Genomic DNA, 144,179 nt, shown 5'->3' on the forward strand with positions numbered 1-144,179 from the left:
TTTTACTGGCATAAATTGTGTGAAACATCTCTGTAAATGCTATGCTGTGTATTTCCCATCATCTAACCATCTGCTCTTCGTGCTGTGATGATCTGATTGTGGCTCCTCTAAACTGAACCTGCCCACATTAAGTTGATCTAATGCAGATTCACACTATGCCTCTCTGTTGTATACTAACAGCACTATCATCTTCAAGTGGACAGGAAAATGCTTTGATTTTCTTTTTCAATTTGGCTTCTGCCTGATGCTGGGATGGTTTCCAAAACTCTCTCACCATCTCTCCTCTTGTCTCTTCCACACCTGTTAGTGCCCCACAGATGTGTGCTCCATGCGCTGTGCATTTGTTCAAACAACACCATCTCGATCATCAAACCCAGGATGAGCTAAAACAATCAGGCAGCATTTAAGCTGAGCACAGGCCAGCTGCACTGCCCATTACCTCCATTCACACTCTAAGGCACTCACACACACATACTCTTTTGTAGCGCACAGGCACACAACAGCAGTGAATATGAATATACTGAATATATCCACAAGAGAGTAGTTATTCTCCGTTTCCCATCACTCATTAAGGTTTGTGCCATTCCTCATTTATGTTCCTCTGCTCATCATTAAGCTGCTTTGATCACACCTTAACCAACGATGCACTGGCCTCAAACAAAAGAGGGATATTGTGACAGTCGCTGTGTTTGTCTTTCGTCTTTTCAAAGTCTCTGATTTATTGCTAATGAGGATGAGAGATGCGTTGATTGTGGAGGAGATGGATGGCCTTACCTGACACACACATCACTGCAGTTTATTTTTTCAACATGTTGTAGATGAATATTGCAGCTCTATCATCTTATTGTTACACAGAACTTCTCATAAGGACGGAAGATGAACTTAGCTGCAAAATGAGAACTACAGCTGAGGAACTAGAGCCTCCCTTTTTATTAATGCTATTAATAAGGGGAGTACAGTTGTTGGGCAGGGTGTTAAAAGTTTGTGATAAGGACATAAGACCTTTAGGTATGCAAGAGCTTTTTTTAAATGACTGTTTGGCTGTCCTCTCTAAACACTGCCCCTTAAAGCAACCTACATGCATTTTAAGAGGTTGTAAGTAACATTATTGAATTGAATCAGTTTAAAACCTACAACTTGCCTGTATTAAGTGCTCCTCCTTCCCCCTTCTTAAAGAGGTCTTTAATGTTGTGTTCCCTATTACCTGGCCATAATAAATCATTCTCTTGATGCATGGTCTGTCCCAGTTGATTTAAAACACTTTGTGGTGCATCTTCTAAATCTCCTTTTCTTAAAGGTGAGGAGAAATGGGTCACACTTTTAATTTTAATGTTTGTTTTGATTGCTAGACGTTCAACACATTTAGCACCTCACCTGTATGTTCTCCAGTGAAGCCAAAAATTTGTGCAGCATTGTTTGCAATTTAAATACTTTGGATTTGGTCTGGGCAGTCTTTGAATAGCAGCAGAAGGGAGTAGGAGTCCAGAAATAATTAATATGTGTTTTATTTATTATTCAGCTAACCTTGTGCTTTATTAGTTTGTTATTTAAATTCACAAATCACTGGCAAATAAGGGCCACAGGGTCTTCTAAATAATCAGCTGGTGTATTTAAAGAAACTATATTCCCATATGTCCATGTATGTTACAACAGAGCAGAGATGTGGTCATTGTCACACAGTACACTTCATCTATTACCTGCAGGTCCTAACCTGTGGTCCTGAGATGACCCACAGGCCTGAAAGGTTAATAAACTATCTCAGCTCTGTGTAATTGACAAACACACACACACACACAATCACAGTGACAGAAATATTCAGACTAATGGTTTTTCTTTCCAGCCCCTCCTTTTTTTTCCCCTCTCTTTTCTCTTTTTTGTCCTTGGATTCTTGCATCTCTCCCTCCATCTCTGCTCATACCCCACATTTCATAGTGGAGGAGACAGAAATCTATGTGTGTGTCTGTTGTGTATCATTCCTCATGCGAAGCCTTGGCGAAACTATCACTGTTATCTGCTAACTTTACCACCTGTGTTAAATTGAAGGCAGTGATGTGGAAGAGGTGTCTAGCCTCTTTTTCCTCTCTTCTCTCTTGTCCTATCTCTTCCTCTCTCCCTTTCCATTCACTCCTCTCTACCCTCCCCTCTAGCTCCCTTTTTGTCTGTTTCCCTCATCCCATTAACCCCACCCTATGCCTTTCGTGTTCACTCCCCCTCTGTATCATCCTACTATTAAAGAAACTCTGTGTGTGTGTGTGTGCGTGTGTGTGTGTGTGTGTAGGAACCAGGGTTTTTAGATGCCCATAAATGAGAAGGTTTTTAAGTTCAACCCATCTGGGTGGTCTCCACAGACATACGACGTCTGCCCTTTCAGCTTGCAGGCCTGTCACTACCTGCTCATGAATTGTGAACTAATTTTGCCCTTCTGTGTATGTAACAGGGACCATTAAATTAAGCAAAATCTTCCCGTCATATCATTTTTACTGTGGATTTAAATTACTCAATGTGATAAAGCATTAGCTGCAAATGCTGCTAATATTATATAGATTGTATTTGATTTTAGTAAAAACTGTCTGAAAAATCTCCAGTACTATTGTTCCACACTGCTGTGTGTTATGTAAAGTTTGTATGTGAACCTATTATTCTGTCCATTTTCTGCTGCTTATCCAGGTCCAGGTCACATTTCATGATTAAATAATGACAATATTAGAAGGTATTGTTTATATAGCTGGGAAGGAGTGACCCAAAGGTGATATATTTCATACATTAGTTGTCAGTATGACCAAGAAATGGGCATTAAAATAACCCAGTGACCCTGCAGAAACCCTGATTTTAGATTTAGACATTCTGAGTAAATTTTTGGCAGATTTATTTCTGCATTTTTCTCTCCACTTGTATTAACTGGTATACAAATTTCTTGTGATAACCTTGGCCTAAACTGTAAGATGAAAATAATGAATTCATAAATGAGCTCTGTATGCCGCTATAATACTGTACATATACACATTTATCAACAGTCATGCATATGCAAACAGAATCACACACACTCCCAGCTGAGTGTTTTTCCCATGCAACCGCACAGAGTGGATCAGTAGCAGACCAGAAAGATTTGATTTGAGTGTGTGTGTGTGTGTGTTGCTCCTGCTGTGATAAAGCATGTACCATGACTCTATAGAAATCTATCTCCCTCAGTAGATTTCACCCCTCACTTCATTTCCTTAATGACTAAAACATCACCCCTCCTCTGTGTGTGTGTGTGTGTGTGTGTGTGTGTGTGTGTGTGTGTGTGTGTGTGTGTGTGTGTGTGTGTGTGTGTGTGTGTAAGCCAGAGCTGTGGCAGACACATACACACCCATGCAAACACACAGGAGCATGCATGCTTCTTTATCTGAATTGAGTTTCTGTTCATTTGTCTTTATACATTTTGAATTTGCATAAAACTGTAGTGTGCTGTGCAGTGATGAGCAGAAAAACCTTAAAACTGCTAAATATTTCGGGTGGACTAGAATGATGGTGTGCTGACTTCTAGTTATATTTGCAGTAGTTTTTAGGTGATCAAACCCACTGCTCTTTCTCAACATACATTGCAATTCCCTTGTCCATATGGACCTAGTTTGACGACAGCCTACTAGTACAGATTCAAGAAGTTATCTAAGAACGGTGATTTCTTGATGTTTCTTGGAGGGAACATCACAGCTTCTCTTTAGCCTGTGATTTGTTTTTGTCAAGTTGCTTTTGATCGACTTTTACAGCTGCAGGTCGGCATGTGTGCATCTGGGAGTCCAGATGTACTTGGCCTCCATATGTAAAGTGTGGTTTTTGGGTGGGTGAGGGTAGATGGTGGATGGTATTTGGAGTGCTTATATATAGATATGTATACTCACAGTAACCCCACAGAGAGGGAGAGGTGGGGAGAGAGGGGTGAAATCTATTGAAGTGGTTCTGTAAAATAGACTTTGTTCAGGTAGTCACTTTGTTTTCATGCTGATAATATTCATTTAGGGAGGGAGATCTCTCTTCCTTTTCTTCTCTGGTCTTCTTCCTCGTCTTGGTTTAGCTCCTGGCCGCGGGATTAGCCGCCAGAGAAAATGCGGGGTAAAATTAGCCTCCGGCTGTCCTCGCTGGCCTCGACCATTGATTTTCTGCCACAGATGGAGGAAAAAATGCTGGTGTTTAATGTTCTTAATACCACCACAGAGGAGGCTTTTTATTGGCTTGGTTTTTGTTTTGCTGCTACTCTTTCATATTCTTTTTGGCCTTGAATGGGACCACATCAATCATTCCTTTTATTTGCACTCAAATATTGTAACATACTGTTGAACAATGTCAGTATATGCATTTGATGCCTTAAAGTTGATCAATTATTTGATATGGATAAGTATTCAAGTTTTCTAATTCTACATAAAAAAAGCATTGGGGGCAAAACATGTGGGCAGGACTTAAATTGTTTTGCACAGGATATTTAGAAAAACAAATTCTTAAAACTGTCATTTTATGAGTTGAGCAATAAAAGAGCCTTTTTATTGTACAGTAGAAATTTGGAACAGAAGATTTCTTGTTATGTGTCCCATCAGTCTGATCAGAGTTTCCTGTGGTCCTTGGTAAATTAGATTAAATAAATCATTACTGATTCATCCTGTATTCATTCAACTGTCCCTTTTTCATCTAAATTGAATTCATTTTTAATTAAGTGCAACTGATAGCAGTGGTTTTTGTTTTGGTACCTTGTGTTAGATCTCTTATAATTCTTAATATGCGCAAATTGTTTTGTGAATGTGCTTGAGTCAGGGCTAAGTATAAATCCTCAATGTCAACACTGGTGCAGTGGCATTGGGTGCAATTTTGTTATTTGTTCTTTGATCAGATAGATTTGACAACTGTGGCCTCTGTTATTTAAAAAAAAAAAAATAAAAAAAAAACCCTGTCTGCAGATGTGTGCATGCCACCGCAACTAGTGCTCTATCTTATTAACATTATTTCTCCACCTATATTCCATATGACAGACTCATGGGAATTCGGTGATGTGGATAATTGCTTTGAGACAAACCACCTGATTGTCTTCTGGATAGTCTGCAGTGGAAGCAGATGTCTGCTGTTTGTGTTCAGTTTCTTGCCAGCAGCTTAATTACTCCATTGTTTGGCTAGTGAAGGCGTACCTGGTGTATTACTCTGACAAGTGGTTCATGCTGCAGATAGTGAAGCTTCATTTCAAACTATCGACCACTGATTACTCTGTCTCGAAGGCATTCAGCTGCGTTCTACTTTAAGAGCTTATTTATGTGGGATGTTTTGCTGACTCTCTTTGATCTCCTGGACACTTGTAGTCAACTTACCTGGACTCCTGGATTTGTGTGTCTAGCTTGTTAAGCGTCCAGCAAGATCACCACCTAATGGTGCGTCCACACATACAATTTAAAACACTGGTCCATTTATTGTGAATGAGACCTGGTTTTGCAGCCTTGTGCTACACATGGAGCTCGACAATTTCAAAAAGCTCCCAGCTACAGTGCAAGGGAAAGGAGAGGCACGCTCAGCTTTATGCAACTGTCCTCTCTCTGCCAACAGGAAACAGAAAGAGATGCACAGAGTTATTTCACTCCACTATGTGAAGGAATCTAAAACAAATGGAGGGAAAAAGTATCATGCTGCTTCTGTCTTCCCAGTTCTCTACAATGTTAACAAGTACAAACCCCAAAACTACAGATCCACCTAAGCCCAGATACATCAGCTCCTTCTGTATGTGTGAATGCAGCGAGCAGCTCAGACCCTGAGCATTGCTGCTACAGTTTGTGCATCTACCTGTTTGTGGTTTGTTGTGTGTGACTGTGGACAGACATCTTCATTTCCTTTGCCCAAAACAAAGTCAGGTTTCCAACCAAATGTAGAGCTCAATTTAACATAGTTTTCAGAAAATCATCCCAAGTAAAGGCAAACAAATGTGTTTCCATCCACTATGTTGCTGTAAATGTTAGGAGTTTGTGAAGCTATTATTTCATTTCTATTGGAAATGCACATAAAAATAGGTGGATGAAAACACTGAACATTAGTCTACAGCCACCACTTTCCGTCTGATTTCAAACCACATTTGGTCTGTCCAGACTTGGCTGGATCACGCTTTGTAGCAGGGAAGTACACATCTCCAGGCTCATTTGCTGTTGTCTGAGCTGTTCCATCTAATCTGCAACCATTAATTTCCTGGATGATTGTAGTCTCATTTGTGGCTAATTGAGAAAGCATGTCCTTGGTAGCATCTGGTGACCTGGCTTGAAGCTGCAGTACTTGTATACTCTTCTTTAGGCCTACAGCACTGAAAGAACCTTAAAACTAAAGTGCTTATTAAAGTAAGTGGTGACTTTGCTTGAAGCAGAAGTTCTTGTGTTAAATATTGTTTCAGCACAAATGCAGGTTGTTTCACTCTAAATATTTCTACAGACAATTCTGAGTTTAATTACAGTAGTTTAATTTCACTGACCTTACTGTGTACATTGTCCATATACTACATGCTACAAAGAGCATAAATAGTTGATTGTAATTATTTTTTAGATTTAACGTTGAGGTGGACACCTTGTTACTCAAAAGTCTCTCCTGCCTTCTTGAAAGAAACCCAGAAACACTTATAACTGGGAAGACTGGGCCTTAGATCACAAACATACATTAATAAATGCTGTTGTTCTCAGACTGCAGTAGCTCAAGGCCTTCATCTAATGAATGTAAGTTATGTCACTGTGGGTAAATGAATGATATGTAACTGGGTGAGAGAGGTGGTTTTGCAAAGAGCTGCTGTTTCGTGTGTAACCTTCCATTCTTTATAGCAAGAAAATTAAACAAAAATGTTGACAGGACATTTTTTCGTTTGATAACACAAACTTATTATTTGAAATAACGCATGTTTTCCCATTAATTTCACTCTCACATGGATTTTTATGCAGGTGCATTGTTACAAAAAAGCAGTGGAATTGTGTCTATTGATTTGAGACACGAACTAATGTAATTAAACTCAGTCAGAATGTTTAATAGAAGTATTTATAGTGTAAACAACATGCTTTGTGGTTGTTAATGATGCTGAAAAGATATTCAACCCGATATGTGTATGCATTGAACTGATGTGTGACACTTTAGATGGACAAATAGTTATTTGCTCTTTGTCTGTGGATAATTGAAAAGTGTAATATTTAACAAACGATGGTGGTTAGAGGATGATAAGTTCTTGGTATTTCTTTGTCCTTGATGCATTTTGTTCTCTGAAGTCAAACATTATAGGACTCGTATCATAACAGAGTGAAAGTGATTGGTATTCATGAAACAAATGGACTAGTTATTGATCGACTCATTGTTTTGTTCACGTTCATAGTTTATCATTTTATTCTCAGCCCAATCGAATCTTAATGCAAAGAAAACAAGTAATAAAACATAAAAGCTCTTGCATTTCTTTGCATCCACATGAACTTTCCTCAGTGTTATTAGTACGTGCGCTTCTGTTTGCTGTATGCAAAACTCAGAGTCATAATGGCTGGAATTTATTTCCTTTTCTCTCTGTGTTCCAGTTTTCCACTTTGGATAATCTCTACTTTTTCTCTGTGTCTCCAGCCCTTACCATTACTCACCCCTCCTCTCGCTCCAGTCGTGTCATCTTGTCCATACCCCACCTATCTGTTCGGCTACATCTCCCAGATGCTGTAATTTCCTTGGCCCGGCTTGATGTTTATTGTGAGGCTGAAATTGAAAATGGCCTGTAATGGAGCGAGCCTCACAGCCCCGGGACCAATTCACAATCTAAATGACTTGCTCCTTTTCAATGGCATCGACTGGAGGGCTCTTTGTGCAGCCTCGTACCTAATCAACCTCCGGTGTGACCCCCAGCTCTCGGGGGCCGCTGTCGGATTAATGATAAAATCATTGGTTCAAACAATTATTCGACCTGAAATGGCTGGCCATTTTATTCTGAAAATTAAAGAATGTGAAATTAATTTTTTTCTGTGCTGTGTTGTAGCAGCGCCACTTATGGCTGAACTCTGCCCCCTAAACTCTTGATTTCATATGAAAGAGTGCTTTTACTTTATCTAGTTTCTCTCTCTTAGCTTTTTTTCAAATCCCCTTTCTGCGTGCGTTGTTGCAAATAGCTTCCCAGGTGTCAGAGTAGCAAGGCTTCAGCTACGTGCTTGTCTTTCTGTCCTTCTGTCTGGATGTCTGTCTAATTTTCCCTTTATCTGTCTGCCAAGCAAGATGTCTGCCTCTGTGGCTATTAGTTATACTTAGGATATGATTATGTTTGTTAATGCAACAAAAATAGCATAAACTAGAATGAAAATACTAATAAAAACACATTAAATAAATTAATTTTTATTGGGATATGTTTTATACTATATTATTGGCTAGAACAAATACATCTACAGTGAAATACATCACGTTTTCTAAGCATTAAATTACAAAATAGTTTTTATGTTTCAGTCTGGTACACTTGCTGAGAACAAATTTATCACAACCACTAAGCTATAGTCTCCTCATCAGGATATATACCTGCCTTCATCAGCAGTTGTTCTGCTCCTCTTCCTCTTGGGGGCAGTCTGTCAGAGGTCATTCTCCTGCCTCTCAATAGATTATGAAGTGTTGCTGGTTGTTCTGACCTGAGAAGCTATTCCACCCTTAGTGCATGAGCCCATAGAATAGTTTGCTCTTTTTCAGTGGTGTTCACATTGGTGCTGCTGGGGCATTTATGTTGATTAAGTTTAGTAATACTCGCACTGAACCAACAACCTGTAGTATTTTTGCCCAAAATGCCAAAATGTCACTCTAAACTGTGTTGTCCCTTAGGTGACATTAAAAACACACACGTTTAAGCATAAGACAAACCATAGTAAACTATGTAAAACATATGATTAATATGTATAAAAATAAATGCATGAACTGGGTCTGCAGGCTGTATTTTGATACCTGGGTCTCTATGGTGCATTGTGCCAGAAACCAGGCTTGATAGAAACATCTTCTGCTGAACACATGCAGTTTGAATGTTTGAAGTAAAACTGATGGTCTGAACTGAACTGTCTTCATTAGTAGATGTGTCATTGATTATTCTGGATCAGATTTCATGATTGTCATCTATTCACTTTTTTGGAATAAGTTTCAATTTAGTGCCATCCACCAAACACAGGTTATCAGGGGTAACAGGGCAATGACTATAACATAAAGTGGATCATGACATGACTAGAAACCATGTTGAAAGGTTGCTGGTGAACGAATGGAGGTCAGTATTTTAGTTAAATGACTCATAATGTCAGTGTTTCTTTTTAGCTATTTGTTTCAGTGTGATGCTGAAAAATCTTTTTTTGGTGTAATTATTCAGATAGATATTATTGTAGATACTGATTATTGATAGTTCACTTAACAAGGATAAGGGGGCCTGATTTATCCTTTCTGTTTAGGTCCCTCTTTCCCAATGCATTCTGGGATAGTGACTGCAAACAGAGTAAGCAACTCTCAAAGCTGGATGGATTATTGATCGTCTGACTATGTGCAACTAAACTATGATGAGCCCTGCCATGCACTTGTGTCTGTCAAATACCACTTGATTACTGGCTGTGTATTTATCATCATTGTCATCATCATCATTGTCATCATCATTATCATTATCAGTCTTCTACCCTATCTTAAGTCTGAGACAATAGACTCTCCTAAAAGGCTCTTATTGAACTGGAGCTCACTAGCCTTCACAGCCTCAGCCCAGTCATAGTCCTCCACAGCAGCCTGCAGTGTGGCTAGGTAATTACCCAGGGATTGATTCGCCTAACAGAGACCATTTCTTCACCTCCCGCAGAATCACTAAGAGGCTTATAATAAACCCTGCTCACCTCCATAGCTTCCTAGCTAATGTCTCGGTGAGCCAGAGCCTCTATTGACTTGTTGATGGAGATGCTGGAGCTGTGCTAAAGACAGCCGAGCGAGGGGAGGAGACGCTCTCTTCAATGTAGAGACTATATTATTCAAAGGCCACCAAGTTCTGTTTTCATCACACCTGCAGATTTGTCTGAGACACCAATGGGATGTTTTTCTGTACTTAAAACAATCCTGGACCTTTGCCCTGCAGCACAGATGTAGCTTATAATATTGTGACTTATAGGAGGGTTTTTCACTTTGCACTTGGCAACTAAAGTAAAAAAGTTAGTTTGAGTTCTGTGTTGTAATGTTTCATGGTATCAGAAGTCAGTCAGGTGACCAGAAAGACCAGAAAGTTTGGCTTCATCATGCAGTTTTAAACAAAACCGCCTTCATGGCTCTGCTAATTATCATTCTGAGGACGCAGCAATTTGTTACTTCCAATCTGCCAGTCAGCAGCGGGGCATGAAGAGGGCCGAGAGCCAGAGAGAACAGAAGCTTTCATTCATTCAGTGAAAGCAGGAGCCACTGACAGAGGATAGTGTTGTGTGTATGTGTGTGTGTGTGTCCACTATTGATAAAGCTATCTCCTTGTACATCTTCATCACTCATATCAGTCCACTGTGCGTCATTGAACTGTTATAGCATCTGCAATTAAGTGCGGCAACTAATGATTATTTTTATATAGATTAACTTGCTGATTCTTTTTTCTAATTATGGATTAATTGTTGGAAAATAAAAAAAGTCCAAGTAGACATGTTCAGATTGCCTGTTCGGTCCATAACAAAAAGACAATCGTTATACAATCGCTGATAACGACACATTTTACATATTCACATTTGGAACCAGAGTGGATTGGAACCAGTGCATTTTTGGCATTTCGCTTAAAAATGCAACCAAAACAATCACTGCTAACTGTAAATCAAGCAGCCAATTATTTAATTAATTGTTGCAACTGATGCCAACCAAAATATATAGTGCCCGTTTACTGTAATACATATTCAACTTTAGCATTAGTGCTTGTGTTTTCCTTAGAAATAATTTTGTGTGAATGACAAAGCTTAGAAACTGAAATGTTTACTGTACAGAAAATCAGCGTATTGTTTCTGCGAGTAGAACACAATAGCGACGACTTTGCATCAGCATGTACATCATTAACCAGCAGTGTCAACTTTTTATAATCAAATATAGTGAGTTTCACAAAATGGAGCAAGGACAAGGTAAATTCTGAATAAACTGATGGAAACTATTTCTTTCTTTCTGTAATGTGCTGACCTGCATTTCTGAGCTTCATTTATAACACTGAGAAACATGTGAACTATTATCCATTTAAAAAAAAAAAAAAAAAGGATGCCCATGAATGACACTTTCATTTAATTTCTCACTGTTTGACAGTTAGAAGTAAATGTTTGGCACATTCACACAAGCTTTTCAGATGTGTGTTTTTATTCCTGCGTTTGCTGCTCTGCCGTCTTCTGAAAGGTAAACACTTTTTGCCGAATTCTGTGGACACAGTGCAAACTGCTGACTGTCAGTTTGTTTGTGTGTGGTGTGATGAATATGAGTGAGCACAAACATGGTCTCCCACAGAAATAGGAGTTGTTCACTGCAATAGTAGTTCTCATTTGGAGGGGATTTGCATTTCCATGAGAATTTCTCACTTCTGAAAAGTCTGCAACCTTTTGCAGAAGCTTTAAGAGACAAAATTGGGCAAGAAGGCAGTCGACTGTAATTAGTCATTGAAGTCTCTCAGACTTCTTATCTCTCTTTAACAAGTGCTTCATAACTGCCCAATCCTCTCCCTCCCTGTTTTCCTTCTTTCTCACCAGTCCCACCTTCCCAACTGGGACAAACATTTTCCTAATGAGGGCGTCGGTTGGGAAAGCAGTGGGGAGTGAAGCGTGGATGTGACCTCTGGCATAGTTGGACACCTATTCATGGGACGGGGTCCTGTTTGTGACAATATTTATGTGAGTGTTTGTAAGTAAAAACCTGTAATGCTACATTCACTAATTGATGAACTGGATTCATATATCCATACTTTACTGATGTTTGGATGCAGGAGTGCTACTTAACAGTTTTTTCGAGTGGGTTGAAACTGGCTGGGTAATTTGTGTGTTGGGGGGGGGGGGGCAGTTTCTAAGGCAGCTCTGTCTTTCTCTCAGACTGAAGCACATTGTTCCAGATCAAGGGATGGGAATGGGGCCTTTGGCAGCAGGGGAAAGAAGCACACACACACACACTATGGACACACACACATACAGTGTGAACAAGAGCAGAAACTCACTGTGACACAACCCAGCATCTATTAATAGTGTGTGACAGTTCAAGTCAGCACCAGTGTTTGTAGAAAACACAGATTTTCTGACACACACTCTCTTTGCTCCACAGTCTGCTTAAAACTGTTATTGTGTTATGGCTCGAGAGCACTTGGGCAGATCTCAGACTTCCCTCCTCTCCCTTTCCTCTTATCCCTCTCCCACTCCTCTCCCATGGAGAACCATGGAGCAGATGGGAGGAGAGAGGGAAAGCTGTGACCTTCATAACAGACACAAATGCAGGCACATCTAATAATCATCTAAACATCAAATAATGCTTGTTACAGTTTTATGATTCTGCAGTTTTGTGCATGTTCTGTTTTTTATTATTTATTTTTTGCTTTTATTTTCTATTCACATGTAAAATCCACAATCAAAAATTTGTTGCTATGCTTCAGACATCACTGTTCTATTATGAAAGTTGTGTGGCTTGTAAGATCACTTCCAGAGAACTTTTACACGTTTTGTTTTGTCTGGTGTGAACACAGTAATCGCACTCAGGCACAGACCAAAACAACTGCAGAGACCCCCTAAAACAAGGTCCTCACTCCGAATCATTCGGTGAACTCAGAGCCAAATCAGGATCAAAAGCTATGACGCACATGATTTGAGGGAACACTGTTTTCCAGACGTAGCCGTGCTTCATTTTCAAACTGTATGATTTGCCTAAAGATGTAAATACAAGCAGTGAACAATTAACTCATCCATGTAGGCTAACCTCCGTCATGAAATCTCATATGTGACAGAAACATGCAGTAGTCCAGGATCTTCTTTATGTGTTTACTGTACATCTGACCAATAAGTGCAGGGGATCTTCTTGTGTGATTTGAAGTGATGCATTCTGGTAGAGTTTTTCTCTGTGTGAAAACAAACTGAGCCGAGGGGATAAAAAGTTTACAAACTCATCAAGTGATGTGGACACTAACCCTTAGGGTTTTTAGGACATTGCGCATACTTTCGAATTGAAATCACTGTAAAAGACTAAGCTTATGAGGAGTCTCCATCTGAAATGACACTAAAGGTGGAGCTGGGGTTTCAGCATGTATATGTGTATATGTGTATGTGTGTGTGTGTGTGTGTGTGTGTGTGTAGCCACAGGACAGAGTAGTAGTTATGGCCTCCCGTCTTGTCACATGGTGCAGGACGGGTCAGGCGTGGGTGGCCTGTGTAAAGGTCAGCTGCCTTAGCAAGCACTCAGGAGGTCTGTGATCAGGCCATTCTGTGTGTATAAATGTGTATGTGTCAGAGCTTAGGACACTGCTTCCTTTCTCCTCTTGAAGCTGCGGTGGCTTCTGGGTAATGGCTGACTCAACTGGGTGCCCCTGACACCCCTGAATAACACACACACACACACACACACACACACACACACACACACGCACGCACACACGCACACACACTTCACTTCCAGTAAACCTTCTCCCACAACTACCACGACCACCATGGCAGCACATTCAGCGTTACCATGGCGATTTCTCTGTGTTTTAGTGGCAGGCCCGCTGGCCTGTGACATCATTAGGGGAGCCGACAGTTCATTGGTTCTCCGGTGACCATGACGCACGATGAGCAGGCCTGCCCTTTACTTGTTGTGGGTGAACTGGGTCAGTAAAAGTGGAAATGACAAAGTAAACTGGAATTACAGGAAAAGAAAGCTAAAGTTAAAACAAATTAAGGGCCAGACTCAGTCACCAGTGGTTAAAAATGTAATATTAATGTTAATAACTGATGGTGCTCAGGGATGTCTAACTCCGATCAAGTCAAAATATAGTTTATATGTACAAAATGTTGACCATAATTTGGAAGATAGAAGTAAATTATTAGATTTGTGGAATAAATATTTCTGTAGAAGAAAACAAATATAAAAAAATAAAATAAGAAAAAAAATTAAATTGCAGTTATTCATAAGCTCATTAACTTATTTTATGTCGATTAGTACTAATTAAATAAAATCAGAAGTGAAATGTTATTGTGCTAAATATAAAAGTCCTTGAACAGCAGCTAAACACAGTGGCTGCTAAACAATACTCACATTAAGACACTGTGGATGGTTTTATGGCCAGTGCCATAATAACTTTAATTAGCATCAGTGGTTTTATGTGGGGAACCATGTGGAATCATTTTCTTTTTAAGCACTTTGTAATAGACACATGGATGAATTAAAAAACTGAGGGATGGGTCTGACTGATTTAAAAGGATAAGTCTGATGTTTTTCTATAATAAACTGGTTGTCTGTGCAGCAGAAACCTTATATAGAAAACTTATGTTGCTGTATATGAGTCACAATATTATATACTTTTATACCCTAAATTATATGTTTATAAATGTTTTTAAAGATTTACTTGGAAAGTTTTCAGCTCTATACTTTATTATTATTAAACTGGATTCCTTCATTTTCAGTCATATTCTTTAAAACAGTCCTCGTTTTGTTGCACTGAATGTCCCCCTGCTTCAGTGAAGTGGCAGTAGAGGACTGAGCAGCGAGCATAAATGATTTTCACTACATGGAAGAAGGAAGAAGAAGTAGAAATCTACACAACGATTGGGTGATAAGCCAAGCTTCACCATCAGCATGGTTAAATATTTTAGACACCAGTGAGAAGATTAGGTTAACAGCCTCATCTATGCTGAATCAACCTGCGACTTCCTATAACAGTCAGGGAGTCCTCAGACATGAACCATGAGTTCCCACACATCCTGGAAAACAGTCAATAAACAGTATTAGTCACTGAAAAGTCAAGGAACATGCTAAATAATTCAAACATGTCCTGGAAAATGCTGACAAATGATATCTGTCTCCCTCAGGATGAGTTAAATTTGGCATCGTATGCACAGCAGTGAAGGTAGTTTTTAATCTGAAACACGTCTGAAACAGCCAACACAAAACACTGTGATCCTTTTAACCTTGAAAATTAAATTCAGTTCCAGCAGACTTTGACCTGCAGAAGTGTTTGAGTTGCGCGTTGAGTCGAGATTAGGTCATTAAAGACATCCTAAAAACACATTTCCTGAGTTTGCACAGGTAATGTGTACAATACAGGGAGCGGTCACGTCATCGTCCTCATTGTCTTCTTCCTCATCACCTTCATTTTCACCCTGATAATCATCTTCACCCAAACCTGATCAACATGGCTGAGGCTTCTCTCTCTGTTTGTCTGACTCTGCCTGTCTCCCTGGCCGTGTTGATAGCGGCAGAAGACATTGGCGTGCTGGCAGGTGCATGCCACCAAATTACCATCCACACACGTACACGTAAACACACACATGCACCCACATACAAACACACACACACATGCACACACACATACACACACAAAGCAGGCCTCTCCTGTGTTGAGAAAGCTGCCATTATCATATCAAAGCGTCTCTCACAGAGACGTGGCAGCGCTTCAATTTAAGCAATTAATGCAGAGAGAGACTCTGTCACACAGCCCAGCAAACCCCCCAACCACACACACACACACACACACACAGGGCTCTCTTGTGGCACTCTGAGACAAACAAAGGTGTTGGGAAGCGAGGATCCATATTCTCAAGGCCATCGTGCAGCTTTTCTCTCTCCTTGTCCTGCCCCCAATGCTCTGCCTTAAAATGAAATACCTCTTATTCATACTTTGTTCCAGGGTTTTCAGTTTATGCACCTATAATTGTAGAACATGACTATTAATGTATACTTGATTTCAGTCGATGCTTTGTGCTGAGGTTTGGTCATAATAGCTCAGAAGGTTGGAATTTATCACATAAGAAATCCATAATAACTGTTATTATATATATTATTTTAATATCCAGCACTGCCCTGCAGGTTGAAGCATCTACATGAGTCCAGCAAGTAAGTAAGGTCAGCAGAATAAAAACAAAAACTGGAGCACTTAAGGTTTAATCTTCAGTGTGTATGCAGAATGAGTGGCCATGCTTGCACGCACCTAAAGAACCTACATCATGTAAATGAGAAAATTGGCTTCTGTACTGTTATTAATTAATTGTAATAAAAGATTAAGACAAACCTGGTTCTGCATAAGAATCTTTTTTCATGCAGAACCAGGTTGGTTCTTAAAGAGTTTTTACAGGCGTATGTGTGCACAACATAGACTTCAGACTGAGAAATGATCACAGTGGCAGCAGTATAGAGGGTTAAAAGGAAGAAAACTGTAGTGTTGTGTCAGGAAATGTAAAAAATAAGACCAAATAAATCTATTTCTGTAGCTTAACAGTAGATTCTTTACATGGGCTGGTAGAAATACAGTAGAACACACTCAAATCGTCAGCTTAGAGCATTGCATTGTATCCCATTGTCTTGATCAAGAAGACAAGTGACAAGTGATTTTGTGTGATGGTTACCACAGAGCTCATGTGTTCTTCAGCATTAGTCTGCATTGAAAACACAAGGAGCTGCTTTGTAAAGATGTTTGAGTAACAGATCAAATCTGTTTAAAGGATTATAGCGATGCCAAAGATTTGCACAGGAGTTAGAATATTTTTATGGCTCTGGAACATGATCACACAACACAGAACATTTGCAGATGATATTGATCGGTAATATCCACTAATAATGATAACTGGTTAACATGAGAGGGAAACTGCACACATATTGACTAAATTGACAGTATTTATATTCCCGTAAGGTAATAATCTTAATTATGATTTAACCTGACATATCCAAATACAGTAAATTATTTTCTAGCATATGTATTATGAGTTAAATGTGTGTGTTTGTTCGCCACAGTTTTTTCTGTTTTTATATGCAGCACATATAGTATCAGATCTAGAAATGACTTGGTTCACTTTGGTCAAGTTTAAATCTCAGCAGCTTTAAAAACTGTATCAGTGTCCTGCAGCAGGTGTGACGATACATTTGCCCTCATGATTTTCAGGATGCAGCTGCATTGTTTGCATTTTTTACCCTGAAAATCCTGCAGTCCTGATGCAGGATAGATGTGGGCTTGAAGGACTTTCGATATGCTATCGATCTAAACAGGCACAGGAGGATCCTCTTCGAGCCAATCAGTTAGCTTTTAAACCTGAGTATCCACCAATCAGTGGGCTCATTGTACCTTTTCCTCCTGGTTAGGAGAAATTGGCCCCTGTCATTTAAGCTTTTCAACAAAATCTCTCCATCATTCATCCCCCTCTTCCTCCTCTGCTGCCTTTCTCCTACCGCTGGATTGTTGTGAAGTACTCAATTTTTTCCCCCCTTTTTCTTTTGAGGCGAGACACTTTATTAGAGACAGCTGTTCAACTGAACTCTGCAAGGCCTGGATTCATTGCCAAGAGCCTCTCTCTGTCTCTGCTGGTCTGTGTCTCTCTCTCTCTCTGTCAGGTGGGATGTAGATGGATGAATAGGCAGTGATGGGGAACCGCTATGTGAGGCTGTTTACTCTGGAAACCTTGGCTCCGGGCCCTGGTTTCTCTGCACAGCAAGCCCACTAAGAGCCATGATTTTATCTTCCAGGCTGAATGGGTGAAAACTCAGTGTCTGGGCAGATTGTGGTTTACTCTAGTCCTCTAAAATGGCTGCCATGGAATGTTTAAGGGACAGTTAGCTGGCATAGAGTGCAAAATAGATGAGACCAAAAGGTGCATTTGCTTAAATGCAAAAGTAATTCCACAAGCAAGTTGCTATTCTTGACTTTATCTTCCTCATTGTTCATCACTGTGATGTTTTGACAAAACACTTGTCAAACCGAATTTAAGATTTTTTCATGTATGTCCCCTGATGAGTTTCTGCAGGTCATATGACCTTCTGCTCTTATTTTCTTTTCATTTTTCTTATTCTTTCACTCATACTGATTTTCCCAATTTTGTTTCTATTGCAGACAAACATGCAAAACTGTAATTTGTATAAGATACTCAGATATTAATTTATAATCTTGATACTGTGACAGAATCACAGCACTAAATAATATAATTACTGCCGGTCACGCAGAAAGACTGAGGAATATAAGTAGTGTCATCTATTACATATCATATTCCTTTCATCCTATTTTAGTCTAAGTAAAACATTATATATTCATAACATGTAAAACTTCTTTGAAGAAAGCAGGACTTACATTTCCCACGGTGAAGTGTTGCAACACATTATGGCTACAGCAACTTCAAGAGGAGGTAGATTAGGCTGTTTGTGTGTGTGTTTTTTTTTTTTAGAAGTTTATCATATCTGTCAAGACTGATGAAGGTAAAGACATCAAGCAATTTTATCCTGTAACACCAGACCTATGTTGTGATCTAGCAAAGTGTACAAAGCAACCGAAAGAATGTAAATATGGTCATTACAGCTAATGACAGCATTAGTTTATTTGGTGCAGGACTCTGCTGTGGAATGTTACATTTATCAAACCAGGGAATGACACATGAATAAACAAAAAGTAAAAGGCAAATAAGTCATATTTAATCATTTGTGACACAGCAAACGTGCTGTGTTGGTGACAGTGCTTTCATGAGTGCAGGCAGGATTGGTCAGACACTTTTAAAACACCTTTGTTGGCTCTGATGACTCGACGTTTTTGACCTTGCCAACTTCTGTCTCTTTATTTTCTCAGAAACAATTAATGTGTTTGTTCTTTTTTTATCTCTGTCTTTATTTGGGTGTCTCTCTCTTCTTGTCACCTGTCTCCCTCCTATCTCTCTCTTTCTATCTGTATATCTCTATAAGTCCTGTGCTGGTTGCAACAGCTGCTTGATGTTTGTGACAGGCAGTGCGATAGCGCTGACAGGCTGGAGACGGTTATCAGAGAGGGCTGCCGGGAGATGCTCCGCCTGGCTAAATTGAAAATTGCAAATGAAAATCCTGCTCAGCGCGTTTTAAATTCATCAGCCATTATGTCAGATGACCTTTTGGGCGTCAGGCTCTGCTGATAAAACTCCAAACAACAACACTCGGCTCTGATCCAATTTTCGGGCACTGTCCCCTTCCTCATGTCCTCCCTCACTCCCTCTCTCGCCCTCCTTCTCTTCGTCACTGTTCGACCCAGTGCCAGTGAAAATGATAGGCTTTCAGGAGAGCCTCCATTGTGCTCTAGATGAAGAGGTTTTGTTTGGAGGAGATGGCCCTGTGTGTGTGTATGTGCTAAAGAAGTGTGAGAGCTGTGAGAGTTTGGGGGCACCGAGCATGGCCTGGCCTGGCCTCGTCTTGGTCCCACTGTTGTTGTCCAATCACAGCGAGGATCAGAGGCCAGGAATGTGCATGCGTTTAGAAATACAGCAGCAGTATGAGGACAGAGCGCTAGGTGTAAGGGTGTAATACACACTAAGAGTAGATGTCAGTCCAAATGGCTTTTCCAGGGTGGGTCAGTGTATGCCAATATTGACTGACGTGCGTGCGTGCGTGCATGTGTGTGTGCAGAGAGGGGAAACGGAAAAGAGGAACAGAGCTGATCCTCTCAGTCTATCAGAAGCGCTATCCATCTGTAATTGAATTCTCTCCTTCCCATTGTTGTTGTCTTTCTCTCTGGAGACTGGATGGACAGATTTTCTCAGGTGGTCCTCTGATATAGCTTCTCTATTCTACCTTACAGCAGCAGTACAAAAATAGCTTGGTGGAATTTTATCCCACATATATATAGAGAAACATATGTTGTTTTTGTTGTGTGTGAGTGACATGAAAAAACCCATCCTCCATGCTGAGGTGTTCAGATTTTTTCAGGGCTATACTCTTGTACTTTGAAAGAGTCTTGGTTTCCTCTATAGATCCCCAAAATGCTCATGCTTTTGTTAAAATATGCCAAAACTACGAAGTTGTGGTCTTTTTTAATAAGAAATCTGAATTGCAGCAGAGGGATAGGTCCTGTTTGTTGCACTGTCTGGATGAAACATTGGAAACTAATGAACACCTGATTTCCAGATACTCACTTATATTGGCTAAGTCAGACCACTGCTGACTAAACGACTAACAGACTTGATTGTGTCCCTCTTACTTACAGTAAGTAACTGTATGAGGTATGAAGGAATCTTCATAAATGGTACAGTGAAGACAAGTGATTACACAGGCCCATAAACCCCTCAGAGTAGCCATAAACCTCTCATGTACCAAGAGTGCGTGTGTGTATTTTATTACAATGCGCTTGAAAAAAATCCAAGCCCATAATTTCAGAACCTACAAATTAAAGGATACATCAGTGCACCATTTTCCTTATTTTTATGGCAACTGGCATCCATTGCATTTACTGCTCCTCAGTACACCTGTAACAGAATAAACAGGCACAGGAGTGGTAGAGCGAGAAAGAAATGTCCCCTACTAGTTACTCAGTTGTTGATGGCACCGTTCTCCCGGACAGATTTTAAAAAGCGTGGGCAAATATACTTGGGTGGCCATCAATACACTTGGACGGCCTGCCAAGGTATACTCTGTATACTCTGTTTTCTGCAGAAAACAAAGTTACTGTTTTTTTGGCATAAAATTCCTTTTTTGTACCTTGTGGACTGTTTGTTCACTGGACTATGACAGTGGGATAGTGACACATATGCAAAAACTAATCAGTGATCTGTATTGTGATAGTTCATCATCATTTAACTCACCATTATATTTTATTAAAAGCATTTACCCCTCATCATTATCACACAGCCACGTTCGATATCTGTCTGTCAGAAAGTTTGCAGGGGTCACTGGTCAGTTTTATCTCCAGAGGGATACATGCACAATTATACTTCTTCTTCTTCTTTTAGCTTAAATGGTTTAAAGTCATCACGTGCTTCAAATCTCATATTTGCTAAACATTTTGTTTCTGTATGTAGTCATACGTGCCTGTATATACCTTTATAGGGTTATTAATGTGTGTGAGTGTATGTGCATACTAAGTGTCATTGTGCTCATCTGCATGTGTGCACGTTCTTACGCGTGCACTGAAATAGTATGCAGCGGTGTACTGGCTCTTTTTCTGTTTACAAGTGTGTCTCAGCATGTGCCTACATCTGCGTGGGAGTGTGTGAGTGAGTGCGTGTGTGCAGCTGTCCCAGGTGTGCGTTATTAATCAGTTATCAGGGCAGTTTATTTGCTGGGTGACAAGTTGCAATTTCCCCCCTGATTCAAGGCCTCTTTGTCAGGTGGGAATTACACTGAGAGCACATGACAAAACACTTCACCTCTCGGCTTCGTTCCCTTGCTTCTCTCTCCCTCTAGATTTTGCCTTTTTTCTCTCTTTTCTGCCTCCCTTCCTTCCCCCTGATGTTGCTGTCCCGTTTCCTTCTCCATGTTTACCTGACTCAACATCTCTGACATCTTCCCCTCTATCTCTCCTCCATCTCTTTTTCCTCAGATCCAGTCCCTTCATCCTTTCCCTTTTCCTCTGCTATATTTATTTTTCCTCCCATCAACAACATCATCCTCAGCACTTGGAGTAAAAAAAGGCGGACTGTATAATTAATCACACAGCTTGGTCTAATTAGAGATGAATACGCGTTGTCCCTCTTGTCACGCACACACACACACACTCACACTCACACACCCACATACACTCACCTCCCAGCTTCTCGGGCCTAATAGCAGTTGATGTTGTATTAACGGCAAATGGTGCAATCCCCATGAGAGCCCCTCTTGCCTTGATGAATCTGATGAATGTGACAATAATTAGTGAAGACAGATGAGAGGTAAATTACCACTGACAATGTAATGCTATCCTGTCTGCCACCAGAGAGGGAGAGAGATTGCCAGGACATGACAGAGAAAGAGAGAGAGGGAGTAACAGACATTGAGGGACACAAAGTTGTTTGGTTTCATGCAAATTATTATTTTCATGCAAATTATGATGCATTGATTCATCTTAATGGAAACCTTAATGGAAATTTTGTAATTTTTTGTGTTATAAAAAAGTTTTTAAACATATTCTGTAAATAGATTCTAAAAGACTATGGAATAAAAATGAATGTGACACATTAACCTCATTTAGACCTGGGATTATCCCAAATCACTTTTTTTATTTTCCATAATGGACTTTAACATTTGTAAAAATAGCTTTAATTTTACAAGTCACTTTATTTTACAGGTTCATATAATTTCCTAGAATAGAGATGATATGTAATTTAAACTCATAGAAAGGTCATTTGCTGTAATTTGATACCAATCATAGGAAAATTTGTACTTCTTCAATGCATTAATTTAAAATAATTACTAGTATATGTTAGTCAGAGCACAGCGGATCAGCTGAACATGCAAAAGTGATAAATTTGCCAGTGTTTTCTCTACTTTCCTCACAGTTGGTACCAATTATATTCTGTAGTACTTTCCAGGAAACCTTGCAGAAAGCAGGAGTTTATGAACCCATAAAATAAAGACTTAACCCATATTTTATTTTCAGAAATGAATTTCTTTTAGTCAAGCAAGTTTAAAGACAAACCTTTTAACTTTTTCTCATCTCAGAAGTTTTCCAAAAATTCTCCTGATAGTAAGGTGGAAATAGCAGGGAGAGAAAAACAGATCAAAGCAGCAAAGCCTCAGGACTAATTACTGCTCTCTGCCAGAAGAGAAAGAGCGAGGGATGATGAGGGAGGAGAGGGAGAGAGGTGCAGGGTAGAGATGGTAATTGTTTTCGTCAGAGGCAGTGGGGAGCTATCAGGGTAATAAAGTTAATTAGCAGAACAAACAAGGAGAGAGAGGGGGATGGAGAGAGAGAGAGAAGAAAGACAGAGGGATAGATTTGATGATGATAAACGGAAGCAGATCTGACACCAGAAAGAAATGGTGAAATCAATTATTCTTATTTTCTCCCTCCAGTGGGGAAAAACACACAAGAGCCACTGTAGAGTTCAGCTGAATGGAACCAAAGCTCCTCCTTCTCTCTTATCTCAAGCTCATTTACCCTCCACACTCATCTCTCTCTCTCACACACGTGTGTGAGAGAGAGAGAGAGAGAGAGAGAGAGATCAGCCTTTGTTGTCTTTTTTTTTTTTTTTACACTTGTACAAATCTGTGTTTGTTCCTCCAACCTAAGTTTAAACTACGTCTATAGCTACAGATTTCATCCTGCGTTTTAATTAATAGACCTGCCTTGATTTTCAGTAATTTTGGAATTTGATCTTAAAAGTGTGATTTTCACATCACTGCTGGCAGTTCACACGGGCTGGATACAGCTCTGAAGCACAGCAATGATCGATGAAAAAATGAATGTGCTCTGTGAGGTTATACTGGATATACACACATCAGTAAGCTAACATGCTCTCAGTCACAATACTTACATGCTGATGATCAGCAGGACTGTTGTTTACCTTGTAATTGCTTTAATTTAGTGTCTTACCATGCTAACATTTGCTAATACTACAGTACTAAAGAGAGAGAGAGCTGAGGTCAGTGTCATTATTATGCAGATGTGTGGTCATAAACCATTGAACTGGACAAATTACGATTTTGACCTGATGATGGCGCTAGATGGATGTCAAGGGAACAAACAGGTAATTACAGCTTATCCTGAGGGGAGCTTGAATGTCTGCACATTTTATTCTATTCATCCAGTAGCTGCTGAGAAGTTTCATTGGAAAACAAGAAATTAAGTGGTTCAATGGAATTTTATCTCAACCCAATAGTTGTCAGGATATTTCAGTCTGAACCAAAGTTGTGGACTAATTGACCAACATCATATGGAGTTAGCATGATCAAATAAAAAAAAGTTATTTGTTTTTTGGTTGTTTTTTTTTTTTTTTTTGCAGCCTAATCAGAGACTTCTATGGGGATAAGACAGCAACATAGTTTGAGATATAATATTAAATTCTAAGATGTTTGACTGAAATCATAAGGAAAATATCAAGAACATTTCTGTGAGGCTACAAACTGGCACTGTAATAAGTAAATACTACTTATCTTAAACCAGCATGTATATCTCTAACGCCACTATATACCACATCTATGCATTTTGCTCTAGATCTTGTTACTGATCATGCTTGCAGCAGTCTGTCTCTGCAGCACCTGGGCTTGATGTTCCAAATGCTACACATAGGACTGAAATAATGCAGCAATCTAGGACTATGTGCTCTTATTTAGCACTAATAGTGTGGATTTTATTTATTTATTAATGAGATTTTGAATCACAGATGCTGAAATATTTGTCTAGACAACTCACAGCAATAAGCTGTTGGAGAAATTATGACCAGCAACATCTTAAATTCTTGTGAAAATGCAAATACAATTAAACACACACACACCACATTATGCAGCTGAACCAATCACAGCCTTGCCTTGTTGAATCATGTGGATTTCAATGTCTCTCACCATGGCAACCAAACAGTATCTGACAGGCCATCACCGCGGAGACAGGCCAGGTAATGGAACCTGTGTCACTGACATCACATGCATGGGAAACACTTCATTATGGGATAGCCCTGTGTGTGTGTGTGTGTGTGTGTGTGTGAGTGAGTGACTATACAGTGCTAACATACTTTCTCTGTCATGTCTCATTTCCAACATGCTGTAATTCAGTAATTGTACAAGGCTGGCTCTGTGTGTGTGTGTGTGTGTGTGTGTGTGTGTGTGTGTGTGTGTGTGTGTGTGTGTGTGTGTGTGCACGTGCATGCATAGTATTAGGTGTAAATTACTCTCTGCCGTACGTCTCAGTTATGTATCATTAAAACACAAATTAAATATTGACCTCAAAAGGAGATGGTTCCTTTCTGGATTGATTATTTAAAGGGACATGAAACACACCTATGATAAAGCTTCAGATTTTTTTTAACCTGCTTGTTTCCCCCAAAAGCATGTCCTGATGGTAGTTTGTTTATAGAAAATACTATAGTGAGGCAATTGTACTTGAAGCATGAAGCATCAGTGAAACATCAGTGCTTGTGTGTGGTTTAATATTCCATATACAGAGATTAGACTGTGTTGAGTCTGGTAAAGGTTTATTTGACATTTATAATATGTTGTCTCTGAGTGTAACATGCATCTGCTGTATTTTACTCTGCTGTGGTGACTCCAGTGTTAACTGATACCTCTATTGTAACCAGAGGTCTGTGTGACTTTGTTGAGCATCATTGCAGTTTCTTGTTTGCATCCCTGCCATGATTTATTACAGCTTCAGTTTTTATGTTCATAGCCCAGGAGGTCAATTTTTTTAACTTATGAAGAATATACTCTGAGATCTTAAACATTACAGTAAACTTGGGTTAACAAAAAAATGAGCAGACATCATAATAGGTAATAACCAGCTTAGCATTTAATGCCAAAGGAGTTTTATGCTAAAAGCATTTACAATCTTATTTCAGGTATATGCTCTAGAACGAAATGCCCTAACCATAAAAATAAGATCTAAGTTTTGATAAACTGTGGCCCATTAGAGGTCTAGTATTTAAGAAATCTGCAACTTATTTTAACATACATTCATATATAAAGCACAACTCACCGCTGTAGAGTAGAATCAAGCTTTAAAGTACCAGATATGGTTTATCAGTCAGTAATAATAAATACAGAAAAGAATAAAAGAGGGCTAAGGGATGAAGATTGTTAGAAGGAGCAATAAAAAGAGCTTAAAAATATCAAAGTGTTGGAATATCAAAATGCTGCAGTATACGACCCTCCTCACACACAGTGACCACATTAGAAAAGTGAACCACCAGTGTGTCCCTAAAATCCACTTTCTTATCAGGGATGTTTCCTTTTTGGGAAACCAGTAACAAATGAAAAGCTCTTCTTTTTGCAGGTGTGTTTCAGGGAAAATGTATGTATAATATATATTGTCAGTTTGGGTTTGTTTGGTTTGGGTTGCCAGGATGTCTGGTCTGGGTGCGTTTGATTTGGTTGTCAGGCAGTGCCTTTGGACTGATGTGCTGTTAGAGGCCATCACCTGGGACATGTGATAGCTTATCAAACTCTAAGCAGCTCTTCTGCTACACCAACACACACACACACACACACATATACATGTATACCTTTCACCTACTGTTAGACAAGGGTGTGTTTAGTGGGTATGCATTATGTGTCTTTGTGTGCACGTGTGTGTGTGTTACTCTAGTCGTCAAGGGAACCATGGCTGGAAAGACAGTTTGACGTCTCGCTTGGCATCATGGGATACGGCTGTCACCTGACGATGCTGCCACCATGGAGATAACCTTCAGGGTGACAGGCGAGACAAAGACTCACATACACACACACACACACATACATATACACAATCACACATAAACACTCACATACATGGATGACTGCTCAAACACACACACCAGGCTTTACCCGTTGAGCTAAACATCATGGGATTGATCCTAATTAGTGCTAATCAATATGTTGATTGATAGTTTCACCCCAAACAAACTGTCTGACCTCCAACAAAGACAGGTCAGAACATCCTCCCCTAGTTCTTTACAAATGTATGAAAATCAGAGTGTTTGAATCAGTCTCTGTCGTTTTTATCAATGAAAAGACTACGACTACTTACTAAGACTAAGAGTATCTGTCTCACTGGCAAATCCTCTGCAGGTGAGAAGGGAAAGTGGCAACAAAACAAACATGGCAAGCGTCTCTCCCTGTACTCAGATATTCTCATGCGAACTAATGTTGGAAGATTTGTCCAGTTTTACTTGGACAGCACTTATTAGCTTAGCATTAGGTTCAATGATTATCCAGGGTTTGTATGTTTTCCGGCTGGGCCAGTAAAGTTTCTTCTAATGCATATTTGTCTTCAGCTCTCTCTGTATTAGTGTCACAATGATTTTCCTGTATTGTTGACATGTCATCATTTGACTTTTTTTTTCCCAGACCCACAAAATTGAAGCTTTTTCACCATTTCTGACAGAGCAAATCAATACAGCAGGCGCTCTCTCTTTGTAACAGAGGTTTTAACAACTAGCTTCTCTACAAGTTACTGTGACCAGGAGGAGTTTAGAAAGACTTGATTTACTGAAACTGATTTTGTTTTAACCCAGATTTACAAATATTATTTACAAATATTTTGATCCTACAATGTGCCGATGTCACGCAGATTATTAAAAAATGTAAAACTAGAGTTGAAATGATTGGTGGATTGATCGATTAGTTATTGACAGAAACATAATCTGCAGCTATATCGATTAATATTCTCTTAGTAAAAGTTAAATTAAAAAGTAAAAAAGTTCATTCAATATTCTTTGGTCTCAAATGTTGAATCAGCAGATTCTTTGAAAATAAGGATAACTGTTAGCGGCCTCCCTCCCAATAAAACATGGTTGTTCCTTTTTTACCCTCTTGTTATAGGTTTTAATGACTGTAAGCATCAATGTCACCTTTTTAACAGATGTTAACGTTTTACCAGGTGCTAATGCCAGTGATTTATGAGGCGTTAATCTTAACAGTAAAGGGCGTTAGAAATTTAAATGTATAATTGTTTAGCACACACACATTGAGAATAGCAGCCTGAGGGCTAACAGTAGCCCTTCCAGGGGTTTAGGAAGCCCCGTCGTTTTCCTGCAGTGCTGCACTGTCATGTAGATGTGACCCAACGATCATCCCCTGCATTCAGCATGCTGTCTTTGTTTTAAGTCCCCGCCCTTTGTGTGCATGAGTGTGTGTGAGACAGAGAAAGTGAGTGAGTGTGTGCCTGATGCATGTAGGTACGTAATTCAGTAAGTAGGCAAGTATCCCTCCCAGCGTTTCCTGTCTTATAGAGCTCAGGCAGTGTTAACCCGGGTTAGCTGAGGCTTTAGCACCTGCTGTCACTGCTGCTGTCCCACTCACTTGTCCAGACAAAACGGCTTTAGCTTGGAAATGGGGATTACTAGTAATGTGTGTTAAGAGCATTAACTCGAGCCAGGCTGGGTAATAGATCGTTAGAAAGTCCCAACAATAACTTGCCTTTAATTGAATAAAGTTGACAATACAAAACAAATAGCTGAAAATAAAACTTGTGCATGTGAAGGAAAGCAACAAATATAAGCATGTGATGCGTTTTGCAGACTTTGGACTTTATGAGCTTATCCAAAATCCAGGAAACAGGTTCAGCTGAGATTTTGATGACTATTGTTTCCCTTTCAAAACATAGATGTGTTCCTCAAACATGTGTGTCATTATTTTGGTAAATTATATTTGTATTTATGCATGTTTGCACTCAGTGACCCCATATATTGGTAGGACGTTGTGTCATAGTTTAAATAATCCACTTTGACTCTTTATACATTTCCAAACTAAATATACAAACTAAACTTCTAAAATGTGCATCACTTTGATTTTCCTCTACTAAATGCAAAGCTAAAATTCCCTGACTGCCCCAAAGTGCCATGATTGTCATTTGAACAAATAAGCAATGGAGTTGATTAGATGTTGGACCTTTTCTTATTTATTCCACATTCTGGTTCAAATTGGGATTAGTTAGCATCAAGCTGTTCCACATAATATTCAGACCTGAGAGGACTAAAATGATAAAACACGTTTTTGAAGATTGGTCAAGTCTTTCCTTATTTAACACAGTACACATTAGTGTAGTGGATAAATTGTGTTTGCTGGAACCTTTTGTACTTGTAATAAAATATCGTATTTCTAAGAAACAGCTTCAGCCACCCAATAACAACCCTGCTATCTATATATGTTTTTATTTGCAAACAAGTTGATGGAGCTTGGATCACTTTTTTTCCACTCAAATCTCTGGATTAAGGTTAAAAGAAATACCTTTTTTAAATGCTGGAGAAGTCAACAGTGATTTAAGGAATGAAAATGTGTGTTTACTTAATTATCATTTAATTAACATTACAATTTTTCCTTAATCTTAAGTGCTTTTGTTACCTAAACATAAGTGCATGGAGTCAGGATGCAGATCCCACACTTCACTGTCGAAGTCCTGCTCTTTCTACACTCTCCCGACTAGCTTCCTATGAATTTACTCCTGGAAATAATTATTCTTCAGTCAGAGATGAAGAAGAGTATAATCCAAGCAGAGATTAGAGTTTTTTACAAAACATCAGCATCTGTTAGACCGTTACTGCAGCATATCGATGAATGCTTTGATAGTTTCAATAAGAAGATGAAAACTTTTACACTCTGGGTGGCAGCGTAACCTTGAGGTAGTTTGATTTATTTTAAAATATTTAAAAACAGTGACATGCACTGCAGTCACTTTTCTGATTAGTATCCATCCTCCTAGGAAATATTATGATCACTGGTCTTCTGGAGACGACTGGTTTGACTGGCAGAGACATAGCCACACACACGCAGACCTCTCAGTGGGTGCCAGCAGCAGACCTGGTAATGATGGCTATTTCAGTTTCTCTACTCCTGATGTTCACATTGACTGGCAGCCTCACACTGAGACAGATAATCTCTCCTCTCCTGCCTTGTTTGGGAGAGACACAGATAGGAAGTGGGCAGAATACTCTCCCGTTGTGTATCAGCAGCATGCCACTCAAAGTCACCCTGACGATGTTCACATGTGGATGAGCAAGTACACACACACGTTAACACAAACACACCTGCACAGAGGAAGAGTTGTATGTTGAGCCATAAGGGGAAAGAGCAGAAGAGATGATGGAGAGGAGCAAACATGAAGTCAGAGGAAACCTAAAAAGTAAATGAGGAAAGTAAAAAGGGAAAATGGTGAAAATAGTGCAAAGCAACTAAAGAGACCCAAAGCACATTATAAAGGTTTATTTAAACGTATTATAAATATTATAAATATTCCAAAATGAATATACCTGGAGAAAAAAATCTAAATAAGCACACACAGTTAGCTCCTCAAACACAGTCAGATCTAGAAACCCTACGCTCAGAAAAGGAAAAGAAAATCCTCACCTAAGGATCAGACTCTCTGAGTTGATAATTGAAAATGGCTGTCATGGAAACTCATGGCAAGAAAGAAGGAGCTGAGGGTGTCTGCTGACACAGCAAACAAAACAAAATTGAAGATGAAACTGATATCTTTCTATAATGCCTCAACCATCCCCCTATCTGATGGATATTTGTCAGGCTCCCCCGACCAAGCAGATAAGAGAAAGACAAAAACCAGTCAAACAGAAAACAGCTGAAAAAAATCTCTCAGTTGTACAATCTGTGTTCAATAATTGTCATTAATTCCCAAGAGGCAACTCAAATACACACATCGTGGTATTAAAGCAACTGATTCTGAAAATACAAATACTATGGATATAGAGGCAGGGAGAGGAGATGAAGAAGGACTTCCGTGTTTCCTGGTGAACTGCAAAGCGTCTCAGTGTGTAAAAGACACAAGACTAATCACTCTCATTGTGGCCTATTTCCATGGTAACTCTGCACCGAGCAGTAATTTAGCCTCACTAGCTAACGACACAGAGCGAGTCATTATCTTAGCGCCAGGCTAGGGCCTCCTATTTACAGATTCACACCATGAATGAACAATTAGAGAACAGATTGCTGGCCTAAGTGGGGGAGTCACAGGAAAAGACAGAGGGAGAGAGGAGAGGAGGCCAGTATGTGGTCACCCCTCTGTTCGTCCATCCAGGGATGCACTGTGCATTGGTTTAATATAACGCCATCATTAATATGCTTACCTTCAAACTGCTACAATGAAAAATCGAATTCAAAGACAACCCATTGTTTCTAAGGACTTTTTTCAGAAATCTTGAAGGATAGCAGCATTGGTAACCCAACACATATGGGGCAAAACACCACGGCTATCAAGATAAAATAAATATATCATGATTTTATGAAATGTTTTGTTTAGTACGTTTTTCTAGAGATGACACCGCGTTATTATTACTGGAGCCCACTGCATTGGCAGCCACAGTGCGTCAATGCTGTGGCCTCACTGAAATAAACAGGATGGCATGTTCAGTCATCCAGTGCTAATTATTGTTTGAAGTCCAGGCAAGTTTATTTATATAGCACCCTTCTTACACAGAGTAATTCAAAGTGCTTTACAGAAACGAAGACAAGTTCAAAGGACATAGGCAAAATTAAAATAAGAAACAGATATAGCAAACGATAAAGAATATTGACTTAAAATAAAATTAAAGGAGAGTGAGGATGAACATGGTGTTACACTTATAAAATGCAAAAAGGATAGTTGGTCCAAGAGGTTTTTTGTACCTAAAGGCTGAGGCTTGATTGAAGTGAACTAGAAAAGTGTTGCTTGACAACATCTGAAGGCAAAACAGCTGATTACCACACTAAAGCCCCATGAAAAGCCATAGAAAGGGGCAAGACGCGATGAATCATACAGACATGGATAATGATGCACAATTTTGAATAGGCTCTTCTCATAGTGCTGCAGATTTCAGCCACTGACAATCTGACAAACACTTAATTTGAAGCATACTTACACCTTTGAGCAACAGTGAAATGGAAGTTAGAGCATTTTCAGCTTCTGTAAAATGATGTATTTTCAAGTCAAACACAATATGAAGGTGTGATTTAGTTGTTAGGACTGAAATCAAATTTTTTACACTAAAAAGTATGTGAGCATCCAGAGTGCAGGAGCTGCAGAGGACTGTTGGCCTCCATGAACATACGCCTCCTTAACCTGCGTTATTTTATCAGGAGGAGGATAAAGGCTAAATAAATAAACGAGACGACAACCACACTCTTCCCTTTATGGTACTGTTTTGCTAGTTTTTATAGGACATGGGGTCAACACACATCACATTTGAATGGATAAATATGTGCAACTGCCCCTGAATTCAAAACAAGTCATAAGAAATACATTTTTCTGTTTTGCTAGAAGAGGAAAGGAAAGCATCTTGATTTAATGGTGCCCAAAAACATCTTTCTCACAAGACATAAATGTTATATCTTGACTGGAACTTGGAAAATGTAGTTTTGTTCTGTCTTTAACCAAATGTTTACCTAAAGATTTGGATTAGCAGCACACACATGAAAAACAAAGTCCTCATCTGAAAAGACACTTCACCAACAATATTCTCCCTGTTTACAGTTCACACCTCTCGTGTCTCTCATTCCTCCCTGAATTCTTGTCACCCCCCCTACACACACACACACACACACACACACACACACACACACACACACACACACACACACACACACACCACAGCAACCCTCCCCAAGGTCAGTGTCTTATTCAAAAGGGTGATGAGTGTGAGTGTGTTTCCCATCTTTCTCTCTCTCTCTCTCTCTCTCTCTCTCTCTCTCTCTCTCTCTCTCTCTCTCTCTCTCTGTCTCCCTGTCAGGCCTTTTGTGTGTCTCCCTCTAAAGAAACTGTCAAGCCGTACTGTTTCAGGGCTCACAGGAGGGACAAAAAGCATACTTTGTTTTGTTTTGTTTGCCTGCCGTAGTGTTCGACTGAATGAGTAGAGTGGAGGAGAGAGAACGAGAGAGAGAGGTAAAGAGAAGAGAGAGAGCGTGGAGGGGGGGGGTAACATGTAATTTACTGTTTGCCCCACTCTACTGTACATTGCTTTAGTTATGCTAATGATGGTCTTTGTCAAGCTGAGGAGATAGCCATCAATCAGCTGTCAATTGGTCAAATGGAAGAAGAGAGAAAGAGAGGGACCATGTTCCCACCCTCCTCGTCCTCTTCTTCTTCTTCTCCATCGCTACCTAGCAGACTTGAGGGTCCTGTGAAAGTCTGGCAGCTGGATTTGGATGTGGATCTGGAGTCCAGGTGGAGGGCACGAGGAAGATCTGGGGCACAGAATGTTTTAAAACAAATCTCTTACAGCCTGTTTTTGACTCCTTGTGATTATCTGTCTGTGTGACAAAAGCCCATGGAGTCTTTGTTTTCTTGTTGTTGTTGACAAAAAGCAGCTTAAAGAAGCCTCTAATTGTAATATGACACTTGTGGAAAGTCGCTGTGCCACTCACAGCTGCCGACCGCTGTCAGCAGAGGATGAACCTTTTGTTATGCTAGCTGATGTTAGCACTAAGATAAGCTAACAGGCCCATTAGTGCCAGTTCATTTAGCTCGTTAGCTGAAGCTTTGGAGCGGTGACATTCATTACATATCATTAGTACGTAATTAACATGTCTCACTCTGACACCGTCGCTCCCAATGTTACACGACACTTTTAATCGTGTTTCATCAAATGTTTCTGCCGGCGTGACATGACTTATGAGCTTTACATGATATGGCGTTCATTACATTAACCAGCTATAATCACACTGTTTCCAGGTCCAGAGTCAGAGAGCTGCTCTGACCTTACGACTGGAGTACTATATTTACAATGATAGTTTATTTTATCACTTCCTTAGCATTTATTTTCCAGAAGGATTAGATTTAGAAGGATTTTATGTCTCTAGTCATCAGTCACACAACTTGCCGAAATAGATGTATAATATGTTTTTTTGTTTTTTTTTAAAGTCCAATAAAACAACCCCAATGATGCCATCAGGGGTGTGGGGAATTATGGGAAGTGTAGGGACCAGTGATATTTCAGCTTCACCACCACTAGAGACCAAAGGTCAGAATATCTGCAGACTTCGCTGAATTGATTTTGATAGTTCTTGTATAAATCTAACACTAAATTGCTGGAGCATTCCTTTAATCACTGTATAAAACCTACCTTTGCCTACTTTGTGAAGAAGATACGTCACACATAACAGGCACAACAGAAACAGCTGTTTTTCTCAATTTTGAATGAAAATAGGTTTGAAAATATCGATTTGAACTGCAGAATATTGTACAATGATAAAATGTGATTTTAGTAAAGGTCAAAAATGCTTTTTATTCTGAAATATTCTCCTGCCTTAATTTAGAAGCTTCCTTAAAAACTAAAGACTTCATCTACGTTCCAGCCGACCATCTGACAAATTTGGAACATTTTGTATGAACTGAAATTTGTCGGATTTCACAGGCAATGAAGTCATTCTTGTTTTTCCATTTGTTTGAAGTTGTCATGTTGCTTTAATCATTTTTTAGCAATACGGATCCTGGTGAAATCCTTAATATACAAAGATCTGACAATGACAGTCCAACACCACACAGACACGAACACACACAGAGGTACAAACAGTATGAGTCTCTTTTTTCTCCCTATCACACTCACCCACTCACTGATCCATACACAGACACAGAGAGGGAGAGAGAGAAGTATTGATTTTGCTGTCTCCAGACTGTTGTGAGTGTGTGTACTTGGGCAAGTGTGTGTATAAAAGGGATTAAGGCCCTCGCTCAGCTGAGATACCATCAGCCATCAACCCTGCTAGTCCGCTTCGGGCTTTCCCGGCTGCCGCATTGTCTATTCTGCTCCGCTATGTGAAAAATGTTGAATATCAACAATGGCTTTCAGTGGTGTATTGTTGAGTTTTTGTATGAACTAATCTTGCCTCAGTGAAAGAGACCTAGGGCTTGGACAAAACGTCTAGAGCCACAGCATTCCTAGCTGGCTCTCCCCTTGAACACTGAGCAGAAGGCTGGGGCTGAGGGAGGCAGAGGGGAAGGCAGGCTGGAGGAGAGGCAGGGACAGGGAGAGCCGGGGCCGGGGTAGGAGCTCCGAGGCTGGGGGTTAGAGGGATGAGAGGGCAGGCGAGGCTGGGGTAGGGGAAGTGTGAAGGTTGGGGGGGGGGTGTGTGGTCCGGGGAACCAGACTGAGGTAGGAGAAAGGTGAGGCTGAGGAGAGGCCGCAATGAAGGTGCACAGCTGGACCAGGAGTGCTAGGCTAAAGGAATGATGAGGAAGAGAGAGAGGAGGAGGAGGAGGCCAGGAGGCAAAGATGAAGTGATAGTGTAAAGGAGCTAGGTGTCAGGGGTTAAAATAGACTGAGATATAACTTTAACTGTGTGGAAATGCTAGATGAAAGTAGGAGAAGAGCTACTGTTTTGAGCTGAATAAGATGTCAATTATAGTATAGGAACTAAGACTAACCTGTGAGTGAGGATAGACAAAGACAGGCAGCTTAACTAGAGACCAAAATAGAGCCAGAAAGCACTGGAGAAAATCATTATCTCAGTTTTAGCAGCGGACACTCTGGTTTACATATCCTGCCATGGATGTAATGCTGGTTTGGACAGCGGCTGACGTCCAATCAGACAACAGGATAGGCCTTGTCATAATGACAACCATGACATCACTGCAAGGTAAGCTGAGTGAAAGATTGGCTGAATGATTGACTGGGTCTGTGTTACCGACTGAGTGACAGGATAAGTTTACAGACTGACTGAATGTTTTCTTATCACTTCTGAAGCAAACTATAGATGGAGAGTATGTGAGGAAAAATTGAAGGGTTTCCATGCAGGCCATTCTGGCTTTGCTGGAGGTTTCATGCAGATTTATTTAGTAGAAAAATGGTTGTAGTGCTGTTCAAAGTGAGGTTTCTGCCTGTATGTGTGTTGCCATCTCTGTGATCTCCTTCCTGTCCTGCTGTGTCTAATGAGGCTCCTGCAGACGGAAGGAGAGAGGGTAAAACACAGAGGTGGGACTCAGTCAATATGATCTTTTTTTCTTGTTGACAAATGATATATGTTATTGCTGGCGTTATGGTAGAGTAACACCAGGGAAAATTAGCAGTTTTCCCTAAAATCTGCTGTTTTGTGTATTGCATTTTGGCTTTCATTCAGCAACCCAAAGCAAGTCACCGGCACCAAACTCACATTTTTACTGCACATACTCACAGAGGGAATGTGACCAGAACAGCCTCAGCCTCCTGTAGAGCCGGAGGGGTGGGGGGGTATGAATCATAAGGGATGGGGTCCACCTACTTTGCATTAGGATACAGCAACAGTGATTACTGAAAGAGGGTAAAGCATTTTACTGTTACAGTTCCACATTATGTGTATGCATTTGTATTTATACTTTAATTGTGTTTTTGCAGTTACTTTTAACAATTTTATACTAACAAAGTGATACAGTATAAAAATATTTTTTGTTTTATTTGCTAATCCACTGCTAATCCACTGTGGACATATTTGGGCTTAAATTTCTTTGCACACAGCACCATGGGGAAATAGTTTAGATCAGCAATATACTTGCAAAATCAAGGGTTGTTTAGTATGCATGCTGGTCAATTTGAGTCATAGATCTTTAATTTCCTTTAGTTCCTCAAATTTTTCCTTCTTTATTTTAAGTCTTTGGGCTCATTGCCTCTCCTGACCTGCAAACTGTATTTTTTTAGATTTATAGAGATTTTTAGATGTATAATTTATCAAATATTAAAATGATAGAACATTAAATGTGTGAATTATATAGTCAATATATTTAAAAATGTTGTGGCATTTGTGTTTTGTCATTTTCATTATTTTTTTTTTGAAAGATAAACTCTTCCAGTGCAGTAGTAGTTTTCTTTTTGGCAGTGAGTGTAACATAAATAGTGTCTGACACTGTTCTCAGCGGCTTGTGTGTAGCACCGAGGGGTCTACAAGGGTCAACATGGGGGTGTGTGTGTGTGTGGCAGTTAGGGGTCAGTGCCACGGAAACCTGGAATTGAGAGATGGTTGGCTTAACCCTTCACCCCAATACACACACACACACACACACACACACACACACACGTGGATGAGTGCAGTCTAATCGGCAGCCCCTGGTGATTTGTCCTCTCAGCTTGAAATGCTGTCATTCCTCCCTGCTCTCCTCACAATTACAGCCCTGAACTGAACTAGAAAATCTGCTCCAATCTAGCAATTAGTCCTGAGGCCACTGTGAATGTGTGTGAGTGTGTGTGTGAGTGTGAGTGTGTGCTCTTTGTGTTTGAGTTCTTGTGAGGACCAAACAGGAAGACTGATGATGGTGACAGCCAAATAGTGATTTTGTTTATGTTTCTGAAACATCAACATGTCAAATTATTTTTTTTCCTTTTTTTAAATTATTACAAACAAATTCCAGGGTGAATTAATTAGCCTCACACCAATGAAATCATTCCTCGAAACACAGACAATATTTCTCCAGAGTCTGCTGCAATGAGATTTTTATACTCAGAAACTTTAGCTGAATTTACACTGCAGGAGATTTTGTGTTAAACTGATGAAGGTGGATGGTGAAGAAGGCATATACATGTACATTTTAAGTATCAGTATATCCATATTAAGTTCCTATTAACCTGGTGTAATTATTGTACTTAGTCCAGATGTCAAGGATGATACAGATGTCCAGGATTACAAAATTAAGATCACAATTCCTCACTTCACAAAGCAAAGATGATGTAAAAGCAATGTAATGAGATAAAATGTAAATGTGACACTTAATGCATTTAACCTTGTAGGTGCAAGTGACATCTAAATACTTATGCATACTTTATAAATAGTAGTTCTACCCTTAGATTTCTTACATTAAAAGTGAAAGTGAAAATTTTGTGCTCTGGAATGCATATGCTTACACTCACTTTTCAAATGGTGGCATTTCTGAGTAGCCAAACCTGTCCTTATTGCAGCACCATATGACTTGCCTGGCTGGGACATGTAGTAGCCATGCCATAAGCCTGTAAATAGAGTTAAAGACAGCCTCAGCCTCAGTAAGTTTAAAGTAATCCAATAGAAAGTCCTTACAAGTGTTGCAAATACAAGTTAAAGTGTGAGCGTGTGAGGATGAAGTGGACAGGAGAGGAGAGGAAAGCTCTGCAATCAGGGAAGGAGGGAAGGTTTTCATGGCCAGGGGGAAGGCAGGCCTGACTGGGCAGCGACAGAGACGCTTAGTGCCGCCTGGCTTCCTCCTAAAGACTTGCCCCCCCCCCACCAACCACATCTCACTCCTGTATCTCCTTTTCCTCGTCCACCATCACTCTCTCCTTCACTTTCCTCTCTCTTCCTTTTGTCCCTTCCCTCCTTCACCCTCCACTTCCTCCTGCTTGCTCTCTCTTTCTCACTCTATTCCTCCATTTCTCTCACTTCCTTAGTTTTTTCCTCCCCTTTTCCACGTCTGGGCCATTACAGACACTCAGCAGTGGGCTGAGAGGCGGGGGTGGGATGAGGAGATCGAGGAGGGGGACAAAAGCCCTGAGATGCAGCGGCCTGACGAGAGTGGCTGGCTTTGAAAAGAAGCTGGACGGCTTCTTAATGCAGCGAGTGGACAGACAGACAGACTCAAATAGACAGACAGAGCAGACTCAGCCCTTTATCCTCATCCTTTGGGTGATGCCTGTTTTGGCCAAAAAAGCACATCATCCGCCTTGTGCCCTTCCCGCTCCGCCTGATGTTTTATCAAACACATTAAGATGTGATGGAGGGATAGGTGGAGGGAGGAGGAAAAGGGGGTAATGTAGCTGAAGGCCAGACACTTAAGAGGCTGACGGAGGAAACTTTTCCACTGGTGAGAGGAGGAGAAGCAAACACATAGATAGGATATAAAAGTGTGTGCATGCATTACCTTTAGAGGTTGCAGCTCTTTTGTTGACCATTAAGACACTGCACATTAGCATTTTGTCATTCCTACTGTGCAGCTGTTAATGTTAATGTTAAGGGAGAAAATAGTGAGAGTGGATGCAGCACATTAACAGCTTACGTGTTTTACAAAACTGCTTTTGAAGATGCAGCTCAGCTAATAAAAGCACCACCCTAAAATGCAAACATGATCAAACTGGGATCTTGTTATCATAATGATATGTCTGGTTGTACACGTAACGTTTTGTGCTTTGTGGACTTTTTTCTTGCAGTTAAGACATCAATAAAAAATAAAGTAAAATAATTTTACAAATCCATAACTCTTTGTGACACACTATCAAGACGACTTTTCTTCAAAAGCATCAGTAGTAAACAGATGAGCTGAATGGATTTACTGTCCAATACCCCTCTATTATCAACCTAATTCTCCGACCAATTTTTTTGTATTCTGTGGTATTACTTCACTCAGAGGGGAGGGGTCCTCAAATGATATTTTCTGCCTACATTTATTTGCTTGTGTTGGCTGTCTCTTTGTTGTTGGTGGTGTAGGAGTATTATTATGGATTTGGCTGTGAGAGCTTAGCTGGTCTGTGACTGTGATATCAGCTGGACTTTGATCAAATGCAACAAGCTCTAAATCCACTTTAATCAGCGCAGCGTTAGTTTACAGACGAAGACACTTTAAAACGACCAGGGCTCAGGGAAGTTTCTGACGCATCGGGGAATAAACACAGACTTATTTACACGTTTGTATTCATGGTAATAAACTTTAATGAAGCTAAATTTGCTATAGAAACAAATTTGGAGGTTGTAAACAAACAGTAATCATCACTAAACCAATAATTGTCATATAGATTGTCATACAGTTATTTTATGTTATAACACTCTGAAAGATCCTGTTAATTTTGGTCTCTATTATTGGATATCATGCTGTCTCTGAAACACTACGGCCTGTTCTTGGAAGGATGATTATGCAAAATTCTTGAGGTAATGATTTATCTGTGACTATGAAACAGACATTACACGGCAATTTTGATTAAACCATTTTTCTGTAAGTTAGAATAAAAACGAACATTCATCTCTCAGTGTGCATTTCAGTTGTCTGTCACTGCTCAGCTGCTCCAAAGTGCAGACAGATGAAGTTGGCAATTAGCTGGTGAACGTTACAGAGACAGAAATAAATTATTACAGGTTTAAGAATGAACAGATCCATGCAGATTGAGGTGTTTGTTGTTCTGATCATATATGACTCAGTTAGCAGTGGATTTACATTTTATATTGACTTTGAATTTTTTTTGAGTAGTTACAGTCAGTACATTGGTGTTAGCAGAAGGATATGATCAGGTCAGACAGCAAGTTAGTGTGGATTTATATTCCCATGCAATTAGCTGTAATGACTTGTATTTGCTTTCCTTCAGACTTTGGGATGAGTGTGAAAATTATATGACGGAAATGTTTATTCTGAACTTTACTTCCTTCTCGATTGAAGTTATCATTTCCCCAAATCTCTACAACGGAGGTAGTGAGAGCCACATTAGCAGTAGTCACCACACCCTCTTTTAGACAAAATGCAGCAAGTTAAAGTTGTCCTTGATGAAAAGTGAGCTATGGATGTACAGTATTGTTCTGCCTGGTAGACTCAGTGTGTGTTTAAACAAAAAGGTTATAAGAGATGACAGGGGATGGGTTTATTGCACAACAATAGGTTTATAAGGCTTAAACTGATCTGCAGCATACCTACAACAACAGCCAAACACACACACACGCACGCACACACACACGGATGCAGGCATGCACATGTATGCATATAGTAACCCCATTCAGCATGAGCATATGCCAACAAATTACGCACACACACACACACACACGGTCAGACTGGCCAAATCCAGCTAGCCCTTTCCTAAGTCTGGCCAAGTCCACCTACTGTAGCCACACACACACATGCACACACACATACACACATCCCAACAGCCAAAACCCAGTGACACCCACGCCAGCTCCCCATTTAACATGGAAACACACAGATATGTAAAATGTGACCACACAGCTTAACCCCCCAGTAGGAGCCACAGTGCTAACTGTAGCTGTGTGTGTGTGTTCATGACGGTCAGTACTGAGGCCTTTCCCTGTGGTTGGGGAGTGTGGATGGAGGGATGGAGAGGCAGAGAGAGAGAAAGAGGATTAGAGTGATATGGAGACAAAGAACAACAATAGTTTGTCACATTTTGTCAGAGAGGATTTTATGGAAAAGCTGATTTGGAGTCTACCACCAACAAACAATGATCGGAAATATGGGATTTATTACGAAATCAGTTTCCGAATTTGCATGAAGTTTCACAAAGCCTTAAGTGTGTGTGATGCGTGTGTGTGTGTGTGTGTGTGTGTGTGTGTTTTCATGCAAACATTTTAGCAGAAGTAAATTTCAATAGTAAAACACGGTATAAGTTATGTGAGTTATAAGGGCTGAGCAATGTGTTGGGATGTATGAAAAGTAAACTAATAGTTTGTACCAGTGACTGTAAGTGAGAGCTTCTAATGTAATGGTTGTTTTTCACATTTGCTGCTGTGGAAATTCTTATGAACACTTTTTCAGTTTGTGTTGGAAATGCATCAACACATGTCGCCCCTCACTCTGGATGTGCTGGACATGCAGAACAGAACAGGTCGCACACACACACACACACACACACACAGAAGGTTTCCCTGCCAATATCAAATATCACTCAGTGTATTCTGGTCAATGTCCTGTCGTGGTTTTAGTGATTCAACAGAGCATACCTAATACAAGTAGACTCTAATGTAAAAAACTACAGTATAGCCCCCATCTGAATGTATTTGCACAATTATCTAAATGTATTATTTTAATGTTGGAACAGGTTTTGCAGTTTGTAATCAGCATTAACTTACATCACAATAGAAATAATGATAGACAAAATATTTTGCACTTAAATAAGCACAGTGATTAATGAAGAAACAGCAACAATGTTTGAAAAATTAGTATGAAATCTTGTAAAAACTCTCAAATGGAGATCCACAATAAAAACTAGCTGCTTGTTCTTTTGCCAGTTACCATAAATAAATTTCAATAAAGTTGAATTCAAAATCAAAACACAACCTCAGCACAGATAACAATGACTCAGATAACAATGAGTGTAAAGAAAACATCCAAAATGATCCTATGTGCTCTTCCCACCCACACTAGTCAAGTTCATATTATATGTTTTGAACTTGTTAACATTCAGACCAACTTTAAAAATTTAATTATGTGGGCAAATATTTTTGCAAACAAATGTCACCTGATACCTGAGTTATGGCTGAGTTTCCCTGCTAAACACAACTTGGCTGATCAAATATCCAATTTAGAAAAACACTTTGTTTATCCACTGAGGAATTATTATTTTCACAGAACTGCTGCAGTATCATACACTCTAAAATTCAAACTACTTTCATCCACAGTTTAGTGAAAATGTCTCCAAACCAGCAGGCAGCGGGAGCTTCCAGACACAGGCGGCGTGAGGGGCAAACAGCAGGATCGGTTTGAAGTGAATGAAATGATTTAATGTTTCAGAGTCGGCCTCGCCCCCGGGGAATGGAACGATATGGGCTCCTAATTGACACCAGGTCAACTGCCTCCCTCTCTCACACACTCACACAGTCAGAGGCTGCTTTCTGTTTCACACTGTTTCTGCTTCAGCCGCCTCACACACACACACACACACACACACACACACACACACACACACACACACACACACACACACACACACTATAGGCACTCCAGTAGCCAGACCAGTCCAGTGCTGGTCGTTGCCGGACAAACAAAGGCCTGTGCTGTCTGACTATAATGATGGATGACCAGCAGTCTCATATTTTATAGGGATTTCACATGAGTCAGTCTGTTCCCAGGCTGAGCTACAAGTCAACAGCCTTCTATCAGGCCAACCAAAGCCTTTAAAATGACATGTTTCTGAATTCTTGTAAAAAGGAGAAATGTTTTATGATTTTATTAGGCTTAAATAAGCCATTGCTGGAGCAATAGTTAATGACAGCTGAATGTGATTAGCAGGGAGTGGAATGTTTTATTAGTGTCAGTATTAAGTGATTGACAGAGCACCAGCAGTCATTATTGTTCACTTTTAGAGTGTGTGGACATATTACACACTGCAGTCGCCATGTGAAAGTGTGTTTTGTAAGTCTGTGTTATCACGATAGCTTTTTATATATGTATTATGTATTAACTAGTCATTCAGTCTCTTATTGAGTCCTGAAATCTTGTTTTTATAAGACAAGCTAAAAACAGGCTGTTAATGGACTGGTGTTATTATCCTTCAATTGTGGTAAACAATGTGAAGCATTTTCTAAAATCCGAGGTATTTTAACTGGTATGCCACCCTGCCATGTTCTGCTTTGTTTTTATATACGGACACAGTAACACCTCAATTCTGAAGCACTGCTGGTGTAGGGGTCTCAGGTCTTTCTTGCAAATGATCACTCTCCTTGTTTTCTGTCATGTTTTTTCTGTTCATCCCAATAAAACAAAAATGCCCCACCAACCACTAGTTAGGGTTAGAGAAAAACTAGGGTGAGGTTAGACAACTAAACAATTAGTAATGTTTACAGAAACATTGTGGTTATGGTTGTTTTAAAAAAGAAAAGCATGTATTTGAACTGCCCAAATATGTTACTTCCTGTACTGGAAGTGAACACTGGCTTTGGGTGTTAATTGTGAGTTGGAGTATCGTCTGATGTGGATGTAATGCTAAAGGAAACTGGACGGACAATAATAATCTCCTAGTGGTGGAGAAGAGTCCTAGTTCATTTTTCTTGCCAATCATAAAACTACGTTTTGGAGTGTAATCCCAATAGACAGCTGGAGAACATGTACCTCAGTGTTGCTGTAGTAGTAGTAGTAGTAGTAGTAGTAGTAGTAGTTGTAGTAGTAGTAGTAGTAGTTGTTGTAGTAGTAGTAGTAGTTGTAGTAGTTGTAGTTGTAGTAGTAGTTGTAGTAGTAGTTGTAGTAGTAGTAGTTGTTGTAGTAGTTGTAGTAGTAGTAGTAGTAGTTGTAGTAGTTGTAGTTGTAGTTGTAGTTGTAGTTGTAGTTGTAGTTGTAGTTGTAGTTGATGTAGTAGTAGTAGTTGTGTGCAGTGTTGAGCAGCCCTGGCCTCAGTTAGCATTGGCTTGAGGTCCACCCAGGTGTGAGCCACTGTCTTAACCTAAAGGTGAGAGAGTCGGGAAGGGAAAGCCCTTCACCTCAGACCCTTCTGCTACACATACCTGGTCAGGTGCAGCACTAGACTCTTTCATTGCTTTCAGTGGGGGCTCTGGGTTGTGATGCATTTCTTAATAATGTGATGGAAGCACGTTTAAGTTAGAGGTCTTCACAGGTCTATGTGTCAGGATCTAACATGACCAAATTACTGTACATGTAGCTTAAATGGGTTAGACAGGATCCCATTATGATGCGGCAAGTCTGGGCTCTTTGACAGTGTCTTTGGACGTGAGAGTGTGAACTGTGAAGTGCAGTATTGCTCCTCTTTCTGACTATGGCATGTTGTTAATTGTTGTTGGTATTCTCTCTTTGTGTAGGTCTGTTTGAGTTGACTACAACTGAGTGTCTCTTTTAAAAGAAATGATTTTTGTATTGTGTGCAGTCAGATTTTCCACAGGTCTGTTTCCTACTGAGTCTAAAAATTTCACCCATATGGATGTTTGGGTCTTACCACAGGCTGTGACACCTGAATGATCTCCAGTTTCACACTCTGTGTCAGAGCTAAACACATTCAAACTGGGAGTTGACCAGTACAGGCAGCAGCTCCACCTGCAGTTTAAGTGTCAGTGCTTTGCTCAAGGGCAGCCATTTACCTTCATCCTTGCAACACCACATGTTTTGCAATATTCCACATTTGAACTCGTGATTTCAGGCCAACAAAAAAAAACATCCTTATTCTGCTTCTACAAACCTTGAGATACAGATTTGCATCTCCAAACAAAATAAAATCTGCTGAAGTTATGAGACCCGCAGATGGAAGCCGTGACACGAAGAGAAAGGAGTGCAGGTGTCACAGGCGACGCCACCAGATGATGAGCTCCCTCCATGACATTTTCAACCCTCCGATTTATAACGTGCAGCAAGAAAACACGTCCTGCACATCTGAACAGCGACGCGATGACATCTAATCAGATGCCAGAGGAGACGATGGTGTCAGAACTTAGAGAAAACACACTGATTCCCCACCGGCTGTATTGTCACTAAACGCCACTTCTCTCTATGGACTGTAAATGATTTAATTTGAGCGCCAGATGTGGCGTTTAGATTCTGCTAGTGCTCGTTGAGAGAGACAGAGGGAGGAAGAGAGAGGGAGAGGGAGGGAGAGAGAATGAGGAAATGACAGGAAGGAGAGAAACAGCTTGGCAGACCGACAGCCAACAGCAGCCCAGGCACTTGACAGAGCTCTCAAACCCCATGATTGTGTGTGTGTGTGAGTGGTTTTTTTCCACTTGTGTATCATGACAGCTGAATGAAAATCAATCTGCTTCTACATCTGCCATCTTGAGTGTCGGGGAGCGCAGATGGGCCTTCCCTGTCACACTGAGCAAGCTGGCAGCCGACCAACTCAGGTCTTTCCACCTCTTCTTTCCTCTCTTTTCTAATCTCATCCTCTTCTTCCCATCCCTCCTTCTTCCTCCTCTCTTCTCCCCCGGTCTTCTCCCTGCTAATCAGATGCCAGGCTCTGAAGAGGAGTTTTTTCCTGCGTTGACGTCTCCAAGTCACTTTGACAGCAGATGTTTGGGGCCTTTCGAAGCCGCAATCTGGGCTCTAATCACCCTCATTGACGGCTCCGAGGGCCCCTGTTGCAGCTCTGAATGGCAAATTAAAGCATTTTTAGATAACGCTGGTAATTGGCTAAATCGTTTATAAGCCCAGAGATCACACTTTTAATCTGCAGCCTAACATGACGGATCATGAAACCGAGACAGATCTCGTCCGTGTGTGTGTTTGTGGTGCGTTTCCTTGCCCCTCCAGCCCGTTTTGGTTTCTTTCCTGATGTGTTACAGTGTGTTTGATGCTCAATGATCTGCCCATCAGATTAACAAACACTAATCGTTCTCTCTTCTGTAGTTTGTCTCTGTGTCAGGCTTCCCCTCTATCCTCTCTCCTCTCTCTTCTCTCATCTGCCGAGCCCATCTCGTCTCTGGCATTAACTCCATTAGCCTGGTAATTGGCTCTTAAAGCAGCGGCCACAGACTCCGAAGGCCACTTAATGTCCATCTCCTTCCCTCCCTTCTCCTCTCTGCTCCTCAGTCGATCATCTACCTTCCTCAGTAAATAGCATTAACTAGTCCTGCATAGAAATCTGAGGCCATATTAGTGTTATCCTCCCCTCTCAGCCTATTGCCAGGCCTATGAGTCCCGATCGTTGGAGATGATATGGCTAAATGGATATTTTTTTTCTCACATCACCCGAAAATAAGGCTCCAAATAACCCCAAGTGTCACAGATGAATATGTAAATTCTGCATATGGAGATCTCCCTTCATTTTTAACTGAGCCCAAGAAACTAAATCTGTATTTAAAAGATGTGGATGTGGAAATTCAGTTCACCATCACAACCCTACCCCCCCCCCCCCAAAAAAAGCAATGGTCTTGCCTTTCATTTTCACATAGAAGATAAAAAATGTGAAGGTATTTAACCCAAGTGTGGAAATTCAGATAGTTGAGGCAACAGCACAAAGTTTTTCTGCAATTTTTTCAGTTTGGTGTCTTTTTTCAGGAAGCCCAAAGCCCTCGGTGTAAATGCATTTTCAAATGCAAAATTTGGGATTTTAGTGTAAAAATAAAAATAAATGTTACAGGAGCTTTCACTTATTTTTTATTTTTAGAAGAAATAAACAAGAACCCAGAACAGCCATGATGCATTCTGAGAGATTTCTGAAGTGTTTTGTTTAGGAGTTGAGACGATAAGAGGAAACCTTTGAAACCTTGAGATAATATTTGTGCAAATGGTTTGCAGCTTAACATAAGTTGAAAAGCTCATGATGTTTCTAATCAAATCTATATGTGCACTAAATCAGTAGCAAACCCTGTAGGTGAAGTCACTTATTTGGTTGTTTTGTGTGTTGAGAAGCCGCTGGGGTCAGGACCCCTCCACTGATCTTTAATGGGGCAGAGAGTTCTCTGAGATTTGCTGACATCTCATAGACTTTATGCAACCTGTGACATCCTGAGACACTGCTTCATTCCAGGCTGCTGTTGGAGTGATGACCACCAATGGATCTTCTCATATCTTTTTACGTTCTGAAGACATAAACAGTTACAGGTGACAGATTTTACGTCCTAATGTTGAGCTACTCAGCAGTTATGTGACCAATGGGAAAGAAGCACATGTTGATTATTGATTATTCTGGGATGCACCACAGTCCATGGACTAGATTCACCCTGCAGCTTCTGGTTATTGTTTAGATGAATGACTTTCTGACAGCATCAGGACCTCTGGACTGAGATCGGCGACAGCAAACATCAGGCCACAAGACAATCCTGTCAAGTTTAGATACCCAGGCTGAAACATTTGCCTTGTTGTTGTTTACATTCTGATGGTTCTCTAAATCCTTAAGAACCTTGGTGTCTCATCTGAGGGATTTTAGAAATAGAGTAATTAGTTAGTGATAGAGGAGCTGTTGGTGTGAAATGATACCGCCCTCCACCCCCACCCCAAGAGAGAGACAAATCAATCAATAACCTGCTGATTTATTTCACGTCCTTATCGTCTAATTTAATTGCTGGGTCTTTTGTATCTGTGGAGTTGTGGTGGTGGTGCTGAGGGGGAGATAAATAAGGCGAGGGTGGAGGGATGTTGAAGAGTTGAAGAAGGAGAGGAGCGGCAGGTTTTTGTGCTGTTGTTTTGTGTTTGTGTTGTTTTTTTGCCCATGCGTGGCAGCGTTTTGCAGGGAGGCGTTTCGCGACACAGCTCTGTTCGACAGCCTCGGCAGCGTGTTTACTGCTGCAACACTGCCTCCATTGGTTCACAACTGTAGAAGAAGAAACACACACGCACACACATACATACACACATAAGAGGAGAGAAAGAGGGGGAAGAGCAATCCTTCCACAAATTATCAGAAAGAAAAAATTTAATTAGCAATATAAATGCCAGGCGGAGTACATTATGTGCAATTGTCTTGCTATCTTTCCAGAAATTAGTCTTTTAAAATGAATTTGCTGTATTAATCATCTCCTGAAATATTTTTTGATCACTGAATTAATAGTTTTGCATTGGGGGCCTCTGTTTTTTTAGGTATTCATTGACATAGGTGATTGCCTCTTAATTATGACAGCGTCCTCCTCCTATCCGCGCCTATTAATTCCTGTGTTGTGGCGTCGCCGCAGCCCGCTGCCTGGCCCTGTATCTACTAATTACTTCTCTAATTGAATTTGCTCTCTGTTGCCAGGCTGTTTTTTAAGTGGCTGTTTGTTGCTGGGCCTCATTGTGTCTTTGTGTGACAGCTAGCTGCTCGCTGCCATGCTGACGGGAACAGGATGCTCTCTCTCTCTCTGTATTCATGGCTCTCCCTCTGTATCATTACCTATAGCTCCCAGACCTATGTAGTGTTTCCAGTGTAAACGGATGATGGAAATTAATTAATGAGAGCTGGTGAAACAATTACTCACCCCTCCCTGCTCACCGCTGCCCACCGCCCTGCTGTCATTGGTTCGAGCCTCTGTAGGATTGTTGTGACTAAGAGCCTGCCGCTCTTCAACTACCAATTCAAGATGGCATGTCTTTGGCGGATGATAAATAGCATACAGGCGAGTTATTTAGCTCCCTTCCTATCAAAGCACAGCTCTTCAGGCCGCAGCCAACTTCACTCTGGCTTAACTTGGAGTAGCTTTACAGTTTTTGTACCACGGTATGTAATGAAATGACAAACCTGTTGTTTGTAAAATATGGACCTTTACATTAATATTAATTTAAATGTTTTCCTTTAGAAATATGCCCAGAAATCTTTGTCACCTTTACTGCATAAGTGACATAGTTTCTAATTAAGCCAAATAGGATTTTTATTAGTACGACTGTACTACTTCCCTCTTAAAATAAAACTGCATTTGAATGTCAGACCAAAAGCAGGGTTTTCAATATTTTAGTAAAAAATTTATTTAGTGCCTAAACATGACAATAACGTATATATGGACTGCACATAATCACTAATTACCTTATTAAAAACTAGCACTATGGTCAAATAAATTACATCTCTCCAAACAATCTGCTTCCATGAATTCAATTAGACTGGAAATGCTTTAATGTTAAATATCTGGTTGCTGTTTTTGAGCCAAAATCCATTTTTCAAACAAGAAATTAAAAAATGTTTATATATTGTGCTATTAATTGGTGGCACTCACAGTAATAACAGTAATAATTATTAGTCTTTTTGAGCTGTGAGTCCATTTCACATTTAAAAGTGAGTATGAAGCAAAAACAGGCTTCTACCATTTGATTGAGGATTTTCTAACAATACTAGCAGTTAACAGATCTCACCTCAAACGTTCCCTGCTTCACTTTTCATTGTGTCTCAGGTACAAACACCAAAGACAGTGTGTGCATCTTTTGGAAAAAGAAAAAGTGAAGGCCATTTCTCTGTGCTGTCTGTGAAGGAGGTCTGGCGAGTTAATGGAGAGAGGAGGCTTCTATAGAAATATCTCTATCTGCTATTTCACTGCACACAGTGAAACCGTACTTTACTCACTCCAGATATCATGTTAGATTTAAAATAAAATATAATGTCACTTCAGGTCAGAGTTAATCCACCTGCATGGTCTTCACAGAAAATCACACAACATAGGAATGTAGGAAAATGATTTTGTATGTTCATACATTAATACCATCAGATATAAGTGCTTCAGAACAAGCTATTAATCACTTAAGGAAAATCCGAAATCATCATAAATGATCAGTTCAGGTTATTAATCAAAATGTGTGTTTTAATCCCACAAAATTAAACCGAGATGTTCCGTTTAGTTTGCTGCACTGTGGCTTTCAAGTTTCAATAAACGCTGCAAAGGTGAAAGCAGGTGGATTCCTGCAAAAGTTGTTGCAGTGGAGCGGTGTTATTAGACGGCCAGCTGAGGCACAGTCATGAGTAGCTTAAATGTGGGATTACACAAACGTGATGGACGTTAATACAAGGAAATAATTATTTTCAAACAAAGGAGTATGTGATGTTTCAGCTGTTCTTTGTGTCACGGAGAGTGAAGGGAGATATGTAGGAGGAATACAGACTCTTGAGCCTTAATCCCAACAGCAAATGCTCATAAAGATTATTAGTGGTCAGACTCACACATGCATTACTTTTGAGACCACAGATCTGTGTTGTTTTTAATCAATAAAATGCTCAAAATTACCCCAAAGTTTTAGTTACAGCACAATATAATACAACACTGCTGCTCGCATTATCGACCCATCTCAGTCAAACCCTGCTTCTTGCCTACATCCCAACTCTTGGCATCCTCTCCTCCATCCTTCAGTCCATTATCCTCCTTCCTCACCCAGCCTCACCCTTTTTGTTGTCTTTGTGAAACTTTCTCTCCTCCTGCCTCTCTTGGTATTGATCCACTCCCCCTCTCCTTTCCATCATCCATCCATCTCTCTCTCACACACACACACACACACACACACACACACACACACACACACACACACACACACACACCTCCTCTCTCCATCTATTGATCCTTCTCTCTCGATCTCTCTCTCTCTCTCTCTCTCTCTCTCCCAGATTGCTGCTATGTGGCTCGGCCTTTGTCTTCTTATCGAGGTTTTGGGGTTTATTCTGGCTGGCTGCTGTTATTGACAGGCCTCACGATCCACGGCCAACTAATGCATCCCTAATCCCACCTTTGTTACTCTGGAATGTTCTGTCTCTCTCTGTCACAAACACACACCCACACACACACCCACACATATGATATGCCACTACATGAGTATGTGTACGGTAAAAAGGGGCCACGATGTTGATCCTCACTTTCTATTTGTTGGGAAAGCCATCTATCAATCAAAAGGGCCTGCTGTCTGTGTGTTTTTGTGTGTGTGTGTGTGTATATATATATATGAATATATATATATATATATATATATATAAGTATGTGTGTGTGTGCATGTGTGAGCGTGCACGAGGGACTTGAGTGACAGGCCGAATCGTGGCTGAGGACGTTTGATAAGCTTGTATTGTCGGTCGTCATCCACCTCCCCACCACCACCACCTCCCTCCACACCTCCACCTCGATAAGAAATACATTCGACTAGAGCTGATAACGGTGTCAGGAGCAGCAAAGCCACACTCTAAAGAGACACACACACGCCACGCCACGGGAGAGGCGTCTTTCTTCAACACCTTGGCTGTAAATGATACTCTCAACAAACAGCAACGACAACACCACTCAGGAAAAAAGATTCAGATATCGTGTGTGTGTGTGTGTGTGTGTGTGTAACAGAGGGTGTGTTTGAGGCAAGAATGATGTGCGATATGGCTGGAGGAGACGCTAGGCTTATTGAATAAGGTCTTAGAGATAGCACTAAGTGTGTGTGAGTGTGTGTTTGTGTGTGTGTTGTAAACAGCAGAGAAAGAATACAGTAATAGGCTTAGAGCGGCTGAGGCAGAGTGTCAGACTTAACAAACAACACACACTCTCAAAGACTGACTGACAGCTGTCAGTGTGTGTGTGTGTGAGTGAGATGTGCACAGGCTCTGTTACCAGTTTATTAGGTACAAATTGATGCCGTCTAATCTAGCAGTCTAAACAGGTGATAAAGTTTTCAGATTGTATGTTTCACACGTGTTCAGCTGTTTGAGGCTTTAGTTTCTGTTGAATTATATTTCATTCATGTCTGTGATGCTAGGCTAAATAACATGAATCCCTTTTTAAACTGCCAGCTGAGTGCATGAGTTGCATCAGTTTAATGTGCACATTGACCTTCAGATCCAGGTCTCAGGTGAAGGTTTTGTTTTACAGTAAGATCTTTCCAAACATTTTCCTTGCTGAAGTTTAAGATGTACCCAGCCTACAAAGGCCATCTCTCTCTGCATAAAAAACTGCAGGCAAAAAGTGTCATAATTGACTCCAGAGACGTGATGACAGAGGAATTTCACTGCTGTGGCAGGAAACATCATCTCTGAGTTTAGAAAAGGTCATTACTGTGAGCGTGGGTGGAAACGCAGTCTCATATCAGACACCAGATTCCAAAGTAAATGGCAAATCTGGTTTGCTGTCAAACGTACTTAGAGCTCTAATAATTAGTCAGTGAATTGATCACTGAATGGAAAGAAAACTAATCAGCAGCTGTTTGTTGGATTATTGTTTTTTTTTAAGCAAAAATCACCAAAATCTGATATTTCTCAAAAGGAAGAATTTGCTGTTGGTCATGACTGAGATTTACAAATTGACAATAGTGTGAAAACACATTTTTGCCGTGGTGTCTGGTCTCAATATTAGCTTCAGTTTTTCACTGTAACTATGTAGCAGCAAGACAAGAACGTAAAGGCCAGATTAATTTTTTATGTTCATCTGAAGTAAATGATGAATTGGGATTAAAAGATGTGAGATCAAGAAAAAAAGCTTGATAAATGTTAATGGTGTACATTGATAGAGAAGATATTACTTATAAAAAAAAAGACATTTGTCCAGAATAGAGGTTTGGCAACATTATTATATGGGGTATTCAGTTCAGAAAAAGAAGTAGTAGAAAGATGAAAAAACAGGTTGGGTATACACAACATTTGTACAAGTTGTCCATTACTGCGGTGAAAAAACAGTGACCTGTGAAGAGATTTCAGGAATAGGGCCAGAGCATGAAGTGAGGGCAGGACGAAGGAGATAAAGGAGGAAAGAGACAGAAAACGAAAAAGATAAAGAGAGTGAAATTACCAGAGGGCAGTGAAAAGAGGGTTATTGTGCATGTGCATTAACAGGGTGTATGATGAAGTTAGTTTTTTGTGTTGTGTGCAGTCACTAGGGGCTAAGGAGTCAGGAAGAAAGTGGGAGGAGAGGGGGGAAATCAATGCCAAATTACATGCGCTCAGCTGGCCCATTGTACAGTATGGCTGCTATATTCTAAAGAAGGCCATGATGATGCAGCCAAATGGTGGATGGACTCCAAGATCATTTTTATTGATTTTGAGGAGCCGTCAATGGAAGCGAGAGAAGAGGAGGAGGGCCTGAATGTGTGTGAGTGTGTGTTGAGGTTGGGATGTGTGTCACAGGACCAGTATAATACCCCCAGACCCCAGCTTTTTGTCCCTGTCCACGCATTAACAACACACCCCATCCCACTGCTTTTCATTTACATTAGCGTCTGGATGGGCGAACGAAGGATGCAGGCACAGAGAGGAAGAGGGCGAGAGCGAGAGTTTTCCATTAAAGAAATCATCTGGTAGCAGATGCCGACATTGTTTGGGTTCGGGAGCCCAGAAATATTTGGTATTAGAGCTGATGAGGTGAACATCAGTGGAGTCATCTAGTTTTCCACATCAAAGATAATAGATGTAAAGCTGTAATGAAGATTGGATTTTATGGTTGTCTGTGCCTGAGAAAGAGAGAGAGGACAGTGATTTTTGTAGGTACTTTGAAATTACTGAAGAATCCAGCCCAAAATAATCCAGCTGTACTAAATTCTGAAACCCTTACAATGAGCAAAAGAAGAAAACCACAGTCGTCCAAAAAGCTATTTCACTGTTTGCTGGCGCCTTGTTATCTGGATACAATCAGAGTCAGGTTGTGGTGATACAGAAGTGCTGGCCAATAAATTGTGCACATAAAAATCATACATAATACCAAAAAATGAAAAACACAGAGACTATAAATTACATCTTCTCCTGTGTTTAATACTTTTGATTTTAGTGTGTGTTGTGTGTGTTACATGATAAACCCATGGCAGCATTTGATCGTTTGATTCTATTAGGTGGTGTGTGTATCACAGAAGAACACAGCAGCAGCAAATGCAGCAGATGTTAACTGTAGGAGGCTAAAACCTGACAGTTTGGGGCTGTATGCTAAAGGGCAAACTCACACAAACACACACAAACAATCATGTTTCACTTTAATTCAGAGGAAATTACATGGATTTACATTCATTTATGGGAAATTCTAGTCCTGAACTTAACTTTAATCTAAATTTACCCTAATTTACCATAATCCTAATTTCAAACCAAGTCTTCACCTTAAAATTGGACTTGGGGACCCATAATGTGTGTGTAGAAACAGATTTATGCACACAAGGTACACACTTTCTCTCCCGAACATAGTCAGACTAATACAAGAAAACACAACAGCAGCAGCAAGAATTGGGAACATATTCTGTCTGTTGGTGAATGCACAAACAGGCATGCATGCATATTCATTAACTCAGCACAGACAGATGTTGCCATCTGTTGCATGTACCCAAGGCTCAAAACCTTTGCTTAAATAAAAAACAGCAGTACCACAAACTTAAAACTGCTCCTCCTGAAATCTTGCAAGTAGAAATACAGAAAAATACAGAAGTATTAACTGCATCACTCTCTTGAGTGTAAAGAGTTTGGCTGCTTTCAGACTTATTAAATATCAATGCACTAACCTGTGAAGCATTTGATAGTGGTGAATCAGTCATTGCATGTCCATCTGCAGAGGTGGATAATAATTTGATGGCTTATTTCATGTTTTGTGCCTACATTTGTAATGTGGAAAGTGTTTTATTGAATGTGTGTTAATTTAACCTCTAGTTTTCATTGGAATGTAATGCAAAATACTTTTTTTTTTTCAAAAGTTGGCAAATAGTGCAATGCAAATATTGTGGAATCGTCCCTATTTATAGTTCACATTTTGACTTGTTGTAAGTGGGAACAGCACAGGTGATACTAACATTAGCAGCGTCTGGTGTGTTCAGGTGAACCAGTCCAACAGCTGCTGGAACTGAAGAAGCTAAATGGAATTCAGCCCATCAGTTTTATCATTTATACCTGTGCTTGTTCTACTGCTGCAGCATTTCCTGCAACACCTTTTCTTCATCTGTCCAACGTTTCCGTCTCCGTTTCCTCATACAGCCCTGACTCTCTGTTGCTCTTATGAGGTCTCTGACACTTCAACTCTTTCTTTACCTTTCACACACTCGTATACACACTCATAAACACACACACACTGAATTAGGCAAACAGCCTTAAATGTATTTTCCCGTGGACTTCAGCATATTTCTGCATCCTTTATGAGCTGGTTGTGAAATTCAACAGCTGCTGTTTAAATAAGTTGAAGACAAGTGTGTGCGTGTGTTTTCAGGTGGGGTTAAGTCACGACTCGCTCTGACCACAGTGAAACACACACACATTATCAGTGAGGTGCTACCTTTCTCAGCCTGAAGATAAACCCCAGTCATTTACGACTTCTTCACTTTACAGCTTGTTGACTCCATGACTCTGGCTGTTAGACTTTCTGTAGACCTTTGAGAGACAATGCAGGATGAAATGTCTCCGTGTGTATCAGTGCATGTAGCCTGGTGTTGCAAAAAATTCCCAAATATTCCCACTCTATCAGTAACTTATGTGTGTTGCAGCTGTGTGCTTTACAGAAGTCTGTTGAGTTGTTAATGGAAATATACTTTTTTTTTTTTTTTAACAATCTTAATATGTGCAGGTTTACCAAGGCAATAGTCTGTCGGTGCAACCAGGAAAATGTCTTTGTCAGTTCTCAGAGAAGCTTCTTCCCTCTGTTTGACCTGTTTTGTAACCAGCTGCTAAACAGACGAGGAAGAGCTGGAACAGAGCAAACCTCAAATATTGACGAACACGCAGGAATCTTAAGCTTCTCGTGCTGTCCTGCACTAAATATGACGCCACGCTGTGACAATAAAGGGACAGCCAACAGATGAGTGGTGGTAAAGGTCAAGTGTGTGTAGAACACGCCAGTTGGTACTTCAGGTCTCAAGATTATGTTTGTATTTGTCTTGTTGTTTTAGTTGTCTTGTTACAGATAATGCAGACCTTTGAGTTTACACACAGGACTTTTGTTGACCTAACTTTGCGCTTTAGGAAGTTGTGATTGACATTTTCTACATCAAAATATTAATTAAGAAAAAAAATCCAAAGATTGATGAAAACTAGACTAGTTTCAACTGCAGTAAAAATTATAAAGTATAATGTGAAATAGCCCTGATCTTAGTCATAGCCCTTAAAAAAAATATACTTCTCTTTGTGACACTTGTGTTTCCTCGTTTACGTGTGTGTACCTGTGTATATATATATATACATGTATGCATGTTTATGTGTGTATGTGTGTAAAAGCTAGGGAAATGTCCTGGTACGCCACCAAAGCAGGGCCATTCCCCTGCTAACCATCCATCACAGAGGTCTGATCCTGCTATGATCATCCCTAGACCTGGATAAACATCAAAACTCTCTCACTAATCAGACGCCAGCTTCAGTCACTTTGTCAGAAGACAAGCCAGCATACTCTCAGTGTAGACCACTGCTATCTGTGTGTGTTTCAGCCAGGCTTAAATCTTCCTGTTTCTCCTGTTGCCTCGGTGCCTCTTTACCCTGCTGACCATGGCTTATATTCTTCCCCACACACAAACCACTAAGCATAAACACGAATGTGTGTAATTTTGTCCATTTTGCTGGGGACAGCAAAGCATCAGTTACTTATGGTGGAAATGTTTTTCAGAGTTGCTGCTCTTCACTGATTCGAACATCTAAGGTGGCATTCAGGCTGAAAGTAAAACCAAATTAAAGGCACAGAAGACCATGAAATGTGATCCATAAAGTGTAGTTTGAGTCATACACTGATGAATTTGAAGGTTTATCAGGCAGCAAGTAGACTGCACAGTGCTTTATAAGACTGTCAGATATGACTAAGAGATTTTGCAATTCAGGAAAGGCATCCTAGCCCCCAATTTTATCCACTTTCGCAGCAATTGCCTGATAAACAGACGAAACCATATTCATGCAGTGATTAGCCAATGTAGCAGCGCTGCACACTTTTTTGCCAATTTGACATTTTCCATCGTGTCCCTCATTGTGAAAACACAGTCACCTCGTTTAAATGAAGGAGGAGGCATTTTTGATGCATCACTGAATTGGCCTGAACACTAGATCTAATACTGGAGTTCAAGTAAAAACACTGTTACCTTAAATAAATTTGACTCATGCAAAAGTATTTTCTGTAAATATTTACTGTGGTAAAGGTCAAACTATATTAGTTAAAATGTCAATCTAAGTCAAGTGGTGCTCAACACCTCACTACAGGTAGAGGTTCCATTTTTAGCATTTAGCCAGACCATGCATGCACCTGTTGGTCAACGTCATGGGTTTGTTTGATTTACGTCACTTAACATGATAACTGGGTGGTGCATTATACACCATACACATGACCTCCACCCCTGCTAAACACTGCCTTTGTGCAGCAGCAGCACCAATATCCAAACCACTCAGCTGAATAACAGCATGTGAAGCAAGGTTCTACAGACTTAGTTCTAGGAACTACCGGACTGAGGAAGAGACAGTGATACTATAGTGATGTCACTTCACACATTCAACCACAATGCCACCAAAAATGTTCACATTTCACTTTTTCATCTGTCACATAGGCAGACTTGACTTTGGTGTTGGTCCGTTAGTGAGTTTCTTTCCACGTCCAAAGGTGTTGTGTACACTATTAAAATGAACTTTGAAAAAGAACAGTTGCTGGTGCTGCATTAGTGTTTGACCAATCAATGTGGTTCCTAATGTGCTGAAAAGTACCTAAACTGAAGTAGGAGCTAAACCAGGCCCCCAAAAAATGCAATAATATACTCTGAAGACACTTAAGAGGCAATTTAGGGTCAACACAAGTTCAAGTGGTTCAGTGTGTAACAGTGATGGATAAAAAGTTGATGTCATTAGTCGATGTCCTCAGATTTATAATAATACAGACGTGTGTGTGTGTGTGTGTGCGCCTGTGTGTGCGTGTGTGTGCGGGTGCAGGCATGTGCGAAAGTATCATCCCAGCTCGGTAGCAGCTAGCTAGCGGCTAAATGACTCTCCACACTTCATTAGCAGCGATGAGGTGAGCTGCTCATCTCCTCATTGTTAGCTAGCGCTAAGCTGCAGTAATCCCAAACAAAGGGCCGGGGCCTCGCAGCAGCCTGCGCGGATTAGAGCGCTTTCTAGAAACATCCGAGAGAGATTCATTCTCATTCAAATTGGCCTGTAAACAAAACCAGCAGTGGCCGGGAGAGAGAGAAGGGAGATGAGTGTATGATGGAGTGAGTGTGAAGCATCTCGTACGGACGTGTACATGTGTAACATAGCAGCATTTTATGTATGTGTGTGTGTGCAGGCCAGTGTATAATACTGAGAGTAGGGATAGAAACTCCAGAATCCCAAAGTGTGTGAGCAAAAGTCAGAGAAATGGAAAGAGAGTTTGGGTTTGACCCTGTGGTGTTGAACTGCTGAAAAGCTTATTTTTCACTGGTCATCCAAATACTTTTTGCTTGTTCAGGGTTTCAGATTTTTGGCACAAGACAGTGGAGATCAATGGAGTTTACTTTGATGCTCTAAACTTCACTAAATTAAATTTGCATGAATTTATATATTTTCCTCTCGTGATCCAGATCAAATCAGCTTCAGGTTTATGTTTTTGCCCCAACCAATCACCTCCTCAGCTTCTCAGTTTGGAAACATTCTTTCTGGAAATGGAAAGTTGCTGCAGATTATTTGTTTTTCCAAACGTCGTTCTTCACAGCTCTGAGCTCTGTAGATGAGACTTTATTCATCTTCATTGCATTGGGGTGGAGGCACAAACTTCAGACACATTCTCAAAACCAAATTCTCTGTGGAGGCCGATAGGAGTAAAAGACAAAATAGACCTGTTTGATATGGCTTAACATCCCTGCAGTCTTTCACTGTACCTGCACAAGCAGGGAGTTTGCAGTTTTACACACTGAGAACATGATTTCTTTCAAGTGACTGCGAATCTGTCTGATCATTCGGTTCTTCCCACGTGACAAATTTCTGTAAAGAGGTTCTGATGTTTTACTCAACTGTGTGGCGGATACAGCAGCTGTAACAGACTCAAGTCATTCGATGACAAGATTGGTCCTTTGGGTGCCTCTGCTAATCTGACTGGACCATTAATAACCATCAATCAGCTCAGTGAATATATTATTTTTAAAGCAGGCTTCATCTGGCTGATCTGAGGAGCTGATTCTGATTTCTTTGGATTAGTTTTCCTCTAAAATCACATCAATCACATTTTTTGTTGCGATCAATCTTAAAAGCATTTGGTTGTGATGAGTTTGGATCATTATGCATTAGCTGACAATAAAAAAGGAGTTATTATATAAATCAACATTTTTACATTTGAGTATTTAGATGATCTGATGCTCAAGCTTCAGTATTTTCATCATGTATTTGAGATCAGTCCAACAATGATGTTGATGATGTGTTGGTTTATAATGTCAGTCAAATAATCTGGCTTGAGTATGAGAATCCTTCAGTCAACTGTTAAATGGTGTAAGTTATCCTGTAATCAAGTTTTTTAACATTATAAATACCATATCTAGTAGTATAAATACTAAATCTAATAAAATGAGATTTTCTTCATCAACCATATAATCTCAGTCTGTGGCGGTAACTTTTCCACTCTGCCTATTTTATATTCAATCTTAAATCTAAACCTTTTCTCTAAATGTTTGGATGCCTGAGTCATTAGATGTTTAACTGCTTCTTAAATTGGTGTTTCAGTTTATTTCCATACAGTATCTTGGACCTCTGTGTAGAAAATGCTGCACAGGTATCATCTTGATAGTTAACAGCAGTGTCTGTTGTGTTTTCTTGATGAAATGTTCCTGTAAGTCAGCGCCTACTCTGTAGACCAGCTACAGGACACCAGTTAGTCCAGATGCAGCAGGTGCATCTAAATGATTTTAATGTTATTACTGAATATTTATCACCGTCAGAGAAACTGAACAGGATGCACTTTAAACAAACGTGTGGTGGCACTTTAGAAACATGCTTGTGTTTTGGCACAGCAGTGATGTGAGCTGAATGCTAACATCAGGATGCTACCATCCTCATAGTGACCATGCTGTTATTTAGCACTTTAGCATGTTAGCACACTAGCATTTGCTAATTAGCATGAACATAAAAGTGTTGATGCTGATGGAAATGTGATAAGCAGTTTTTTAGTCACAGAGAAAAAGTATTGGGCAGAATTAAATGTTGATCTCACGATGGCACTAAAGGAAATGTCAACATTTGATCTTTATCGACTTCATAAATGTTGAGATATTTGCTGAATTATGGCTAAAAAAACAGGAATTACAATAGAAGAAAATCTGTTTATGTTCTGCCTCAAGTTATTCATCTGTTAAGACTCATCAAACACATTCAGCTCAGACCTCCTGGCTTTTCAGAGACAAGCAGCAGAAATTTTGTGTATCTGCTCTGTTAAAACTGTTCATGCTGCATTCTTCATTAATGAGATTCCATTGAAGTGCGTTGTTCTGTAAATACCTGACAGCTGGGTCTGCGTGTCTTCCTTCCTGCCTACTTCCTGAACAAACAGCTGTAGAACTGACCAGCCACCTGCCTTCTGCTGGTGGTCAGCATTTTAGTATCTTTAAAGCCCTAATCCTCAACTTTACAGTGTCTGTCCTGCACTTTTCAGTCTGACCATGACCACATGACAGCAGATCCATTTGAAAGTGCTGTTTACATGTAAATTTATGTCCACACTAGCATTTTCTTTCTTTTTTCTTCTTTTTTTTTTAAAAGTTGTGTCCACATTTAAACTTGTGCAGCCATGTCAAGGCTGTCAAAGCTGTGCATTACATCACCTGGAGCGGGGTGGGCAGATTTATCCGTTCAGTGGAGTTTTGTCTAAAAACAGTGATTGGTGGGAAACAGCAGCTTATTTCAGAGAGGAAGATGTGTTTTTAAATGTTGTTGGTTTAGTTGGTGCAGCATTTTATCAGGGTTTAAATCGGCAAACTTTCATGCACTGATCCTGCTGAGAGCGGTTTGTATTACTGTTTTTGTTTTCATCCAAAAAATGAATAGTAGTAAAAGAAGGGATGTAAGACAAATTTTAATAGTTAATATCTGTCTAACTTATACATCTCTCAGTACAAATAAAACTTTAAGATTATACATTTATTTCAGTGCAAGTAGGATTTTAATATGTTAGTATTTCTACTCAAATGTAAATATAACAGGGTTAGGAATGAATATGTTGTGTGTGACATTAAATTCAGTGACTAGTTCAATAGGGCCACCTCTTTTTACTGATTACTGTGTCAGTGTCTCTATATCACACTCACACACACACATACACAATGCCATTCAGGTACACAAAGGGAGAAAAGCCCACTGTGGATCTCCCATCAGGCCGAGCTGTGGGAAACACAAAACAGACGCAGCAAATGTGTGCACTCTCATGCATGTGGAAATGCTAACGTGTGTATAATATGAATGCATGTGTGAAAGTTTGCCATGCATGTGCATCAATGGACAGTTTCAGTGTAAAATGTATTAGTATTCAGTGATGGTGTTGGTCTTTCTAAATGTGGTGCCAGTGTATGCTCTCTCTCTCCCTCTCTCTCTCTCTCTCTCTGCAGTTTTTCAACATGCTATCATGTTCCCTGGCCTCTGTGGATGGGTTTATAATTAAATGTGCTCCAGCTCTCTCTAATATGAGTGGTATTTCTGTGATTTAGACTATATGGCACAGATTGATCAGATAAAGAGCCAAAGTCATTTTTTAATGCTAAGCCTATTCACAGTGAGAGCACTGATCCTCTCTCTGCCTGTCTGCATGTCACCCTCTCCCTCTGTTTGTCTCTGGGTCTTTGAATCTTCTTTGAACACTCATATTTTGCTGCTTTTCTTCCCCCTTTTTCACATTAACTCACTAATGGTGCTGTCTGGTCATCGCTGTGTTTCTGTGCTGCACTTCCAGAGATTGCCTGCCAAAAACTCTGTACTTTGGTGTCTTCAGTGTCGATGTAGTTCTCGTGTACGTCCACAGTATAGACAGTGTCCCAGAGCTGTCTTTCTCATCACTGTCTGTTCTTGTTTGAATTTATAGGTGATGTTCAGGGTGGTGTTACTATATTCAGGAAATGTTAAATGCATAGGTTAGTCCTTGTGCAAGTCGATTTTAGACAGAAATGGAAAAGCAAATGGAAAAAGGTTTCACCAGCTGATGGAAACTCAGCAAAAGACCATTTATTTATAAAAATAGTATATATTCCTATATCACTGTAGACAGTTTAAATTACTATTTATGATGCATTTTATATTTGCACAGACATGAGAGAACTGTTCATGAATCCAGGTTTTCCAAGAAGTGGTGCCATATATTAGATATAAAATAAGCCTGTATGGCATCTTTTTTCTTTAGCATGTAAAGGCCTAATGCAGGTTTTTGTGCACGTGAGCATTTTATTTTGATATGAACTGATTTCGTGCACAATCCAGCCAAATATCTGTGACAGATGTTTAATGTGAAGGCTGTTGTAAAGTGTGATGACCTGTCCTTAATACATTGCATATGCGTTGATATACACATGATGGGGGATAATGGTTATAGAAGGAAACTGATTCTGTATGTGTGTGTGTGTGTAACTGTGTGAAGTATTCCAGAACAGCTGAAATGGGATTCTTTGCTCTCTTCTCCTCACCTTTCCTGTCCTGCATTATTCCCCCCTTTATCCCCTCTCCTCTCACTGTCCTTCCCTGCATTAATTTCCCTCTCCTCCTCACCCCTCGTCCCTTCATCTAGTGTCCCTGTCTTCTCCTGCTGAACCCCTGTCCCGCCCTCACCCCCCAGCCCTGTGATAGACAGGGTGTCTTCACCTTGTAACGATCACTGACATCCAATATGTTTGGCTTTGGATCATCCCCTGTGTGTCTATTGTGCTTTCTGTTAAACGCTTTATTGATTAGCCTTGAGTTAATTACAAATTACATCAACCGTGGGCAGAATGAGGTGGCTTGTACATGGTGACTAGATCCATGGAGGAGCTGCACACACCTGCAGGCGTGCATCTCACCCAGGAGGTTACATACCTGATTTCCTGCCTATTAACATCCATGCATTTATGACATTTCACAGCACCTTATCAGCGCGTTAAGGGCATGCAGTATTTTCTGAGCAACTGTAATGAGAGGGGGTAGAATTACAAACCAAGACACTGAACATATGCACCCAGAATACTGAATTCTATCAAGCAAAACTTGGTTCCCCCTATGGAAAATTATGAGACTGTTGCAAATACAGCAGACCTTTGGAGGCTAATGTATTCTGGATTTAAGCTCCACTGTAAAATCCATAACATGCCTGCACCTGACCTGCTCTGCTGCACTGCCAAAAACAAACTCACCTCTGACTGTTGCACTTGCAGCTTATGAAGTTTAATAATAATAATCATCATCATCATCATAATAATAATAATAATTAATAATAATTTTATTATATTATTATAAACGTTGCAACCTGCAACAAGCACTTTTCCCAGCTTTTTTGCTTTTCATGCCGTCTCACTTTCTCTTTGACATTGCCGTGTACTTTGTGCAAAAGGAAAAAGGAGCGAAAAAAATCTTTATCAAATCCCCATTCTGAGGCTTTCAATAAGGCAGGCCATTACCTCACTGGCGCTTTTGTTCGGCCTATACAAGAGAGAACAAAATGGTTATTCAGGAGGACGCTTTAGATTTTTATTGTGGGCTCGCTATTCACAAAGAGCACCGTTATTGTATTAAAAAGAACCATCTGTGGCAGAAACAATGGCTTCAAATTATCTGTGAATACCCAGTGAACAAAATATAAAGCTTTTTCCTGCTCATTATGTGGGCTAAGCTAGGGGGTGGAAGATAGGAGAGGAGAGGCATAGACTTTGCTATAACTGACTTTTGTTGTTCTTGCATGCATTCTTCTCCTTTTTAAATCGGCCCCCTTTTCACATTGTGTGTCGCCATAAACGGCTTTTCTTGTTGCAGGACTAGCTGAGAGAAGACAGCGGAGCTGCAGACAGACAGCGGGGCTTCGCGGGGCTGCACACCGGCCAAAGGGCGCCGGCTCACGGATCGAAACCGCGCGGACTACCGGAGGACGCAACACGCGGAGGGACTGTTTTTACGGCCGGCGTCGGGGAGCTGCGCCCCGGACATGCTGGAGCTGCCTCACCGGAGGAAGCGACGGCAAACAGCCATGGAGGAGGCTGAGCGAAATGGCATCTTGTTTAATTTCTGCCAATCAAGTCGAGAGGAAGACAACTCCCAAACTGGCAGTAAGTTGAAGTGCGGTGGAGAGGAGAAGCCCCGTGTGTGTGTGTGTGTGTGTGTGTGTGTGTGTGTGTGTGTGTGTGTGTGTGTGTGTGTTTGTGTGTGTATGTGTCGGTGTGTATATATTAGTGTGTGTCGGTGTGTGTGTGTTGTGGAATGACACCGCAGAGCTGCACAGACTGCTCAACACACAGGCGTCATGTGTGCAGACACAACACTCATGGAGACTGATCAGCTCTGATCATTTGATTTTTAATTCTGTTCTTCAAAGCTTCAAATCTCAGGCTGTGACATTTGACCCGCAAATTACCCAGAACACCCCGAGCTCTTTTACTTGTATTGATAATCATTTAGAAAAGTATTTAGTTTTGTTATTTTTATTTATTTATTTATTATTATTTTGTACATTTATTTCACTACACTCTTAATGTTTTAAATTATATGAATTACAGATTTCACTGTTCTCACTTTTTCTTTGAGTCTGTTATAATCTGCGTCTGAAAACAGACCTGCCCCAAAATATAATCTCATTTATTTCATTTTTAAATGAATATTTACTAATTTTTCAAAGGAAAATAATGAAATCTAAATTCTACAAAAGCCCCAAGTTAAACAAAACATTTATTTGAAGAATTATTGTTATTATTAAAAAATGAAGAGCAATTTGTTCCACGGTTTTTCGGAAACAGTCGCCGTAGAGATGTTTTCCACTTATTTCCAGGCGGCACTTATTAATATTATGATAAAGGATTTTCTTGCCTGTGTCTCCAGCCGCTGCTACGGCCCCTAGTGGCAAAAATTGACACGTTTATTTCCATTTCACCTGCGATCTGTCTCTCATGGCCACACACAATTGTCGTTTTGATTATTTCTTTGACTTAACTGGCCGATGTCACAGTGATCAGATCATTTTTGTTTTTTCTGAGGCCAGCTCCTGCGCGGCTACGGTTGGACTCGTTTTTCCAGTAACTCAGTCGTTGCTCTTTTTTTTCGTCGCTGGTTTTTTGCAGAGATCATGTCACCTAAATTTGTGCAAGCGCAAATCACAGCGTGCCTCTCGCTATATTTGCTGTATCCATCCCAACCTGGTGTAGCAGGGGCCTTCCAAGTGGGCCGAGGGAGCCGCCCCGCTAGTTTCTCCTGTTCCTTCTTTTTTCCAAACAACGGCTTTAATTCAGGGTGATTGTGGATGCAGGGCCATCCCCGGCTGGCTGGGGCCTGCTTTCAGAGAGCTGCAGGGCCCCGCTGTTCCTTTATTATCATAAGCAGATTAGAGGTAGCGGGGAACACACTCAGATGCAGATAGCAGCCGAGCGGCCCATTTCAACCTTGCATTATAATGGACCGAGCTGCATGTGTCGCCTCTCGCAGCCTATTAAGCACAAGATGAATCTTATGTAAGGTTGCCGGGGCCGGTATAATGAGATCACGGGGGCTCCGCTCCTCCATTTATTATCAAATGACTAAAACAAAATAATAAGGCTTGATCTATTCACTTTCAATTATAATTTAATCTGGAGACACGCATTTAAATTAAATTATTTCAGGTGTATGTACTTGATCTATCTTTAATTATCGGGGTTGTCTGGCGCGCAGATGCAGACATGTGTGGTTGTGTTGTGTCTCAGTACCTTTCAGGCCGATGCTGTTGTTGTCTGAATATATCTAAGAATATTCTTAGCATTTTTATGAATTTAACACAACATCTGAAAACAGACTCGTCACTTTGAGAAAACCCTGTGCAGGCTTTTGGAGCTGGGTGTAGTTCTCCGTGTGTCCAGTAGGCGGCGCTGGTGCCACGCAGCAGGACGTTTTGCCCTCTCAGGGAGGTTCAGGAGAAAAGCAAAACAAGTGGCACCAACACTCCCAACCTCGACAAACTTTATTGCTTTGGGGCCATAAAACTGGACTGTGTGTCTTTAATCTGTGTGGACTGTGTAATCCCGGTCTCACCTTCTAGTTAGCACAATCTGGCGGCTTTGGTTTGAGCAGGACTAAAGTGAAGCAGGTGGAGGCCACTTTCCATTCACGCACCGGCTGACACGCTTGTTCAGGCTCATGTCAATGAGCAAACACACTTTATCTTAAATATTCCTCACCTTTATTCCTCCTCCCCTCGTGTCCCCGGTAGGCCGTGTCCTCCCCACCACAAAGCCCGAGCAGCAGCAGCTCTGTGGCGGTGGAAGTGGAGTGGAGTTGACTCTTTGTGTGGACAGATGTAGCGACAACATCCCAAACAAAAAGCGCTTATTTGTGCTGAGATGAGCCCGTCTGCCTTCTGTGTGTTGGCATTCAACTTCACTAAACAAAGAGACTGAGGGAAACATCTTGGATTACCTTTCCTCTTTTCAAGCTAAAACCAGCCGTAGCCCCCCCCCCCCCCCCCCCTCACACACACACACACACACACACACACACACACACACAGTCACACCACCGCCATTCACTGCTTTGAGTTCACTAACAAAGTTTATTTAAGTGTTGTTGTGTTATTGGGGCGGTAAGTGGAGGAATTAGTGACTTTTTGGTTTGGAACAACAGCAGTGTCACTGGCTGTGACTGTCAAAGCTGTTTCCACCTGTCAGGCCTACTGACATTTATTTATCATTTATCATCGGATTCTCTGCTTGTGGCCTGTAGTGTTAGAATTTTCTGCTCCACGTTTCATTAGAGAACAAACTCAAATCTTTAATAATCGACATATTTATTCGAAAATCTTAGGCGTTTTTTAAAATTTGTCAGGAAAGTTTTTGTCCAACACTTTAAATGATTTGCTCACAACAACCATCAAACCCCTGCGAGTCTCTCTCCCTCTAATGTGGGAAAGTGATCACACAGTGCCAGAATATATTTATACATTCCCAGAGAAATATCTCCATCAGCCTGGAAATAGTAAATATGTTCTGTGTATTGGCTCATACGGGCAGCCTGAGTGTGCGTGTTCTGCGTGTGTGTTTCGGGGCAGTGCAGACCCCGCCTCTTTATGCTAATTAAGGTCTCCCATTGGTGTGTCAGGGGAGCAGGCCGGCTCTGATTGGCCAGGTCGAAGCCATTTATTCTCTGACAGACCCGTCACATGAATGGTTGTCTATTAACTTGTTCAAAAACTATCTGGAGTTGTCAAGGCTCAGGCGGACACAGGCGAAAAAGTACAGTTTGTTGATGCTTTTTCGGAGAAGCGACGGGAGAAGTTTTGTGGACACAACATAGCAGGGACCTATTGGGAGCAGCCTCTGTCACACACACTCACACACACGCTGACACACACTGAGAGGGAGAGAGGGAGAGCGTGTGCAGACGCGGCTCGCTGCTTGTTGTTTTTGTCCAGAGAAAAGTTGCAGAGAAAGTCGGCAGGTACCTGAAGGCTGCAGCCTGCGCCCCTCGCTGTCCTACCTCTGGCTCCTGGAGTTTGGCTCTCTGGTGTTTTCTTCCTCTGCTCAGGAGCTCCAACTAAAAGCTGTTCATCATGTATAACATGATGGAAACTGAACTGAAGCCCCCTGCTCCCCAGACCAACACGGGGGGCACTGGCAACACCAACACGTCCGGTACCGGCACCAACCAGAAAAACAGCCCTGAGCGGGTCAAAAGACCCATGAACGCGTTCATGGTGTGGTCCCGGGGCCAGAGGAGGAAGATGGCGCAAGAAAATCCCAAAATGCACAACTCGGAGATAAGCAAGAGACTCGGCGCCGAGTGGAAACTTCTGTCGGAGAGCGAGAAGAGACCTTTCATCGACGAAGCCAAGAGGCTGCGGGCCCTGCACATGAAGGAGCATCCGGATTACAAATACCGGCCCCGGCGGAAAACCAAGACCCTGATGAAGAAGGACAAGTACACCTTGCCCGGCGGGCTGCTGGCTCCCGGAGGAAACGGGATGGGAACTGGGGTCGGTGTAGGGGTGGGGGCCGGACTGGGCGGTGGGGTGAACCAGCGGATGGACAGCTATGCGGCGCACATGAACGGCTGGACCAACGGCGGCTACGGCATGATGCAGGACCAGCTGAGCTACCAGCACCCGGGGCTGAACGCGCACAACCCGAGCCAGATGCAGTCCATGCACCGCTACGACATGAGCGCCCTGCAGTACAACACCATGACCAGCTCCCAGAGCTACATGAACGGCTCCCCGACATACTCCATGTCTTACTCCCAGCAAACCACGCCGGGGATGACCGCCCTGGGCTCCATGGGGCCCTCCTCGGTGGTGAAGTCCGAGTCCAGCAGCTCCAGCCCGCCCGTCGTCACCTCGTCGTCCCACCGGGCCGCCCCGGGCTGCCAAAGCGGAGATCTGAGGGACATGATCAGCATGTACCTGCCCGGGGCGGAGGTCAGCGAGCAGAGCGCCCAGACCAGGCTACACATGTCCGGGCACTACCAGAGCACCGTGCCCGGGACGACGATCAACGGCACGCTGCCGCTAACACACATGTAAGAGACACAGAGCAGAGAAAGAAAAGAACTTTTATAAGAGAAACTGTGGACTACTTAACGTCGGACTATTTTTGTACAGAAAAATTTCGGGGTGGGAAAAGTTGTATAGAAGTCTCCGGGAAAAGGACACGACTCTTTTTTTTTCTTTCATTTGATTCTGAGGAAGCTCCAGAGGAGCGGTAGGAGATCCGTCTTCACTGGTGGACGAAGTTTGGAAAACTAGAAAGTGGGAGTCGCAATCAAATGTTTTATTATTGCAAACACCTTTTGTACAGTATTTATCAAAGAAACATTACAATCAGATGAAAAGGTTTGTTAAACTGCAAGAGGTTGCGCTTTTTCTTTCTTTTTTATATAAAGCAGCACCAGTTCTGCAGAAAATATTAAAAGTGAAAAATGGTAGAACTGGAATAATATGGGAGCGATCAATGACGCTCCTTTATTACTGCAAACATTGGAAAGAAAAGGGACAAAAAACGAAGCAGGTAATGGTTTTGTTTTTGCATTTAAGGTCAACATTACTAAACATTTTCATTTCTTTTAAAAAACAGATACGACACTTTTTTCTCGCATACAGCTTAAAATCTAGGTTGTTAATTTATATTTCCGTCTCCCACTTTTCATCTGTTAGAGGTATGACGCTTGTGCTCTTTCTTTTCTAATTGATTTGTACAATTTCTGTATATTTACTGTGATATTTTAAGTTTTTATTTCAAAATTCATTCCCGTAGTTGTATTTTAAAAATTGTGGCCTGTACACAGAAGCCAACCACTCCATGTATATATATACCGGACTAATACCATCCTTATAACAGTTACGATTTCAGCTGAGTATATTTTTTTTCCATATGCAGTTTGAAATGAATAAATTTTGGAAATTTGGATACTTGAAATTGTTTGAGTTTTGATTTGATTTCTCTCAGTGACTGTGTGTGTGCAGGCACTCATCACATGTTGAGTTGTCATCTGTCTTTCTGTTCATTATTGACTGTAAATTGACCAATAATCAATACTATTATTATTATGATTAGAATTTTATCAATATGACACTTCATTTAACAGATATGAGAGTTTAGGGGGAACGTTCGTCTTTTGAACTCCTGATCAAATAACTTGTGCGTCGTGGTTAATCACGTTTCTATTTTCTAGCTCCTGCCGGTGGCCCCATGAAGCCAAAGTTTGTTGCCAGTTTCCTAAAAAGGGGGAAGATTTTTCCACCAAAATGTCCAACGTCCTCAGGTATAGACTGTTATTTCTCCTCTTTTCTAAGAACACACAGACTAATGAGCTGTGCTGCTGAGGCCCTATTTGTTTGAATCAGTTTCACACTACACTCATATGAGGGATGTGGGGCCTGCTTTTGAATGACACACACGACTGATATAATGAGACAGTGCTGATGCCAGTATCTTGTTCATACAGGCATAAATCAGATTTATTAGCCTCTTGCACAGTTATTGTAGCTTTGTGTAAACTGACAGCAGACTTTGCAGGCTTTTGATTCTCTGACACTTGGCTGTAGCAGCAGCACATGTGGATATTTATGAGTATTTGCAGCAGCCTAATCTTGTAGGCTCAGGCCTTGTGTCGTGCTCTAACGTCTCCTCTTGTTGTCTGAGTTGCTCTGACACGCTGTGCCCGTTTTAGACGCTTTTTCTGCAGTTTGTTTCCCTTCGAATCACGGAGTTCAATTATCAGTCAGATCTGAGCCCTCCTGAAAACCAGTCCAGATGCCTGTTCTCTCGCCGTGTAAAGCTCCATATACAGTCTCGAGTGTGGCCATTTTAATCTAATGTTTAATCACACGGGCCCTGCTGCTTCCCGTTAACCCCGGTTCTCACGGTTCAAGCTCTCCGGTGACTGTCGGTACACACTTTACTGCGTTACAAAAACACGACGCCGGTTCCTAAAATGTTCCCATGCACCTCTGTGCCAGTCAGGGCCCCCTCCCCTTTATAATCCTTATGATGAGCTAACAGCTCACTGTGAATTTAACTAACGGTTTTAAATCTGGGGGGACTCTCTGTGTCTGTGTGTGTGTGTGTGTGTGTGTGTGTGTGATTAGGGCCGTTGTGTCTTGCAGGCTGGGTCCCGGGGGAGCGGAGCTCACATTAAGCGGCAGATGAATATTTGAAGAGGTCCCTCGGTATTTATCCGTCCACTCCTCTCTCCCTCTCTCAGTCGGGCCTTCGAGAGGTCAGCGGATCGCTGGGTGCCACATTCATTATTGATCCGAGCAGCGGAATCGGTTGTAACAGCCGGTGATAAACAAATGATTTTTAAAAGCTGGGACGAGAGCAGACGCATTAAGTGTTTTTCCGCCTCCCGTGCACACCGGGCCCCTGCAGGCCCCAAGGCCCCCGCGAAACGATCACTTGTTCCCGAGTGAGCGCTGAGCTTTGATGTGGTGGAAAAGCTTTTTGAATTGGTGCACAGAGCAGTATTTGAAGATCGACTTACATTTCGTGTGCATCATAAAGAGCTGCGGCTTATTTGTAAAGGCTGCACAGACGGAGGAGCCACGATCAGCCAGGCTGCGTTTAAACCCGAAAACAAAACCTGAGCACAGGCCCGTTCCTGTCTCAGCTGCACATCTGAGCCGGATGACACTTTTGTTTGGACGGGAGGTTTTATAGCAGTAAAATCCGAGAATGCATTTAATTTTTTACCCCTTTTTAAAAAGCCTTTCCTGATATGTCAAAGCCGCTCAGGTCTGCATATAAAAGGCTTTGTGTTCCCATGTGAGTGAGGCCAAGCACCAAACTAGGACACGGTAAATGTTCACTCTGAAAACACTGATATCGGCCTATCTCGGTAGAAAAATATTAGCCCGCATTGGACCATGTGCCTTCCCCAGTGTGATTTCATCTCGGAGACGCTGCTGTTCAAACATTTATTTCTAAAGGCGCTGCAGAGCCCGAGCTGAGCCGCCGGTGTCCAAAATGTTACACCTCGTACGGCGATAATGCGTCGATGTCCTCGGGTTTAATCAAAGGTGCTGCTGGGGGTGGCAGTGTTTCCTGATTATACACAAACCGAAAAGTAAAATATAAACTGCTGGAACCAGAGTGTGACACCAGGTGTGTTTTGTGTGATATAGGTGGAAGCAAGGAGGAGGCCCGGTAGAGGTGCTTCCCTCCATCCGTCCATCCATCCATCCATCCATCCACCCATCCATCCATCCATCCACCCATCCACCCATCCATCCACCCATCCATCCCTCTCCCCCCTGTTGTTTGCGTGCAGTCTGGCTGTCGCGGCTCGGGGATATTTGGACTGCAACAGGTGGTAAGCGCGCGCTCCTCTGCCTTTTTTCTTGGCCCGGTTAAAAAAGGAGCCAGATGTTATCTCTAATAACCTGGTATCTACAGCTCGGGCCTCCAGCTTTCAGCTGGCCTGTATCACAATATTGATGTAGATATTAAAATGATCACAGGCGACAAGAAGTTCTGAAAAAATCCCAGTTTCTGTGAGCACAGCGGGCGGTGAACGGTTTTGATTCAGGCCTCAGATAGAAGCTAAAATAATTTAGTAAAATTCAAAATAATAATAATAACGGGGACGCTGTTAGGTGTGTCGGTCCACAGCTTTTACTGGCCGCTTTCCAGATCCTGTGTTTGTTGTTCAGATTATAAGGTTTTTAAAATTAGGTCAAATGAACCCCCCCCCCCCCCCCCCCCCCCCCCCCCTCACACACACACACACACACACACACACACACACAAACAAAACGGGCTTAGTGTCCTGTAATCCCACAAGAGCCACTTTCCCTTTTCACCACGTTGCGGATAATGAGGAGGGGGGCATGACGTCACACGAAGCTTCGACTCCGGCACGTCTGTATGTGCGTGTTTGTGTCACATTGTTTACTCCTGTAAATATGTTGTTTTATAGTAATGAGCGGTTCCATTGTCATTATGGGTCTGACAGAAATCCACACCGGCCTGCTGGAGCTGCACTCTATCAAATGTGTTATCATAAAGTCACTCTATGAAAACTGTAATTCAGTACAATCCAACAGGCACAGCATGTTGTCACTTCCCTCTTGATAATAGGGAAGAGGAGGGTATTTATTTTTACCTGTTATGATTAAATTCACTCTCTGTTTTATTGGCCCAGAAACATTATGGGAATCAAAGCCATGGCTGCAGACTGGCCTTTACAGCCCATGTACTTTGACACTGTGGTTTTGAACAAAGTTACTAAATCCTCCCCTCACAAAGCGAAATTTTTTATTTAAAAAAAAAAAAGAATCATCTGTAATGTTTTTGTTCTTCTCTTTGTCTTGTCTCTAATAATCTGCATTTTTTAAGGCTGCCTGACATCTCTGCCTTCCTCAGAGAGAGAAACTGAATTTTTGAAAAGTAAAACTGTCAGAGCAAAGCTGCCATGTGTTTGAGTGTGTGTGTGTGTGTGTGTGTATGGAGCATACAGGGACTGAATGGCAGCCAGTAGCCTGCTGATCTAGCGCAGGTGCAGGGAAGAGAAGCGGGTGGTGTGTGTGTGTGTGTGTGGAGGGAGTTTACTCTCACTCGCACACTCACGCTCACACTCACACTCTTCCATTGAATAGGACCACACACTGACACAGACCAGCATGCCATCAGCCTCGCGCTGCTCTCGGCCTGCATTCTCTGAGGCTCGAGGCCTCTGCGACACCCAGCATCCCTCCACCACCACCACCACCCTGCCCCCTCCCTCAGCAGGTCACCAGCGGCTCTAGCTCCATTTATCATTTCTGCTCATTGATGCTGACAGCTTTACAGAGTGGCATCATTAAAGGAATGCGCAGTTTGGGCTGGATCACCAACAACAAATTTGTCACTTTATTTTTAATGTAACTGTAGTGCAGCCGTTTGAGGGTTTGTGGTTTTGGTGCGTAGAAATTTCCTGTGTTCAATAACAGACCTGGTTTAATGTAATATCAAACACTTTCCGCCTTTTACTACTGTTGTGCATTCATCACCAACTGTCCATCATGACTGACTCATGTCATGTCTGATAATTGTGCTCCACTGACTGTTGGAAAATAACTTCACATATTGCTGCACTTTGCTGAGCCCGTTAGGTGGACAGTGTATTTATAGTGTCCAAAGAGTAAATGTCTCCTGTCTTGGTTTGAGTTGACTTTCAAATATAGTTTTTACTCCTGTGCTAACACATGGCTGCCCTGCTTCTAAATGAGATTAGCATAGGCCCAGAGAAAGTGGAAGGAAGGAGGGGGGAGGGGAAGGAGGGGGGGTGAAAGAGGAGAGACAGAGCGATGTCTGGGGGCTGGAGGGGGATTTCTCTCTGAGAAGAGCTGACAAACAACAATGTAAGGCCTGTTGTACTGTAGCCTGACTGGGGACTCCTAAAGCTGATCTGAGAACAGGGTCACTAATAAATCAGTTCAGCTCATTAACCTAAAACTGGTCTTAGTCCCTGTGTTACAGCCTTAACCTTAAGCATTTTTAATAAACAGTAAAGGCCCAAATGTTTAACTGTTCAATGCAGCTTGTGTTGTTTTTGCTTTGTATCTAAAAACACTGTATACACCAGATCCATGAAATGAGCGTTTACACACTGAAACGGAAACACTTCACAGTGATCGCTGCTGGTTTTCATTGCTGTTATTCGCACAAACTCATTTTCCAAAAAACGGAAAAGTGTGTGTCGAGATGCGCTTTGTTTTATACGAACTAATCGAGTTAATACAGACATAATGACAGTATAACGGCGCGCTAATTGGCCTTTTTCCTTCACAACAATGCTCCCAGATCAGCATCTCTTTATTATTTAATAACGTCAAACGCTTGGCTGGCTGCTGAGCTGCTGAGCTGCTGCTGGAGAGCGGACAATGCTCCTCCAGTTCCGGAGCTTCACTCCTCAAATATATGGTCAGTGCAGAAACATGCAGGGCGAGCAGAGGACGCAGTGCCAGCAGGGTGAGCAGATGGAGGGTGGGACGGCGCCGGAGCCCGTTTTATGTTAAAACTATCAGTCTGCAAGTCAAATCAAAGTAAAGACAGTTTCCACTTTAATTCCTGTTGGGGTTTTCGACTCTAAGGCGCATTGACGCAGCTCGAAGCAACAGGTGACTGTGGGATCGGCCCAGCAGTGAAAGTGCTGCATGCTCCGCTGGGCTTCCGTTGTCCGGAAATCTGGGGACTGTGTTTTACTGATGTCGTCAGTCCTCGGGCCTGGACAGGGGGAGGAAGAGTGGGAGGGAAGCAAAAAGAAAAAGATCAAGTCCAACACTTTCTTCAGTCAACATACATCAGTGCACATTTGGGATACAAGGAAACGCCTGAAATAGCAGAGAGCAATCAAGCAAAACCAATTAAACAGTGTAATAGGCTGACACCAAAAATAAAAAGAGTACTAGTCTATAAGAATCTTAGTTAGAAGCCCAGCACCGCTGAGCCGAAATCAAACATATTCTGCGTTTTTTTTTCTGGCGTAAAAGCAGAACAGGAGCAGGTTTCCCGGCTGACTGCCACCCATGGCCGGCTCAAGTCGCCTGTCGGGGGCGGGAGGGGGGAGGGATGAGGTCGGAGGGGATGTCTGGTGGAAACAACGAGCCGTTGCTGAATCCACCTAGTCTAGAAAAGAAAGAAAGGAGGAAACTGCGGCTTCGCATCAAATTCCACTTGTCAGTTGCAGATTTCGGGCCCAGTTGGCCGTGAGGCTGCGGAGCTGCAGCACCGGGCCCGGTCAGATTCGGCACCGTCACTTGTTGAATCGGGGCCGATTTTGAAACGAAACATAAATAAATGAGGCTGATGTTCGTTACACTATTTAGCAAAAGAATTATGGCCCCCAGGCAACCTGCAACAAAAACCTTCACGCTGTATCACTGGAAAATAAAATGTTTTGTTCCGTCGTTGTGCCATTTCTGAAACTACTGAAACTTTAGGACCTGTTTGAGAACGAAAAATCCGATTGATTTGAGAGTGAGAATATTTTTGGGTCTTACGCACAGAAAAGATTTCTTTGAGCTCCAGGTTAATTCTATTTACCTTGTGTCAGAGTGGACTTTTGATCTAAAATGCGTTTTATAATTTCACTGATACAATCTAGTGTGTTTGTGGCTGCACCGCTGAGCTGCAGGCAGTTTGTAGGCTCCTGATAGAGAAGGCTGTTGAGCTGATGGGCCTGAATCATCATTAACAAGCCAACAGACACAGGACCCCCCCCCCCCTCATTTCCCAGCATAGACACTAACCTCTTTCACTCCATCATCAGCCTGATTCTCTCCCTCCACAGACTCATACAACAGCACAGGCCATTGTTCCCGCCCTCCCTCCCTCTGCATGGCCCCCGACCCAACTGTTGACCAACAACTCCACTCGCACATTAAAAAGGGTGAGGGTGGGGGGTTGACGATGGAGAGTTTTCCTATTTTAGAATATGACACATCCAGAAATACGGCTTTAGACTGGATGAGAATTGTAGCGAAACAGACGCAGCATGACAGGTTATAAAAAAAATAATAATAATAATATAATAGTAAAATATATATATAGATAGATAATTATAAACAAAAACGTAAACGCCGAACTTCAAAAGAAAATACAGCAAAAATAAACAACTTTAGTTTTAAATAATATTGTACAAACAGTTGGATGTACGTTTAGCCTGTGCTGTTTTTCAGAATAAAAGCTTTAAAGCTTTAGCAATAGTGTCTATTAAAAAAAAAGGGGGGGGGGGGTCGCGTGCCTTTCTAGCCCTCGGGGAGATGCGCGACACTTCTGATAAATATGCGTGTGCGCATGTTACTGCGTCTTTACAATAACATTGATTGTTTATCAGATCACGTGATATGGATAATGGACTTGATGAAAACTTCTTTATGAATCCTTATGTAGTTTTCTTATACTCAATGTTTAACACTGGACAAAAATATTTCAATATCTGCCCATATTAAAACTAAAAAGTAGAAGTGGCAGCACACAACCTAAGCTTTGATAAAACAGCTGATGTCTGAACTGTATTAATTCAAAAATATTTATGAGCAATTTTCATAATTAGTGACATAATAAAACAACCTAGAGTTTGTTTTATGAGCGGTTAAGATCACTTAGTGTTTGGGTTTGGTACCTTAAGGATTTTTTTCTTTGATCTGTATAATGAGTAGGTTCAGGGGCTGTGGCTCAGGAGGTAGAGCAGGTCGTCCGTTAACCAAAGGGCCAGTGGTTCAATCCCTGACTTCTGAGTTCTTGTCTTTGGGCAAGACACTGAAGTTGGTGAAGTGTATGTGACTGCCAGGAAAGTGTCTTGCATGGCACTGTAATAATGAGAAACAGTATATGTTTCTTTTAGTGCACTTGAGTATAGAATCATGATATACAAGATAGTTTGCATTATAGAAATGAGCTTACAGGGGTCTTTATTGTCACCACAATTAAAAATACTTTACCCCAGCGGTCACCAAGCCTGTTCCTCAAGGGCCGCTCCCCTGCTTTACCTGGATCAGGTGTGTTCAGCCCATCAGAAACTGGAAGGGAAAAAACAAGCAGGACAGTAGCTCACCAGGACCAGGGTTGGTGACCCCTGGTTTAAACACTCCGGAGTTTAACTGGTATTGATGACATGTTTATACGACTGTAGTTTGTTGAACTGTAGCTGTCATCTGATCTAAATTCACTTAAACTACTAACCCACAGTTACTAACGTGCCTGCACTCATTTGTTGCTATCAGTGCTCTCTTCAGTTCAGACTTTAGGTCAGGCTAATGCCGCTGACCAGGCAAATTTAAAAGTGGCCACATTAAAAGTGTTTTAAAGTCAATTGGATTTCCACGATTTTTTTAAATACACCTCCAGGACAAGATGCTGGTTTAAGACAAGGCTTACATTACACAGTTTCATAGAGTTTAACGTAGCTGTTCATCGCCATCAACATGACAGCAACTTCACAGCCCCACTGATATTTTCTTCACTTCTCTCTTCAAGCATCTGCACATCAGATAAATTCACCCGTGCTCGCTGGATGAAAGCAGCTCTTAGACGTCACTGTTGCCAGATGTTTTGATGTAACAGGCCTCAGTAACAGACAAATACTGCTGCATTTAGACCCTTCAGTGGAGAGATACTGGGCGGCTCTAACAAATCATGCTGACACACAGAACATCAGTCCAGATTACATCCCTCAATGTGGAAACACCATATCTCTTTCAGTAGTGAATTATTCATCTGACCTGAGAACCTCTGCTGCTTTACTGGCATTGTATTCTACTTGTTGGCTAAATGAACTGTCATCTCCAACAAGCATTTTTAAATGTCCTTTCTTACTTGCTAATTTCTTCGCTCAAATATAGAAAACTAACCAAATATAATTAGAGTTTTAGAGAAGAATGCTGTTTTTTTTATAAGCCACACCTATAGCAGAGGTGAAAATGACCCTGATACCAACGGCGCCTGTCACGAATCATTAGCAGTACTTAACATTTTAACAGCAAGGCTAATAAAAGCTGTTAACATGATAATTTTACTGACATGATTAATCTTTAAGATGATAATAATGCTACAACAATATCATAATTAACACTGCAATGTAATTAGACATCTTGTCATCCTACAGATTATGCTGTATCTCACATCTGTAATCTAACAGAGGGCTCATTTAGTCACTTACTGCCTATACATCAGTTTGTTTTGACTGGTTCAGACAGTGCTGGGGTGGATTTAAATCAGGCACTTATGGAATAGTGTGTTCACATATAACCTGCTCCTTGTCTTCAGAGATACAGTTACAGGACAATCACAACTGAACCCTGGTGAAAATCTTATCTTTGCATTTTCGCTAAAAAATGAAAACACTTCGTTGATCCATCTGTCTTTAGTTCTGCATTTGTTCAGCTCTGACTGCATAAAGAGCAATTTTCTTTTATTATGCGTAAAACTCTGTTCCCAGTCGATCGCACTGCACTGCAGTGTAGATTTCGATTGATTGCATCAGTCACTATCGGCCTATTCTGGAGCTGGTGACTCCGAGGTCTCCCTCTCTCTCCCTCTCTGACAGAAGCTGTTGTTGGATGGAAGAGTGGCCTCTTTCAGTGTGGATGTCCCCTCGGGGCCAACTGGGAGAGATAATCAGACAGGACAGTTACAGACAGACAGGCAGATGCAGTAGACATTTCTGTTTCTCTCTAACTCAGACCAAGGCACATTTGGAAGATTTTCAGATGGCCATTTGTTACTTTCTACAAGTTTTGAATTCACTTTTGCACAATTATGACCATTAATCCTTAAAAATTATTTTTTTCCCCTCATTCTCCAACCTCTAAGGTTTTAAATCCTGTCAACGGGGATGGTAAATATTCCAGTGCAGCACAATGAGTAACACTTGGCAAAACCATCAAAACACCTTTTAGATAAGAATAGATTTGAAGTTTACTATGAGAAAATGTGCTGCAATAGAAAGTCATGGTACGGTGCATAAAATAGCAGTGAACTGTTGTTACTGTAACATTCATATTAAACATACACCAGTCATTGAGTCTATCAGGAAAATTGTTGACTGGTAGTGTATATATTTGGAAATCAGTTATAGTTATATATGAGAATATCTGTGCACTTCATAAGGTTTTAAACTCACTCTTATGCTGAAAGGGATAGTTGTTATTTATTGTCACATGTATTAAAGTGTATACAGCGATTTATAGGAACGACCTTAGTCTTCTGGCCCAGACTCCTAAATGAACGCTATTTGACAGAGTATAGCCCCTGAATAATCCTGAAATCAACAGTCAAACGTGATGCGGACCTAATATTCAATCTCACATAGAAAGTCTGTTCAGGGAGACCAAACATTTCTGTAGATGACGGTAAGTGTGCTGTTAAATTCTGCGTCACAAGACTGAACAGCTGATTTTTCTGATTTGTTTGTTGGGTAGCATTTCCTACGCAGACCTCCCTGACAATCCAACATTCAATACTAGCTCAATATTGTTATAATTTTGTTTTTTGTTGTCTGAAAAAAAAAAAGCTTGATCTTTCTTAGAGCTCTTATTCCAAGAGATTGCGTATTGAGCCTCACCTCTGGAAGTTTCCATCACAGCGTTTCTCAGTGCACCTGTACGTGTGTGTGGGAGGGAGAGGGAGAGAGTGACATGGCAAATATAGGGCAGGGAGAGAGGGAGAGGGAGACAGGTCTGGCCCGGGTTGGTTGGGTTGGGCAGGTCAGCGCAGCAGCATTTGATTGTAAATAAGAGAGGAGTCAGTTCACACGCCGATCGAGTGACTGCCGGGAACAAGCGAGCCATTTGAATCAGGTGGCTATCTCCCTATCTGAGAGATCAGAGCCCCGTCACCCCCCCACGCCTGCCTCCTCCCTCTGCTCTCGTCATTGTGTGTTGCGCAGTAAGGGACACACACACACACACACACACACACACACACACACACACACACACACACACACACACACACACACACACACAAGTGAAATGTCATGTCCTCCCTGCTGGCTATAAGAGCAGGCAGAGTGACTGGATGAGATTTCACTGTCTCATGTTAGGAGAGGAGAAGAAAGAAAGGAGAGGAGAGGAGAGGAGAGGAGAGGAGAGGAGAGGGCGACAGAACACCCCCTGCACTGGGAAAACATCCAGAAACACTTCCTGTCACTGCCTCTGTTATCTGTCACAGTCAATGCAAGGAAACAACAAATACAAAAAAAATCCATAGTCTATATTCACGCAAAGACAAAGACAGTTGACACGTTTTCCACTGCACCATCCAATGCCACATCTTTCTGCTGTATGCTGTTCTCAGAGTAAACTGCACTGTTTGACTTAACCTAACATTTACATATTTAAATCATCTGAGGTTATTTCACTCATATTTCTAACTATTGCTAATATGTAACAATTTGAACACTGTGTAAAATTAGCATCACAACACCCAAAGAGCCCAAGGATGTTTTTTAAGATAACGAAGTGTCCAACCCCCAAAAATATTCCATTTATAACGATGTAAAACTGACAAAAGCAGTAAATCCCTTGAAAGAGCTGGAATCAGCAGTGACTTAGATGATTAAGGATTATTTAACCAATCATGTCATTAAATATGTGCTTCTTTTAATTTAATATATAATTAGGTAACATAATTAACACCTCTTTTTACTTTAACCACAACAGTACAAGAAACTAGACTTCGCTTTTCATGCAGCTTGGCTGTCCTCAATAAAAAGCCTATGAAATATGGATCAAATAAATTATGCGCACACGCACGCACGCACACACACACACACACACACACACACACACACACACACACACGTTTATGTTGTGTTTAACAATGACCCCCTGGGGAGACGATGATGTGTGACAGCTGCTGCCTGCTCATATTGATTAAACGACAGCCCGGATCATTTACCGATTTAGCGACTTGACGGAGCCCAAACGTGACACAGCCCTCAGGGAGGTTTCAGGACTGTTAGCCCGGACAGGCTGCTGCTTTACTGTGAACATCACCTCTATCCCACTGTGGCCCCACAGGGCACGCATTCAATTACACTGTTCATTTCATGATGTCAGGACAGTCAATACAATAACTTGTATGCAAGTGCCAACTGCAGATTAAGTCATTCTGACACAGTCATGTACTTATTAAAAATGTGAGTCAAATGAGTATTAACCAAATAAATGAAACACTATTATTTTCAGGCATCAGTCCTACGAGTCATATCAAGCATATCTCAACAACAACCACAACTACCATGTTGGAAAAGCAGTTTTTCCTGCTAAATATATTTGGACATAAAGAGTAAACCTGTCAACAGCCTGAATTATAACATAAAAAATATCAACACACAACAGAGGGGAATATGACACAAAGCACATCTGCACTGGTATAAAATACAGAACAAGGTGATACAATAAAAAAACTGAATAAAACAAACTCAACAATGTATCTGAAGGAAATGAAACAAATACAGCAGGATATTTAAAAAATATATAAATAAGAGAACAGAAAACAGTTCGGTAAAGGTTGTAAAATGGACTGAATATAGGAGGAAAAAGAAGCAAGAATAACAAGAGCCACAGGTTAATGATTCCTGCTCAAATAAAAGATTTTATCCAATACAGAAAATTGTGTTGAAAATGTTAGAGAATAAGAAGCACATTCAAAGCTGTGCTCACAAACTTTTTGAATCATTTTAATGAGGAGATGAGAAATGTACATTTCAAAAAGGAAAACAGGAAATTTGCTTTGGAGCTTTTTGTCCCAACTTTATCAGCATATTGGGTGTCGCTTTCTGGCTGACGGAGATGAACATTTCTAAAAAAATTCTATTAGCTGCCTACATTTTAAAAGCTAAAAGTTTTTATTCTATTGGAGGTAGAATTGGTTTGTACACTGTCAGTCAAAAATAGATGAGGACTAATGTTTTATAGATCAGGACAGGATGGTCAAGACAAGATAAAACTGGACTTAACTAGACATGGCAACAGAAGCCAGGACAGGACGGGACAGGAATGTATACTGTATGATAGATGAAGAGGGGACATAATTGAACAGTCAGGAGAGGTCTGGCAGGACAGGGCACAGAGGGACAAGGAAAAAAAAAATTGGCAGGATGGGGCATACAACATAGGGCATGATGGACTCAATCAGGACAGGATGTCAGAGGACAAGACAGAATAAAATGGAACTGACAGGCCAGGACATTACAGGACAGCAGGATGGACAAGACAAGAAAAAGAAAGTCCAGGCCTTTCCACTTCAGTATTATGTCCCTTTGTGTGTGGCTGTACTGGGACAGACGGGACACTTGGCAACATTAACTGCTGCCGACTGTCTCAGGATTGAGGGTTTTGGCTCGTACTGCGTGCGGAGGATGTGTGGCCTTGGGAACGAGCCAGGTGAAGCTGTTGAGCACAGATTAAAGCAGAGATGGATCAATTGCTTCAGTCTTCAGGGCTGGTGAGTGACAGCTAGCCCGGGGACACAAACATGGAGTTTATTGATTTTGAGTCTTTTTCTGTCAGATCTCTCAGAGTTGCTCTCCTCAAGGCTCCTGCATCTGGTTGAACACCTACAGTTTTACATACAGTATACGCAGTGACGATGATGATGGACCTCCTTCAACTGATTCTCACACAGATTCTCACACACACCCTCAGTAGAGTTTGACAGGACTCATGGTGTGTGTGAATCTTAAAGAACCCCCTGGCCTTGTTTCCTAACAGGCCCACAGGATATTATCAGCATGGAGGGAAGTGTCTATGGCTCTGAGGAAAGCTATTAACCATAAAAATGACTAGTTTAAGGCTTGGGAAGAACTGTAGCATTAAAAAAAAGTGTATCTCAAGATGACCACAGATAAAACAACCACCATAGTGAGAACTTTGTAAAATCCTGTCTAAGAGTATTTACATAAATCTGTTCCTCCAGCATTAGGTCACGGATTGTTTTTCATTGTCTCATTAATACATGAAACAACAAGCTCTCACCAGCTCAGCCTCTAGCATTTGTTTACATGGGACGAATGTAAAAACTACAACTTATCGAACAGTGTCCATGCAAGAAGCAAACAGGACTTCTCCTTCCAAATCCCCAGATGCACAAATACTCCCTACTCTGCAACTTTGTTGTGAGCTAACAGCAGAGCAGACACAGTGTGCATTGAGTGAAAGTTTAATAAACACTGTATGAAGAGAAGTCTAACGTAAAATATATTATCTCTGAACAAACAAACACAAAAAGGCTCAGTGTGGCAGTGGGAGATGGGAGGGGAAGCCTGTTTTGGGAGCAGTGCCCTAATAAGGCTAAATACCAGACTGTGAATAATCTCCCAGTAAACTGTCTACTCATGAAAACCACAGAGATGCAACAGCAGCAACTCTCGCTTTCTGCCTGGCTGCCCTCTCTCTCTCCCTCTCTCTACTCTCTCTCTGTCCACACCGTTCTCTCTCCCTCTCTTCTTTCTTTACTTTCTTGCTCCTGCTCTCTTCCTCGTCCTCACCCTCCTCCTCCTCGTCTCGTCTCAGTAAGTAGGATAAGGCTTGGAGAGCTCTGTCGTCGTGGTAACTGCCAGAAGTATTCAGTTTGAAGTTTGAGGAGGTCAGTTTGCAGGTCACACCAACTCCCCCTCAACACGCACACACACACACAGAGGACCTGAGAGAGCAGGGGTGTTAAGGGGACCCCGTATGGGCCTAGGCCCTTATACATGAGGGGATGGGGAGGGGGAGTAGATGTTTTTGGAGGGGCAAAGGCCACTACAAAGCCTGCATCTAAAACAGTCGTTGCACCAGAACTTTTTCAATTTCTGGGACTGAAATTAAGCTGATTATGAGCAATATCTGACTTGAATTTACTTACTTATAATTGGATTTTTTGCAGTTCAGTTGCTCGGATGTTCATTTCCATTTCTTTAATATGATGATCAGCAAACCTACACCCTGGTGACTACTGCTTTTATGCTCACGTTCAAAGTATCCATATGGGAAAACAAGAAAACCTCAAGAAAGCAAAACAAATGAATCCTAAATGCTCTTTTTAAAGTAAAAGTTAATTTTACTTTAACTTTCCTCAAAAGTACTTTACATGTGCTGTTTTCCTTACAAGCAGTAGCTGAAGTATTTAGATCTTTTATGCAAGTAAAGGTAGAAATAAAACTGTGAAAGTACTTTTAAGCAAAAGTCTTGCATTTAAAGTTTTACATATGAAAAACTGCAGCAACGTCAACAAAAGTACTACATCTTTTAGCTCATAATAATATTGTGGTATCATTATGTTAAGTAGTATTTTAGCATTTCTAACTCTGTAGTAAATATCACATACAAACATAAACTGAAAAATACACAAGTGCAAGTAAGTGTAAAGTAATTAAGTCCAAAACAAGTAGAGTTATGCTTTCCGGAAGTAAACGCCACAGAAATTGGTACCGGACCAGCGCTCTACAGACAAACCAAAAAACAAAAACATTAATTCTGGCCCAGCTAAGGTCCAACGGTCACCAAACTTTTTGTGCTGCTGTCAATGAAACTTTGTTGTTGCCTTGAATATGGGCCAAACTCTCCCTGCGCACATAAACAACTCTGGTTGTGTGCAGACTCACATGGACACCTAGAACAAGACTCCCAGCTTTGGGAAGCAGTTTCAGCCCATTGGTCCCAGACAACTGCTGCACAACCAGTAAACACAGAAGTCCTCCACTGCCACCACACTGCCACTGCAGGTGCAGCCCCCTCAGCCCTGAACGCTGGAAAACACAACTGAGCAGGCAGGTTGGAAAACTAAACTCATGCCTGTGAAACAAGTGGCTACTGGAACTTTCTCCTGTGCTGCAAATACAGCAACTTTACAAAGTTTTCTGGTATTTTCTAATGCCAGTGTCAAATCCTCTTTGAGGTTTCTGATCTTCTAGCACCAATACTTTAAAAATGACAGTTTTAAAGGCGGCAACAATGCTGTGCAAGTTAATCAACAGGGAAAAATAAAAACATTTAGTACACATTTCTTTCTGTCCTTAACTTCATATCTCTTAGTTTTCGCTCTTCGTCTCTATCCTGGGTGGTTTCTGATGTAAATGTTTTCAGTCAGTTGGGGGGGGGGGGTGAGTGTCAGCAGGTGGTCCACCAAATCCACTGTAACCCCCAGCAACCTCTGTCCAGCCAATCCCAATGCTGCTCGGCCCGCCACTCTGCTTAGTTAGCCCTGACAGGACTCTGAGTGTGTGTGTGTACTTGCGTGGCTATACATTATAAGGACCATTTAGTGTTTTATACCAGGAGTGTTAGGATATTTAGGCTGGTCCCTGCTTTAAGACTTGGTGTTAGGGTCAGGTTGGAATTATGTTTAGGTTAACGTTAGGGTTAGATTAGGGTTGGAGTTTGGCATTTAGTTGTGATGGTTAAAGTGAGGATAAGGGCTAATTGCAAATGCATTATGTCTTTGCAAATATAGTTGTATAGGTGTGTGTAAGTGTGTAATTAGCTGAGAAGCAGCAATCAGAGGAAGGGTGTGCACTTGGAGTGGTCATTAGAAGTTTTTTGAGTTTTCAGCTGAAAATGGCTGTGAGCATCAAGAGAGCATGGAGCATGGATGCAGTGTGTGCACGTCCGTGTAAGCTCACCACTACAGCACCATCATTTCTTTTTTCAGGAATTGTTCACTCTCTAGCTGCAATTTTATCATTATGATCTATTATCATTTATTTTTTCTAGCAACTCAATTCAAAGATTACAGGCAAATTTTCAGCACGAGGTTTTCTGGGAAATAGTCACTTCCTGAGGTATTGGATAGTATATAAATATTTCCACTTTATTACAAGCCAGTGAATAGCCTAACTAACTAATGTCACTGATGATACATCATTCAATAGGATCACATTACATATGTAGACAATTTCGTGTCAATTGCATAGTTATTTCTGTTTCACATCCTAATGATTTTTGTCTTAATGTTCTGAAACATTATGAATGTTAAGCCTAGGGTCCCTAAAAGAAACATTAAAAAAAAATTCCTAGCAGATTTGATTAAACTTTAAAATGTATGTTAGTTCATCATTATATTGTGACAAATTTGTAGTGGATTAAGATTTTTAACTTGGCTACATCGTGTGAATGAGTTGACAACTATGAATCTGATACAAGCCTTTTTACTTTAATTTGTATGACTCACCTTCTGGCACCACACTAGACCGGTGCACATCTGTCAAGTGACTGTTTCACTGATTTATTGTAAATTATTCTTTCATCTCATTGGTCCTTCAAATACGGCCCCCCGCCAATCATATTCTCAAATCTTTACAGAGCTTCAGCCATTTCTGCCTACAAACACATCCTATCTTTTTTTCTTTTCCCTCATTGTGTGAGTGATATGGTCAGAATGATGGCGATCAACTAGAGAGTTTTTTTTTAACGTTTGCGCATATATGTACGAGAGAGTGAGAGAGGCAGTGGATGGATGGTGCAAATGTCTGGGCTATCATCAGCTTTGATTGGCTTTGAGTGGCTCTGAGTGCTGGGTCCATCCCAGCCGCTCTCCTGGGTCCTTAGGAGCAGTGGGTTGTGTGTGTCTGCATGCTGCTCAATCCTTTTGTGTACTTCTGTGTTTCTGTGTGTGTCTCAGGATTTCTCTGTGCAGATACGTCTCAGTATGACCATATTAAGTCCCTGCATGCAATACAAACCGCAAAACCATAGCAGGGCATCAGGGAGGCTGGGTAGTTTTAGAAACTACAATTCTGCCACAGAACGCAGGTTTTAAACTGGGTCAGGAAGTAATTGCCCTAAGAGTATCCTTCAGCAAGACATAGCTCCAATTCATCAAAAATGTAATACTATATTTGTACAACTAACATACTATACACAGTTTATCTGGCTCCATGTTTCATCCCCTCTATGTCACCTCTATACTGTGAGTAAAACACAATGCCGCTGAGCAGCCTCATTTTCCTCCTCTAAAGCATTTTTTTCCAGTGAGCACTAAAAGTGATTCTACTGCTCTGTGAAAATTGATGACCAACCTTGTTCCTGTGTTTGAAACAATCCAATAAATAAATAAATAAAAATACAGTAATGAGAAAAAACACCTCCTTTAAGCTTGAGAGGAAGTGTCGTCAACCCGATTACAAGATTCCTCCCACCCCTCTCTGAGTTTCATGCATACCAAAGACAGCACTGGCGGGAAGAGAAAGGCTCCCAGTTAATGTTTAACAAGGCTGTGTAAAGACAGAGTCAGATAGCTGAGCTTATTAGCAAATAAACCTGTGTGTGTGGGACAACAATTGGTTTAATGGCTGACACGTATGAACATACTGTGGCTCTGAAGAGGCAGCCAAACTGAATATGTATAAAACATGCAAATATAATGTGACTGAAAATACAAATTCTCTGAACTTTTCAATGTGCTACATGGGGCCATGCTTGTAGTAGAAACGTAACTGTGATGAAATAAATGTAAATTTGTAATCAGTTATATTATATTCACAAAAATGACATATATTCTCAAAAATGATATATAAAATAGAAGACTAGTCTTTAGAAATGGCCTAAAAAGCACCACGAAGTTTAAGATAGTGTAAGATGTAATTTGATAAGACAATGTGTCACTGCATCATAAAACTTTATCAACAGGTGGAAAACTGTCAAATGTGTATTTAAAAAAGGACATTTTTCAAATGAAGTTCCTGCAGGAGGCTAATTATAGCTACAGATGGTCATATTTTATCCCTTGTTAGGTGTATGTGCAAACATTCACACATGGATGTATGATGTGCATGTGTGTTTAAAAAGAGAAAGCACTTTTTTTGGCCAAGTTGGCATAACTTGTACTGTGGGTATGTGTTAGGGTGTGTGTGCATGTGTGTTGGTGTTTTGTATAGAAAGTGCTGTGTGCAGTAGAATGGGGGATTTGGTGCCATCAGCACAGTGATGTCAGCACACAGAGACAAACAAAGCCAGAACCCAAACCCTCTCCCAACTACCCACAATCCCCCTGGACACTGTAGGGGGCCCTGCCTAGGGGCCCATTGCTATTAACACACACACAGACTGACAAGCTGTCTCTCACACACAGATGCACAGAAATGAACAGATATGCACAGTGAGTAAAAACATGCAAGGTGGCGTCCACTCAAACTCCCATCTGCGCATGCGATGTAGGAGCTACACATCCTCTCTAGTGTGTAACAGCGTTTGTACACTCATTTATTTCACACCTCTGATCAATGGCAATACATTTTCACTCATATTCCCTTACTCTGAGCTAAACTAGGATTTGAAAAGCCCATCTGTAAAATAAATTGCTTTCATGGAAAGATAAATGAACTATTATGAACTTTTAGGAAATTAAAACCAAAATATAGAAGAAGTAAACCCAACTGTAAAATGTAGTTTGAAGGTTAACTTTTTGAAAAACTAAACCGACTGTAAGAAAAAGTATTTTTCAGGAAAGTGAAAACCAACTATTAAATCCTTTTTAAAACCTAAAAATTAATTTATAAAATTAAACCTAAATGTAAAACAGCTGGAAGCTTCACTTTAGGAAACTAAAGAAATGCTGTGTAGGAAAGTAAAACCTACTCTAAAAGTATTTAAAGTATTAAGGAAATATTTAAATTAAATAACTATGTATTGCTCCTGCTTGCTGCAGGAAGACAAAACCAAGCATAAATACTTCAAACTAGCTGTTCAGTAGTCTTTTAGAAATGCAAATTTGGAAAGAAATCATTAATGAATTCAGCCGGTGTCAGTGTAACAGCAGTGAGTGAGCAGTGAAATCAGAAACACACCTCTGTTTGCTTTGGCCTGGCCCTCTGCCACATTGCAACAGCCTCGGCCACATGCCTTGCAAATGGACGATGACATTACTGTGACTGTACTGGTGGTGGAGTTTACATGAATATGAATACACTGTGACTGCACTTAGACATTAACATAGATATGACAATGTAACAAAGACTGTTAGATGGAATATTTAGATTAAGAACCAAGGAAGGCAGATACTGATAAGGGCAGACAACCCAAGAGATGCTCGAGACAACAAAATATGTGCAGCTATAAATATTTTATTTGGTAGAACCTGTTCTCCAGATTCTCCACTGTCATTCTCACTACTTCCATCACTGCTGGACTTGGTATGTAACAGTTTCCTATACATTTTCTACTGGCTTGGCACTGAAGTTACCTCACTGTACTCAAATTATTGAATTCAGCTGCTAACTGCCATTGGATGTTTATATCCATCCCTTACCAATATGCTTCATACACCATGTTTAAAATATGCAAAATCACTCAATCAGTTGTCAGTTGAAATTTAACATTATAGTTTCTACTCCAGTAACTACAGAATAAAACAATCCAAGTCTCAGGGCAGAATTAAAGATGTTGAAGTCAAGATCATAACTAAGCATGTAATTTATGTTCTGTCCTGTCTTAAACCAACAATAAAATCTTCCTTTTTAAACTAGAAATACACTATTCCCTAAAACTTAACCAGCCTTTCCAAATTAAAACAACAATATAAATGCTATGTGTGGATATTAAGGACATTTTCAGAACTGCTGGCTTCTAACATACAAAAGACCATCGTTTCATGTAAAATGAGCTTTTGCCATCAACATCCTGTCTGGCAGGTTGGCTAAACAATAAATACAGCACTAACATATGAATAAATAAAAATCTAATGTCCGTTGTCTAAAGATCTTTATGTCAGAAAGTAGTGTCCAGTCACACCATGCCAGCTGGACAGTGTGACTATGTAAAAAAACTGAAAGGCTTTTTAGTTTAATGTCGCTATCTTCTAGCTGAACTATTACACAACAATTAGCAACTGTTGCTGTTTGTCTCTGCTCTTTAAAAGCCCTTCTGTCCAAAACAGTATGGGCCACACTAGGGCTGCTTGTGCTTGTGCGTGTGTGTGTTACTTTTTTGGCCAGTGTGATCAGAGTAACTGGGTGTACTGAACCCAAACAGGTCCTCATTGTGCTGGAGGAGGAAGAACCGGGTCGTACTGGAGGGGGTGGGGGGGCATACTGTTTGTTTGTATGTATGCATGTGTACAATTGCTGCTGGTAAGGGGGCAGGGTTTTATCTGTGTTCTACCCTCATCTCTCCTCCAAATCCTCTTCTTGTGGGAGTGTGTGCTGGGAGTGTGTGAGTGTGTGTGTGTGTGTGTGTGTGTGTGTGTGTGTGTGTGTTGGGGGGGTCTACAATAGCTTCCTTTGACCCGTATAATGTGGGAGCTCTTCATATTCAGATAGCTGCTAGTAGATTTGCTGCTACATTAGCTTTAGCCAAACTTCACAACAGCTAAACACAATACCAAAGAATCAACTTTAACTATCTGCAACTAAAGTTTACTGCAGAGCGTCAGCAGGAGAAGAAAAACGCTTTCTGGTCTGAAGTATAGCTGCGTGTTGCCTGGTAACACAACTTTCTATCTGGCAGAACTGGGAACTGTTGTGGGTGTGCAAGGATTCACTGTGAACTATGACCTTTTAGTCTCAGCAGCTTTTCACCAAGGCTGAGTGTTTCATTAATCCTCTTCCTATGAATTCATCCACATTAGTTCCACTAAATACACTCAGTAGATCATTGTGTGGCCATTTTTGGCTGTTTCTGTACAGCTTCTACAGGTAGCAATTTTACTTTCCTGTGACTGCTGCTTTGGTCCAGATCTTCACCTAAATACTCCAAACTAATCAGAAAAAATGAAAGCAATATTTCCTTTGTGAATTGTGATTTCCACTCTCTGATGCTGAGAATGAGAAACAGTGAATGATGTCAACTACACTGTACAAAAATGTCACAGATGATGATATTTAACTGATTTTTTTTTTTTTTTCCAGTGACACAAGAGAGTGATGATACGATCATGATGCCAAAACACTGAAGGAACCGGATGGCACAGGGGAAGTGGTAGGTTTAGGGAACACACCCAAACACACACACACACACACACGAACAAACACACACAGTGAATCCCATAGAGAGACAGCGATGCCCTGGAGGGTGCCAGTCATGCCCAGCTTCCGCTGCGCTCCAAATTGAGCGTGGCACAGTGCATGAAGTCAGCCGTCTGGAAGAGAGCCAAGCATTGTTCCTCCAAGCAGCTGGATGGTAATTACTATAAAGAGAGAGAGCGAGAGAGAGGGGCTCTGCCACCTCACTATGGCCACTTCAGTTTCCTCTCCTGGTGCATCTACTGTATATGTAGGAAACTATGGTTTAACAAAGCTGAGGCTCCCATAAATCCACAAACTCTCCACCACATTTTTTTTTAAAATTTGTGTTAATACCTACTTTGTTTAAAAAAAAGCAAATATCAAAAATATCATGGAACGCTGTGCAACCAGAGGGAGTAATTCTACCTAAACAATATATCACAATAGTAATCAAGAAATTCAGATACAAAAAATGTGCAGTGTACAAATAGGTAACTGAAACAATCAAATGTAGTCTGACGAGAAGAAAACTCCTAACTCAAGAACCACTTACTGTTTTTTTCTAGGCTTTCAACTGTGTCAAGTTACTTAAGCAAACTGGAGCATTAAACAAAAAAAGCAGCTTGGCCAGCGTTTGTTTTGACCCCTGGAACAACCTGAGCGCTGGCCTGGTCCGATACATGACATAAGAAGCAGAACAAGTTCACATACGATAAGCAGGTAAGTGAGTGATTCACAATGTCACCAGAGATAAATGCAATTCATGAACAAAAGGAACACATTATGAACTAATTATCCACCGCTGATATCACTACACAAGTCTTTTTCTTAAGGAACTCATTGTAAACTCACTGCAGTTTACAACATACCTACAACTGTACTTTCACTGAGTTTAATCGTCCCCTGCATCTCTACATACATACTTCGGCATGTTTTGTAATTCTGAGCATGTGTTGTGTACATATGTGTACATCTGATAACAAAAGCAAGACAGACATATAGTGGGACCAATGATGCTGAAGAAAGATAGTAGAGAGAGTGAGAGAGGGCTGTGACCATGCAGGCCTGAGGAATGTGTCAACTCGCTGTCAACTATGTGCTGCTTTGTCATGAGACCACAGAACAGTGGAAACACGTAAAGTCGCCTTTCTCACACCTTCGACTCCTCCTGCTTAACTTCCTCCACCTCCCTCATCCCCCACCTCTTCTACACACACACACACACACACACACACACACGCACACGCGCACACAGTGGCAGCAGCAGCAGCCAGGCCAGTGCTAGTGCAGCTGTGACCAGAACAATAGCATTCCTCAGGTTTTAAACGCCTGGCACTTAGATTCCTAACAGTCAAATTCTTGGCGGGGAGAAGCTGGGGGTTGCTATAGGACGCCGAGAGCTGTAAGAAGCCTTGTAAGGAGACGTACAGCTGTAAAGCGCTGTGTGATTTGTGTTTTTTATGAGAGGGATGGATGGGCTCATGGGGGACAGGGGAAGCTCTGGATGTGACATTTCCAGCACTTCAATTTTAGTAGTTTAGCACAAGAGGCGTCCTGCTGCTTTGTTGGGGTATCATGTGTTGATAGAGGCACCTGTTGAGTCAACATGAGTGTCTTGTAATTTGTTTTTGGCACATGTAGTGTCGATGACTACACAGATGTGTTAAAAGTGGCAGGTTAGTTTTCACAGTGTTAAATTGGGTGTTAAAGGAAACAAACAAGGATACGTTGTGTATAGATGAGTGTATTGGAGAGTCTTCTAACTAATTATTAGTTTGATCTTCAGAGAAACAAACACAACATAATATCAGTCACACTAAAATATTTAAACTTCCCTATTCCAGATTTTAGTAGTTAATTTCTTACAGGAAACAGTCGTGTATATTTCTTTTTGCTATTTTAAGCCTGTCAAAAAAATTCTTGTTCTGCTCAAATGGCCTTATTTTATTAATCTGTTTCTACTGAAACTGTCTTTACTTTGCCCGAGAAAATGAGAAGCCCAAATGCTGTGTGCCACACATCACGTGTGCTTCCTCTGGTGGCTTCAGTTCACACAGCACTGAGCTGCTCAACTATCAGTCCATCTGAAATAACCCCAAAAATAACGATTCTCTCATTAACCACGCCTGTTTCACAATTTAAATATAAATGAATCTAATTTAGAAAACCTCGGCCACGATGAAGGAGACTCATTTAGAGCCAATCTAAAATTAATGAGGGCATCTGGAGAGAGAGAGTGGAAAGGGGCCCTGTGTGGCTTAACAGATACGAGAGTTAACAAGCTACTGTACTTTAAACACTGGAAAATCCCCATTAATTTTAAAGTTAACGCACTACTGTACTCAGAAGGGTGGAAAAGAGCTTTAAAGTTAGTTTAAACACAACACAGCGACATCTCCACACTGACTCTTGGCCTCTAGCTGTTAAACCTCCTTTATATTGTCAAACACCAGCATTTATCAGTCACACATTATAATTTTCCAAATATTTTTAATACAGTGACATTTTAAATACGTCTGCAAGTCAATGCATGATTACGACCGTGTGACCTTAATGCTGTCACAGTTAAAATTCAATGTCCCGTATAGAATGACATGCTGAGATTGTTAGAGCAGGAGATGTAAACATTTTTGCAATAGCAGTGCACTCAGCATGCAAATAAACCTTTTGTCATTTACAAATGGTACAAAAAACCTTCTATGAACCATCCAATCATGCACAATGTTTTCAGGCTCAGACATTTTAAGAAAACTGAACATTTTTTTATAAAAATTTAAAAATAACACTCTAGCTACTCCTAGGCAATTGACAACACTACAGGTTTGTGTGTAGATCTATACACAACATGCCACTCCTAACATTTTTTCTCTCAGCAGCAGTTTGAGTGGTTCCAGCAAATGCTGGCCAGCTCCCACAGTGACTGTTTGGTTTTGCAGGTTTAATTCCCGATGGGTTTGGGTCCAGAGTGATTAGGCTGAGCCCTAAAGGCCAGCAGGCTTGTCAGGTGTCGCCACACATTAGCGTTGCCCTGCTCACACCCTGAGCCGACAGCATGGCGAGGGAGAGGGGCACGGAGAAACCGTGATCATACGTGGAGGATGAAGAGAGAGTTTAATTGTATTGTTCATATATTAAATAAGCTTTAAAAGGATGTTTTAGAGGGGACATGTCTGACGTTTAGGAAGGTATCCAATAGGTTAACAGTGGCGTTTAAAAGATTAAAAGACTATTGACAGTGTTTCATCTTATAGCTTTTGTCTTAAAAGAAACCAACATGGCTGACAAACAGATGATCATTTGACTGTAACAAACTCTATAAACAAAGCATCGCATGTCGCAAATTTATTCTATATTTATGTCATAAGCTACTGAAAAAGTCAAACCCACTGGGATGCTACTTTTTTTTTTTACCTATTTGAAGGTTGGGATGTTGCTGCTGGTGTTACAGGTTTAAATGATTTTAACCATTAAAATTACATCATCATCCAGAAAATTTAAAAAAAAAAAAAAAGTGTTTTGATTTTAAAAAAAAAACAAAAACAAAAAAAAAACAACCATAACCACTATCACATAGAGACAGACTATTCAGAGTCACCGATCAACCTAACCTGCATGTATTGGGACTATGGAGGGTGCCGGAGTAACCACATAGACAGGGGGAGAAGATGCAAACTCCACACAGAAAGGCCCCAGGGTCAAACAGGGTTTGACAGTGCTAACCACTGCACCACTGATTTAAATGATTTAGATAATTAAAGAAAACAAATATTCTGATAAAAATAGAAGAACATAAAAACATTTTAGCCTAATTCTCTGGATGTTATCTATTTCTGAGGTGGCCTTTTCTTTTCTGATGACTCTTCATTTCTGGCAGTAAAAGCAACACACTGATGGATGCCACCTCCACATTTTCTTTAACCTTTAACCCTAAAACCAGCAGTGTGACTACACAACTGACTTTTCCCTGCTGGATTCAAATAAACTTGCATTGTGTCTGTGCACAAACAACTTCCTGCATGCAGTCGTGCAGTGTGCTAATGGGGATGGGCACCAAAAAAAAAAAAACCTCTTCCTGCTTCTGACCCCCAACCCTATCCACACCCACCGCTTACACAGCATGGTGCAGCTATAGGTGGGGAGGTGGTGGTGGGATGATGGCGTTAGGCTTTAGTGTGTGTGTGTGTGTAGGCAGAGGAGATGATGTTGAGGTTTTAGAATTGGGGGGAAACTCATGTCCTGCTCTGAAGAAGCGGAGGAGTAATGTTTAGGAGGTGGAGATGAGGAGACCTGCTGAGAGGGCAGCCTATATACACTCCTCCTCCTTGCTATACCGCTCCCTCCATCACTCGCCTCTTTTCACCCTCCTCTCCCTTCCCCTCTGTGGGGGTAAAGTACATTACATGCTTGCTAATCAAACCTCTATTACAAGTTTGGAGGGAATGAAGCAAGACTCTCCAGCCTTCTCATTCTCACTTCAGTGTCTCCTTCAGCTAAACCATACTCTCTCTGAGAAATTGTTACATTCTCCTCAAAATACCTGAAATAATGTCAGAAATATTCTTGACAAACCAAAAACCAATAATACCCTGGATATTCATAAAAATAAAAAATAAACAACTTTGCTTCTTTCTTCACTCAAATCAAGATGTTTGCACTTGGCTCTCCCTGGCTGCCCTCTGCAGTGTAGCTGTGATACTAAGCCAGGTCTCTTTCACAGTGAATGGCAGCTGTCACTTTCCCAGTTGTAAAAATTAGTAAAAATTGTTTGTAAAACTGAATGAATGTGGCCATGCAGTAGTCACAAAGCGTTTATTGTAAACCTGAAATCATTTTCTCACTAGCTTGCATGGTTTCTCAGAATTGAACATCATTACCAGCTGAGTGTTTGCACAAACTCATTATAGTCAAACATCAGCATGGACTGACAGCCTTTGATTGGGCATTTTCTGTTTTCCTACTGGATCTTTAGTTAAAAGCCGCTCTAAGCTCAACTAACAGAAGCGCACATGCAATAGTGCACCAATTTGAACAAGCTGCAAAAGCCTCTTCAGAGCTCTGTGGTCTGATAACCATACAGGGGATCAGAGGATGCGGTCTGCACAGTACCACAGTACCACATACTCGATCTGCAGTACACAATATCTGCGCTTAGATATTGAAAGCATATGAATATGAAAGACAGCAGACACAGTCTTACAGGGGCAATAAACCATGCATCAAAGCAGTTTGATTATCATTACCAAGAGCACAAAGACACCTCTTCAAATATAAAGTCAGGTTTTGCCGTAAACACAGAGATCCTGTCATATGGGAGCAGCAAGTCCACTGAGTGGAAATGGTAATAAGTAACAGCTCATTATGTGCTGTAACATGGATGTGGGTCAATGAGTTGACCAAACCTAGTGACCTGGAGCTGTGTACAGGAGAGGAGGACTCAAGATGCATAAACTGCACAATAACTCAGCTGAAGGAAGAAATGAGCCATGTAGGATCAGAGGAAGGAGAGAAAGAGCGACAGAGCATCTGAGAGCATGGACTCTGAGCATCGTAGCTGCTGAGGAGAGAGAGTTTAGAGCGATGAACAGACATCACTTTTCCTCAAGTCAAAGAGCTTCAGTGGCTAAAATCCCACTGGGCACTAAGATAGATATATACACACACAGGTGATAGATCATGGATGTGACGGGGGGAGAAGAGAGAGTGAAAAGAAGGGATGGACAGATGAAAAGAAGGTGAAGCAGAGGAGAAGTAGGGAGGGAACAGGAGGGCAAGGGGGCACCCAGCGGGTGACAGAGGGGAGCAATAAAAAGCAACACAGTTCACTTACTCTTTGGACTTAGGGACTTAAGCTGGTATATGTCAAGAGGGAAACATTTTTAATTCTTCAACTTTATTGTCCGCAGACAGAAACCTGTCTTGTAGTCAGGTGGAATAATTTTATTGGAAGACTGATCATCAGTTGACTCTACCTAAAAATTATAGTCTGAGAAATAAAATAAAAATAAATAAAAATCATGTTATCAGATAATTTCATGTAATGTGTCAATTCAAAAGACCTTTTTGACATAGAAATGTGTCTAATATTTACTATTAAAATTATGGCAAAAATTTAAATGTGATATAGCTACTGATATATCATTTCTGTTGTTAAATAATTAAATAAAACTATAAATTCATCCATAGTTTACAAGTAGATAAACTTTTATGTGTTAATGTTTAATCTGTTATGTTTGCATTGTGTTATTTCAACAGGTATTCACATCCTGAGTTAAAAGATCACACACATACACAGTGAAGGATCATTATGTGTGAAATAGTGAAGCCATTTGTCAAAGACCACTAATGGCTGTACTAACGCTACTTTGAATTCGCAAAGGCCAAAACATACATATACCAGAATGAAATGCTTTTACTCTGAGAATGTCAGTAAGTGAGTTAACCTGTTCCTGTTTATTGGGGTTGAGGTGTTCAGCTTTGTTGACAAGGCTTTTTGAATAACCTGGAGAATCAATTTACATAAGAAAATTACAGTTTTCCAAGGCAGCAAATTCACCAACCCCAAAACACTGATGATCATGTAAGTAAATACCTCTGACTTCAATAACCTTACTGTAGAGGAAGGATGTGTTCTATAGCTGCATCAGTTTATGAGTTAGACTAAAAGAGGTGCAGTTTTACTGAAGTAATCATGGCCAGTGCACGTCTTTTAGTCCTGGGGCAGAAGCGAGGTGAGAGAAGGGAGGAAGTGAGTGATGGACAGCTAGAGGGAAGGAAAAAGAGAAGGGATGGAGGGATGGAGGTGTATAATGCAGCAGAAACTTCCCATGCTGGCCTCCCAGTGTGGCTACGTAATGAGGGCAAGGGACACAGACACACAGAGACAGAGACACACAGAGACAGAGACACACAGAGACAGAGACACACACACACACACACACACACACACACACACACAAGGCTGAGCATGGCCCCATGGCTGATTAGCAGCACACAAAGGCCCCAAACAGAAGTAGCAGAGGACACATAATGGGAGCAGGGCCTCAAGGCGTGGTTTACTTCTGCCCTGAGGGAGGGGGCGAGAGAGGTAGAGAGACAGGCAGAGAGGAAGCAAGAGAGAGGGTCCCACTGAGCTGGACAGGCAACTGAGGGGGGAGGGGGATTGCTGGGGTTAGACAAGTGACAGAAGCAAAGAGGAGTTTTGTTTTTATCCTGATAAAGACATGCTGGGTTTCTACTGAGTACTATTTGCAGGAACGGGAAATGTGGTGAATGGGTCAAAATCACGGCTGCTGGTTCCCATCCACCTGTTCCCAAGCACATTTCACATTAGGAAAGTCCAAACATAAAATAACTAATATCTGAAATACTTAAAAATAACTGCATCAATTTCTGAGTTAGAACATTTAGTAAATCAGTAAAAAGGTAAGTTAGTTAAGGTTGGCATTTTTCTGATTAAACAATGAAAGTACTGTGCAGGCTTTCCTGTTATTTTATTTCTGTTAGGGCAGGGAAGGCTACAGCTTGTTGCTCCCTGCTTTTATGACATGCCTGAACTCCAACCCCTAAAACCCTTGAAGTAAAAAAATAAACAGCACAAGTTTAACATCACATGGTGTGAAGCAGCAACAATGCCAGAGGCAGTAATTATGTAATTATACAATCTTGCTGAGCATGACGTTTGGGCAAAAACATGCTCTATGATTCATACTGTATCGGTTTATTCCTTTCAATTTAAAGGTTCCTTTGCACTCAGCCTCAATAGAGCTGACAGCCAGGTCAGAATTGAGGTGAAACCCTAGGTAATCTGTCAAAATGGTGTTTCTGACCATCATGTGAGACCATCAACAGCTGATTTCAAGTTCAAGCTACCAAAGACAGCCTGCGTCGCACTGTGTTGAATTGCAGGACTGTATTCTTACAACACGGCTGCTCTGACCCATGTTTACAAAGCAATCATTTAGAATAAGACCTGGAATTAAGATGAATACAGTAAGGAGCCACAATACTCCTGCTCCTAAAAGACAAACACTATTTACTCTCACTTTGTCACAGTGGCACACATGCTCTCCTCTCTTCTCTTCTGGGTTGCAGCGAGGTCACAGTCCTCCTTTTTGGGTTTTTCTGAAGCACAAACAGCTGCTAAAGATGCGGCCAAAAGCCATTCACTGACTTGATCTTGGAAATGCGTTTCACACATGAATCCTTCAACATGGCTGAGGCTGTGTATTGTTTGGAGGAGGTTTTTCTTTTAAGTCTTTAAAATGATTTAAATAATTTAGCATCAACAGTGAAGCTTATTATATGTAAAGTTATTTGATAAATGCATTTTCAAGCACCAATGTTAAGCTATGATGACCACCAGCAGGAGTGCAGCCCGACACCCAGAATTTTTCAAATGACCACTGTCTTGAGTTATTGCTACTACAGGACTAGTTGAAAGCTCATCCAATTGGCTCTTTGCACAGATTACTATCTACACATTTCTACAGAGAACAAATATTATATGGCAACGACTAATGAACACGGCTTTCTTTTCACACAGGAACAGCAACTGCTGTAATCTCCGCTGTTCAATTAGCTGAACTGACAGGACACCACCTACACTTCATTAACAGAGGAGGAGGTATGGAATTAGCCTCTTTCTCTCACTCTCTGCCTCTTTCCTTTTCACTATCTCTCAATCCTCTTTCCTCGCGAAACATCTTAGCAGCAAGAAAAATTAAACTTCCAAATTAGTTTTTCTATATCAGTTAAAACACAATTTCCTTTTATTTTACCTTAAAATGAGGCTTTTGGTATATTTACTAAGACACGACAGAAAAATGTATAAATCCACAACAGAGAAAAGTATAAATCCACAAAGACAATCGAGCCTTTCCAGCCTCTTTTCCAATGACTATATACTATTGAACACAGTCTCACACACACATTAATGGTCCTCAGCAAGAGCAAGACTCCTGAAATAAGTCATGTAGTAACTGTATTTGATAAATCTCAGAGGCCAATCAGAGGAGCTGGCTACAATAAAATGATAAAATATAGACAATTATGACAAAAATCCCTGGCCTTTTATTCCCTCTAGAGGCCGTTCAAGCTTGAGCAATTTGACAAGATGCCAGACATTTTTTGCCTCCTCTTCGACAATTTGAATTACACCACAGCATCTGAAATACTTGTACCTGCAGCAGAAGACTGATTGCTGTTTCATATCTCTGTAGCCCCCAGATCTGTATTATGGGACATCTGTTCAGTAGTAACCTGCCCTTGTGGTGATAATAGACTGTTTGGGTCAAATTAGGTTGCCCAGCAAACAGAAGTGTAAGTGCTTCAAAGCCTGTTGATTACTTTTTAATTTGTGACCTCTGCTTCTTTTTGTATTGGAAATGGAAATTCAGTCTTTGGCTCTTGACAAATTAAATGTGACCCGTCATTTGGATTTTGGACACAGATAATCTGAATTTTTGAGGGGCACATTTCATGATTACTATGGTGACTACATGATTTAAGGCCTATACATACGTTGTGAGAAGCGAGAAATTTGTTCTCTCTCGTAGGGCTGCAATAAAGGATGACATCATTTTTTTCTCACAGCTCTGGTTTGGGAGTTCTCACAGCTTGTTCTCGACACAGTTTTTATTTAATCCAGCGCATTACGTTGAAGTTTGCACCACTGAGATTAACTTAAGGCTCTTTCAATGTACAGTCCCAGTCCACTTTTCTTTCTACCATCACATCTAAAACATCTAAACACTAATCTAGCAATGCTGTTTCAGGATATCAGGGTGTGTAACTTTTTTGTGTTCACCTGTTGTTGAGCAGTACAGGGTTTCTGTGTCAACTCTCTCATACATTATGTTCAGAATCAGACAATACATTTTGAGTGAACGTATCTTATTTGTTAATCATAAGTATGTTGATATTGAAAATATCAGAAAATTGTTAACAGACATGTTTGTTCTCCACCAAATGATCTGACTGTATAGTACAACAACCACTTGTAGTCACTACAGTATTAAACTTCTATGGTTGTGTTTAGGTACTCACAGTACGTGTAGGTACTCACAGTACGTGGCTAAGATTAGTGAAACATCATTTCATTTAACACAGAAAAGTTTACGCCGACTTAAGACCCGAGTCACTCTTACCACTCTATGCCCATTCACTCCACATTATGTTTCCTGAAGCTATGACATGAACTATGAATGGCTGCTTTGGACAAACTGCACAATAGGAAGGCTACAGTCCTACAGTAACCCTGGCTCACTAATGAGTAAATTTGGCAATCCAGCAGAACACCTCTTGTAACTGCTAAAGTGAAACTAAGGTCACATAAAGCTCCTTCCAAAATAAATATGAATTCAATACACAGCTTAAATGATGACGATGTTAGGTCATTAATGTTACCAAAACGTCTTGGTTCTGGATACCGAGACATCCAGAAGGAAGAATTAAAAAATTGAACTTAGCTCCATCTAAAGTTATGTTGTGAATTGGCTCATATGGTAACAATGAAAACACTCACTTCAATGTAGCAAAGTTGCCTATGGGAAGATCAATAAACAATAAATTACATATAAATTACAATAAACAATCACAGACCCACTTACAGAACTTGTATATTGTGTAATATAAAAATACACTTATCATAGTAGTAACAGCCAATCATACAGATGTGGGTTTTAAAACCTGTACTGTCAATCCTGTTTTTATGTACAGCTGGCAGTCAGATCAGGTAACATGATAGAAACCAAAGCCACTATTGTCACATTAGCTCTTTGAGGTACAGATGTGACTTCTTACACAGCTGTAGAAAAACCCCATTCCTCACTGTCTGTTCTGCTGGAGACAGGCATGACGGTGTGAGATCTGCACCACAAAGAGTTAAAAAAAAAAAAATCTGATCTTTTGGTTCCTTGCGAAAATGTAGCCAGTCTGTGTGTGTGTGTGTGTGTGTGTGTGTGTGTGTGTGTGTGTGTGTGTGTGTGTGTGTGTGTGTGTGTGTGTGTGTGTCTGCACTGTAGATGCTGCTGTGTAAAATAACATGGAAAAGGTGATTTTCCACTATAGTGTGGTTTCCACAGTGTGTTTCCCGGAGGCAGTGGCAGAGACATGATTGAATTTTCAGTGTGTGTGGGTGTGTGTGTCAGTGAATGTGTGTGAGGACACTGGTTTGACTGCGTTGCCTCAGTACTGCACCTCCACCAGGCTGTTATAGTATTTTTTCTATCATTGACTAAATTAAAACATTGATTAGTTTCCTGTAAGCAAAAAATAACTGCACGCCAATTAAAAAAAAGTTTTACAAATGCCTGTTTGTTTTACAGAAACACATCTTTTCCCTTATTCCTCAAAAGCAGACATCCTGTAGACTGGTTTTCATATTACAGCAGTTTGTCGGCACTAAAAGTGAGCGAGCAGAAGATCAAGTTATTGCATTCGCACACACCTCAGACTTGTCTTTCCGCCTGTCTCTCTCACATACAATAACCCTACTTCTTTCTGTCCCTGTAGGTGTTGCTGGTGGTGAAATGTCAAGCCAGTAAGAGTTCAAGAGAGGAAGAAGATGCTGACATGTCTCTCTCTCTCTCTCTCTCTCTCTCACACACACACACACACACACACACACACACACACAGAGCAGTAAATGAGAGTCTAGTGTCAGTAGTGTGAGCTATATCCAGGTGAAGCAAACTGAATTAAAGTGAATCAAGCTGAACCAGTCTGAACTGGAATGACCAGAGCTGAAGTGAAAAGAAGACTTCAGCTGGACAGGACACAGCTCTCTGAGGTTTTGGAAGAAGCCTTCAGGAAGAAGTCAAAGAATTGAAATGATACAGATAAAAACGTACTATCATTTACACCTGCTTCTATGGTGGTTCCCTTGCTAGATTTCCTATGCTCTCAATATATTGTGCATTTTACATTAATTATATAACATGAATTAAACCTAAAATCTCAACCATGGATTTATTAATCCTCCTGAGTGTGTATCATGTTTGTTTTCATGGATCATGTTCTTTATTATGATCAAAATGTACATAAAAAAAAAAACTGCTGTGCACTTCATTTCTGTTTCTTTGAATTTACAATTTTTGAGTATACTACTAATTAGGGCTGCAACAACTAATCAATAAAATCACTAAAATTTGATTATTAAAATAGTTGACAACAAACATACTTATCAATTAGGTAGGTCAACTGATACAGCTGTTTTCAACAGTGCATGCTGAGCAGTAAAGAGCAGCACCTTGTTCATCTCACTGAGCAGATGGGCGTCTGTTTTATCTGATGTCGGTCTACACTGACTCCACTGGCAAGACACCCATGTCACTCTTAACCTCAGCATTTTTTAGGCTTCATGTCTGTATTTCCCCTGGTGCATTTAGTGAATTTCTAAAGACATCTATACAGGACAGAAAGGTTTTTCTTTTTTTTTTAGCCACTGTCTGTCCTGCTGACAGAGAAAACTGCACAAACACACACACTATTCTGCTGACTGCGAACAGACAATTCAGACCTAGTGTGCAATTTATTTAAAAGATATTCTTGCATAAATTTCTTACATCCTTACATAGTCCAGTAATACAGTTGGAGTATTTGAAGGAAACCAGTTTTTAAGATTCATATCTTAACAATACAACGTTGAGTACAAACTTTTTTAAAAATATTTTTTGTAAACGTCTGGTTAATCAATTAACTGAAAACATAATCGACTGATTAATTGATTATTTAAATAGTCGTTCGTTGCAGCCCTACTACTAATTTGCATGAATTTATCCATGTCCATATACCTTAAGGAATAGTGTGGAATAAAAACTGTAGGACTTCAACCACAGAGTTACTATTTGGATTGTTTGACTTGTCTACCCATGGTCAGAAGAGTGCCCTCCAGCTTTTATAAATTATTAACTAATTTTTGGAGATGTGAAGTATTACATTTATTCTTCAATTCATATTTTGTGTGTGTGATTGTCAGTATTAATTTCCTCACCAACTTTCACACTAATATAATAAAGTTTCAGGATTTACTAATGTTGATTAGCATCATATGATAAACTATCTCCTACATATTCAGCAACAGCTACATATTCAGCTAAATTGATCATCAGCGAGCCTGACATAAGTTTGTTTAAAATATGTCATGAAAAACTGATCTCAAGATATTGAGTGATATGAACACAGGGTCTCCATTTAGTTTTTCTGAAAAGTTCAATCAACCGTTGATTTTTGATTCTGTATTTGATGGTAAAAATAAAGCATTATATATATATGTAATAAAGATGAATTGAACACAGCCATAGAAGAGTTCTGACAACATGTGTTTATTTCTATATAACTGGATTGTAAAAAATGTAAGTCTCAGTTTGGGTTCATCTTCAGACCCACCACTACACTCAAACTAGTGTCTAATTTACACGTATATACACACAAACACAGAGAAAACAGTAGCCCCTGGCTGTCTGAAGCCATGAGTGTAAATGATCAAATAGCTTTGGTCATAACTCACAGGCTACAGATGGAAACTGACACCCAGTGTGTGTGTGTGTGTGTGTGTGTGTGTGCGTGTGTGTGTGTGTGTGTGTGTGTTCATGTTGCTTCCCTTCCCTTCTGCCTTTTCTCATCTTCCTCCTCCTCCTCAATGCCTCAGGTGATGAAACTGACTCTGTTACATCAGAACAACACAATCCTGCCTCCTCCTCCACCCTTCACACACACACACGCACGCACACACACACACAATTGTTTGCCAACACTCTAGAGCCACATTAGTGTGTTTAACCCTATTGATTAGATCTATTGATGCACATCACAGTGATCCATCACTGATATCTGTGTTTACTGGGTGGGGATGAAATGATAGTGATGGATGACAGATTAATCAGTAAACATGGTAAGGTTAAGCACATTCTCACACTCACACACAGACACAGACAGACAGTGGCTTTTAAAAGTTGTTTCCAAACTAGTACACAACAAACTGAATGTCTGTTGCACAGGCTGTTCATTAATGTTATTATTGTCCAAGACATTGTAATTAGTAATAAATCAAATTAAAATTAAAACAGTTTTTCCTCATTAAATGATTAGTGCAATAACTACGTGGACATGGATTACCATGTGAAAATGTAAAAGGACAGTATACATAAAAATATATATACATAAAATATATTTCATATTATATTATAGTTCAATATTTGTAATAGTTTCTTCTGACTTTTATAGCACAAAATTATATTAGATTATATTAAATATATTACAAGCATCATCTGGGCTGTTTGGCTGTGATATCACATTCATTCATTACTATTTTGTTGTTTTGTTGATTGGTTGTATAATCAGAGTGGACGGCACTATAAACTGATTCTATGTCTAGTCTTCCACAAACAAAGAAGCAGAAAAAGAAAAACAATAGTCCAATAGTCACACCATTAATGCTGGTCAGTGCACACTGACCAGCATTAATGGTCAGTGTGCACTGACCAGCATTAATTTACCTACTGTAAAAAGCAAATTTTGATTTTTATATATCAGTCTTAATTTGAATTTAAATAGTTTGGATACAAGGATGCAGTGCTAACAAGGAAAATGATTAATTTCATCCCAACAGAAACCGGGCTAAATGCAGCCACGTTTTAACAGATGTGTCTGTTGTTTATCCTGATTAAAGATATCTGCTTTGTGTAATGTTTAAGGAATGAAGATAATAGAAATAGCAATATGCATGTGCACACACCTATCATAATTATCCAGAAAGAAAAACCTAAACAGAATCTAGAAAGTTTATAATTCGATGCTTGAGTCCTAATGAGAGGGGAGATAAGGACAAAAACTCAAACATTTTTTTAATTTAATTTTGTCTCCAGATTGTGCCAAAAGTGCGTGTGTCAGTGAAAGTGTTTGTTGGTGTCCAGAGCATGCTTTATATTGCTGGAATTAACCGGTGACTTGTCACATGTAACCGGCTGCGAACCTCCAACCCCATTCAGGAACCATCCCGTGCACAGGTGTGTGTGTGTGTGTGGGAGGGAGAGAGAGAGAAAAAGAGGAAAACAAGGATAGAGGGAAAAAAGGACAGGGGTCAACCCGTCACTAACACAAGCACAATCATTGTTCCTGATAGAAAAACACAAATACACCATTCCATACGCACACACCCAAACTAGTGTGGCTGACTGTTTCTGACAAAACTGTGATTCTTTAAATAAAAATGTAAAACAGCAGCTAAATGTAATATTTACATCCAACACAGCCAGAGTTCTCAGTGAGGTCTATCCTATCGGGTTGAGGATCTTTTCCTTCAGAGCATCAGGTGGGAAAAACATAAAACATCTGATTTACAGCCAAGCCTGACCCGATGACAGACTACATAAATGCTGTGTAGAACATTTCCGGGTGATATCTTGTATTTACTGTAATCGCACTGATGTCTCATATTCTCAATTCTCATGTACTACTTAAAAAAAAACATAAAAAAACAGTGCAGTATATTATCCTGTCAGCTGTGGTATCATAAAAGGTGTGTGGTACTATGTGTGGCTGCTGACGGCAGAGAGGTGTAGGTGACAGAGGTTTGTCATAGAACACATACACACACAGTAATTGAAAACCTACTCCTTTAACATTGTGAAATACCCTTAAGCCCTGTTGAATACTCTCATCTCATCTCTTCCTCTCTCTCTCACACACACACACACACACACACACAGTAGAACAAAAACACAGGCGAGAAATGGTTTAACATTATTGCAGTTCAGCTATAAGGTCAGTGAGAAGGCACCTGTCTTTCTCACTCCACACCACTCTTGTCTAGCTGCCCACACATTAAGCCTAAAAATTTGATTTCACCCTTGAAGGAGACTTCTGTTAATTATCTGGTAGGTAAAGACAGTCAGACAGTATAGAGACACTCTTCTTTTTGCAGGGACACAGCAAGACAAATCCCTGTATGCTCTGAGTTCAGTTGACTTCATAATTAAATTCTCATTTCACAATACATATATATATATATATATATATATATATATATATATATATATATAGTTGTATATTCACTCCCCCAACCAACTACTACATATAAAAAGCACTGTATAACAGTATGTCTGCCTTTTTTACCACAAAACAGCTATATGACTACACAGCATGGTCACAAGAAATTGAAGAAATTGAAATAAATCAGCCTTTTAGTGTGTCCTTTTATGCATTTTCTTTCACATGTTGCTTGTGATATCTGGTTTATTTGGAAAAACAATGATTCCAAGTTCAGTATAGTGTGATCATTTGCAGAATAGTAGCTGACTAGAAGACCTGAAAAAAACTGATTTATTAGTATATTTTGACACTGAGGGTGTAAAAGTCACTTGAGCAGGCCTGAAAAAACATAGGCCTAGGTATTGTTTGTTGTTTTTCAAGGTCTACACATCTTCCATGATCACCCTGCTGTCCCAGATATGCATAGGCGACAACAAAGAAGACAAAATAAACTTACACTAAGTTTACACTACTGCGTAGGGATGTGCCAAATATCACATTTTATGTTGCCTTGCGACAAGATCAAGGTCGATCTCAATGATAAGAGTTGGCCATTTTTTATTGGATATGGACAGACCTTCCAGCCAATCACACAGCAGAAACATAAGACTGCGCAGCGCGGCACAAGTTCAGTCCGTGTTTACGGTTACCACCCACTTGTGACATAACTTTGATCTGACAGCTCGTTCCATCCACATCTGAGTTAGGGTTAGAAAGCACCAACAGCCAATGACAATAATACAAAATAGTGCCACACTGAGCCAATCACGTAGCTGGAAGAGAGTTAGTGCACAGCAGTGCTACTATTGCCAAATTATGAACAAGGCATGACATAATAGGCTCTAACATGCATAACTGAGATAAGCTGAGTAATAAACAACAGATGTAAATAACACAAACCCCCGAGATCTGAGATACCGACAAACTGAAAACACTACACCTTGAACAGTTCGCAACCTAACGTCCTCATACAGGCAGAAAAACATTCATCTAACGTGTCTGGACGCAAACAACTCACTCATTAACGCAGTGACCTACAATACAACAACCTTTCGTGAATGCATCACATTCATTAGTATGACCGCATTCAAATCGTTGTAACTGGCGGCAAACGTTAGATCCCAAGACTCAGGAGCAGTTAGTGATTAGCGTTAACTAAGTGAAGGTGAGCTCATTTTTTTACCATTGTAAAACACAACTGGTTAGAGTGAATGTGGGTGTCATATTCACATTAAGGTGTGGGGAAACACGTGTCTACAGGGAAATATACTTCGATTCCCCGAAAATCTAATCCTGAGCCTGGGGATCAAATGCTAACCGCCCGGAGAGTTAGCATCTTCTCTTACCGTGAACATCCAAAGGCTTCTAGTTTGCAGCTAGCTGAATGTAGCGATGACTTGAGTCTGATCTGATCAATCCAATGGCTCTGTAAGATCCAGTGACAGTAAATCAAGTTGTTCTGACAACACCATACTGCTCAGTCGTGTTTTAATCCCGTTTGTTGTCCACATCGGTCTTCTGCTAACTTTAGCTTCATTTAAGCTAATTTAGCCGAAGCCTCACTTTGCCTCGCGGTCGGCGTGCTCCTCCAAACATGGTTTCCTAAAATATGTTGCTATGGGTGTTCACTTCGACATGTTATGTTAGTTATTTCATTTATTAACCGACATTTTAATTTCACACCAAATGCGACAGCTTTCCCGAACAAGAAGATCACAGTGCACACAAACTGGTCAACGGTCGGCCCGCCCACATTGATTTTAACGCCTTCTGATTGGCCAAATTATATTATTGACGTCTGCAGAAAACAAATGAAGTTCACATAGGTTAAAAAATAAAAATAGAAAAATGCTCATAGTCTGGTCAGTGGAGCCAGTCCAACTTAGTCTGAGTTCACGGGTCTTAACCTCATCTGGCTCTGTTTAAATGAAACATAAAATAAAATGTCTTATCTAATGTCTACAGCCACAGAAAAAAGTGACATCTAACTGGGTGAAATGTAATGAACTGAAATAGAATAAGAAGCTGAGGAAACAATAGAACTAATTTCCAAATACTGATACAAGGCTAAGGATATGGTGTATATAAGTGCAGGGATTATTCTAAGGGTCTTATTGCATGAGTTTTGTGTGTGTCATGACTAACACTGTATAAATGTATTACTGCTGCCAAAGCAGAGAGGAAAGAGGAGAAAAGTAGCCTACTTAATGCCTGATAAGGTCAATCTGACTGGTATGTTCATTTATAATCATGGGAAATATTTAACTGTGTGGATTACTTTCCTTATAAAAGACATCAGAGGGGTTAGTTTTAATTACTAATTATAATCACAGTCTCTCCATGTTATTCTGAGCTGCATTGATGGAATAAGTGCAAAATCAGCATTGGCACGGTTAAGAATCAAGTTGGAAATTAAAGAAATCTTGGTGTAGCTTGGTGTAGTTAACTCCATGTGTTTGTGAGAAGCTCTCTGAATGACCCATGAAAAAGCTGAACAGCAAAACAGTGAAACTGATCTACAAAATATCTATTGTTTTATAATGTTTGTTACTTTATTGTAAACCTTCTTTGTTCCAGTTAGGATCCATCCATCCATCCATCCATCCATCATCTATACCTGCTTATTCCTTAACCAGGGTCACAGGGATCTGCTGGAGCCCATCCCAGCTCTCTTTTGGGTACACTCCTGGACAGGTCACCAGCCAGTTAGGATCCTGTAGGAATTAATTTGGTTTAAAGTTAGCCAGTTTACGAAAACCAGAATTAAGCTCAAAGGTAGCTGGATAACCCACTAATCTCATTTCATGGCCCTTTGGCCTATCCACACCCGCCACCGGCCCTGTGCCTGGATGTGAAGTGTTCATTTGATGGCTGGAGACCCTCAGTACAAATTGATCTAACTAAAATATAAAATACTGTTTTGTGGGTTTGAAGTTGGTTGCACAGTAGTTTGTAAAGATGGAGCCAGTGTTTAAGTTAATAGCTATAGTTCCGTTTTGTTTTGTAAATGATGTTTGATGTTTTTTAGTAAATATGATAAGTAATGACATTATTGTTTTTATCATGTTGCTTTAATAGCAATACAAACAATTTCCTCAACCAGCTTCTCCAGACTCCCCTCTCTCACAGAGATGTGCCTGCTCACTTGGCTCCTTTTAGTAAAGCTGAATAGCCTGAACAGCCACTGAGAGAATTGGTGCCACACACTCAGCCTCCAGCTCTTCAAATCACACGACTGTATCTACAGACAATGAGGAGTCCCTTCCCCCCATCATACAGTCATGCATACAACATTTTGTTTGATCCAAATATCGTCACTGCACTGTCTTGAATATTGAATTAAACCACATTACATCTAAATGAGTTAAGAGAAATAAGATTTCGCTCAGTTTATGGAGAGAACCACTTTACCACAAAAACACAGGGATTATTGAAAAAGCAGATACATGCTTTAAACATCAGCACTACAATATACTTACATTACAAATATTTCCTCCTTATTTCTCACCTATTTTATCCATTACTTATTCTATGTCATTCAAAATGTTCCATTCTCCTCTGAATAACCATATGTTTTTTCTTCTCTTACCTTCGTATAATGAAATGTAAAGTAATGCAATTCTGTCACAGTGTTTCATCTTCATTCTGCTGAATGAGCAATAGAACAGCGTTCTAATGAAGTGCAGGCAGTGACTGGAGTTGGTGGCATTGATGGCCATAAATACAGAACACAATACAGTCTCAGTGTGAGAGACAACAGCAGACAAGACTCTTTTCTCCTCAGCACAACAGAGAAGAACTCACAGACATGTCTGTTTTTCTCTGTTTCTCCTCCCTCCATCTCCAATCTCTGGCCTTTTCCTCTGGTGTTTTTCAACACAATCAATTTGTCTATCTTCTCTTGGGATGCAGAGATATAACATATCTGTAGGGCTCAATATTTTCAGTTTTTATTAATACATCTGTGTGGCAATTATATGTAAAGGCATCATTTCAAGCACAGACACTTTATAGCATAATGTTTACTGTTTCTGTTCTATAGACTAAAACTTGATGCATGATACCACTCACTTATATGTCTCTATACATGGACATGAAATACTGGTTCTTTACAGCTTTAAATACACAATAACATATGGTTATTATGTATTAGTGGTTAATATGTATCTGAAAAATAGAAAATGAGAAAATGAAAATTACTGCTACTATTACAACTACTGAAAACCAAGAAAAGCAAGTGGCGGGAGGAAAGAAAGGAGTGTAAGAACTCAGGCGAATGATTCTGCTACAGTGGATGTAGTAGCACACAGAAAACTGTAATAAAGACTTTCAAAATGTTTTTAAAGTTTTTCTTTTTTTTAAGTCAAACATCCCAAGAGAAAGTTAGACTGACTGGTCTTCTTGGTTATCTTTCAGGAAACACTGTGAGGCAGAAAGACAAAGAAGGAAAAAGATTATGATGATAAGACAGAGTGCCACAGATCTATCCACCATCGTCCAGCTGCCAAATTATACAGACTGTGCTTGTCTAACCCATGTTTCAACACAGGGCAGCTCACACAGCAAGCATGGCCAAACGCTTGAGTGGTGTTATATTAAAAAGTGGGTTTTCACAAATCTGTCTGGAATTTGTGCCAGCAAAGAGGACTTTGTTGTAACTGAAAAGCCCATTAAAAAAACATTAGCTGAAATGTGAAAATGCTTTAATGGCCATAATACCTGAGACAAGTGCTGGTATCACATGACCACCCAGAACAGTGAGGTGTGTGTTATGGTCTCACATCTCAGCAGGGGGTGCACAAGTGAAAAATCAAACCTGTTCACTGCAAATATTTGTGTGCATGTTTACACTTTTATTGTCAGAAAACATCATTTTGGTGGGTGCTGTGTTGCCCTGGCAACAGACATCACATTAACCACTGAAATGGGCCGAAAGGCATTTCACAGGAGGATGCCGTGTGCTTTGGCAGCGCTCAAAGCTAAGTGTTGTTGGCCCTAACAGCATCCTCCATATCATCACCAAGGTGAGATAGCCCACATTCGAAAAAATCAGCTGGCACAGACTCAGTTAACAGTTTGTTTTGATTTCAAAGAGATGCAATTGAAAGCCAAACATTATTTTATATTTATGGCTTTGATGCAGACCAATAAACAGAACTGCATCACCTGAAAACAATGCTAGTTGCGGATAGAAGCTAAACCTGTAGAATTTCCTGGAGAAACCTGATTTCAGTGACATATTGACGGCCCTTCAGGTTACTTCCATGGAGGGTAAACAGCACATATTGTAGTTAGTCCCAGTGGGTGTAACATCAAAATCTTCAGGATTACTTCTTTGTTGTCTTGAAGTGAAGGCTTAATCACCTTTAACGGGTTTTCCTTTACCAGTGACCACTGAGCAGCTCAGCACTGTGTGTATGTGCGTGTCTGACAATATGTGTGTTGCCTGATCATTTGGAGCATGAAGAACAGAAAGAGTTTGCAGATTAATGGAAACTCAGGGGATTAAGGTCATTTCCTTGGTGTAAGCTGTAAATTAGCAGCCAGTTCCACAGGGGAAACAGTGAACTCAATGTACAGAACTACCTTGTCAACTAATATCAGACCCAAAATGGGCCCATGGACTCAACACCTATTGTACATGACTCCACACCAATATATTCTGAGGGCAGATGCATGCACAGGTGCACTCCTTGTAAAAATGGTCTGTGCACAGGTTGTGCAGATAAAGTAAGGCAAAACGTCACATGATTAAATCACTCATCTTATTATTGTTTTAAAAGTTACATTGAAAATCACAACATTCATTAGTGGTTTGCAGCTGCAGATGTCATCCAAGCAGCGTGCACAGTGTACAATACAGTGTGTATGTTTCTACCACATGAAGATTCAAGTACCATGGACCTAATAGCCTCCACACTATGATCTATTACAGGGGTGTCCAAACCATGTCCCTCAAGGGCCACTGTCCTGCTTGTTTTCCAACTTGCCAATTCATTTTGTCCCACCCCTCTTCCATTCTCAGCTACTGACTGGCTGAGTAGAGACGCTGCATCTTTAGTCAGACAGTAAAACACAACAAAATATTACATTTTGCAGGTTACACACCAAAAAAAAAAACACCCATCCACCCATTTGCTTATTGCTACATGTTTATACAACCACATGTACATTCACATATACTGAAAAAGTTGTGTTTTCAGTACAAAATGACATTTATTTTCTGCCTCATCATGACTCTACTCTCTTCAGCTGCCAATTCTTATCTGTTCATTTATCTTCTTTGTCTCTCTTTGACCTTCCTCTGCAGCATTTTGTCACCAGTTATCTCTCCTCTCCTCTCTCCTCCACGAGCTCTTTGTTAGTTGATTAGTGGCCTCTTTCACTTACACACACTCAAACACACACACACACACACACACAAACACTAGACAGACTCTGTTCTTAGCTTGGAGTATTTTTAGCAAGACACAGACTGGCCACATTGCATTGACCAGGTTTTGACAACAGTGGTGGTATTTAGATTATGGAAATATGCGTGTGTGTGTGTGTGTGTGCGTGCGTGTGTGTGTGTGTGAGTGTCCACTACTTGTGTATGTCTGTGTTTATTAGTGAATGTGTGTGTGTGTTGAGCATCAACATTCACTATTGCTTGTCCAAACCGTTATAGTGAGCAGTGTATTTCAGAGAAGCGCAGTCTGTGGTCTGTTAGTGACTATCGCCACCACTCTGTGACCTCCCCATGGTCTGCTGACATTAACACACAACCCAGTGTGTTTAGCTCCACTTCAAAAGTATTAAAATATCAGAAGAATATTCAGAGATTAATTTGCCATGAACAGTTTGCATATATATATATAGTAAAACATTATTCTTCTCTTGGAAATTTTAAATATTTGGTCTACAGTTCACCCAATCTGCAGTTTCCAGCCTGGTCCGACGTTCCATGCATAATGTGTGAAATGTGTAAAAAAACCCATTGTGAGACAATTTTGGACCTAGTAGAAATCCAACTGGTAGAGTACAAGATTGTTGAAGATTCAGGGAATTAATCAGGTGTCTTAAACCTCCTCAACCACTGATCTGGTAGAAACTCACCTGATTCTAAAACTAGCTGACAAATTCTGGGCTAAAATCATTTTTACTCCAATCAGCGTCTCTCTAAGACATTTCAACACCTCAGTGCAGTAAAGAAGTTGGCAAGACATCAGTGACTAAACACATGAAAGACAATAAAACAACACTGCAGTGCATCACCAGTTTTTCCCATGGCAGAGCATAAAGAAACAGCTCTCAGTGTTTGCCAGTCTCTCCAAATGTTACAGGGTGTTTCAAAGAGCCTGTGCCAAACAGCTGCTAATGGTGGTTTGATAACAAGAAAAACCATGTTTTAATTACTGCTAATGTTTGTGACACTTGCTCTGTTGATTTAATGTTCATTGCTGGACAGATGTTTGTTTAATGGAACACATATAAGTGCTACTGATACTAGCTTTATTAAGAACTAACTGTTGCTGAATGTAAATGATTTCATGATTATGAAAAACTGGCAATGTTTTGTCTTTTAAATGAAAATGTTGAAGATTATTACTTCACAGTGAATCCCAGTTTAAACCAGCGCCTGCTGCTTGTGCCGGTCATGTTGTACTTTTAATATTTGCCATAATCAGTGATGGGGAGATGTACTGTAATGTTGGCTTTTACTTATTTTATGTCACTCTGGATAAGAGCATTGGCTACATGCTTAAAATGGAAAGTGTGAATATAAGAGCATCAAAAATATGACCCTTCTGTGCCACACACACATACACACACACACACACACCACACATATACATACACACTCAGAAGTGTTTTCACCACAGCCATTTCTCTCTTTCCCTGCTGAAGCCCAGAGCTGGGCTGTTGGTTTAATTAAGACAAAAATGGCCCTGAAAATCCTCCAAATATGAATGTTTCAAACCCCCTGTGGAGGAAACAGAATGACGGAAAGATAGACTAGGAGAGCGATAACAAATCGCCAAATCCTGGATTTAGGAAAAGATGGACACATCAAAATGGGACTAAAAGTGGGTGGGCGTAGATATCCAGTGTATGTATGCGCATGCATGTCTGTATGTAGGATTTAAAGCATAACTAAAATGACAGTGGAACTAGTTCAACTGACCTCATACAGTAGAAAATGTATCACAAACACGATAAGAAAAGAGAAAGTACAAGTATTCTTTTAAAACTAAAGTAAACAACTAGCACACTTCTCCGCACAATAAATAGAAAAACTGCAATGTCCCACTGAAGGTTTTGTCCCAGCGGGTTTGTAATGGAGGCTAAAATACATGGGATCCCATAATGCAACTTAACAGCATTTGTCTTTTGACCCATCTGGTTTTGCACTTTAAAGCATCAAATAACAGAAAATACCAAAAGAATCAAGTCCAAACTGAGAGCTCCTCCAAAGTCACAACAACACATGACCACATAACTGAACGTCATGTCTAAAACACAACACACCATAGGAACACAAGACCAATATTACACTGACTCCATGAAGAAACATACTACAGCTACAGACAGAATTTACTGCATCATAAGAGAATCACAGCAAAGGCGTGTAGGGAGAAAACACCAATGAGGTGAGGACCACTTCACACACACAAACATGCACTGGGTAAAGAGGCGTAGTATATGAAGCAGAGCAGGCAGGCACACCTGAGAACCTGCATGCTCTGTTTGAGGAGGGAGACCTGTTGTTACCTGCCTTTAGGCTGGGTTCACACACACATACACGCAAATACACACATGGTCTGTGGCTAAACAAACCAGCTACCCCAGGTGTGTGTGTGTGTGTGTGTGTGTGTGTGTGTGTGTGTGTGTGTGTATGGGCAGGCAGACCCTCCATCAGCATCCTGTCACACACAAGATGTTTATCCAATTTGTCAAGATAATCTTTCCTACCCACCGCTTGGCTTGAAATGGAGGCCCTCTCCTCCATCTTGCTGGCAAGTAGGTGTGTGTTTTAGAGTGTGTGTCAGTTTGTCATAGCAGTGCACCAAATCACAGCCACTATAGTTCTATTTTGAATTTTACACATTAAATAGTTCATCTTTAAAACATCAATAAAACCTCACACATTTGAAAATTAATGTAAAAGTTTCCATTTCTCTCCTTCACTTTTACCCAGATACAGCATACATTGGTCATTTGTAGTATTCTGTAGCACCAGGAACTAAATAAACAAATATAAGAGTATATAGGTGAGTAGGTTAACAAATATAGGACTTAGGACCTAAGTCAGACCGTGTAGCAGCAGTAATATATGACCACAGGACTGGGTGTAAGTATGCTTACTATGGAGTGGATTCACCAGCTCTGATCATGCAGTTTGTCTTAAAAATAACATGCACTGCTAGTTCCCATGCTATTTCAGATAAAAAATAAATGGATTTGGATTTGATGGGTTTAGGTTCTCAAAGCTGGGAATTTGCTGATTTTCCTCTTTTAGCCCCATCTCACTTTTCATTTTAAGCCATTATCTTCAGTTACCCACTATGTCGTATGCATGCACATACTTAGTTATATTACCTACAGTACAGGACTTTGTGAATGAACTGGCCATTAGGCAGTTCATATATTTTCAGCCATAAAATGAATTAGTAACCTTACCCTTAAGACTGGAGACCAAACTTGAATCAGGTCTGGTTGTTCGGTTTTGAAAACAGTATCAATAACAATTTTCGTGAGCTGAATATGGGCCAATAAAATTTAAATGTTAATAGGGACAGGTAGTGATTCTCATTCACAGATTACCAGATGTTAAATGTACCAGGAACAATGTCTGATATTTTCTATTCAGGATTAGACCTAATGTTGTCAGTTATACCTAAATAAAAACGGCACAGTGATTTGCATAAATAAGCAGCACACCCAGGCAATGTACGCACACACACACGAAATGGATGTATAATTGCAGTTACACTACAACACTACATAAACACACTCAGGCTCTCTTGCTTGTACGCTTACATGCACACACACATGCACGCACACACACATGCATAAAGCCAAAAATCCTGGAACGTCGCAAAGCTGATGATTTTCTAATGAATGGTTTCATTGGCCATGGTGAGGATTAGTGTAAAGGGATTGGAGAGGAATATTTACATGGTTTTAATGATTCAAAAACTTTATATTTAGAGGTTCATCTTATCAGCTCCAATCATTTCCCAGCTTGGAAAACAAACTACCAAGTTGGGTGACGGCACAATTACACGCCTCTGCCACGCACACATTGGTCTGTCGCCTCTGACACCATCTGTACAGTTAATGTGTAACATATTAAAATGTCTCTGGGGGAGATGAAAGACTTTACAAAATACTTTAAAGTCCTAGGCCCATCCTTCATCAAACATGTTAACACTCTCATAAGTTTGGCTTTCCTGAATGAAAAGAACACAAGGCTTCATGAGGATATATAAAATCCTACTTGCACTTCAGCTGGAAATGCTCTGCTGACATATGAAAGTGTTGTAGATTTACTTGATTGTTGAGAAGCTGCAGTTCTATTAGTGTTAAGGCACCATGTTGTAGACAGCAGGGCAAGGACCTGCTTCCAGCTCAACATGTCTACATTATTATAGGAGCTAAGAGGAACAGTATTAAATTCATGCGATGGCTTCCTGGTTCTCTGTGTTAAACATTGACTTTTCTACAAATGCTGCCAGATGTAGGGACAATTTTCAGAACTGTGGACTTGTGCACACAAAATATCATCCAATTATTGCAGCAGAAGGAGCTGTTTAGTTGGTAGGACGTTTTTGGCTACTCAGTCACATAGGGAGCGGCTTAGGGGTCCAGGGTTTGCTTAGAACAAACTAGTTTGAACAATGTGTGGTTTGACAAATTTCTGGCCAATCTGAGATATCACCTCAGCAGAAAGAAAATACCTGTTTATTTTTAGTACTTAAACTAAGCTGTGATTATAGTTCTCTGACAAGGAACAGCTTGTAGTTGTTAAAATACGTAGCATGGGCATAAGAGATGTGGTTATACAGACACAAAACACTTACTTAGGATAGTTGGACAAACAAAGTGCAAAATGTGATTTGAAACCCCACAGACTGTAATTTGGTCCCTATACAGTAGTTTTAGTAGCAGGAAATGAACCAGGCCTTAACCACAAAGGTGCCAGATAAAAAAAATATTCATATGGGTCATTTTTGAAGGCACTGAAAAAAGTTTTGTTTGCAGGACTTGTTGCCTTATTGTGGTCCCTGTTGCTTTGGAAACACACACTTTTCATAAAGCAGCTCAAGCCAAGCTCTAATGTGTGTTATCAGACTTATGGGGAAAACGAGATGTCTTGAAAGCTGCAGTTACAGCTGTGCTGGGGCTTTTCTTATCTGGCCTTCAGGAGAGCTACAATCAAAGTCAGATATTTGACTTGGTGGCAGGCTAAGGCTCAAAACTAGTTGTAGCCTGCTCTTTGTCTCTATGTCCTTTCTTGTGTCTTTCCCAAACACTCTCTCTCCTGCACACACCCACACACACGGAAAACCCTCTCTCTCTCCTCTGAGGGGAACACACACTCAAAAACAGACGTATCATACAAAAACAGCACAGTCTTATCTTCTTATCTGTGTTTTGTTGTTTCGATGAATGTTCGGATGTTTTTCCTACAGCACGCAGTGAGGTAAGTAGCCCACACACACACACACACACACACACACACACACACACACACACACACACACACACATAGTAGAGGGAGTACAGGACAGGTTAGGCAGGTTTTTTTCCACTAGACTGGGACTAAACATGAACTGGCTGCTTAGGAGCAGCTTGCACCATCACCACCCAGTTCACACCGACCTGCTGGAAATCCTAACATCTCATCAGCAGCAGTTTCTCCTTTGCTCTCAATTTTAACTTCTCCTGATCGGTAAGCACAAGGTGTGTGGATGTAGCAAGCAGTGGAAATGTTGGATGTGAACGATTGTACTCGGGAAACAAATAATTTTATTTTTGCCTGCAGAAACAGGCAGACAGGATCACTGAATTCTGCTGTTTGAAGGGGTGTGATGTCTCAAAGAGATCAAAATTTGGTGAAGCAGAGAGGAAAAGCAGCTTTACACTACAGCAGAAATTAAATAGCAGGTTGTAACTGCAAAACCCACCACTTTGTCTTAGCTAATAGTAAGTTCAGTCATTAAACAAATCAATCATATCTTGGCTCAACCAGGTAGGATGAAAGATAAAAGGCTACCTTTCTGTGTTTCTCTCCACACACGCTCTCACACACCTGCTGCACCCGGCCAATCGTGCGCTCCATCATCACATGCACGTCTCTCTGCAGAGGTAGCAGACATTAAATCAACCAGCCGGTTGGAGTGATGAATAGGCTGCGGACAGCTGAGAGCACCTTCTGTCAGGGAAACAGTCTGTATGGTGGAAAGTTGCCTCAGAATAGAAAGGACAATCTTTTCAAATCCACATTCTCCACTGGCCATTTTCCATGTACAAAAGTAAGGACGTCAGAAAGTCTACTTTGGGATTTAATCTTCAGTGCAAATGTCTTTTAGCACAGTACTATAGTCCAGTACTATAGTACAGTACTGTAGCATAGACAACTGTTGGAACAACTTAATTGTATTATGGCAATTGGAAATACCTGAATTCAATAAGTTTTTAATTGAGTTAACAAGTTAGATCAACACAGCTGATTTAAAACATTTAAGAAATTGCATTACATCAACGTCTACTCAAATCCACTTCTCTCACCTTATCTATTCAATTCAATACAATACATTTTTTTTGTATAATGCCAAATCACAATACAATCACCTCAAGGCACTTTACAGATAATAAAAACAAAACCAAATAAATCCCTTATGAGAAAGCACTTGGTGACAGTGGAGAGAAAAATAACTCCTTTCATCTGAAGAAACCTCCATCAGAACCAGGCTTAGTTTTTATCTATCTATCTATCTATCTATCTATCTATCTATCTATCTGTACATCCATCCATCCATCCATGTGAAAAAAAGCCCATTGATCAACAGTGTAAAAGGGAGCATCTAAATGTATACGCTAAACATCGTGCATGCCTGTGTTAGTGCAGTACGCATCGATACTCTGTGGTCTTGTCTACAGCTTAATGAACAAACACAGTATGTGTATGTAAGGGTATGCTGTGTGTGGTCATGCATTAACTGTAAGTGTCCAGATGAGTGTAAAATGGGGCTGTTAAGTGGACTAAAAAAGTTTTCACTGTGCCTCATTCTGGTTTTAGTTCTGTCCCAAAGCACAATGTAATGGAACATGACAGCTCCCTGGTTCCCTGATGAACTTTGACCCCAATCACAGTGGCGTGGGACCCTGCCCTACCTTCCCCTACTCACAAACACACAGACCTCAGCACATTGTTTCAACAGATTAGAGGAGATTGCTGGAAAACTCTGTCAGACATGCAGCTTGTGTGCACAGCAAAACGAGTTAGAGGTGACTGGGCAGAAAAGTTCTCACTTCTGTTACTGTCTATTTCTCTGTTGTTCACCAGCAGCTTTCCTTAGTTTCACGGACTGTAATTTTAAAGGGACTGGGTAGATAAATTATAATAATGCATGTTTTTCCAAATTCTGTTATAAAGTACAGTCAATGTAATTTTTGAGTTCTTGGTGGTATTAAATCAAACTTATTTTTTACTAAAAATGCCATTTGTGTAACTTCAGTCCTAGTGACATTACTGTTTTGTCAAGGCTTATATAAAGATTGTGCCCTTTTGAAATTTTTGTTAATAGAACATTGTGGTGTTTTGTATAACAAGCATTAACTGTAGGTCACAGGATTATCTGTGACCTACAGTTCCTCTTTATCGATGTCTGGTTGCACCTGAAGTTATTTTAATCTTTCAGTAGCACAGGAGGAAACATCATGCTAAGTCTTTCCTAGCATTTTTAGATCTCTGCACACACATCAGATTTAAGCCAATCATTCAGATTCAGTCTGCAATAGTGCCTATAACAACAGACTGATACTAGAAGAAAGGGTACTTCAGCACTGACATGATGTACAGCTTTAACTTACATCACCTGATTAAACGATAAAATATGTATTTTAAATGCGTGTGTTGGCACATGAGTCTACAGATAAGGGCTCAGGGCCGTGATTCTGTCAGCACTGTAGTAACACAAGTTTTCATTAACATCAGAAACACACACATGCATACATCTGTGGTCCTGTGGTTAGCGTCAGTAGTTGTCAATGTTTGTACTTGCGAGATGCGTGAAATACTTGTGACAGAATCCCAACCAAGCAGAAAAGAGGCCACCACACTCATATGTGCATTCACAGGCCCACAAACCTGTGCATGAGTGTGTCTGATGCAGATGTCCAGTGACAGTTCGCTGCTGGGGGTCATCTGGAAGCAGCTGCCTCAGGGACAGAGGTCAGCACGCACACACTCATATATGTCATCATGTGTAGTTGTGTGTTGTCACCAATATTTCTATTGAGATATTTACAGCACATTATTAGTGACAAAAACATATTTAGCCACGTTAACAAATGACCAAATAGAAATTATACTGGTTTTCAGTAACTTGCATGCTGATCTGAACATGTATAAGTATTTTACAATCACATTAGCAGACAGTGTACAAAAACCTCTCATGTTACATTCTAGTATTTAATTTGGTCAAGATTCCTAACAAGATATATACCACATTCTGTATTTAGTGTGGCGTCACGAGACCCACAACCCCTGTGGAGAGCACTGCTCCATTCCCACACCACAGGTGACTGCCCTCCATGCCTCCCTCCTTCTATCCATCCATCCTGTCCTGCCTCCTTCTTCTTTCCCCCTACAGACTTCCCTACCCCTCTCGCTCCAGTATCTCTATTCTTAAAGGAACAGCTCAGCCAAAAAGTTAAGTTAGCTGTGAATGTAAGGGGTTGGTGGGGGCACACAGGGGTCATGATGTGTGTGTGTGGTTTTCAGGAGGTTCTCAGAAGAAGTAGCATTATGTAAAAAATACCTGACTCTTTGTCCATCTCTGATAGCAGCAGATGATTGTCCAGAAGAATTCATTTCCCATTTCTAGATCACTAATGTGATAATCTAATGTGTAAGGGCTGACACATAGAGACAAATACACCTACAGATACTTTAGGGTCAGCTCTGTACAACTGTTTTTCTTTTTGGTTTTTTGGTATCGGACATTGTGTCCTGTCTGAACTACAGTGTTGGTATATTTAAAATCTTTGGTTTTAACCACAGTGACAATAAACTTGACGTGATGTCTGGTTACAAAAATATGCAATTTTTTAAATTTGTTTTTAGAATTTTTAATTTAAAACTGTTTACAATGTATATGAAAGAACAGTTTTTAGATTTCTAAAGATTAAATGCCATCAGTTTAAAAACTACAGACGGGCATGAACACAGTTACCTAAAGATGGGTTTTGTGTTCAGCTTTGTGATTTTGTTCCTGCAGAGTTTTTCTCAGTTCCTCTTTTATCTTTAAAATCTTTATTTGGTTAATTTTCTCATTATTAGCATTATTATTAAATCATAAACATTTGGGTATGATAATGAACAAAAACACAAGTGATGCATTCTATATTATATTTATTAACATGGACAATACATTTACTGGTGGGGTTGAGGTCTGTCCCAGATCTATACACTAATTATTGATTTAATTATTCTCTGTGTTATTAATGCCAGTCAGACAGTAAACAGTCAGCAAAGTTTCATGCAAATGTCCTGTCATTCTCTCTCTCTCTCTCCTATTTGGACCAAAACATGAGATCACCTGGCAGTGAGACATGAGGGTTCAAGTTCCACAATAGCCCTGCATCTCCTATCATACTCAGTGTGTGTATGTGTGTGTGTGTAGGTGTGTGTGTGTGTATTATCACACTTCATCTCTTGTTTGGGTTTCAGTAGGTTACACACGGCTGCTGAGAGGGGGCTGTATGATTACCATTCATAGTGCTACAATGAGCTCATCTGATTTCATTCACACACACACCGTGCACACACCCACACATATGCAGTATGCACACAAACAACATCCACATACACGCATTTCCATGCAATGAATTGAACGTACACACACACACACACACACACACACACACACACACACACAAACACACATAATCACACTGTGTGAAATCACAATCACTTACATAAACACACATGCACACACCACAAAGCTGCTGTAATAACACAAACAATGTGAACTCAATCATACTTTTTGTTGTTATGTTTATGTACAAGGTTTTCCATGACCTCAGTTCAAGTTGCACTAACTACTGTTTTGGTGTAGTGGAGAATATTGAATGCAGGCTCTGTTGAACATCCTGAAATAAATGGGCAGTGTAGTTGAAAATCTAGTGAAGTTTCACTTTCATTCATAAATGAAGTTTCCTACTTCCTACTTTAGTGACTATTGTCTGTATGCATATAGTTTCTCCTAGAATCAAATTTCATTCAACAAATTGGGACTCATTAGCAGAATTTGGACCACAGAACACTCTTAGAGTCTTTTATTCTCTGAGATATAAAGCCCTATGTCTTTATTATTCATGCAGCACAACTATTTGTATTTAATCACAGCAGACACTGAGTAAACCACTTTAAATTAAATTCTGATTTACTTTCTTTTCTCCTCTTTACTAAAACAACCAATCAAAAAACAACATATTTAAAAACAACCATTCTACTGTTGGTTACTCATAATACCAGCATTGGAATTTAACCACTACACAGACTACAAGATTCGAACATTAGCTTAATACCCTAAAATGTTCAAATGTAAATTCACTGACCAGGCCAAATAATAGCTGGTATGATTATTATTATTTTAATTAATATAAATTTAAAATGTTTAACTTTCATGAAGTTAATTGGCATCAACATTTTGCTGCATATTTCAGAAAACCAACAGAGCCAAATGCAAACAAGCAAACACATCATTTTTAACAAACAAAGTCAACATGTATATTAATATTGACCTCATCACATTTTTAAATGTAAAAGTATTATTATTGGTATAATGATTTTTGAGGAGTCTTGTCAAGGTGAGGAGATGACATTAACAACATGATCTGCATTATGTTGGTTTGGGCATGAAAACTACAATTTTTTTTAATCAAAAATCCTGTGCTATGAACCTGCGGCGGGTTGAGAATCTTTCTCAGGAAGGGGGCTGAGTCTTTTATTTATGTGCAATACTAAGTCAATGAAGTTACCCCATTACAAGTATGAGTTTGTAAGCAAATGATGTACTTTATTTAGCCATTTACTCCTTTTTACTGCCTTTAGTAAAAGTTTCTGACTGTGAAGGACCCACATGCACCATGTTGGAACCAGGTGGGTGACCTTTACTGTATCAGATAAGGTTGAAAAGCCATCAGTCATGAAGGCTTCCTTTGACTGTCTAAATCTTTCTTGGCATGCAATGCATGTGCAGTCAATGAACACAGTGTTACAAAACCATAGAAGTCATTAATAAATGTCACTTGAACCTGGTCGGCCAGAAATCCACATGCAAACTTTGTCAAAGTATGGAACCAGGTGTGGTCTGCAGGAGGCGGAGCTAAAACCAACACGCTCTACATATTATGTTACCACAGCAACTGCAGTACATCTATGTTTTCTAGCAGGCAACCACTAAACCCCCTGCATGTCCTGATAATCACCAGGCCAAACAGAGACACACACACACACACACACACTTACACATGATAACTAGATAAACAGAAGCTAGGCAGGTGATCAGGGAGACGAGCTGCTAAACAGACAGGTATGGTTGGTAGTCAAGACAGGTGATCAAGGAGACCAGCTGCCTATGTGAAACTGCTGCTGTTGGATAAAGCAGGTAGAAAAACATATCAATGAGCAGCAGCTCTCTTACTTTTACACTGGATGATATAAAGCAGATGGTAAGACCGGGCATGCATAGAGACAGACAGGTTTAGGGGTACAGGGAGACAGATACAGAGGGAGACAGTCAGGTGGAAGATACAAGTACAAACACACCAGGTAAATCAGGTGCAGAGACAGAGAGGGTATAGGGACGGACAGGAAGGTGAGAAAGGTACAAAGACAGGCAGGTGAGATAGTATAAAAAACAGGGAGTAGAGATAGACAGGGTAGAAAGGTATGGAGAGACAGGTACAGAGATAGAAAGGTGGGCAAGCCAGACAAACAGGTACAGTAAGAAACAGGTAAAAAAATAATCAGGCAGACACAGAGACAGGCAGGTCTGTAAAGATAGACAGGTGGATCAGACAGACAAGTACAGAAACAGACAGGTTGGCCGGTCTTCTCACTCAGCTGTAATTATTGAATTACTCTGAAAGTTCAATCCAAGGCCTCCTCACATTTCACATCGAAGCTAAGCTGCACCACTGAGCCATAATCCTTTCCCTGCTAGCCCTGGATCAGTGTGTGTGTGTGTGTGTGTGCGTGTGTGTGCGTGTAAGAGTGAGAATATGAGATATGACTGTGAGCTTGTGTGTGTTTGTTTTCGTATACGAGAGCAAGTGCTTGTATGTTCACTTTGCCCTCCCCTCCACACCTCTTCTCCTCCCCTTCCCCACTAACCAACCCTCTCGCTCTCTCTCTCTCTCTCTCTCTCTCACACACACACACCTGTGTGAGTGTTTTCAGGTGTATTTGGTTTGGTTGGGAGGGAGGGAGTGGAGTTTGCTGTATTATCGCCCTGAGAAACCTCTGATCTCTAAATGCACTCACTAAAACCCTGCTGCTTGAAGGAGGGTTTACACAGACACAAACACACACACACATGCCAACAGGTGTGTTGCAGCCAGTGTGAACACTGATTTGCTCATCGAGTGTTAAACAGTGCAGGAGGGTTGGATTATGTGTTTTTGTGAGTGTGTGAGATTCTTTGATGAGAAGTACTAAAAAGGTTCTTCTTGTCCTCACTGCACTGGGTCTAATCCCACCTGCTGACAGAGTCTCATCCCCACCACTTCCTCATGTGCACACACGTACAGTACACACACTCACAGCAGCTGGCCCAGGCTTGACACAAAAGGTTTAAACCTTAATTGGCAGGTTATACTTTTCTGAAGTTGGAAAATTCCTGTGACACCGCCATGTTTTGCACTGTGTATGTTTACTGAGTGAAAAACTACTCACTCAAGTTGCCTCATGTACTGTGCATGTTGTTCCCATGAACTTTCTATAACACTGAGTTTCACATTGGATCAGCTGGATGCATTACATGCAAAGTCCTCTTCTTATATTAAGAGATGTTGTACTGGTTGTACTGGTGACTAAAATGCTAGATAAATATAGGATGGAAACACGACAGCTGTGAGGTCACAGATTTTCTCAATTTGTAGCTAAAGAAATGAATGTGCATCAAAATCAGATTGTCTGGTAAAGTTATGGTACAGTTTGCATGGAAATATTAGGAAAACTAAATTCAGGTGATCCCATAGGTGTAGTGATAAGGACAAGAAGGATTATCAGGAAAACTGCAATTTCAAATTTTTTATCTGAGAGTTTCCTAAAATGTCCGAATGCTCCTTTAAAGGAAGCACATTCTTAAAATCGTTCTCCCCTTCACCAGATTTTACTGTGGATTGTTTAACAATGAGGCCAGCATGAAAGAGTTCTGTGACCTCCTTCATAACTACAGATAATAACACACACTGTCTGGCCCATTCACTTTGCTCATTAAAGTATTATATCAGTCTGAACCATCAGTGTATGCAGTCATGTGGAAAACTCTGCAACTGTTACCTTCCTCCTCTGTCAACACCTCAACCTAACAGCATTGTGGGCACACACACACCCACATACACACACTCATATAAATAGACAGAACGGACATAATTGGGGGATATGCATGCTTGCACACACATAGGCCAGAGCATCAGAAGAAGAAGCGAGTGCACATCCGCCTTCACACTGTACACTAACACACACAGACACTGAAACACTATGTTGTTATTGTCCTTTTATACTTCTAGGAATCTGGACTATTCAGACTGACATGCATCCAACATCAAACTGATGCTTACGACGGAAGAGGATTAAAAAACCATGCCCTGCTTCAACCAGACGACTAATAATAAGAATCTGGAGCTGAACTAGAACCTCTAAGAAGTAGTTGTTTTTCTGCAGCTGTGATAATTTTATCCTTGCTGGGGCTGTATCACCACACCTGTTGATTTTTGTATTATCCAAAATCTAAATCAGATGGACTAACATGTTCCGCCTTCACTGGGGGACAGTGCAACGAGTAAACACACCACTGGTCAAAATAATATGGAGAACATGTTGGTGAACAGTTGACATGTAGTATTCTGTTTTTAGCTTCACCAACTCTGATTCTGTAGCTGCTAAATCCATCATTATCCTAGGTGCTAACTTTGCCTGCCACGTGATGCTGAGCAGGCAGCAGAGTGTGTTGATCAGTACTGAAAACAGCTGGAAACAATGCTTTTTCCAGAGCAGTGGGTATGAACTGAAACAGTAAAAGTCTTGGGTGGTAAAATAAATCAGCTGAAAGAAGCTAAATGCTCTGCAGAGCTGAAATTAGCTACAGTTTTTGATGATGAATCACTGTGGGTTTGTCACTACAAGAGGTCCTTTCATACAAGTGCAACTTCAAATAAGTTAGAACAGGAATAATAAATCTAAATGATTTTCATTGCAGCATTAGTCTCTAAAAGGGTTAAAAGATTAGATACAATTTGACACCTTTTAAAGTTTTTTTTTTTATTGAACAGCTTCCAATCAACCGCATAAACACATAATGTCCTCTAGGTTTAATTTTCAAGGTTATTTCTTATGAATGGAGATGAGATTAGAAATAGTCTTTAACCAGTAGCAGATAATTATTTCTATTAATTAAATAATTTTGTATTACATCACTGTAGCGATTTTCTGTAACAAAATATAAGGCCATCAAATGTCAAATACATTTTCTACATAAAAAACTTTTAAAGAAAATTGCTTCCAGACTGAATTCAAGTCCATGGTAAATGAGTCATTCACTTTCTGCTTTTAACTCACTTTAGCTTTCTCAATATCAACAACTGCTTTTCTATCCTTAGTCCTTTCTACCTTTCATACGTTAACACCTGGTTTTTAGTTTGTTTTACTTGTGTGTTTGGTGTTGTATTTTCTGTCTGAGCCTTGTAATGCGGCCAAGCCGGCCAGGCCTCCCTTGAAAAAGACGCTGCTCTCCTCACTGGGAGACTATCTGGTTAAATAAAAGTTCAATGAAACTAAGATAAATTGAAGAATAACAACATGAGGTGAGGAGGAGGAGGAGAAGAGGGAAAATTCCACACGTCTGAGGCAAAGTGAAGGCTTAGCTGGCTCTCCGAGGCACAGCAAGGCACGTACACATTCACGCACACACAATCTCTCACAATGACACATGCACACACATGCAGAAAGCTCGAGTGTTGACTAAGTCATTAGGAAGTATCGGAATTGAGAGAACAAAAATTCCACTAGTGGATAAACTTCAGTTTCCTCACTTAATTTCCAGATCAATTTTAAAGACAATCTGATAATACTTGTTTTTGCCATATATTACAGCATTAAAAGAGACACATAAGGAATTTAAATATGTACTACAGAAATTTGGAAACTGGAAGATGACTCTTAAAGGTGTATTTTAAGCCTCTGGTAGGTTGGTGGATATATTTGCTGTCATTCTCTGTAATGGTTTTAAATAGAAACTAAATCACGACACAATCCTGCAGAAACAAGGCTAGCAATTTAAAAGCAACAAAAAGAGACAGAAATCTGTATAGCAAATAGCTAAATGTAGCCAGACCATGCCAAGTGTGTGGCACAGGGCACAATGCGTGTTAGGAACTGTGGTAGGCACAAGCAGCTATTGTGTCCTGATTTCAAGGATAAATCTCTCTCTGCATTTAATTTCTCCACTTTTCATTTTCCTTCTCTTGCTTTCAACATCTGCCCATCTTGCATGGCTCCTAATAAAAATCTGTTGTCACATTGGAGGTCGTGGATGGTGAACACAAAAGAAAGTAAGTTCTGTCATTGAGAGGTGTTTGTTCACATCAATCCTAAGCAAATGAAGGAAGGAATAAAGAATAGAGGTGGATATAAAATTAGGACCGTTCTTGGCGTGAGACACTGGAGCAGCAGCACCACTATGGGAAAATGAAGAAAGAAAGAAAAAAAAACAAATCATGAGATGGGCAGTGCAGAGATAATTCAGGATGTAGCTACAGCTGAGGGAAGAGCATGTTTGAGTGTCTCTGTTAAAATCCAAAATAATAATTACAACTGATATGCTTCTGACTTTGTAATCAATATCAGTGTCTTACAAATGGATGGTTATTGATGGGAATGAAAGGTAAAATTGAATTATTTGTGCTCTCTGCATAATCCAGAGACTAAAATGCGTCTTCACAAGCTTGTTGAGCTGCTCTCTTCACTTTACTTTGTGGCTTAAGGGCTGCACATAACTCTGCTTGATTGTACATTACAGAAAAAAGGGCATGAAGGTCAAAGGCTATATAGCGCAAGAAGAGCATCTTCACACACACATGAAAAGAAACTATTTACAGAGAGAAGATTTCTGTAAATATCCCTTTAATCGGCCTAATGAAAACACACGCAAAACACAACCACAAGCCGAACCATAATAAGCCATTAAATATGGATTATGGAGGAACTACCCTGAGGTTCTTTCTCTTTCTCTCTCTCGCTCTCTGGTGTTTAATATTGGGTTGTTCAGTCAGTGAGAGTGAGAGTTCACACACAGCTGTAATTAGCAGCTTAGGCAGCCAGCCAGCTCTGCAAATGCAGTGATGTGTGTATGTGTATGTGTATGTGTGTGTGTGTGTGTGTGTGTGTGTGCGTGTGTGTGTGTGTGTGCACACACTGACAATAATGTATACATGCTTTTCTATCTGAATGTGTTTTTGCAAGCTCACAGGTGTGCATGTTCGCGTATACCTGTGTGTGTGTGTGTGTGTGCGTGTGTGTGTGAGGTGAGTCACACAGTAGTGCGTGGGAGTTGTGTTTGTCTTATCTGTGTGCTGATGGAGAGCTGAGGTGCTTGGAGACGGGCTGTGACGTGTATGTGTTTGTGTATGTGTGTGTAAGGGTAGGGTGATTGCTCTCTAACACCTGGTATTAGCACCAGTAATCCTCATACCACATCATACTCACGCACCAGTCCCATGCAGATCACATTCAGGTTTGCCTGTCCTGGTGTTTCACAACTCATTCTTGGGGGGTTTGAGGTTGGGAAAGTATTCTTGCAGGGACTTTGCAGGGTAAATAACCCACCCCTTTGCAGCCCTGACAGTAAATTGTGAGTGTGTGAGTGAAAAGTGCCATAACTTCAGCTGTAATGTGGTGGAGCAGAGGTAAAGGGATAAAATAACAACACTGAAGGACATTTATACCACAGTTACATAATTGTACAGACCAACACTATTAGGTCATATGTTTTAAATGTTCCAGTCTTTCATTCAGGTGTAACAAGAGCTGCTGTGTCAAAGAATGTGATTGAGCTAGGTTTATTTTCAATAATGTTTATATTACGTCAAATGTATTGTAACTTCATTGTCAGGCCTCTTTGAAGGTGGACTATGTCGTTGTGACTGAGAATGACAAGGCTGGACGACCGCCAGTCAGGAGGCATCTGATGCTCCACAGTGGCATTTAATGCGTTATTATTTCTATTTACAATTACTACAACAACACATCATCATCATGCAGGGACCTGACAGGCTTGAGAAATTCTCAGTTGTAAGAGAGTTGAAGTAGGAATAACCAGTCCTCATATTTGTCTACTGGTTTAACTACTACTGTGCAACACAAAGATGGGAAGCAAGGGTTAACAGTTAACCTTAGGCCTGTAAAATATTAGTTCATTGATTTCAAATTGGTCTTATAAGTCAATGTGTGTGTTTTTCAGTCTACTTCCACATTGGTACATCTTTCATTCTGTCGCTACATCGGCCCGTCATTGTGGCCTGCCCTCCCATATTGGATTTGCTCTTTCAATAATTGATGGAGGAGGTATTTTGTAAAGCTAAAGGCCAGTAATCCTTGGTGTCAAATTCAAAATTAGTTCCTCCTGTATTATTAACATCCCTGAGGGCAACAAGTTAATAAGAGGAACTATGTAACAATAGAACAGTAGATATAAAGAATGATAGCGAGATCTCACATATGAGAAATCCAGTCAGATCTGACTCAGGACAGGGCTGACCAAACATTGACACTTAAAGCCAGACAGATACACACACCACTTACCTGTTGCTTTAAACATTTTGCTCAAAACATCCGGTTTGTTTATACTAACAGGTAGTCAGACAAGGAAGATGGAATGGATCACAGGTAATGGGATTACTTTAAACTGATTACATGGAGAAGAAGGCTGTAATAAATTATTAAAGTCATCAGGTTCTCTGTGCCTTAAAAAACAGATAATTGCTGATAAGCAGTGTGAATCAGGGAGTGATATCGCTGTGCAAGTGGATGCAAACTGATATGGAGTCACTCTGGGTGGTGAGGTAAAAATATCCTCAGGAGATTAAACCATTTTAACTTTAGTGAAAAAATATGCACCTTTCCCAGCTGCTATTTAAGTTACTTAGGGGCATGAGAGAACAAGGGTAAAGCATATTGCAGAAAACTGTAGCTAGCCCTGTTTGGCCCTAACAAACCCTGAAAAACCTTGTTTGAGACTGAAGGTGAAGGTCCAGCTGCCCCTGTGTTTGGCCCTGCGACTATGGAAGTTCATTTTGTGCAGACAGGATGGTCTGAGTGGCCGTTAGACAAGACTGAGACACAAGAGACCATGAAGACTCCCTCAGGACAAAAAGAGACAGAGAGGAAGAGGGAGGGAGAAGTGAACTAGTGCAAGGTAATGGTGGGAGACAGAGTGATGCAGAGAACAAAGGAGTTCATAGCTGTCATTCGTTTCTCTTTTTTTGTAGTTCTACCCATTCTTTTGTCTGAGGGAGAACTGTAAGAGTCAGGAGGCCCCAAGCAGCAGCTGGCAGGTAGGAAGAGAGGGAGGGAGCGAGGAGGGAGGTAAGTGAGAGAAGCTGGACAAAGAAAGAGAGGGACAGGGACAGAGCAGGGAGTGGGATGGATTGAAAGAGGATGTGGTGCGTTTGGCCACACATCCGTAACAAGTTTAGCTACATCTGTTTTGCATCTGTATGTTTGTGAGCAAATATGAAAATGATGTAATAAACTTTGACGATTTCTGTGGATGATGTTAAAAGCAGGAAAAAAATAACAGGATACAGCCAATAAAATATATATGGCAAAAAATGTATATGGCAAATTGTATAAATACATCAATAAGGATAAAATCAATAGAGAAAGTATTAACAAAATACCAGTGTCATCACAAAAAAATCAATTCTTCCCAATAATGTTAAAACATGGGACACAGTGTCACACACACACACACGCACGCACGTACACACGCACGCACGCACACACACGCAAACACACACACACACACACACACACACACACACACACACACAGTGGGTCTCAGTTAACCAGAGTCAATAGGCTGCAGACAGACAAGTGTGGTTGCAACAGATAATGTGGCTCTCACTGCTCACAGTGGTTTCTGTCTTTCTGTCTCAGGGACAGAGGGAAAGAGAGAGAAAGAAGGAGGGACACTGAAATGAAGAAAGACAGAACAATCTAATTGTCTGTGCTCTTCACTCTCAGTGTCTGTTAAGTGAGCTGTCAACTCACAGGTCAGGCATCAGACTTAGGTTAGGTTAGGTTTCTCCCTCTGAATCATCTATAGACACGGAAGCATTAGTCTGCAAATGTCATTCCATAGGGTCTTCAAAATTAGAGGCTTTATGGTGTAAAAGGTGTTAGATGCAATTTTCAACACACCTGTAACTTAAAGATTCAAATTTAACCAAAACCACTTTTCGGAACTAGATGGAAAAATATTTAGGTAGCGAAGTCAGAATTAACATAATGGGAAAAAATGCAGCTTTTTGTGAATTTATCACTGCTGCAGATGGTAAAGAAAACTGCGTGATCATTTTTGTCCTTGATTTTCCATAAAAATAAAAGTCAGACACAATTGGAGACAATAATAAAAAAAAAAAATTAAAAAGATTTTGTCATATTTCTTTTTCAACAACTCTTTACAACTGTATTGTGGCTCCTCAGTTTTTAAACTCAAATCCTTTGTAAAAAGACTTTCACCAAACTGGTGAGATGAATTCATTCTCAAGGTGTTATGTTTTTACTTCACTGTCTGAATTTAGTAAAAGCAGTGGTGAAGTCAGGGACATTCACCAAATTATGCTGCTGGACAATCTCCACACACACACACACACACACACACACACACCCACACACACACACACACACTCAGTATCTGGACACATACAGTGTCTGGACTAATTCTGGCTGTGTGGCATTGTTGGGACACAGTTTTAGTGTAGACAACAGATGCTATGGTGGCTTTGAATAGGGAGGATATTTATTCATCACACAAGGCCTGTAAAAAAAAGTCCACATCAAAAGAATTGTAGCTGTACAGATATTTTTGTGATGACACTCAGTGACAACTAAACACTTAACCCTAATCTTACCATGATTCGACCCTAAAGCTTAAAACCAAGTCTCAACCCTCAAACAGGCTTTTGAATGTGTGCCAGAAAGTGAGGACCGGCCAAAATGTTCTCACTCCTATGGCCATACAAGTATACACACAGACACACACACCCTCACACACAGACACACACCGACACACACCGACACACACAGACACACACAGACACACACTGGCACACACAGACACACACACACACACACACAGACACACACAGACACACACCGACACACACAGACACACACAGACACACACAGACACACACAGACACACACTGACACACACTGACACACACACACACACAGACACACACTGACACACACTGACACACACACACACACCGACACACACAGACACACACAGGCACACACAGGCACACACAGACACACACAGACACACACAGACACACACAGACACACACACTGACACACACAGACACACACAGACACACACTGACACACACAGACACACACACACACACTGAAAATGTGTACTACATGCTGTCATGCGAACATGCACCTGAAACAAACATTTCAATAAACATATCTGAAGAACCATTTAGCTGTAGAAGTTCAGATACTCAGTGTTCTCGTATAGAAAACAATAAAAAATATATACATGTAACATATAGATGATAAATAAGAGGTCCTTAAATAAAACACACACACACTAAGCTGTAAATAAACATGATGCCCAGTCTGTCAAAGCAGGTCAACTATAAGCTAATGTCTCATGCATACAGCTGACTGTATGTGTGCCAGTGCTCCATTCACTTACACCAGGCAGCCTCAAACACTCAATCACCCGTTTATCTCGGCCTTCTCTTCCCCCAGACACACACACACACACACGCACACACACATAGCCCTGACAAGGCAGATGGTTGTGCCACCCCTGCCAAAGCAGTGTGACAACACACACACACATAAATAAAGGGGAGGGGACCGTCTGTTTCAGCTGCCTCTCCTTGTCACAGAGGAGTTGGCATCGGCCGTGTCCACCATCAATCCATCATACTGCCCTCTCTCTCCCTCCCTTCCTCCCTGTGGGGACCCCCTTTCATGCCCACCTGTTACTGATACAGAAGAGTGAATGTAACAGGATGCAAATAACAAACAAATTCAACTCAAAAATTTCAAGCAGAGTAGAAAGGCACAGTTTTGGGGAGGACTGATCCACTGGTGGCACTGTGGAGCAGTGTTTTGATTATTAAGTCCCTGTGTGTTGCATTTTTTATCTGTATGCACTTGAGAATACAGAAGCATTTAGGTAGGTTAAGCTGCCTGTCCTGTAAAAAGTCTTTTTTTCTGGCTGTTAAAAATCTTATGAATTATCATAAACAAAGTAAATACTCTGAATATTATAGTGCAAGTGCTCAAATATCAATACGCTTCAGATCACAATACCTGCTACTGTTTCTGACAATGCTGTCTATAGAGGTGCAGGTTTACTGGACTCATTGATTGTTTCAGCAAAACCTCAAATCAAGAACCACAGAGATCAGGACAGACTACATTTATTAATTACATTTATGAATTATTCCTGTCGTATCTTTGCTTGACAAGTACAGTATGGTTGAAATTAGGAAACTGAAACATTTGGCTTATAAAATGACTGTTGATTAAAAACACTGACAGGCCAGAGATATGACAGAAACTTTCTCACCCTGTTATATAAATGACAAACTAATCCCTACACTGGCACTGCACCAAACATTGGTGCCGAATTTAAAGAGTGGCTGCATGAACATTGAGTAATTTCCAAGGAGGCTGTTAATTTGATGGTAGATTTGGATGCACCAAGCAAAACATAAAGCATGATGCTAGAGGTCGAGGAGATGGTGGAGAGGGTGGTGGAGAAAGGTAAAGGTGGGAGGACACAAAGAAACGGGAGAGAGTCTGAGGAAGGAAAGTGAACACTTGGTGAGGCTTTATGAGAGGACAAAAAGAGGAAAAGTTAATGGAACCCAGCTGCTCAGCGAAGAAGAATAGGCTCTTGACTTTGTGTGACAAATCAGACAACCAAACGTGAACCGGCTTTAATCCATGTATGACTGCCAGATTTGGTGTAGGCCTTGGTTGTGGTATATTAACACTTGCCAAACTGGGCTTCTCTGGTTAGCAGCACTCAGACACCCCATATGTTGCCTGCACTATGATTACTGACTGTGCACGTGCTCTGTATTGTTTACTATATACAAATATTCAACACTAGAGCTCTTTCTCCCAGATGGTAAGGGTGTACCTGCAGTCTAACCAGACATGCTTTCATCAGTGTGGAGCAATGGGAAAGCTGTCCCAAGGCTTACAGGTGAGCAAAATGATAAAGCTGATGAATCCCGACTGATGAACTACTCCGAAAGTTTTCCTGCCAAATGGTGCAGATGTCATTGAGTACCGGGGACAGCTCCAGACTCAGCACTCTGGACAGCGATTGTGACCCAAAAAAAAAAAAAAAAAAAATCTATGAGAGAATGATCAATATTAGAAATTAGTAGAGATGCAGCCTTTTTGATCAGCAGCTACACTCCCACAACAACAGGTTTTTGCTGAGTTCTTAGTAAATGACAGCAGCAAGCGAGCAACAGTATTTTGGTCCTGTATCTTCTATCTATTTCACATCGACTCAATCAGGCTCCTGGGTTTGAGTCTGCAAGATCAAGAGAAAAAGGTTTGACACTTCTGAGAATTTCTGACTGAGAACAGTAGTTTTCAGTACACCAGCACCTTTGGGAGACCTCTGTCAAGCTACAGCGCTGGACAGGGAGGATGAGAGAGATGGCGAGAGAGGAAAGCAGGGTGGATGGATCGTTTGAAGCCTCTTGCAGCTGTTGTGCAGCCTCACCCTGAGGCTTTACTGACCCCTGCTCGCCTGGCCCCACCGACACACATACGCACAGAAGACGAACACATAAATCACTTTTTTAACAAAGGCAGTGACAACTTATCTTAACGGTCGATAAAAATCACAGTGTGAATGAACGGCAGCGTAAGTGAGCATCTGTGTGCATCTTTACATGCATGTACATGTACGTACAGCATGTGTGTGTTTTTGTTGCTGAGTATCAGTTGGAAACACAGCTTGACTCAGAAGAAACAGATCCCTTCACAAAGTCAAACTCGTACTTATGTAACCCTTAAATACACACACACACACACACACACACACAAAGTCATACTTATCCCTATTTCCACCTTACAAATCAACACACCCTGATAGATTACCACACACCTTAATCTCCTCCCTAATTCCTCAATGTCTCAGGCAAAGGTACAAGCCAGCAGAACTCAGATTAGATTTAGGCTGCATTCCTACAACATGGCAGTCTTAAAAAATACCAACACCCAGCAAAATTAAAAATTAAAATCAAAATACTGAGTCAACCATTTGCAACAGATTTGCAAGTAAATCCAACATGATTACACAGTGTAAAGAATGTAATGTGATATTTCTGCATGCAACACAAAATACTAGACTGCACAAATATACTGTAAGTTGTTGTAACTACAAATCTACACTAGTTTATCAGGCTGATGTGCAAGCAGTGAGATTTTGGTACATTGTAGAGTCAGTCTGCGTATGTAGTGTACGTTAATGAAAAGTTTTCCAAATAAAGCTCATCCACATCCCATAAAGAGTCAGGATATCATCACTGACATCCTTTGAAGAGTTTTGTATAAAACATATTTGCAGATCTAAAGTAGGATGTTTATTTTTTCTCATAGTGGCAAGATAATTTACTGTGATGACAATTACAGCAACTACTCGTCGATTATATGTTAATTTATACTTGATAATTGTTCTCAACTTTGTTATCACGTTGCCAAATGACCTAATAAAAATGATAAAGGCGACACAATGGTCACTCTAATTACATTTCTCTAGATACCTTCAGCTGCTTCAAATCAATCTCAGCAGTGTAGTGAAATGAATGAAAAGCAAAGTCACTCAAAAAAACTTTTGGAAAATGCTCAGTTGTAAAGTAAAATATAAATTATTTGTAGTTACTGAAAAATTACTATAAAAAAATATTGACCTTTATTGCTGTGAGTGTTAAACATCATTATACATGAAAACAAGTCACAATATTTGTCAAATGTGAAGTTTTATTATATTCAATTCAATTAAAGTGCATGTTAAAGAACAGTAAAGATATTTTTACATTGATATGACATTTCTTGTTAACCAGTGGACAGTGTTTACCAGCAACACACACACACACACACACACGCACACACACACACACACACACACACACACACACACACAGTATAATTTCCTTTGTTTAATATAAGTGAGTTTGACCATATTGCCATTCATTCATGTTTATATCTCAGTCCTCACAACATGAGTTGTAGTTGTTGTAAAAAATTAAATAATGCATAACACCGTGTTATACTGTAATTGTGAACTATTTATGCAGTACTAATACATACATCCATCACATCAGTTTATTTTCCAACATGACTTCTGAATTAGTTTTCAACGAGTTACATAAATGATTATGTGCATTTTTGTTCACCTGGCATCATTTGCATGCAGGTATGTTAATTTTTATACAATATATGGGCAGTTGCTTTTGTATGTTTGTCAGTGTGTGTGCGTGTATAGTTGCTGTGTGTCAGTGGTTTTGTGTGTGAGCCAGACAGGAGCACTAAGCCATCCAACAAAAGGGTCCGGTACTGGTGGTGTGGTCTCCTCTCTGTCTATCTCAGGTACAGTATGTTGCTGCTAATGCCCTCTAATATCCCCACAACACTCTTCCAGAGGCCCCCTCTCTCTCCCACAATCCTCTTTGCTCCCTGGGTCCCTAAGCACCTTGGCGTAGGGAAGGTGGCTCGCTGTGGATTGTCTTAATCTCTCCTTTTCCTTCAAAAAAGGGCTAAGCCACCCCGAATGTCACTCTCCCTATCTGTCCAAAAACCAATTGGTTACAAGGATATATATTTTTTCGTCTTCTCGTGTCTGCGTATCTGTTTCTCTCACCTCTCCCTTAACTCTCATTCCCACTTTTTATCTTGCCAAGTAGTTGAGTAAACTTCTTGGTGAAAACTAAACAGCAGAAAACAACAGCTTCTGAGTGCCAGACAGTTGATGAAGGATTTAATGGTATGTGGGATTTTGACATAAAAACAATTAAATGTGACCAAGGAAGGGTTGGGGTTAGACACAAATGAAGGCCTCTCTACAATAACAAAAACACAGCACTGAATCACATTTTAATTACTTTAACTCACTGAGAAAATGATGTGCTGTTCTATTCAGTCTCACCATAGATTCTTGGTTTCACAAACACAGAAGCTTCAGAAAGTATTCAGACCCTTTCAGATCACCTCTGTGTTTGAGCTAAGGTCATTCCAAGGTTTCATGAGTAAACAGGAAATTAAAAAAAAAATCTAAAAACAACAACAAACTAATGTTTTTCTCTTGGACCAGTAAATCCTGTGCCTGTCTTTTTGTCTCCTGTGTTTTGGGGGTTTTGGGATGTTTTTAGCACAGCTGCTATTAGCCTTCATGTTAATCCCCTCGGAGAATAAACTCATTAGAACATTAATCACTGGATTCTAATTACCTCTCTCTCTCTCTCGTCTCTCTTCTCTGCCTGTCTCTAATTCAGACACAATTCAGGACAAACCACCCGTCACTGAATTCTCAGGGGAAAGTTACAGTAAAATGAATAAATAACTCACCCAGTAGCTGCAGCATTTACTCTGTGATTTTAGCATCAGGGATGTAATTATCACAAAAACTCTTTCTGGGCCTTTTGTGACACTAAGGGGAAGAATAAGACTCAACAAGAACAAGATAAAAGATGCTAAAAGCTTCATATGTCTGCAGAGTTCAGATTTCAGTGTGTTAAGTTTTTATTTCTGTTCTCGTTCGGTAGTTCACTTAGCGTAGTGATTCTCACTTTCCCTCACAAAGCCAGCATACATGAAACAAACTCAGCTCTGCTGTGACTAGAAAACTGCTTGATAGCTTGGGAGTGTTTTGATAATGATTATCACTCAGGATCTCAGACTGTGAACCTTGAACAACTATTTAAACGAGGTTTTATTCCAAGAAAAAAAAAAAACAATCTGTACAGCCTTGTGTTCGCCTCATGAACATTCAGAAATTGGGTCGTTTCATTTAACATTTCCGGAACATTTTTCAGCTCTGTTGCCAAAATCTACTGAGCTACTGTACCAGTCAATCTTCTATAATCCTCATTTGACCATTGCTACTCACAACAAAGGGCACCACCTGCTGTAACTCCATTCAATAAGTTCTTCCATTAGTTTAAATTGTATGTGTTACTCCTCCAGGCACTTCAGACACACTGGGACATCTTTAATTTTGAAGTTTGTGAGAAATGTTTGCATTTTCTGGTCATGGGGGACATTCTGTGAATGTTTTAAAGATGTGTGTCTGTGTGTCAGCTGGGAGAACACTTCCCGCTAACAGGCCAGAGCAGGCTCTGGGAGCTGGGGAGGAGGGGTGCAGGAGGAAGGAGGATGGCAGTGAGGCATGGAGGTGCAGCTCCTTCACCATCACATGGGACCACACAACAAGGCAACATACCTCCTCTCTCTCTCTCTCTCTCTCTTTTTTTTCTCTCACCATTTGTGTGTCTCTCTATCTTTTCCTCTTAGCTGCTGAAAGTGGAAACAAACTTAAAAGTGGCGTCAGGTTTTCATATTTTTAGTACTAATAGTAGTTGATATCCAAAGCATTTACTTGGCTTAACTTTCTAAACGCGTCACTTTAAGTGTGTGTATGTCTATGTGTTCTGGGTGGGACTGTTTAGCTGTCACCGACACACAAGCCATGATGCAGGGTCTTAGCAGTAGCTTCTCATGGCTGAATGCATAGAACACACCAACACACACACGCACACGCACACACACACACAGCCAAGCAGCGTTGACAGGTGGAGGTAAACGGAGCAGAACTCCACTAATCCACCTCTGCCTGGGAGAGAGAGCAAGAGAAGTAACACTAGTGTGAGGTGTATTGGTGCTTTCTTAAACATTTAACAACAGCATTACAAGTGGATTTTGCGGAGGCAAGCATTACATGAACCTAAATGAATTCACTATGAGATACCAATACCAGGCTCAATTTTAAGGGAGCATGTTATAAATGATGCACAAGACAGCTAGGACCCATATTACACTTTAACTTCTTGGGAGGACAAGACAGAGAGCAGGTACTGAAGAAACAGACCAAAAACAGCTAGTAAATCAACAGAAATCAGACAGAGTATCTAGAGTTTAGAGTTCATTTTCTTTACTGGAAACTTACCTAAAGTCAAACTTGAAGAGAAAATCTGTGTTCAAAGGGTTACATGTAGTGCAGGATATGACAAAACCACATATACCTGAGTGTCAGACTTTTGAACACACCTACACAAACACATACACACACACACACACACACTGAGCTGGAAGGGCAGTCGGGGTAGATGTTATCGTGCCAGTCTTGTGTTGTTTCTTCAGGTGCTTTTGCAGCAAGTTAGACCATGCAGCCTGCCTGCCCTGTCTGCCCCCTGCACACACATACACACACACACAGCCTCTCTGTGTCTTTAATGTTTGTATTCGGTTGCTTTGTATATTGGAGGCATCTGATGAATATCATTTTTTTTACTTCTCCCTCCATCTCTACTTTTCTATCTTTGTTCCCACTTTCCTTTCTGTTTCTACCATATTTTGCTGTTTTATTTCTCCTCTGGTCTTTATCCCCCTCTCTGCTCCCCTCAACACCCCCATGGTCCCCTTCCTCCTTCCCGTCCTCCCTCCTGTCTTCCTTCAATCATACCTCCCTCCCACCTTTCCTCCTGTTGTTTTAAGTGCCATCAAGCTCACAGATGTTTAGCACCATTTTACCACTAAACCCCGATCCTGAGCAAATTTTTTTCTGTCTTTCTCTGTCACCCACACACACACACACGCACACACACAAAGAAAAGGCTGCTGGAGTAATCATGTCATGTAAATTACTCGGCATAAAAAGAGGCCTCTTCACCTGCAATCAGCCTCACGGTGCTTCAGTCTAACCTGCTTTCAACAAGAAACTTCTCTCTGCAAAATGAAGGTGGGGGCACATTTTCTACACATCCAGGAATATAGTTACAGATACGACATGTTGATCATCAGTATCTACTCTACCACTGTGAACCTTTAAAGGAAGCCTATTTATATGGGACTAGCCTGTTGACTAGGTTGTCTAAGTTATGACCCAACATGGAAACGTGTTGAAGGATGATTCTCCATGTTGTCGTTTATTACAACTCACATATTAATGTGGCCAGTTTCTGTCCAACAGGTAAGAAAATATAAGCAATGTAACATTGTTATGAATTCCAAAATATTGTGTTCAGTTATTTAGTTATTGTTTTTATTTAAATAATATGTTTTGGGGCAAGCGAGGGGAACTTACATGTGCATTAAGACAGTAGAGTTAGCAGGTAGGTGATAGGATAACAGTTGAGTTAAACATCAGTAATACTCAAAATAAAGCAGGTCCTAAGGAAGACTCAGACTAATTAAGACTGATCTGAGCCACAGAGATGACTTGATTTCAGACTGTTGCTGTCTGTCTGGTGGACCAGAGGACTGAGGTTTGTGTTTGTGTATATGTGTGGTTATAATTATGCTAAACAGTATTAAAAGATATGTTTTAATAGCTGCTGTTCTTTCCTCCATTTTCCATACATACAAAGACGTTATTTTGAATCCTTGTCTGATAACTTTATTTACTGTTTGCTTGTAAATAGTTTAGATGAATTGAAAAGGTTTTACTTTTTAATTTAGCTGTTGTTTTAAATTGTGCCTCCACTCCACACAAGTTTTCCCTTATTGCACAATATGTTGCAACCTGACATGACCTGACTTGATCAATCAGAATTTTACAACAGATTATCACATCAACAGTAGCATTGTAGCTGATGTAAGCAAAGGTTTCAAGATAACTTATGACTTCCTGGCCCTGCATTATGAATTTTACTTAACTGCCAACAATCGTTTTGCAGGAGAAGGTGCCACTTTTCAAAGAGGGGATATCTTTCATTTTGGAAGGAAACTCTTTACTGTTTGTGTCTCAGGCTGCTGCCAAATCCAGTCAGGCTTACTGTATTTTACCTGCCACTGGCCATAATGTAACTGGAGCTTAATATGTGACAGGCTTGGCAAGGCATAAATAAGGATTAGCTGTTTGTCATATGTGGTATATAGAATAGTTGCAGCATGTCTCAGTTGAATATAAAATGCAACTCAGCTTTTAATGTCAACTGGGAATGCTAGAACATGGATTAAGAAAAAAAAATCAAAATTACACTTAACAGTGTGGGTGGAATATTATTTTTTGGAGTTGAAGGTTGAAGCACCAGATAACCACATGACACATTATAATTAGAAATGTATTTTCCAGGCATGTCAGCCGCTCAGTCTCACAGTTTCCCAGCGCAGCAAGATTCCAGACAGCTGGAACAGGTAGAAACTCAGTGTCCAGTGTCCAGCAGGGGCTAAAACCTAGGACACACTGATCAGTGGTTTCAAAAATCTTTCAAATATTTGGGAAATACAGTCTGCTATTTAATAAGTCAATGACAGTGAGAGAGCAGGTCATGTAGTGACTCCAGACTTCCTTTGAAAATGAAAACATTTTAGGTGATTATCATGAAGATAAGTATATAAAAGTATTCATATGTATGTATGAATGCTCACTTCCAGTGAACTTCCACGGATAATGTCCTGACACATGGAGTCCTCTGACACAGCAGATCACCCAACACTATATATTAGTGTTAAGGGCCGGTCAGATGAGAGGTCACAGTCCTGTTAACAGTTGGAAACAACATGAAAAAAGGATACTTGACCGGTAGCACAGTGGCTTAGTGGTTAGTACTGTTGCCTCACAGCAAGAAGGGCCTGGGTTCACAACCTGTCAGGGACCTTTCTGTGTGGAGTTTGCATGTTCTCCCTGTGCTTGTGTGGGTTTGGTTAGGATTAAGCGGGTGTAGATGATGGATGGATACAGGACCCAAATTATTCTTTTAAAGGTTTTTAGTGGCACACAGGAAAACATGCTTCTATGTTCTTGAGCAGGCATGATTTCCTTCACACATGCATGGGATAAAATAAGAAAATCCCACTGCTCTTTCAGATTTTACACAATATCAGACTAAAGGCATCAACATGTAATAATGAATAAAATCATTTTGTGAGGTTTGTGATGCTCAGATAAATGCATTCATGTTGGAAAACCTTTTTGAACCTGTTTGCATCAAGTGATGAACATGGAAGGTGCAGCAATGTGGTTTACCCACCACACCATAATTAGTTCACAGACCGCTGCTGCTCCTGAGGGCTTCACATGTGTAACTATCAAACACACATGTTTTTTTTAGTTGTCGTGAGGACATTACTTTGACTTACATTCATTTACTGGTGACTTACCTTAACCACTACTTGTCTAACCCTAACACACACCAAGTTGTTACCGTAAAATTCATTTACATGGTGATGAGGAAGGTGGAGTCCCCCTAATGGGAATGTGTAAACAGATTTGGGTCCTCACAGTGTGAGTAATACTAGGTACACACACATGCACGCGCACACACATACACATACACACACACTTATGCTTAAGTTCAGGCTCATTCACCTGGGTGGGCCTGTCTGTCTGGCAGCAGTGTGAGGATTAGAGCAAAGATTAGACTGACAAAACACACACAACAACAGGAGGAAGTTTGGGGTTGAGCGTGAGTGAGTGTGTGCGTGAGAGAGAGGGAGATGGCGAACTTGGAGTACGCACTTACATATGTGTGTACATTTCGTGTGTGAGCACTGCTTAGCCTCAGAGGAATCTCCCAGACAAGTCACTCTTCCTCTCATCTAAATCATCCGACCATTCATGTCAAATCTTTTATTAATCCTTTCAGTTAACAGTGCATTCCATTCAAATCTGGCTTTAAAACTTTATGCTAACTGTGCATTCCTTTCACGTCAAGTCACCCTAAATGATATTACACTGAACGCAGACAGGAAATGATAATTGTTTTTCAGAAGGTTCAAACTTACCTGTTACTCTGATCTGCTCTCAGCCTAATTTTAGCCTTTAA

General features: G+C 40.5%; 1 protein-coding gene and 2 long non-coding RNA genes across 4 annotated transcripts; 2 read left to right on the forward strand and 1 right to left on the reverse strand.

Moving 5' to 3' along the window:
• Window positions 1-34,625: 34,625 nt before the first annotated feature.
• LOC113140055 (uncharacterized) lies at window positions 34,626-103,399 on the forward strand. 2 transcript variants are annotated; one of them, XR_003296618.1, is made up of 7 exons: window positions 34,626-35,061; window positions 63,288-63,577; window positions 69,156-69,245; window positions 90,294-90,363; window positions 90,956-91,109; window positions 98,932-99,012; window positions 101,901-103,399. It is a non-coding gene; the product is annotated as an uncharacterized LOC113140055 (long non-coding RNA). The 2 variants fall into 2 exon arrangements; XR_003296617.1 differs by lacking the exon at window positions 69,156-69,245.
• On the forward strand, window positions 66,657-68,827 carry sox2 (SRY-box transcription factor 2). The gene has a single exon (XM_026323783.1). The coding sequence runs from the start codon at window positions 67,039-67,041 to the stop codon at window positions 68,005-68,007; it is 969 nt and encodes a 322-aa protein (XP_026179568.1). The 5' UTR covers window positions 66,657-67,038; the 3' UTR covers window positions 68,008-68,827.
• On the reverse strand, window positions 73,943-76,895 carry LOC113140056 (uncharacterized). Its single transcript, XR_003296619.1, has 3 exons — window positions 76,408-76,895; window positions 76,089-76,275; window positions 73,943-74,188 (listed from the first exon to the last, which is right to left on the reverse strand). It is a non-coding gene; the product is annotated as an uncharacterized LOC113140056 (long non-coding RNA).
• Window positions 103,400-144,179: the final 40,780 nt, after the last annotated feature.

This window comes from Mastacembelus armatus, chromosome 4 (assembly GCF_900324485.2).
Source record: "Mastacembelus armatus chromosome 4, fMasArm1.2, whole genome shotgun sequence".
Lineage (NCBI taxonomy): Eukaryota > Metazoa > Chordata > Actinopteri > Synbranchiformes > Mastacembelidae > Mastacembelus > Mastacembelus armatus.

Coding starts and splice junctions, on each gene's coding strand:
- sox2 (XM_026323783.1), top strand. CDS start 67,039: ATGTATAACATGATGGAAACTGAACTGAAGCCCCCTGCTCCCCAGACC.